At 36.3% G+C, this 144,179-nt stretch overlaps 7 protein-coding genes, 2 long non-coding RNA genes and 1 pseudogene across 13 annotated transcripts in view; 3 read left to right on the top strand and 7 right to left on the bottom strand.

Moving 5' to 3' along the window:
• Window positions 1–8,279, bottom strand: part of LOC110717602 (protein NPGR2-like) — a 15,957-nt gene extending 7,678 nt beyond the window's left edge. Inside the window, exons 1-3 of one of the 3 annotated variants that reach the window (XM_021896345.1) lie at window positions 7,899–8,279; window positions 6,882–7,159; window positions 3,334–3,586 (exon numbers count right to left, since the gene is read on the bottom strand). In XM_021896345.1, the coding sequence (XP_021752037.1) occupies window positions 3,334–3,586; window positions 6,882–7,142 (514 nt within the window). In that variant the 5' untranslated portion in view covers window positions 7,143–7,159; window positions 7,899–8,279. The remainder of the gene's footprint in view (window positions 1–3,333; window positions 3,587–6,881; window positions 7,160–7,898) is intronic. The other 2 variants (XM_021896346.1, XM_021896344.1) reach the window with 2 other exon arrangements.
• Window positions 8,280–10,444: 2,165 nt separating this feature from the next.
• Window positions 10,445–12,267, bottom strand: LOC110717764 (glycine-rich cell wall structural protein-like). Its single transcript, XM_021896533.1, has one exon. The coding sequence runs from the start codon at window positions 12,159–12,161 to the stop codon at window positions 10,782–10,784; it is 1,380 nt and encodes a 459-aa protein (XP_021752225.1). The 5' UTR covers window positions 12,162–12,267; the 3' UTR covers window positions 10,445–10,781.
• Window positions 12,268–16,753: 4,486 nt separating this feature from the next.
• LOC110718264 lies at window positions 16,754–22,264 on the bottom strand. Its single transcript, XR_002510883.1, has 3 exons — window positions 22,205–22,264; window positions 17,901–17,948; window positions 16,754–16,963 (listed from the first exon to the last, which is right to left on the bottom strand). It is a non-coding gene; the product is annotated as an uncharacterized LOC110718264 (long non-coding RNA).
• A 22,303-nt stretch (window positions 22,265–44,567) lies between these two features.
• LOC110717785 lies at window positions 44,568–45,686 on the top strand. The gene has a single exon (XM_021896550.1). It carries the CDS (start codon window positions 44,834–44,836, stop codon window positions 45,305–45,307), a length of 474 nt encoding a protein of 157 aa, XP_021752242.1. The 5' UTR covers window positions 44,568–44,833; the 3' UTR covers window positions 45,308–45,686.
• Window positions 45,687–60,980: 15,294 nt separating this feature from the next.
• Window positions 60,981–64,333, bottom strand: LOC110717947 (peroxisomal membrane protein PMP22-like). 2 transcript variants are annotated; one of them, XM_021896745.1, is made up of 7 exons: window positions 63,910–64,330; window positions 63,726–63,824; window positions 63,428–63,529; window positions 63,253–63,328; window positions 62,344–62,414; window positions 62,128–62,213; window positions 60,981–61,385 (listed from the first exon to the last, which is right to left on the bottom strand). In XM_021896745.1, exons 1-7 carry the CDS (start codon window positions 63,979–63,981, stop codon window positions 61,334–61,336), a joined length of 558 nt encoding a protein of 185 aa, XP_021752437.1. In that variant the 5' UTR covers window positions 63,982–64,330; the 3' UTR covers window positions 60,981–61,333. The 2 variants fall into 2 exon arrangements, with proteins under 2 accessions (XP_021752437.1, XP_021752438.1); XM_021896746.1 differs by lacking the exon at window positions 60,981–61,385 and adding an exon at window positions 61,392–61,579 and having other exon boundaries at window positions 63,910–64,333.
• Window positions 64,334–65,559: 1,226 nt separating this feature from the next.
• LOC110717711 lies at window positions 65,560–74,058 on the top strand. Of its 2 annotated transcripts, XR_002510771.1 has the most exons (5): window positions 65,560–65,855; window positions 66,020–66,114; window positions 72,361–72,482; window positions 73,631–73,726; window positions 73,835–74,058. It is a non-coding gene; the product is annotated as an uncharacterized LOC110717711 (long non-coding RNA). The 2 variants fall into 2 exon arrangements; XR_002510770.1 differs by having other exon boundaries at window positions 65,560–66,114.
• Window positions 74,059–83,638: 9,580 nt separating this feature from the next.
• LOC110718098 (phosphate transporter PHO1-like) lies at window positions 83,639–95,167 on the top strand. Its single transcript, XM_021896898.1, has 15 exons — window positions 83,639–84,150; window positions 85,933–86,034; window positions 86,161–86,404; window positions 89,438–89,780; window positions 89,901–89,949; window positions 90,609–90,680; window positions 91,095–91,224; window positions 91,962–92,088; window positions 93,058–93,307; window positions 93,440–93,544; window positions 93,668–93,712; window positions 93,805–93,957; window positions 94,142–94,426; window positions 94,511–94,650; window positions 94,722–95,167. Exons 1-15 carry the CDS (start codon window positions 83,899–83,901, stop codon window positions 94,810–94,812), a joined length of 2,388 nt encoding a protein of 795 aa, XP_021752590.1. The 5' UTR covers window positions 83,639–83,898; the 3' UTR covers window positions 94,813–95,167.
• Window positions 95,168–95,325: 158 nt separating this feature from the next.
• LOC110718099 lies at window positions 95,326–100,134 on the bottom strand (annotated as a pseudogene).
• Window positions 100,135–103,478: 3,344 nt separating this feature from the next.
• On the bottom strand, window positions 103,479–105,951 carry LOC110717720 (transcription factor HFR1-like). The gene is made up of 3 exons (XM_021896484.1): window positions 105,765–105,951; window positions 104,219–104,284; window positions 103,479–104,095 (listed from the first exon to the last, which is right to left on the bottom strand). The coding sequence occupies exons 1-3, from the start codon at window positions 105,801–105,803 to the stop codon at window positions 103,727–103,729; spliced, it is 474 nt and encodes a 157-aa protein (XP_021752176.1). The 5' UTR covers window positions 105,804–105,951; the 3' UTR covers window positions 103,479–103,726.
• A 22,251-nt stretch (window positions 105,952–128,202) lies between these two features.
• On the bottom strand, window positions 128,203–132,066 carry LOC110717362 (KIN14B-interacting protein At4g14310-like). The gene is made up of 3 exons (XM_021896035.1): window positions 130,219–132,066; window positions 129,404–130,017; window positions 128,203–129,011 (listed from the first exon to the last, which is right to left on the bottom strand). Exons 1-3 carry the CDS (start codon window positions 131,869–131,871, stop codon window positions 128,480–128,482), a joined length of 2,799 nt encoding a protein of 932 aa, XP_021751727.1. The 5' UTR covers window positions 131,872–132,066; the 3' UTR covers window positions 128,203–128,479.
• Window positions 132,067–144,179: the final 12,113 nt, after the last annotated feature.

The following is a 144,179-nucleotide window of genomic DNA, read 5'->3' as shown; positions in this document are numbered from 1 at the left end:
GGAATTCATATGATTGCTGTGTGTATCATAGTAAGCTGGATAATGGTTCCATGATTTATCTTTTGTTATATGTTGATGACATGTTGGTTGCCACAAAGAATAAATCTGATATTGCTAGATTAAAGGAGATGCTTAACTCGGAGTTTGACATGAAAGACTTGGGTGCAGCTAGGAAGATTTTGGGTATGGAGATCTACAGGGATCGGGCTAGAGGTAAGCTTTTCTTGACTCAGAAAAGCTACATTGAAAAGATTTTGTCTCGTTTTGGGATGGAAAAATCGAAGCCTATAAGTACGCCAACTACTGTTAGTTGTAAGTTGTCTTTGTCTATGTCACCTCAATCAGAGGAGGAGTTGTCTTATATGTCTAGAGTTCCATATGCAAACGCGGTTGGTTGTTTGATGTATGCTATGGTCTGTACTAGGCCGGATATTGCGCATGCTGTTAGTGTTGTAAGCAGGTTTATGGCTCGACCTGGGAGGGAACACTGGCAAGGGGTGAAAAGGATTTTTCGCTACCTGAGAGGGACAACTGATATTGGTCTTGTGTACGGGAATGGTAGGGAATGCTTGGTCACTGGGTACAGTGATTCTGATTATGCAGCTGATGTGGATACCAGGAGGTCTGTGACTGGTTATGTGTTCACTTTGGGTGGTTCTGTGGTTAGTTGGAAGTCTACATTGCAGTCATCAGTTACGTTGTCAACTACTGAAGCTGAGTATATGGCTTTAACTTCTGCAGCTAAGGAGTCTATTTGGCTCAAAGGCCTAGTAGGTGAACTGGGTATTGCACAGGATTTTGCTACAGTGTATTGTGATAGTCTAAGTGCGATTTGCTTAGCTAAAGATCAAGTACACCATGATCGGACGAAGCACATTGATGTCAGGTATCATTTCTTGCGTACTGACAAGAGGATTAAGGTGAAGAAGATTGGGACTGCTGACAACCCGGCTGATTTCTTCACTAAGCCTGTTCCGTTTAGCAAGTTTAAACATTGCTTAGACTTGCTAAATATTGATTACTACGTGATGTAGTAGGCCCTGAGGGGCGAAGTTGGGGAGCTCCTGGTGTAGGTGTGTTGGCCTTAAGGTGGAGCTTGCCCGGGGCTTGTGATGCAGGTGGAGCATTATGAGTTGTTATACTTGGAGACGAGTATGTGATGGGTCTTGGTTGAAGACTTATCGGGATGTATGGCTTATGCATGAGTCTTGCATCGGGTTTGGCTTGAGATGTTTTTCCACTATGTCTTGATGGGGTCGTTTGCTGACTACGAGTTCTCGTCAAGGTGGAGATTGTTGATAAGTATTAGGTGACTCGTACTTCGTAGCTTTGTCCGCCCGATCGGGCGGACATTGCCCGGTCTGACCGGGCGGTGGGGGTTGGATACGTTGAAGCATTCGTATGGAGTTTTCTTCTCGCGCCCGATCGGGCAGACCTTGCCCGGTCTGACCGGGCGGAGAAGGAAAAATGCGGAGACGCGGATTTTACGATTTAAAGTTATCTTTTATGTTATCTTTTTGCCCAAGTATCTTTTATTTTAGGGATTAATATAAAACCTCCCTAATATTAGTATAAGGGTTAAGAGAGAGAGAGTGAGAGCCGTTCTTGAGAAATACAAGAATCATCTTTGTAATCTTTGCAGTTTATAGTGAAATCATTCGATCTCGGTGCCCGTGGACGTAGCTATCACATCGATAGTGAACCACGTAAATTCTTGGTGTTGTTCTTATTGTTTGCATTGAATTTCTTTATTGTTTTCTTGTTTGTTTTCGACCTTTGCTTCCGCTGTCGCACAACAGTCAATTTGACCATGGATATACTCAAGTTTTTTAACTTCACAACATTTGATTCATGCTACTTGATCTTTTCTTTCTTTGAGTTTCTTAAGAGCATTGTTATTCATGGACTATTAGTAGTTCATGACATGAGATTACGAAAAAACACAAGTTCATGGATCTCATCCATGAAAAGATATTTTGTATGGCATGACAGAGTCAAAAATATGATTTGTATGAAATAACTCATGCCTAGGGTCATGTGTATGTGGGATTGTCATCAACCAACCCAAGCACGGCACATAGCATTAGATATTAGCCCATTACACTATTATTTTAGGGGTTTTTTTTGTCCAAAAACAAATAAATAAAGAAAAAAATTACCAATAGTCATAAATTTTTGAGGCTTCAAATAAATACCCATATCGGTATATTTGGGAAAAATATGTTAAGAATTTGAGTGAAAATGGAATGAGGGTAATTGTCTAATTGGGAAAGAGTAGGAAGGACAGTGATGACAAAAAATCTATGTCACAAATAAGGGTGAATTTAGGTGGGAAAAAAATTTGCCACGGCAAGAATGATGTGGAGGATTGAGAAAGGGGTATAAAGAGAGCCATGAACAATTTTTTTAGGTTAATGGTTGTGCATACTCTAAGTGAGATGTTTAGGATAGTTTAATCAAATAATATGGCAATTGAGTATTTATATGGACTAACTTAACCCAAAATGTATGCAATGTAAATTCTATAGATCCTAATTTAGGTGCAAAGAACTATTCGTCATATCCAGCATCCTGAATCCTGATCCAGATCAATTCAAATCATTACTGAAGCATACCTGCATACCCATATGAGAGCAGTGGAACATTTAAGGTAATTATCCATCAAAAAACCTGTTCAACCTAATAAACTTATTTTAGGAAAAACAATTGCAAAAAAGGGCTGATAAGTTTCAAAAAGTTCGCATACGTTCCAAACTTCCAATAAAGGCTACCCAAGCACATTTCACAACTACAATGTATTCAGATAAGTTCTTATAAGTGGATTTCAGGAGAAAATAACACACTAGACCTCATAACAAGCATATCCTCTTTCCTAATGTACTGCCTATCATATGAACATAAATCTTATTGTTCACGTCCATAATCAACCTCTAAAATTTAGGATGCATCCAAGGTTCCACCTTACCCTCATGCTTTACCATTGAGTTGCTTAAATTGTATCCTTAACATTTCTGTCCTAAGTCCCTCTTTTCTCAGCAATGTTACATCTAGACGCCAACAAGGTAAAAAATCCAATAGATACCAGACCATAAAAAAAATTCAAACTTTCCACAATCACTTCGAACCTAATGTACCATCCCCAACCCATCAATCAAAAACTCCATAAGACATGAGACTTCCCTACAACAACCAAGCAAGAAAAAGGCCAACAGAGTGCCAAGACAGATTTCTTACATATGAATTATGAACATGTTGATCACAACAAACTAGCATGTGTAGTCCAAGATCATAAACGTAAGTATGAGAAATAAGAAGAAAATAAATTAAAAGTACCTTCAAACCTTTCAAGGGCCTGCAATGACTTTGCTTTGAGAAAAATTGCTTCAATAAGGATACTAACAGCATGCATTGACATGGGCAGCACTACATCACTCTGTGAATCCCGTTTTTGCAGATCACATCTCCCGGCTAATGAAACTTTGATATTAGGCATAACTGCATCAATGTCAATACCTTCAAAAACGCGAAGTGCTGCTGCTATGTTTCCCTTCTGGTACTCAAGCCTTCCTAACAAAGCTCTGGCTTCCTGTACATTGTAGCAGCACTCATGAGACCTTGCAGCAATTTTGTTTTCCAAGTTTAATAAAAGCCCAATGTAGAAAATTAGTATTTCAATGAGGTATTTAAAGATAGTAGAAAATTTCTGATTTTTTTTACAAAAAAAAACTCTGTAATTCAGCTCCAATCTTGAGATGGTGTGCATAAAGATGATTTTCTTTCCTTCCTTCCAAGATTTAGTTTACTCTCTTTCTTTTTTTAATAGAAATGAATAGAACTATTTCGAAAAAAAAAAATGTGGGAAGGAAGGAAAGTGATCTAATTCTGCAACCAACAAGTACCAACCAGGTCTCAAGTTGGTCGCTACAGCAACCCAACCAGAACTCGGTCGATATATGGAAATTTCTTCTATTAATACAATGAGGATTTCTTTCTATTAATACACACTTCCTTGAAAGCTTTTTCGGAAAAATATGATTATACCATAAGTCAAAGTGTTATTGTCGTAATAACTCCAGATGGAGGACTGCTGCTTTTGTGCCATTGCGCAAGGAGGGGCATAGAGGAAAAACGGTTCAGGTAACTTTAACATATGATGGGTGTGTGCAATAAGATAGCCCAAGTCCACCCATATACCACTAACTCGCTAAGAATCACCCCATGTTAGTCCGATTATATACCACTAAGCATCACCCCATTGTTCATATTGCATAAAAAATGAAGTCTCACCATCCATCATTTATAAGACTTGTTCTCATGGAAAAACTACAACACCATGGTCACAAGTTGCAACAATTCACTATTTTCACCCAGATGTGGGTCAATTGATAGTTCCTGCTTCACAGTATTTAATCAACAATAAAGACTCGATGATTAGAATAATTCAGATTTATTAGTCCTTCAAAACGGAAACCATTGACTTTAATGTTTCTTGATTTTCACTATTCAAGACTTATGCTCTAAAAAAAGAAGCATTATGGTTGTCAATTAATCTGCTTTCCCTCCGCAAAAAGAAATGGAGAGAAGAAGTGAAAAAAAATATCCTAGCAACTGGATTTGGCTGCAGTTGGGTGCATGGGAAACACCATATAAGCAACCCGATATGCCATCACGAGGAGCTTAGGAGTAGGGGAACAGAAAGATTAGGATATCCAAGAATAAATGGTGATTATGTAGCCTTTACCTTTTTTTTCCAATAACAAGAGCATCCTACCTCCAATACATTCTAACAAATGGCTTTTATGGCATTTCTCACTCTAAGCTTACATCGAAAAAGCAATGTATCTAAAAATGTAATCTCTTGTTTCCAATAGCTACATATACATCTTGTTCATACGGCTTTACAATCTTTAAATGGCTTCTTTTTTTTTTCTTTTTTTTTTTTTTTTTTAACTCACTTACAGACCCTCTCAAAGATCTCCAAGACTGTCATCAAATTAAGATTCTCTGATTGATGTAGAATCTTTTAGATTCATTACTGCTGCAGCCAAAGTTAACTATATAGCACTAAACTGAATTTCAGTCCCTAATTATCTCGAGAGTCCCTATTTATCAAGGCTGATTCATTAGTATCATTATGCATAATTTATCTAAATTCTATTTCAACCAAACTTAAAAAAATCATTCAAGTAGCAACAATTATACAAGCATCGGAGCATTAACAGAACTTCCCACCCAATCTAACGATCACAGATAACACTCTAGAAATGAAATACCTAAACTAGTAAATTACATATTTTCAACATAAGCATGCCAAACAGTCATCTGCATATTAGATAAAGTGTTCCTAAGACTTTAACCATAGGTACTTTCAGCACTGGCAAGAGCACACAATTCTGTCATAAATTGCGAAGTGCTGCATTCTGACATGTGAAAGAACTCGTATGACATGAAACTTTACGCAAGAGCTCAGTAGCCAACCACGAAACAAGGGGATTTTCTATAATTTTGAAGATAACTTACAGCAAAGTAAGCTAAACTCTTTACATTAAAGTAAGCTGAAGTTTGAAAGAACGGGCAGAAAAGGACTCCCTTTATAGCAATAGGCTACGGCCACATTGTAAGCAATTAACTATATTTACTTTTATTACTCCTAGAGCGAGGGGCAAGGAGAGGAGCAGGAGTCAAGTTACCAATGGGTTGAATTTTTACTTGTAAGCCTCAACACGTAATGCAAGAATAAAGATATTCCAAGGACTAAAAACAGCAAATTAATTGGACTCATTTCAAGAACGTACTGCTTCTTCAACCAATTTATTCTTACTCTTTATGAACATTTCTAGCTTAGATTCAGGTTGAGAAGTTTCATACTTAATTAGCATTCCAAAAAACGGTCTTTTGTGTTATAAAAGCTGAGATTACATATGTTTGGACAGCCAGCCTAATTATTATTCATCAAACAATAAGTGATATTAAAAGTTCTTCGAAAGATACAATTTGACCTTTTACGTGGTTATAAAGGTCTACCTTCTTCCTTGATCTTTCTCTTTAAGAACTACAATGCTATATCACTTGTGTAGAATTATCCACATATGCAAGATTAGTTTCATATAGAAATTAGAGACTCTGACCTTCTTATTCACAGTTGCATGCATAATAAGTTTAGATGAAACCATACAGACTACAACACCATCAGGTCAAATGACTCCAGTAAAAAAGAAGAGTGATATAATAACTAATTAATCATACCATAATCATAATCTAACTTTAAAGAGTGAGTTTTTAGCAAATCAGGAAACAGAGAAACCATATCAAAATCTAGAAAACTTGAACTTAAATAATTAGCTTAACTGAACAAAAACGGATAATGTATCAAATACAGTTTAGCAATGCATAAGCTGAATCAGGTATAATCTATCAATTAAAACCTCTTAGATTCCATCATTCTCCCAAAATAATTACGAAATAATTAAATAAATCATCAATTAAAACCTAATTCAATAGACTCTGACCTTCTTATTCACAGTTGCATGCATAATAAGTTTAGATGAAACCATACAGGCTACAACACCATCAGGTCAAATGACTCCAGTAAAAAAGAAGAGTGATATAATAACTAATTAATCATACCATAATCATAATCTAACTTTAAAGAGTGAGTTTTTAGCAAATCAGGAAACAGAGAAACCATATCAAAATTTAGAAAACTTGAACTTAAATAATTAGCTTAACTGAACAAAAACGGATAATGTATCAAATACAGTTTAGCAATGCATAAGCTGAATTAGGTATAATCTATCAATTAAAACCTCTTAGATTCCATCATTCCCCCAAAATAATTACAAATAAATGATTTGATACTTAGAAGAGCATTGATAAACTACCTCATAGTTCAAGTAACCACTTGCACGAAGAGATAATTCAGCTTCTTCAATAGTGCTCATGTTCGTCTTTGGGACAACCTCCCCAGCTTGACCTGAAAAACCACCACTGGCTGAATAATCCCTGGTAGCTAAGGAAGAATCTGATGATTCAGCTGCTTCATCTTCCCTAACTTGCTTCCCTAAGAAAATGCACTTCATCATCTTCTTCAATCCGCCTTTACCACCGTTACTCCGACTCTTCCTCGAAGGTTTGGCTTTCATATTACACACAAATATTTCTTTTCCACCCCGAATACACAAAAGATGTCAGATGAAAATATTTAATGATGCTGATAAGTTACCTCTCCTATAAATATACAGAACATAAAGAATTTCTGCAAACTTTGACCATCTACATTGAGATTTTACTAACCTCATAACAGAAAGGCAAACTTATACATAGATGTTAAAATTTCAGCCATCATAAACAATAAAAAATCTGGAGAAAATTACAAAACTGCAAATTTCCACATTTTCCAAGAAATGAACAAAAATTCTTTACATTACATTTTTAATTCCAAAAATCTTAATCTTATATCATAAACCTTGAAAATTGAGCACATTCAAACAAGCTTCAAATTAATCAGAAATCAATCAAATCCAAACCCTAGAAACCCAAGTTCTCCTCCAATTATTAAATTAATAAAAATACAATAATAAATAAAAAATGAATAAAATAAAAACCCACCAAACTGAAAACTCAATTAGCACAAATTAATCACAATGAAAGCAGAATTAAGCTTCAATCACCAACAAAAAGTCCCTTAAACTAAAAACCCAGCATCAAAAACTCAATTAGCACTCATTAATCACAGTAAAATCACATAATTAAGATATCAATTAGCAGGAAAAAGCCCCTAAATACAGTACTAAACAACAATAAAACGCTACATTAAAGCAAACAGTGAACTGTAAAAAGTAGGAATCAAAGTCATAATCATAGGAATAAAAAAGAAAAAAGAAAAGAGAAAAGTATACCTGCTGTTGATTGAGAAAAAGCAAAAAATTGTTAGACCCAGAAAACATTTTAATCTTCTGCAGTATATAAAGCCTCCGAAATGCTAGAATTGGCCTATAATCCACAGACCCACCAACCAAATTGCCTCTTTTCATATTACACCTTTATTATACATGTATAATATATGGTATGAAATCACAATTTAGCAAAAAGAAATCTCTAAAATAGCTAACAAATCAAACTTAGGTATATATTAGAGCAAATAAGATGTTGGATAATGAAAATATATTCTAAAATTATTAATAAAAGTTAAATTAATTTCTGGGTTTCTAAGCATGAGACTGTCAATTGTGAGAGTGTTTTTCATAAATATTTTTATTACAATAATTTTAAGAAGAAGAAGAATGTCCTGAGTCCTGACTCCTGTATTTTTGGGGGTCCACTTTAGTCAAATATGAGTTCTTGGAATTTTATACATGGGTCAACTACGTGCTAATTGACAATGATTTGTTTAATTTTTCGAGTTTCATAATCATTTTTAGTACTTAATTTAATTATGAAAATGATTATCCAATGTGAGATGGGCTTGGAACTTGGGCACTTGGTATTTTGGCAATTGTTGTTATGCGTAGTCTTTTTTGTACAAACAACATTTTTTATGTTGTGAGGCACTTGAAAAAAAAAGTGATGCACTTGAGAAAAAGACATAAATTGTACTTGTAGCAAATGATATATTTTTTGCGAAAATTATAGATGATTTATACAGTGTACTATTACCCTACTTTAACTCTTAGTTAAATATTAATTATTATAGTATGACTTTAAAGTGCCTGTCGAATATGGTTTACTGAAACAAACACTTGTTAGTGTTATGTAATAAAATCTTAATCTTGAAAATAAAACATATGGACTTACGAAGTGTATAACTAGAAATCTAATCAAATAAGAATGTAGAAGGTTTTTCCTCTCCTTTGTTTGAGTTTAATTATGATGATATGATTAATAAAGTAATTTATATATTGAGTTCGTGCTCGTCGCCGTGTGCAATAGGCTGTAAACATATTGGCAACTCTTGTAGCGAGATAAAATTAAATTATACAAGTAGTTGTTTAAAGTGGAGATGAAATACCACAATTAGTTTAGAACATGTTTGTACTTTGTACGAACTCTTTTTTCAGAACGTATACATACCTATTAGAACTTAATTACACATTCATGTATACAAATGGACTTAAACAATTAGAATAGTAGTAGAAGTGTAATAAGTATTGCACAAGCATGGGGCAATAATTTGCACACAAAAAGTCCAAGTAGTATTCACATCAAAAGAAGTAAATAAGAAGTTGGTGAAATCATTAGTACATGTACATGAATTGTACATACATGCATTAATTATATTTATTCATCTTCCTTGGCAATGTGAAGTCATGGATATTGACATACTATGCTTCTTCACTCTGTTTTTGTCACTTTCTTCATATTTTTTTTGTTTTGTTATGATGTGTTTATCTATACAACTTCATATAAAACCCTTATTCTCTTACAACCACAAGCTAGCAAACTAACACAAATCGACAAATGTTACATTTTTCAAGTTGTTTGGATCTTCATCGTTTTTTCTCCTTTGTAATCCTAGTTGGACAAATTTAAATAGTACGGATTGGTACGACAAAAGTAGTATACTACAAAGTAATTTCACTTTGAGGTAGCAAAGGAGTTGTTTAAATTGGAGTAGAATAATTTGTTTTTATATTGAAAAGATATTGTAGTACAATAATATTCTATTATGTTATCTATTTGATGCATTAATCAAACTCAAGAGATATATATCATTATAAAGAAAATGTATTCCTACTTTTATTAAGGGTTGAGAAGAAATATCACTAGTCATAAATCTGCAATCATGATATGAGCAATGTCAGATTAATTGTAAATAATGACTTAATATTAATGATGATTTTCTTTGTCTTCAAAAGAAACATACTCCGTATTTTATCTAGATTAAGATTTATATATTGTTATTAATTTATTATCCATGAAGACGAGATAAAAATTTCACATTAACTATTAAAATGGATATGATGTTGGTGTCTCAATAAGATGGGGTTATTATATTACTTCGTACTTTCGTAGTTATTGAGTGTGTATGTCCTCGGCCTTTTTAATTACCCGTTTTTCCAAAAAAAAAAAAAGTGAGAAATGAATTATTATTGTGGATTTGATGATAAATAATGTTAGTTTGGATATTTAAAGGATCAAACCTTTTTTTTTTTTTAAATAGAAAGGATCAAACTTAATTACAACAAAGAAAATATAAAAACGGTGTTTTGGCATCCTACGAGTACAGATGAATATGGAAATTAAAAATTAGAGGGAATATGCAAGTATCTTATAAATGTAAAACATTTTTATATAAAGCTTAAAAGCTATTCCGTTCCTTCTCACGTAGTCGCACACGAGTAATAGCTGATTAGCTGGTAAGCTATTAATGGAAATTATGTTAAAACTTGAAAAGCTTTTAATAATCGATATATAGAGAACACATTAATTACTTAGCATTTAAAAATTTGGGGCCAACAAGGGCAACAACTTAAATATAAAATTGACAACTAGTTCACTGATTATTTAATCAATACAACAGTACATTGAATCCATTATGATCAGCAGTACAATTGTAGCAGCTACTGGAGTATAATTAAAAAGAAATTAAGCAAGTTTATCTAGAAACTATAGAATGAGTTACACCAAATAATTCAACAAACCATGCTTATAGATAATGATAAATAAGAAATACAAGTATATCTTTTACTTAGGCTCTTAATTGGCAACAATACCAATTCAGCTCCATGCATGAAATTCTCTCTCGTGTAGCATGTGCTTGATTAGAAAATGAAGTCTCTACCTTAGTAGTGTCCTCCAATCCCGCCGCCGCCACCTCCACCACCTCCAAATCCACCACCACCACCAAAGCCGCCACCAGAGCCTATTCCTCCTCCAAATCCGCCACCTTTACCGAATCCTCCTCCAATGCCACCACCTTTACCGAATCCTCCTCCAATGCCACCGCCTTTACCGAACCCTCCTCCAATGCCACCACCTTTACCAAATCCTCCTCCAATACCACCACCTTTACCGAATCCACCTCCGACTCCGCCCCCTAATCCTCCACCTTTCCCAATTCCACCGCCAATACCGCCACCCTTTCCGAACCCACCTCCGCCTCCAATTCCTCCACCTTTTCCAATGCCGCCACCTAAACCACCACCCTTTCCAAAGCCACCTCCACCTCCAATTCCTCCACCCTTTCCAATGCCACCTCCAATTCCACCTCCCTTACCAAAACCTCCTCCACCTCCTAGCCCTCCTCCTTTGCCAATTCCACCACCTAATCCACCACCCTTTCCATATCCACCACCAATACCTCCTCCTTTGCCAATTCCACCACCTAATCCACCACCCTTTCCATATCCACCACCAATACCTCCTCCTTTGCCAATTCCACCACCTAGTCCACCACCCTTTCCATATCCACCTCCAATACCTCCTCCTTTACCAATTCCACCACCAATGCCCCCACCCTTTCCATATCCACCACCAACTCCGCCACCAATTCCATGGCCACCACCAACTCCACCACCCTTTCCATATCCACCACCAACCCCGCCACCAACTCCATGGCCACCACCAACTCCACCACCTAGTCCTCCACCCTTTCCATATCCACCACCAACCCCACCACCTAGTCCATGGCCACCACCTAGTCCTCCACCCTTTCCATATCCACCACCAACCCCGCCACCAACTCCATGGCCGCCACCAACTCCACCACCTAATCCCCCACCCTTACCGATTCCACCACCAATGCCGCCACCTTTACCGATTCCACCACCAATTCCATGGCCACCTCCAATGCCGCCACCAACTCCGTGTCCACCACCAATGCCGCCACCAACTCCGTGGCCACCTCCTAAACCTCCTCCACCACCACCTCCTAATCCACCACCGCCGCCGCCACCTAGTCCACCACCACCACCGGCACCTCCACCAAATCCTCCTCCACCGCCATATCCTCCGCCACCTCCAAATCCACCACCTCCTCCACCGCCTCCACCTCCACCGCCGCCTCCGCCGCCAAACCCTCCTCCAAATCCACCCCCTTTACCAAAAAGAAACTTCTCATCTTCATCCTTCGTTGCTTCCAAACTTCTTCCACTCACACTCGATACAAAAACATGAAAGCAAACTAAAAACAACAAAGAAAGTCTCTTAGTCCCTCCCTTCATATTGGAGCTGAGATAGAAAAAATGTATCACAAATAATTAAGGAGGAGGAATTTGTTTGGTTTTATGTTGAGCAAAACATACAAACTTTGAGGAACTTTATATAGAGTTTGTAATTGGCTAATATCATTACAAGTGCATTAAATTCTATCAACAACCAACTGTTGTACGTGGTATGGTTGATATTATTTGATAATTTTACTTTATTTCTAAATTATATTATCACCGATTTTATTCATTATCGTGCATTTATTACTTTGAAGGAACGACTTTTTTTTTTATATACTACTACTTTTAGCACGGAATTGAAAATTACAGCTACTTGTACTGTTGCATTGTTACTGATTTTGATTGCTAACCAATTAACACCCCCTTTGTTGCATACTACGATGCATGAAATTTGTGAAAATTCACTACAACTAGTTTCTGTATATCTCCTTTTAGTTTAGGCGATTTCTTTTTGGTCAATCCTTATTATGTACCAACATGATGTTAATAATATATTAGACCGCGTCTTATCATAAAAAAATTTAATGCACCACACACCAAGACGCTAATATTGGTATATCATGAATGGTGTTTCTATCAAAGAACAATGCAATATAATTATCAATAGGCTTATATTCAATAAGTATATGTAACAATTCATTGATATATCATTATATACGAAGTATACATAACTATTCAAGATACATCATGGAGATCGTTCTATTTAATCGATATAAGATTATTTCTTTTTTCCTATAAAATCTTGATCCTAATCTTGATTCCCATAATTAATTAAAAACTTGAAATATATAGTTTCTTAAACGTACTTAATGGTTAGTTGATGACAGGGTAATTAATGCCCTGCTTATAAGCTAATTAGCATGCATGTACGAGCTGAGCAGTGGATTTTTAAGTACACTACACCTAACCATATTAGATACCATAGGTTTTACATTCTCTTACAAAAAGTACTAAAACTAAATAAAAGAGCTAGAAGAAAATTAAGAGCCTGTAAATTCGTTATATATAACTTCAAATAGGAAGAAAAAAAGTTACAGTACTTGTATAAAGAGTAATTACATAAATGGATTTTTACATTCTCTTACAAAAAGTACGAATAGAAAAGAGAGCCTGTAAATTCGTTATATATAACTTCTAGTAGGACGGATAAAAAAATAAAAATTACAGTACTTGTAAACAAAGTAATTACATAAAACAAATTACTGAAATTAGTCATTATTTTTCAACTAAATATGAAACCAATTCTGGAATATGTACTAAATATTATACGAGTACTAAATTATACAGAGTGCTTCATATCATTAATTATTTACGAGTAATTATCTAAGATATGTTGATTAGAATTTATATAAGTAATACTCCGTGTGTGTATATATATATATATATATAAACTTTGAATTAATGCTCTTATTTAGTTACAAGGAATGACAAAAAATGGATTTCAAAAAGTTTAATTGAATTGGGATGTCTTAATCAAATTACTACTTGTAGAAGCAGGAAACAACAGTGATGTTAAAGCTAATTACCCTAATTGTCCGTTAATTATTAAAAGGTGTTTGTGCACTCCAGCTAATCAGGAAATGCTCAACTTTTCCTCTAAATGTTATTACTTCATCTACCAATGGATTAAAGAATATCAATAATTTTAATAAAATTATCAATATATTTAATCCGTATACTACTAATAAATAGTGAACTATTATAAATCATGGCATCGCCCAGATAAAAAACTACAAGTAGTTTAATTTATGGGCTACAATTAGATTTTTGTTTTTCTAATATATATATATATATATATATATTCAACTTTTTAGTTAAGAATCAGGTGATGCTTAGGTACAGTAGAAAAAAGAATGGAGCAAGTGGTGTTTGTGTGAAAATTGCATGTTGTAATAACTTTATTTACTCGATTGAAAAGAAGAAGTTTTAATAATAAGGAAATTCTAAGTATTTTGGTAAATTTTTAGTCGCTTCCTTTACTTTTCTATCCATAACAATTCATGATACATATTATATACGTAATTATTAAACCGAGTATATTAAAAGTTTGTTTGTTTTTTCTTGGATTTCAATTGATTAGTTCAATTCCTTTCAAACAAGCTGTGAGAACCTTCACCGTGACATTGTTCCATGTAGTTCGTTCCATCAAGTCAACACGTAAGAGTCCAAGGTTTGCCTAAATTCGGATTGCTAAATGTTGTATGCTTTAATTTATTACTGAGAATGATAGGAGGATTTGCCAACCCTAGATGACTGACTCATGGGCAGCTCACACCAATATTATCAACTCTATTTTTGAAGAGGATAAGTGTCTTACTTCTCTCAAAGAACTTCTAGGAATAGCTAGTACAATGATGAGGTTTTATATCGAGGTGAATTTCTATAAGATGTATGTATATAACGCGTCAAAAGTCAAATATTGGTCCCAAAAATGTTTATTAATAGGTTGACTTTATCTTAAACGCGAAAAACAAATTAATTTTTATACAAAAATGTTTGCATGCATCATGTTAGTGTCGCAATCTTAATCTTCTTTTAACAATTAAGAAGGGGTTTATCTTGAAAGTTGGATACATGTAATGATGTAAATGAAATATACTTTTTCTGTTCTTTTTTACTTGATCAATTTTTTTTTTATCACGTTTGTCGATGCACAACTTTAACCATCAATAACTTTAATTTTGTATAAGTAAAAATTATAAAAGTTTTATATTGTGGTAGTGCTTATTTAGACGAATCTAACAAGATCCAACATGAACATGTTTTTCCTTACATATAATTCACAAAAGACAGTCAAAGATGGGTTGATGAATAGTGTAAAAGTCAAAGTAGGTCAAGTAAAAAAGAACGGAGGAAGTAATAATTAAGGCTTTTATTTGGTTAAAATGTAATAATTTTCTGTTATTTTCACTACATATACTTTATGTAATTTCAACCTAAGCTGCCAAAAAAGTTTAGTCACTCCACCACGACAGACATGCACATGCAAATAATACCTCATATAGCCATACCTATATTTACGAAACTTTCACTTGATGTAAAAATTATTTAAAACAAAATTCAATGTAGCTTTCAATCGAAAAGAAAACCTCGATAGAAACTCTATTACATTTACACTAGTAACTAGTAAGATATACGGTGTAAATCAAGGAAAAATCTAAGTCCAACACTCATTTATAATTTCAACTTTCGGCTGATTAAGTTTTAGATCAACCATTCATTCATATATATATTCGTACAATAATAGTAAGCTATAACTAAATTTGCTATAATGAAACAAGTATGCAGAGAAAAGTTAGTCGCTTTAATTTGCCATAAAATTGGAACCCTATGCATTATTCGTTATTGTTTTATGCTATAAAGAATTCCAATTTAAGAAGATTGAACAAGTATACTTACCATCCATGGACCAACTAGAGGTTTTTGGTTGAATAACATTGAATGCAAAAAAAGGATTATTTTCAAGATCCATATTAATTCTATATCTACCAAGCACATGAAATAGGACCCCACTTTCATATTCTCTTCATTGTTTCTACTCGTAAAGTAGTTATTAATGAATTGATCTAGTTAGCCTTATTTATAAAGTTGAACGGAACACTTTTCTCTGGTTGAATGACTGCATTTTCTGGTTCATTTATGTCTATTACAACGCGTATGTATAATGCAAACGTGAGGAGTTGAGATCCTTGAAGGTGCATGTGCTAGTGTGCTACCTCTTGTTTCATGAGTGGGTCATGGTGCAAAAAGTCTTTGCTAAATGCTCATCATCAATGATCATATTTGCTTATAATGCTCACTATCAATTTTATGTTAATTTTGTTGTATTTTCAATATATATGTGTATATGTCTATTTTAATGATAATCATTGGTTTGTATTTGTTCATATGCCTTTTAAATAGTGAACAAATTTTATTATATATTAATGTGTAGAGTTATAAAGATGTTCAGTTATGTAATGATAAATGATCATTTATGTAGATATATATGTTTTTTAATATAATAATAATATAATTGAACATTATTGATATTATATTTGTTTAATATAATTATTGCAGCCGATAGTAGAAATGCTCAAGATACTCTTATTGTTTCAAGGAATGTTCACGCTGCTTCTAGCTAGTGCTTCAACAAATGTTCAAGCTACTACAAGTGTTTCAAGAACTATTCAAGCTACTACTAGTGTTAGTTCTAAGAAGTGTTCGAGGTGGTTTAGGACATACTTCTATTAAGTATGATAAGTTCTTAGTCTTTTTTGATACAAATGTAGCTAAGAGGTTCACTAGTAATGGTAAATGAGGGAGTACATTAGGAAACCATAGCTTTTAAATTACTACTTTCATGAGACTGCATTTTATATTTTTATCATGTAATGGATCTAAGGTTGTGTTTCTATTAAGCAATGTTTTCTTTCAACCTTAATATTGTTAGTGATGTAAATTATTTGCAAATGAACATTTCATAGATACAAAACACCGAGTTGTTAAATATGTTAAAAAAAGAAATACTAGCTATTTAACATACAATATTAAAAAAAGAAATATCAAATTCTATTAAAAAAAATAGAAATACCAAATAAAGACTCTTAAGCGAGTAAAATCTATAAGTTCTATTGAACACATATAAGAACATATATCTTTGTATAAATGAACATATATAAATTTATAAATGAACATGTAATACTACTCTTTTGTAATTTTTCTTGATAATCTTTTGTTGATCCTACATTCAGTGTTTTCTTCAAAAGCATTAGTTGAGTTGTGTATTGCATCCTCAGCTTCCTGATTTGGTCTACCTGTTGATAAAAATGAATATATAATATAATATTAATTGTTATTTAATAATATATAAATGAACGATATATTTTAAGTAAATGATCATTTGATGGACTTACATTGTTTGGGTTTAAGTCACAAATCCATTTTTTTTATTTTGATCACCAGTGAATGTTTCCATGTGTTTCATAATGTAAACTTCACAATTTGTGTAATCCTCATTGCCACTTTAAATGACACATCACTACAATATAGATTATATCAATTTATATGAAGAAAAAAAAATGTTCAGTATGTATTTCATATATGTTCATATATGTATCTACAAATGAACATTATTTTTTAATATAAATGGCATATTTTTTTACAGGTAGATGCTCATATATGAATTATAAAATATGAATAACATATCCATCTCTAAATTCCATCAAATGTTTCACTTAAAATGGTATAAAACTATAATCTAGCTTTGTTTATTATGCATTTAAAAATGTTCATATATGTATGTAAAAATGCTCATAATATTTAAATATAATGAACATATTAATAAATGTAAATGCACATATATAAACTATTAAAAAAAACATTTGAATGTATTACCAAGTTTTGTATGCATGCGTTCATAATGTTTTATACAAATCAATAACACATATTTAAAAAAAAAAATCAAATTTGAATATGTTAATAAATACATATTTACATGTAATTATAGGTAAACATGTGAATATTTTCATAATATGATATGAAAATGAACATATAGTGCTTTATAATTGTTCATTTTACCTAAGCATCCGAGACACTATTTTTACATCTGCAGCCTTAACGCTTGTATATCTTTGAAAGTGTTGGATCTACAATAGGAGATTTTTGTTCGCCGGTTTTTTACATTATAAACCATTTAATAAATTTTTTTTAATAAATTCTTGTAAATTTAAGAAGTTTGAGTAGTATACTTACATTTTTGAAGAATCGTTGTTTCTGTTCTCTGAAATAGATTTCTCCAAACTGAAAAATGAAATTGAAGCAAGTAGATGTTAATTTTACTAATTATTCGAAATAATCACTTTGAAATTGATGAATTATTAACATAAATACTTACATATAGGGGTGAAAGTTCGGTATTCGGTTTGGATTACACCCCAAACCGAATCCAAACCGAATTATTTCGGTTTCGGATTTTTGAAACCGAATCCAAACCGAATTTGGATTCAATCCAATCCAATCCAAACCGAAATAATTCGGTTTTGAGAATTAAATCCAATCCAAACCGAAATAATTCGGTTTTGAGAATTAAATCCAATCCAAACCGAATTTTTATGGGCTGCTGTATTAGGCCTTAAAATCTGGGCTTTTTATTGGGCATATAATTTTGGGCCTTTTAAGGCCTAAATTTTGTACCTGTTCCTGAACAAAATTAAAGCATAAATTTTAACATACAACTTTCACAAGTCACAACCATATGCCATACTGCCATAGTAACTAAATTGTCCAGCCATACTGCCATAGACCATAGTAATTAAATACACTTACACATTGTCCACATTGAGACATAAGAACTTAACAAGTCTTAAAACTATCAAAACAGTCCACATGATGAATTGATAATAAAACAGACAAACAGTCCACAAATGAACTAGTTCAACCAACAGGGCAGCTTCATTCTTAGGCTCTTGGCAGAAACTTCAAGTCTTCAATCAATAGGGCAGCTTCATTCTTGGCAGCTAACTCTCAATCAAGCTCAACCAAGTCCGGGTTTTGACCACCAATTGTCATATTCCTCAAGTCTAATAACATTAAAAAAAATAAACAAGTTACATAATATATATGAAATAATGAAAAAAAATAACATGATAATTGTTGTTTTATGTTACCTTCTTCAAGATCTTCAACTTCTTGTAAACACTCTTCTATATTAGGAAAGGGAGAAGAACGTAGCCAATTTTGAGCACAAACAAGTCCTTCAACGACCCTTGGAGTTAAGGAGCTCCTAAATGGGTCTAGAACCCTACCACCAGTGCTGAATGCACTCTCAGAGGCTACTGTTGAGATAGAGACAGCAAGTATATCACGGGCCATTCTTCCAATTGTTGGAAACCTAGCACTATTAAACTTCCACCACCCCAAAATATCAAAATTTTCACATTCCTCCTCCGTTTCCTCTTCTAAATATTTGTCTAACTCAATTTTTGCTTCTCCATCTTTCTCACACTTATGTTTCTTATACTTACTTTTCAATACCTGAAGCTTCTTTTGTTTGGGAGAAAATTGGGAACTGTCCATACTTGAGGACACTTCCTCCCTAATCACATCACCAGAAGAACCACGATACTCCTCATACAATGCATTCAAAGACTCTTTCAAATTATTCACCAAAACAAATGCATGCTTAGAATCATAAATTTCAATTAACATCCACTCAACATAATCTAACTTATAACGAGGATCAAGCACAACAGCAATAAAAATCAGCATGTTTATTTTCTCCGGATCACCCCAATATTTGTCATATTTCTCCTTCATTTTAGTAGCCATAAGACACATCTCCACATCATCATTTGTCATCAAATCTTTCAAAAGGACAGCAACACTCACCAATTCATGGAAAAATAAATTGGAAGTCACATGCAAAGACCCAGAGACACGCAACGTAAGATCATAAAAGACTTGTAAAAATTCAGAAAACCTTCTGACTGTTTCCCAATCCTCAGAAGTAGGGCAGCCCTTCCCCTCCCTCTCATTTAACTCAATCACATAATGAGGGTCCTCCTCATAGTACCTCTCAAAAGCATACTCAAACACCAAAGCAGCATCCAACATTAAAAAGGTGGAATTCCACCTAGTAGGCACATCAAGGCACAACAACTTTTTAGAGTTGATTTTTTCTTCCACAACACATTTTTTAAACCTTACCAACCTAGAAGGGGATTGTTTGATGAATCTTACAGCTTGTCTCACACGAGTAATAGACTCATTAACAATTTTCAAGCCATCAGACACAACCAAATTCACAATATGAGCAACACAACGCATATGAAGGAACCGACCCTTAAGAACCCCAGCTTTCCAACCATTTATTTTCCTTCTCATATATCCTATTGCGGTATCATTTGAGCTAGCATTATCAACAGTTATGCAAAATACTTTCTCAAGTTCCCAATCAAGCAAACATTTCTCAATTTCTTTCCCAATTTCCTCCCCCTTATGACTTGATATAGGACAAAAATTCAGAATACGTTTTTGCAAATTCCAGTCATTATCAACAAAGTGAACAGTCAAGCACATGTAATTAATTTGCTGAATAGATGTCCATGTATCGGTTGTTAATGAAACCCTTGAGTTACAATTTTTTAATACCAATTTCAGCTTTCTTTTTTGAGTTAAAAAAGTTTCATAACAATCTTTAGCCACAGTAATTCTGGAAGGGACATGAAATCTAGGCTCCATTACATTACAAAATTTTTTAAAGCCTACTCCCTCAACAAACTTAAAAGGCAATTCATCAACTATAACCATCTCAGATAAAGCTTTTCTAATTACAGTTGGATCATATTTCACATAAGACAATCCACTAGTACAACCACTTTCAATTTTATTGCTTTTGAAAGACAACAAACTTTGTTTTGATTCTTTAGGAGTATTATAGGGGTACTTACGACATCTATTTATATGAGCCCACAATGGACTAGTGCCATTTCTCTTTGTACCACACTTGTATCTCATACCACAGTACTTGCAACGTGCTTCCATTCCAGTGTGTGTTTCTTCCTTGATAAAGTGCTCCCAAACCTCGGAACGATCCTTCATTCTCTTCCTCTTGGGTTTGGATTTTTCATTGTCAGATTCATGCTCCTCAATAGGGACATTCCCTTCAACATTATCCATATTTGTGGACATTCTGATAATCTGATTTAAAACAGAAAAAAGAACTCACTCAATAACCAACAATTTTTATGCAAATCTATGAAAAACAATCAATCTATCAAAAAGAAAACATGCAATTCGAGCATAATACTATAATAGAACAACATATATTCTGAACTCTGAAGGAATATCATCAATTCGAGCATAATACAATTCGAGCATAATAACTATTCAAAGAAAACAATCTATCACCAGTTCGAAAATAACAAAGAAAACATGCAATTCGAGCATAATACTATAATAGAACAACATATATTCTGAACTCTGAAGGAATATCATCAATTCGAGCATAATACAATTCGAGCATAATAACTATTCAAAGAAAACAATCTATCACCAGTTCGAAAATAACAAAGAAAACATGCAATTCGAGCATAATACTATAATAGAACAACATATATTCTGAACTCTGAAGGAATATCATCAATTCGAGCATAATACAATTCGAGCATAATAACTATTCAAAGAAAACAATCTATCACCAGTTCGAAAATAACAAAGAAAACATGCAATTCGAGCAGGAAAAGAGAAGTGCAAGTGAAATCTGAAATTCAAAAATAACAAAGAAAACATGCAATTCGAGCAGGAAAAGAGAAGTGCAAGTGAAATCTGAAATTCAAAATAACAAAGAAAACATGCAATTCGAGCAGGAAAAGAGAAGTGAAATATGAAATATTGAAATTAAAGCATACCGGAACACTCGAACAGGTGGTCAGCGGCGGCCGGCGTTGGAACACTCGAACGGAACACAGGTGGTGAGAGGGAGAGATGAGGGAAAATCTAGGGTTTTAGTGAGGGAAAGAGATCAGAAACGAAAGAGAAGTGAAATATGAAATATTGAAATTAAAGCATACCGCCATACCGGAACACTCGAACAGGTGGTCAGCGGCGGCCGGCGTTGGAACACTCGAACGGAACACAGCCACAGGTGGTAAGTAGGAAAGCAGGAAGTAGTGAGGTGGTGGATTGGTGGTGGTGGACGAACGGAGTGACTGAGTGAGGTGGTGAGAGGGAGAGATGAGGGAAAATCTAGGGTTTTACTTTTAGTGAGGGAAAGACCGAAAGAGATCAGAAACGGCTGAGAAATGGGCTTATAAATTTAGGGTTTGAGTATATATACGTAGGAAAATGGGCTGAGAAATGGGGCTTATACATTTCGGTTCGGTGTTCGGTTTTCGGTTTTTAAAATCCCAAAACCGAATCCAAACCGATATAATTCGGTTTTCATTTTCTCAAACCGATCCAAACCGAAAACCGAACAAAACCGAACCGAATTGCTTATTCGGTTCGGTTTGGTTCGGTTTTCGGTTTTTATCCAAACTACTTTCACCCCTACTTACATATATACATTTTCAGTTATTAAACTATCAATTTGTTTCCTGAAACACAATCACAAATAAATTCTCAAAAAATTAGTTTTTTTTTTTTAAAAAAAATAAATAAATTATATGAACATTTATACTTACTTTTTTTATTTTCGCTACTTTTTTCCGGTGAAATTTGCTTCGGTTGTTTGACTTCGTCTCTAATGTCCGCCATGGTTGAAGTTTTAAAGCTTAGATGAGAGAGATAATGGAGAGGGAAAATAAAGAGAGAACAAGATGTTTTTTTTTTTTTTGGGTATATATATTTGTGGGGTAGAGGAAGTTACTGAAATTTTTTTAGGATTTTAGGGAGTAATAGTATGCTGCATTTTGTGAGGGTATAGTACTGCAGAAACTATGAAAGTAGGTAGATGGGGGAAGGGGTGTTAAACGATGTGTTTAGAGAGGGGTGTAGGGATGATGCCTAGACTAGAGTCTAGCCCTAAATAATTACTAAGCCTAAAGTTCAACTCCATTTGAGCCCAAACCAAATCAAATTAATAAGCCCAACAAATGCAAATACAAAATTACCCCCTCTCTAAAAATCAGGAACTCCTCGTAGTTGCATAATACTGTTACACTAGTCACAAATATCGCATTTGAGGTTGCCTGGGAAGTGGGAACCCTTTAATTTCTTGCCAACAAATACAAGATTTGATTCGTTTATGATTAGTGATAAGTCATACGAAGTATATTTTATATTGTTACAACACTAGCAAGGAAAGTTTCGTCATAATCACGAACTCCATTGTTTTCGATTTCAAATTCAAGATTTTTCAAACGCCCTTGCTTGTGTTTATTTCATCCACCAACTCTTTTGCAGATTAAACTTCTGCCAAAATTTCTCCGATCCCAGTAATTTTGACCCCATTTTTAAACCCTATGCTAATGAGTTGAGTATAAATTTCGAGTTCCGAGTTTTCGTCTAATTGTATTAATATGGCTTTATAAGGAAACTAGTTTAAGTCCCGTGCAACGCACTATTTTACTTAACCTAATTATTGAATTACAATGTTAATTTAATACAGTAATAATTTGCATAAAAATTATGTTTTCAATTGCAACTAAATAACTTGAATTTGGTTTTTTTTTTTTTTTTAAAAAAAAAAAAAAAAAAAAAACCTTGAATATTATATGCCTATTGATTATTGATGTCAAAAGTTATTTATCATTGTTAAACGTTTTTAAAAAAAATGTAAGAAATTTAATAATTATAGGTTTTTATTTTATAATGAAAATTTATGTTAATTTATACCCGTGCAATGTACTTATATAATCCATTTGTACCTATTTTGTTGGCATACTGTGACTGGCACAATGTTTTATACAAATTTAATTGACTTTTTTTTTTTTTGCGATAATTAATGATCAATTTGTATTTATAGTTATTGAAGTTGTGTTATTCTTATTGTAAATAAATCAATAAACATATCTTCTATTACATATTACTAAAGGCGAAACCAAGAGGGACACTTGATGGCATTTTATTAAAAAATTTCCCTCCACTAATATTCCTCCTCCAATAATACATGCTTACAAAAATAAGGATTGTATCTAAATTATTACATTGACCTTACATAAAATATAAACTAAACTTTCTAAAATATTAAATTGTTCAAATTTATTTATTTCTTTTTTTTTAATTATTTTTTTTAATTTGGTATAGATCCATAATAGCGAATGATGAGAATTGATCCCAAGATCACTTGAAACCGAGAGGAAGCTCTAAGTAAATGAGTTAATCCTATTTTTATACGTGGTTATTTGATTTATTAATGTACTTCATACTCCGTACTCTTTAATGATTAGTGTATTGAGTCCTTTAAAAAACACTATTTTTATAATTTGATGTCAGTAAAGTTATTGAACAACCATGCATCTGTTGCATGGGTTTAACCTAGTACTAAGTTCAGTGTCAATCCTGGTTGAGCAAAAAAAAATTTCAAGCAAAATATACAAAGTTGAATGATAGTATATTCTAATTTATTACCTTATACGTAGTATATGTTTGTATTTTTTTTAGTTTTTGTTGGTTAGTTAGGACTAACTTTTGGGGAGAAAACTTAATGTATTAAAGTAGGGAATATTTTGTACTGAATTTATGACTTGAATTGCAATGTAGGTGGTATTAATACCCCTCCTTGAATGAAAAATTCAAAGGGGGGGGGGGGGGAATTTGGATTGGCTGAAATTTTGGTGTTGGAGGAAAAAATTTCGTGGGGTTTTGTATGGCAATCTCTCTGAAATTCTTAAATTTTGGGTGGGAAAAAAATTGGGGGGAAAAATTGGCCCCAAAATGTCATACTTATTAATTCAATAAAATACTTTGTAATATTTTGTTGCCTACAATATTAGTAGCTAAATATTCCAATAAAATCTTATTAATTCAACTCCAAATAAGTTTGATACATCTTCAAGGAGTCCTTCACGAGTTTGATACTGTGTACTAGACTCAACATGCACATCTTCTTCCATCATTATATGATTATCAATAATCTGCCAAAGAAATAGATAAATAATTAAGATGCAATATTTAAAAACCTTTGTCTACTTTAAAAAAAAAAATTTGAAACCAATTCTTAAGAATGTCCAACAACTACTCCCTCCATTTTTAAATACTTGCTTCATTTTTTCATGCGCGGAGTTTTAGGAGAAATTGGAGAAAGTAATAAAATATGGAGGTAGTAGGGTAGATGGAAGAATAAAAATTGTAAAAAGCAAAAGTAGTTGAGAGAATTGGAAGAGAGAGAATATGAAATTAAAAAAATATTATTTATGGTGGGCCCACTAGGTGAGAGAAATTAATTAAATATTGTAAAAGCTTTCCAAATAAGGAAATAGAGCAAGTATTTAAAAACGGCCGGAAATGAAAAGTGGAACAAGTATTTAAAAACGAAGGGAGTATATTTTAAGAGTTTGAGAATTGAAGTATCCCACGTATACAAACATAGTGCTATTAATAAATAAAAAAAATTAAAAAAAAAAAAACTTTCATTAATGATAATTTTCTTACACCTAAAAAGTAAATATGAAATTTGTTTCAATGGCAAATTTAATAATAAAGGTTAAACATCAATATGTTTTAAGTTGACATGAGAACACCTTTACTAATAGTCAGTTACAAATAAATTAAGGGCTTGATAAATAAATGAAATTAATTAATAAACAAATTTAGAGGTAGCTAATACCTGTAAAACTTTGATAATGATTATATGGATGAGTCTATGATGGTGAATAATTTTATAAATTGCATATTTTAACGAGAATAATTAGTATTTGGAGTTGGAAAGATTTAAATTAGAATATTTAGCTACTAATATTATAGGCAACAAAATATTACAAAGTATTTTATTGAATTAATAAGTTTGATATATTTAGATACTCAAAGATTACGGGCATAGAGTAGTTTGCCTTGGCAATGGCTTTTTTGCCTTGGCAATATCAGCACCCTAAAAATAATTGTATCAACTATCAACTTGGTTACAAGTTTATGGATTTCTATTTTTTATTTATTTATTTATATATTTTGGTTAGTTTAATAATAGATTTTGTAGCCTTTCCCCAATTAATTCTTGTTTGCTTTTGTTAAATTCATTTTCATTATCGATAATTGTCAATTGTGGATGCCGTATGGCTTTAATTAATGAAATTTAGTGTCCTTTAGGACTTCTTTAAAAAAAATAAATAGATTTTGATATGTTATGTTTCAATAAAATTTGATTTACTTTCTCTCTGTAGCCATTGTGAGTAGTTTGTAAAAAAGTGCATGAGTGAGGGGAAATAAAGCAAGAGAATGAGTGAGGGCTAATAAAGCAAGAGAATTAGAGTTGAAAAAAATGTGGTTAAGTGTTAAAAAAAAGGTGTTGAATGAGAGTGAGGGATAGCTCAGGTGGTTAGAGCACTCCTCTCTCGATTCCAGGTGATCCTGAGATCGATTCTCACGCCCTTGTGGCTCTCTAAACACCAAAAAAAAGGGTGTTGAATAATGTAAAATAGAGTGAGTGATATAATGTCAAAGTCAGTCAATCGTTTTTAAGCACTCCAAAATAGAAAGTGAATCAATTTTTTTTGGATGGAGTATAATAAGCATGTTTGTACTAGAATAGAATGAAAGTTCTTTCGGTTTAGTCTAATTGCATAACTCTATATATTCCCATTAATGAGATACAATAGCAATATCAACAAGGGGTTGTACACTGAATATGTGAAAAATAAAATATCTTAACATTGAATGTCATGTAGCCATATTGGTTGGTTGAAGTTTTGGAAAATTATTGATCAAAACTTAGGATCAAATTCTACCTAAATCTCTGCTCTTGTGGCTTAGAACAATGATTGATTTTAACAATGCTAATATTATTGGAAAAATAGAAGAATTGCACTTTCTTCCCTTAAAAATCGAAGCTTTTATTTATCCCAGAATAATCCAACATTTACCCCCTATCTTCATCTAAAGATCCATTATTTGTTGATGGCCGGTTTTTGTAAGTTATATGTCACGTGTCAGCTTTTAATAGGTCTATTATTTTTTAAATTATTAAAAAACAAAAATAATTAAAAGAAAAAAAAAAGCCCCCACCCCTAACACAACCCCTTGCCACCTACTCAAACACCTGACCACCAATCACGCCAACCACCTGACCACGAATAACGCAACAACCTGACCACCAGCCCACCGACAACACCTTCCATCTCCAACACCGCAGCAAGCAAAGCTAATTTGCCAAAAAATTAATAATAAAAAATAAAAAAAAAATTCTGAAAAACCCAACCCCACCCTCCTTCCTTGACCACCCCATCCCCACTGACCACCGAAACCCAGCAACCCCATTCCCCTCTCCACCGGAAAACCCACACCACTCCTCCCGCCGGCCAGCCGCCCCTGCACTTCAGCAACACACACGCTACCTGCAATCACCAATTCGCCACCCACAATCACAGCCCACAACACCAAACAACCACCATCACCACCAACCTAAATTGTCAGCTGCAGCACCCATCTCCACCTCATCACCAATTCGCCACTCGCAATCACCAATTCACCACTTGTAATCACCAATTCGCCACCCACAATCACCAAACAACCACCATCACCACCAACCTAAACTTCGAATTACGCTTCAATTTGAATACAAAGATGGTGCGTTCACGAGGGTGGTGGTTCAGGGGGAAGGGGAAGGGCCAACGGGACGGGAGGAAGGGCGGCTGAACGGCTGGAGGATTAGGGTGGGTCTGGGCTAGGTGTAATGCCCCTTATTTTTGAAACGTATTTTCTAATTAATTAATATTTTCTAAAAAGGGTATCTTAGTAATTTATTTTACTATTTAAATTTTGGAGCCAAAATGATATTTGAATTTTGGCATCAAATACATTTTAAAACTCAATAATTATTTTGGATTTTTGGATAAGATTTATTATCCATTTATTTTATTTTAAAAACCGGATTATTTATATGTTTCGGATATTTTAATTAAAGCATAAACTATATCTTATTATTTAATTAATAAGGTCTGAAAATTCCTAATTATTGACTAAGATTTTCGGATTTTCCTAGTGTGGAAAATTTGATTTTCTAGGTTAATTTATTTAGTGAATAATTGGTATCTTTTTAATTAATTATTTTATACAATAAATATTATTTACACGATTATTTTTAATTCCTTAAATCTAGCAAAATAACTCCCTAAAATATACTATTAGGATCCAAAAATTTGAGCTATGGAAGCTCAATATTTTCGGCTCTCATGGTCAAATTTTGGGTGATTTATTTTGGAAAATTGTATTTTTAATTATTTCCTTAAAATCTCTTATTTTCCTTAATTTTATTTCTCCATCTCCTAAATATTTGATCATCTTATTTTCCTACCTTATATCTTCCTTGATTATTCCCCAAGTAATTTCTTTTCCCATATTATTTTTCATGACAACGCACTTTCCTTAATTCTACTATTCAATCACCTTAATATCCAAACTTTCCATATTTCTTTCATTCTCTTCTCCAAGTAATTCCTTAATTCTTTTTACCATAATTCTTCCTACATTCTCCACCATAATTCTTGCATGAGCTAGCCTATAAATACCCCCTCATACCTCTCACATTCTTCACACCAAAAACTCAATTCTCTTCTTATCTTTTACTCTTCTTTTCCCTCAACCTTTTCCTACTTTTCTTCTCCTCTTTTCTAAAACAAAATCTGTCCGTATATCTTTGGAGCCAATTTTTGAGAACTTCTGGTCAGTTTTGGGGTTTTTCTATTTCATAAAAAAGTGTTCCTCTCAGAAAATCCTTGAGGTTAGGCTTAAGAATTACCCAATTCGGAGTTATATCAAAGGAGTTATGACCTCTGCAAGTTCTGCCTATTCTTTCCAACGCAAATTCCATTCTCTTTAATCCTATTCCTTTATTTTTCTAAAATATAAATACCTATTTCAAAGTTATAATTTTATATTAAAGTATTATTTTTAAAAGCGTTTTATTGTCCATGCACATTAGATTTGGGTTTATGTCTATAGATGTTGTGATAACCTTATGGTTATGTTAATTACAAGGTGTATTCGTGATTGAACTTTGAAAGTGCGAGGTGTTGATTGATATTCGAAATCAAGGTACGTTTAGGTGGCTAGATACCTTTGAAATTGATTGGATTGAATAATCATGTTTTACATGATTTTTATGATAATTGAATTAAATTATAATTTATGAAATAAAGCATGTTTTAAAAATTGATTTTGATAAATAAATTGGAGGATTGATTTTATATCATGTTTTGAATGGTTTGAAATTATTTATTATATTTAAAATAATTTGTTTTTACAAAAAAAGTATGTTGGATTGTTTTAAAGAGTTTTTAAAAAGGTTTTTCAAAGGAAGAGTTATTGATTTTGAAAAGTTATTTATATGAGATTTAATTCTCAAGTATTTATTAAAAGCTTGATTTTGAAAGCACGTTGAGTTAAATAAAAAGGAGTTTTGAGTTAACCTATTATAAAGGTTGATTTTATTCAAAGAGGAATTTAAAGAGGATTTATTGAATTATTATTATTATTATTATTATTATTATTATTAAAAGCTTTACAAGCATGTTAGTAATCCCACTACGCGGATTTGATAGATAAGACTTTGAACTTTGTATGACCGAGTCTTTCCTCAAGAATAGCCTTACAATATAAGGAGACTAGCTTGGGGGAGTGTGCACACTTGGATGAGGAAATGGTTTTAAAAAGTGGAATTTGTTTATTGAATTGATTATTGAATTATTGGAATTGGTTTTATAAATCGTTTCATCGAATTATTGAATTATTGTGAATTGGTTTTGAAACATGAGTTTTGGAATTCATTTGGATTAATTATTGGAATTGGTTTTAAAAGCATGTTTACAAATAAATTGAATTTATTTATCTTGCACTTATCGTACTTAGCATATTTTGCTAATCTGTATTTCCTATTTGTTTTGGTTCGCCCTGTTTACCATAATGGTAAGGAATGTTGACTATTTTCAGGTAAAGTCATGAATGAGCATATGAGAGTCCTGAGATTTGCTTCACCTAGTTTAGGAATGTTGGTCATGTCTTTATCTTGAGTACTCATAACAATGTTACTATTTTTATAAGTATTAATAAAAGAAAGTTGAGTTTCTGCTGCAAATTTTGTTTTTGAGTTAAGATTTTTTAGTAGCCTTGCGTAATCACGCGGCGGTAATATGCCTAAGTCTATCTCTACGATATAATTATACGTATTATACTAGTATTTTCGTAGAGGGAGATTTGGGGGTGTTACACTAAGGGTGTGATTTCAGTGAATGGACGATGAATTGGTGGTGAATCGAATCGAATTGATGGTGAATCGAACTGTGTGGTGGCAAAATTGGTGTTGCGTGGGCTGTCGGAGGTGCGATGCTTGTGCGTTCACGAGGGTTGTTGTGTGGTGGCGGAATTGGTGTTGCTTGGGCTGTCGGAGGTGCGGTGCTGGTGGCTATCGGAGGTGCGGTGCTAGTGGGTTGTTTCCGTTCTTTAGGAGAAAGGAGAAAGAAAGAGGAGGAGTGAGAAGGGAAAGTGAGAGAATTAAAAAAATTAAAAAATCTTTTTAACGTTTAACAGGTTAAAGGTCAAATGCATCTTTGGTTGAAGATAGGGGTAAAAGTTGGATTTATTTCAATAACGTTTAACAAAAGGTTAGATTTTTAAGAAAAGGAAGTGCAAATATTGGATTTTTAATTTCCATTTTCCCAAAATTATTTGTAAAATAAGTTTAAGATAATACCAATGTAATATAGATAACGTCACATGTTCAACGTTTCCTTTCATTAATATTTTCGGAAAGCAAGAAATTTGGTTCAAAATATTATCCTTTAAGCCAAATACAACCATCCATCATTCAAAATGTGCAACAAATGTGAAGTATCCTTTTGCAATCCGACAGGCCGGAAATGAGGAAAGGACGAATGACATTGGGCTTGGGCCAGTCATTGACGATTGGTCTTCGCCTGGCCGTGTACAAAATACTTTTTTGTTTTTTTGAACAACCGTGTACAAAATACAAGTACTTCGTAATAGATGTTTTTTTCCACACTTTTTATTTTTCAATGCAAACAAATTTAACAAGATTATACATAAAATATACTTGTACGTAATATATGGTGTTATTTTCTTCAAGGGAAATTTATTTCTTTAAATAAAGATATTGTTAATATGTAAATATAGTACGGAGTAAATTTTAATTTATTTCATCAAATAAAAAGAAGTACTCCATATATATATTCTACTAGTCTGGATAGATTGAAAAAGACAAAGTAGAATAGAAAAGAAAAAAAAAAAGAAAGGAAAATTAACAAGTTTAAGTCCCATTCACTTCACCTTATTTTTGCTGAACTGGAATTATTTTTACTGAACTGAAATTATTTTTGCTGTAATGAAATTATTTTTACTAAACTGAAATTAATTTTACTGAACTGAAATTATTTTTGCTGATTCTCTATTATATTTCTTCTTTATAGTTACTGATTTTTACTGAACTAAAATTATTTTTATTAAATTTAAATTATTTTTACTGAACTGAACTTATTTTATTAAGAATATAATAGGAATTTGAAAAAGGAAAATATACACAAATTGAAATTATTCTAAGGGTGGTGCCAAATTATTGTTAAATAAATAAATTTAGTTGGTCCCTATTTTTAACACATTTACACGAAGTATGTGGTAAGCCGTAAGCATCTCAAGAAAAAATTCCAATACTCGTATTTATAGAATAAGGAATGGATCAATAATTCAACATTATCCAAACAATACTTTTAAGTATTTTTCCATGGAAACGAAACTTACTTAATTCGAATGATTGCATCATAGTAGATTAAGTTACTATTTCTTATTATTTTAGTTGACATGCTTATTTATACATGTTTTTTTTAGTCATGTTTGTCAATATATGTATGAATTTATTCACTAATTATATAACTGATCATTAAGCAAAAATTAATAAAAAGTTGATATTTTAATATTATAATTGTTAAAATCTTTTTGACTTTTTATATTTTACAATACTTACTTGTATCAGTTGTACATATCACATCCATTCAAAAAAAAAAAGAAAAAAAAAAGAAGAAGAAAGTTGTATGTATCACAAAATTAAGATAGTCAAAAACAAGTTTATGAATTATGTTAAAATTTAACATGAGGAAAGAAACATACTATTAATCTATGAAGTATATTCCTAAGTAGCTATACTTAATCCATGACTCCATAAGGTAAATAGGATAAGACGTGGCCAATACAATATCGTATTAGTATTGAGAATCAAGGTTAGCCTACTTGATTGGAGGCTCTCCTTCCACCCCTATGAGAGAGATTCGATTCCCACCCCAAGCAAGTAGGTTCCCCAATTCATTTTTTCCTACAATCCATTGTAAACTTGTAATACACTAATACCTCTATACCACGACAAATTGACAATTACGGAGTAAATTTGTTCAGAGGTTATTGTGAAGAAATTCGGACTATCCTAAAATAGTCGGCAGTACAAACACAATGAAAAAAAGATGCATATAAAATAAAATAAAATCATTGATGCTTAGATAAAACTCATAAAAGTGACTAAAAGAAGAACCCCAAAATATTAGTTCCAGATTCTTTTGTTTTTAGATAAAGGTATTATGAGAAATTGAAAAGCAAAATATTAGACTGCCCCATGTCTAGAACTCTGGGTAGAATCTAATTCTCATCTCATAAGATAGAACTCTATGCATGAATAAATAAACAAATAAATAAATAAAGTAAATTGATATTACTCCTCCTCTTTGGTTTTTTTGTTACACTTTTGATTTTCAATACTATATTCTGTGGAACACTTTTAATTACATATAATTTCATTTTTCCCGTATTCTCTTTGGTTTTTGTAACTACAATAATAGTGTAAGGTCTGTGACGCAAATAAAACCTATACTAGGACTGCAAATACGGAGTAATAAAGTGACAAATGGCCAAATTAAATAAATATAAACAAATAATAAAATACAAACAACTTTGATAAGTCTCAACATTGGTATTTGGTAAGCCTTATAGGTCGGACTACGTCTAGCTAGGAATGATTCTATGGTTGTCACTTGAAAGTTGACAATCATAATTTTTAAAATAAACGGTTAAGATTTAATGAATTATATTTTAATTTTAATAAGAATTAAATTCCAATTTAATTATTTTCTGATAAAAAATTTAATTTATTTTTCTGATTTTTAATTTTATTAGTAATTTAAACGAATTTCATGATATAATTCGAAAAAAATAAAAAAAAATTAGAATAGTTAATTTTCAAAAATTAATATTGAATTCCTAAAATAAGGAAATTGAAATTTAATTATTTTTTAGCATTAAAAAATCATTAAATCACAGCCGTCCAATTTTAAAAATTGTGATACTCCCTTCGTTTCGTATTAATAGCAACAGTAGTCTTGCACAAATTTTTAGTAAATTTATAGGGCTGGGATCATATAGGGTGACTTTTATAATATAAAATATAGTTGATGGGAATATATTTTATTGTTAGTAGGAGAGAGGAATAATAATAATTAAAAAAAAAGTAGTATAAGGCCCTGTTCACTTCACCTTAAAAAATAATATTCAGTAAAAATAATTTCAGTTTGGTAAAAAAAAGTTTAGTTCAGTAAAAATAAGACAGTTTAGTAAAATTAATTTCAATTCAGTAAAAATAATTTCATTTTAGTAAAAATCAGTGGTTGTAAAGAACAAATATAATAAAGAATCAGTAAAAATAATTTCAGTTCAGTAAAAATAATTTAAGTTCAGTAAAATTAATTTCACTTCAGTCAAAATAATTTCAGTTCAGCAAAAATAATTTCAATTCAGCAAAATTAAGGTGAAGTGAACGAGGCCTAAGTGGGGTTAGTAAGAGAGAAAAATTGTAGTACCCCGTATTTTGGAAACGTATTATCTAATTAATTAATTTTTATTTTCTAATAAAGGTATTTTAGTAATTTATTTTATTATTTGAATTTTGGAGCCAAAATGATATTTGAATTTTGGCGCCAAAAGTATTTTAAACCTTAATTATTATATTTGGATTTTAAATAAGATTTATCATCCATTTAATTTATTTCAAAAACCGGATATATATATTTCGGATATTTTAATTAAGTAAATTATATTTTGTTATTTAATTGAGAGGTCCGAAAATTCCTATTGATTTGGCTATGATTTTCGGATTTTTCTAGTCTGGATAATATGATTTTCTTAGCTAAATTATTTAGTGAATAATTGGTATTCTCTTAATTTTATACAGTATATACAAATAGATAGATTATATAGATTGTATATTACAGGCCAGTGATTAAAAAACTCCCTCGAAAGATAGGGCTTGCTCCTTTGCGAGAAAGGATGACCTTCATTCCGTACGATCGGACTCCGATTTCATGGCGAATGACTTAATTGAAAAGTGCTCGTCCCTTCGACTGGACGAGGATGATGGTAGTGTGATTGACCTGGGAGACATTGAATGTCCGAAAACAAAGGAAAACCAAAATTGTTGTTGGTGGGGAGGCTGTGCACTGCTCGTCCCTACAACGTTGAGGCTTTTAAACGAACGATGGTGAAAGTCTGGGCTCTGTCAGAGGGGCTAATTATTCGAACCTTAAGCCCTAATTTGTATGCTTTCCAATTTTTCCATTGGCGCGATAAGGAGAAAATCTTTAAAGGGCAGTTGTGGTGCTGGGACAACCACTTGTTGGTGTTGAACGAGGTTCGCGGGGATGAACAACTCGACCAAGTGAATTTGCAATTCACTCCTGGGTGAGGGTGAGCAAATTACCCTTCAATTGTCGATCAGATGAATATGTTAAGACTCTGGTTGCTCGGCGAGATTATGGAGATGGAGGAGGATGCCCTTGGCTTAAATAGATATTAAAGAGTCCGGATTCTGATTGATGTGAACAAGCCCTTGCGTAGATACCAGAGAATTCGAGACAGAGGTGGAAATGAATTAAAAATTGAATTTAAATGTGAGTGTTTGCCGTACTTTTGTTTGCTTGTGGTGTGATTGGACACTCCGAGAAGGACTGTCTAGCTGTGTCGGATGAGTAGAAAGAGAAGCAGCTGGGGTGGGGGATTTTCCTTAGAGCCTCTCCTAGGAAGGGAAGAACAAAGGAAGTAGAGGAGTTAGAGCACGTTACTAAGGGTAAGCGGCAATTATTTGTGACTAAAGAAGCTGCTATGCGTGAGGAGCGTGTTGCAAAATCAAGGAATGAACTGGTTCTTCGTGTTCAGAAGGAGGGAGAGACTATAGTTGCTGATACTTTGGAGGGAGAAGGAGAGGGTGCTATAAGGAGTAAAGAGAGAGGTGGAAATAAGGAGCCTAAGCAAAGTCAGAATTTTGTCTTTGCTGCAACAAAGGAGTCTTATGTGAAGCCTAGTGGGCGGAGAGCTTTTAAAAGAATAAATACGATTTGAAGTGGGGTCTTTAGGTGGAGGTGGGGAAGTAGGTACGGGACAGAAGAGGGGAGCTAGTGTTGTGCAAGATAGTTTGGAAGATGGAGGAGTAAATGAGGGGAAGTGAATGAAGGTGGGTTTTGAGTATCAAGATGATATAATGGCGAAGGTTGGCGTAGACCAATCCCGCCAAGTCCAATGAGTTTCTTATGCTGGAACTGCTGGGAGATGGGCAACCCTTGGTCAGTTCGTAGGCTTTGCAAATGGAGCAATCTTTATGCCCTTGACATAGTGTTTATTTCGGAGACTATGATCAGTAAATTAGATGCAGAAGGTATTAAAGATAGGATTGGTTATTCAAACGCTTTTGGAGTTTCGAGTAGGGGTAAATCGGGAGGTATATGTTTATTTTGGAATGTCGAGAAGGTGGACTTTTCACTTGTTTCTTTTTCTCATAACCATATCTGTGGCGATGTTACAAAGGGAGGAGTGAAATGGAGATTTATGGGATTATATGGATGGCCGGACACCTCTAATAAGCATCGTACTTGGAAGCTCATCCAACACTTGTGTGAAGATGTATCTCTGCCAATTATTTTTGGGGGAGATTTTAATGAGATTCTTTAGTATAAAGAGAAAGAAGGGGGTTCAGATCGTGATAGAAGGGAGATGGAAAATTTCTGTGAAGCTATGGATACTTGTGAGCTTAGAAAAGGGGTGATGCGGCTTCAACCAAAGTTCGTGAAAGACTTGACCGTTTCATTGCAATACCCTCATGGTTTAGACTCCACCCCGGGGTTTATGTCAAGCATCTCTTAAGGTATTTCTCAGACTACTCGCCCATTCTTACCCGTTTTGAGACCAACAATGGTCGGAAGAAAAAGAACAAAAGAAGATTCATGTTCGAGACTGCTTGGCTTCTTGACAAAGAATGTGAGGAGACCGTGCGCAAGGTGTGGAGTGATGGGGATGGTGAAAGTGTAGTTGCTAAGTTGATGACATTTGGGAGCAAATTGTTGGCTTGGAGCAGAGATAAGTTTGATGACCTTGGGCGTAAAATTGAAGACACCGAAGCAGCACTTCGAGCTGCCCAGCAGGCTGTGATATCCCCTGCTAGCTGTGATGAGTGTGTTCGACTTGAAAAAGATCTTAATGCTCTCCATGAAAAGCAAGAGGCACACTGGTACATTCGCTCTAGAGTGGCTGAAATTCGAGATGGAGATAAAAATACGAGTTATTTCCATCATAAAGCCTCACAACGAAAAAAGAAAAATACCATTGCCGGGATTTTTGATGCGGATGAGGAATGGCAGAAAGATGGAAAGAAGATTGAAAAAGGAATTACCGATTACTTTAGAGGTGTTTTTGAGTCGGGAATGCCCTCGGAGTTGGCCCTTGATGAGGTTTTGTAGCATGTCCAAAGCTCCGTATATGTATCTCCAGATCAAAATGTTAGTTTGCTTAAGCCTTATACGAAGGATGAAATATTTGCCGCTCTACAACGAATGCACCCCTGCAAAGCCCCTGGTCTTGACGGTATGCACGCTATTTTTATCAGAAATTTTGGCATATTGTTGGGAATGATGTGACAAAATTTGTTAGTGATATTTTGCATGGTAATTCATCTCTTGACCTTGTAAATAGAACTAATATTGCCCTTATCCCGAAAGTGAATGAACCGAAAGTGACTGCAGAATTCAGACCGATTAGCTTATGTAATGTCCTTTATAAGCTTGTTTCGAAGGTGCTTGTGATGAGATTGAAATTAATCTTGCCTGGGATAGTTTATGAGAACTAAAGTGCTTCTGTGCCGAGAAGGCTAATTACAGATAATGCTCTTATTGCTTTGGAATTGTTTTATACAACGAAGAAGAGTAAGGGTAGGAAGGGCACGGTGGCTTTGAAGCTGGACATGAGTAAGGCTTATGATAGGGTGGAATGGGGTTTTCTGTGTAAATTGTTGCTCACTATGGGGTTTGATGGTAGATGGGTGAATTTAGTCATGATGTGTGTATCAACAGTGAGATACTCTTTCATTATTAATGGGAGAGTTTGTGGTGATGTGGCTCCAACTCAGGTCTTACGGCAAGGGGATCCCCTATCCCCTTAACTTTTTATTCTAGTGGCAGATGTTTTGTCTCTTATGTTGCAGAATAAAGTTCAGTCCGTGGTCCTGCATGGAGCCAAAGCAAGTCACAATGGGTCAATCATCTCTCACTTTCATTTTGCAGATGATAGCCTTCTTTTTGCTAGAGCTAACTGACGGGAATGCGAAACCATAGTTGATATTCTCAATAAGTACGAAGTAGCATGCGGGCAGAAAATTAATTATGAAAAGTCGGAAGTGTCATTTAGTAAAGGAGTTAGACAAGATCAAGGAGAGGATTTGATGAGTGTTTTGAATATGCGACTTGTTGATAGGCATGAGAAGTACCTTGGGATTCCTACGGTGGTTGGTCGTTCGAAAAAAGCTATTTTTGTTGCTCTCTTGGATAGAATATGGAAAAAGCTTCAGGGGTGGAAAGAAAAATTGTTGTCTTGTGCCGGGAAAGAAATACTTTTGAAACAGTCATTCAAGCTATTCCAACATATTTAATAGGAGTTTATAAGTTCCCATGTTCAGTCATAGAGAAGATTGGAAGCGAGATGGCTAGGTTCTTTTGGGGTCACACGGGTACGAGAAGGAAGGTCCATTGGCGAAGTTGGGGCAGCTATGTGTACTCCTAAATGCTCAGGAAGGATGGGATTCCGTGACTTGAGTGTACTTAACGATGCACTTCTTGGTAGGCAAGTGTGGCGTCTTGTGTTCAATGAAAACTCGCTCCTTAACAAGGTAATGAAGGCTAAGTACTACCCGAATGCCTCTCTTGATTATGCGGGTAGTTACTCATAGAGTAGCATATGGAGTTCGAAATTTTTGGTTAGAGAAGGTGTTATATGGCGTATAGGGACTGGTTCGATAGTGAGCATTTGGGAAGATCCTTGGGTAGCGGATGAGCTTGGAAGATACATCACAACCGAGCCTTGTGAAGGTTTAAATCAGGTGAGCGACCTTATTGATTTTTAATACCTTTGACTGGAAGGTGGATTTGATTACTTCTCATTTTAATGAGAGGGATAAAAAATGTATCCTCTCTATTCCGTTAATTTTAAGGGAGCCTAATGATCAATTAACTTGGGCTTTTTCAAATGATGGTTTGTATTCCACCAAAACGACGTATATGCTTGGCAAAGGTTGCAACTTGGATGACTTTCATCAAGTATGGAGAATTATTTGGGGACTTGAGGTGACACCCAAAGTCAGGCATTTTTTGTGGAGGCTATGCACTGGAACTCTCCCTACTCGAGCTCTCCTTGTTGACCGCCATATGATTGATGAGGTTGTATGTCCATGGTGTGGGTGTGAGGCAGAAACTAGTTCTCACGCATTGTTTGAATGTCAACGAGTCCTTGAGCTCTGGGCTGATAGTAGCTGCGCTGAGTTGCTGAGAAAAAGCCTGTTCATATGTGCGAATTAATTGTGAGCTGGGATGGTGTAAATGTGAAGCTCAGACAACGTGCAGCCTTTCTTGCATGGAGTATTTGGGGGAGAGAGAAACTTGAAGGAGTTCGAAAATAAATTCACTCCAAATGCCATTCTTTTGGCTCGTGTTAACAGGTATGTGGAGGAGTTCGGGCAATACAGGAAGAAAATATATGCACCTTCGCCTGTGAAATGAAGGCGTAGCAGTAAGAGATGGGTAGCTCCTACCAGGGGTATCATTAAGCTAAATGCGGATGCCTCATTAGTTGAGGATGCCTGGGCAGGGCTGGGAGTAGTCGCTCGTGATGCTGAAGGGAAGGTTTTGCTGGCTACGACTCGTAGAATGAGAGCTTGGTGGCCACCTGAAATAGCTGAGGCAAAGGCTTTGTGCTTTGTTGTTTGACTTGCCAGGAAGTATGGTTACAAAGAAGTGATTCTTGAGACCGATTGCCAAGTGGTTGTGAATCGTCTATCCAAAGGAGCGGTGTACTTCTTTGATCTTGATGGCATTCTAGAGGATATTTTATTTTTATGTAATGATTTTATTTCTTTCGCTTGGGTTCATGTTAAAAGAGATGGCAACAACGTTGCTCATCATTTAGCTAAGTTTAGGCCTTTTGGTGTAGAGCAAGTATGGGTGAACCATTGTCCTCCGGAAATTTCCCCCCATGTACTCTCGGACGCTTTGTCCATTGATTAATGATTAACATCGTTTGGTTTTCCTCAAAAAAAAAAAAATTTATTTTATACAAAATATATTATTTACACAATTATTTTTAATCCCTTAAATATAGCAAAATATTTCCCTAAATACTACATAGGGTGTCCAAAATTTTGAGCTATGGAAGCTCAAAAATTTCGGCCACCATGATGGATTTTTGGGTGATTTATTTTGGTAAATTGTATTTTTAATTATCTCCCTTAAATCTATTATTTTCCTTAATTCTTATTTCCCATCTTCTAAATATTTGATCATCTTATTTTCCTACCTTATTTCATCCTTGATTATTCCCCAAGCAAACTCCTTTTGCCATATTATTTTTCATGACAACATACTTTCCTTAATTTTATTATTCTTAATCACCTTAATATTAAACTTTCCATAATTCTTAAACTCTCTTCTCCAAGTAATTTCCTTAATTCTTTTTACCGTAATTCTTCCTACATTCTCCTACCATAATTCTTGCATGAGCTAGCCTATAAATACCCATTGATTCATGGCTAAACACTCACACCAAATTCTCTAATTCTCTCTTAATTTCTCTTCTCTCTTTCTCTCTTGTTCTTGCGCCAACCACCACCACCAAACACCAGCGCCACCACCAGCCGCCAATTGCCGCCTCCCTTGCCGCCACCTCTCTTCTTCTTTTTCCTTGGTTTTCTACCTCTTCTTCTTCTCTTCTCTTATTTAATTAATTATTATTATTATGGGGGATTTTAAAAAATTATTATGAGTAGTTTTATAAATAAAATCAAATTTTTATTCAAGTTTATGAAAATTAATTTAAAAGGCTCATGTACATATAGTTGGGGGTTTTTAATTTAATTGTTGTGATTATTTGTTAACCTTATATTAATTAAGATTATATTTATTTGTAGGGTGTGTTTGATCGAAGTTCTTGAAAGTTCTTTTGTGTGTGCTAAGCAAGGATCAAAGGTACGTTTAGGTGGCTAGATACCTTTAAAATTGATTGGATTGAATAAGCATGTTTTATATGATTTTTATGATGATTGAATTGAACTATGATTTATGAAATAAAAGCATGTTTAAAAATTGGTTTTGATGAATAAATTGGAGGATTGATTATTATATCATGTTTTAATGATTAAAATTATTTATCATGTTTTAAAAGATTTGGTTTTGAAAGAGTGTTGAATTAAATAAAAAGGGGTTTTGAATTACATTGGAATTATTGAATTGAAAAGGATTTATTGAATTATTATTATTAAAGCTTTACAAGCATATTGAGAGTATCCCACTATGCGGATTTGGTTGATAAGACTTTGGACTTTGCATGACCGAGTCTTTCCTCGAGAATAGCCTTGAAATAGTAGGAGACTAGCTTGGGGGGTGTGCACACTTGGGAGAGGAATTGGTTTTAAAAAGAGGAATTGATTTTGTAAATCGTTTTATTGAATTATTGGAATTGGTTTTGGAATTATGAGCTTGGAATTATTGAATTATTGGAATTGGTTTTGGAATATTGAGTTTAGAATTATTGGAGTAACATTGGAAATGGTTTTAAAAGCATGTTTGCAAATAAATTGAGTTTACTTTTCTTGCACTTATCGTACTTAGCATATTTTGCTAATCCGTATTTCATATTTGTTTTGGTTCGCCCTGTTTACCGTAATGGTAAGCAGTGTTTGCTATTTTCAGGTGGAGTCAATGTTTGAGCATATGGGAGTTCCGGGATGTTCTTCACCTAGATTAGGAATGTTGGTCCTTGTTTATTTATGAGTACTCATGACAACGATTTCTATTTATATCTATTATTAATAAAGAAAGAGTTTGAGTTTCCGCTGCAAAGTATTGGTTTTGGTTAGTAGTTTTGGTAGCCTTGCGTAATCACGCGGCGATAATACGCCTAAATCTATATCTACGATATAATTATACGTATTATACTGGTATTTTCGTAGAGGGAGATTTGGGAGTGTTACAAAGTAATCAAATATTTATGCAAGTGGGGTAAGTGGTAGAGAGAAATAATATAATAGTAGTGGGTCCTTACTAAGATAGGAAGTGTTGCAACTATTATGAAACGAATGTAAAAGGAAAGTGTTGCAATTATTACGAAACGGAGAAAATAGTCATTTTTCAAACGACTATTGTAGAATTTTTCATCTAGCTAGGTCAAGTCTTTTCACTTTCTCAGTTTGTCATTGAATTGAAATTTTTTTCTTTTGAGTTTCCTAATGACCAAACAATTTTTTTTATTGGGCTTTATTGTTAATGAAACACTAATACACGAGTACAATGTAGATTCTATACAAGCGTACAATAATGCATTATACAAGTATACAACATAAAATAAAATGTTAAAATTAATTAAGTAGTCACGCAATTTGGAATAGTTCGGAATACTTCATATAAATCAATCAAAACGATAATACTTGAGAATGGGGGATAACTCAAGTGGTTAAAACTTCCCTCCCGATTTCAAGTGATCCTTGGATCGATTCTCAACACTCACCCTTGTGGCTCTCTAAATACCAAAAAAACAACAATACTTTGCAAACATTGTAAAAAGCAGAAGTATAAACCCACTATAAAGATGATTAGTTGTAACATAATTATATTATTGGTTAATCAATTTAAGTCACTCAACGTGGAAACGTTTGACTTTACCTCTTATATTTTCCACTTCTTTATTTAGATTAGTTAGAATATAGTTAAGTCATATTCATTCTCTTATTTTCAATTTGAAAATTTTCAATGAGATATATCTCGTACCAGGGTCGTTTTAAATATTTTGTAGGTGTTGTACTATTAAAAAAAATTGGAGGCCTCAAAAAAAAAATTGAGAAGAACAATGTCATTTAATGACATGAAAAAGGAATATAACTTTTATAATCAAAATAATAATTTTTCTGTATTCTTAGCACATCTTATGCTCTATTATTTCAAGCTTAACATGAGTCGTGGTTTTCAATGTCTAGTCGAATTTGGATTGTTAGATCAGTTAAAAGAGAGAGAGAAAAAAAAAAGGTTTTTCTACATAGTAATCCTGTGATATTCACTTTTCAAGTTGTGCCCTCTCATTTTCAAACTTTCACGCTGTAATCTCAAGATACGATTACGCTGTAATCTTGGCGTTATCCTATCGTTAACGATCACCATTAGTGGGACCCACTTTGTACTTTTTAATATTTTTTTCTCGATTTGCGTGCTGAAAAAATCTCGTTAAAGGTATTAGGGATCATTTTGCCCCTTAATGATTCAAATTGAGCTCGTATTTGACAAAAAAAAAGAAAAAAAAAAAAACGTAAAAGTCCCATTTTGTGAATTCTAATTTTAACTACAAAAATCCGAATTCACAAAATGGGGCTTCTACGTTATTTTTTTTCCAAATTTGTGCTCGATTTGGATCCTTAAGGGTTAAAATGACCCCTAAAACTTCTAACAGAATTTTTTTTAGCACGCAAATCGAAAAAAATTTAATATGTGTAAAGTGGGCCCCACTAACGGCAACAGCTAACGGAAGGTTAACGCCAAGGTTACAGCGTAATCACTTAATGTACCTTGAAGTAACAGTGTGGAAGTTTGAAAAGCGGGGACCACAGCTTGAAAAAGTGAATATTACAAGGTTACTAGGTAGAAAAACCCAAAAGAAAAAACAAAAGAGGAAAAAAAAAAAAAGGTAAAGGTGATGTATAACTATGTCAAATTAAGTATGTGCGAGCGTGAAATATTTGAGGATTATTGATGTCTTAGACGATGATGCATATTTTATAAAAGAAGTTTGTTGTATTGTGATCATTGATCAAAATCAATGCATGATTCATCATGAACACTGGATTACCTTTCTACTGTGTAGGTAATTAAGACCTACCATATCAATGTGCTTACTATTTATGAGTTTGACTAGGAAACAATAAACACATACAATTCATTTTAAATTAGAAAAACATTTAATAAAATGAGATGTAGAAAGACTTAATAGACACTCGTAATAATTGATGGAGCATCATCTGCATTCATATATTCGATCATATAATCCATCGATTCATCCACGATTAATTGAACAATCATCCTTAGGTAAATCAGTTATACCGGGTTATTATGTACCACATTTATTAATCAAGGTAGTTTTATATTAAAAAATAAAAATAAAAAAATGATTGCCCCAGACAATTATCAATTAGTAATAGAGTAGGCCAAACAAATTCAATTTGTTCTTCCAAGAATGATTGTAATTTTTGCTATGGTAAATCGAGCAACTCAACATTAATCAATTATTGAGTGGTCAACACCCCCTTGAAACATCATCTCCTCCTTACAAACATTGAATTCAGAAGAAAATATATAATGTTATTTCATTTGAAGTTTAACCAACACAAATAAGTATATTTCAATAATTTGATCAAACCAAGATGAATCTATCATATCTTCGATTCATATACTTTCATATACAATCATTCCTTACGAAAAATGTGAATAGTGTTAAGAAAAGGAATTATGATAACAAAACTGTTTTAAAACCTTATAGAATTGAAGATTCTACCCATCCCAATCCAGGTACAAAACGACCATAAATTAATTCACATAGTTAGAGTTACATTTTGATTTATTTTTTTCGATAAAATAACCTTTAGTAATTTTTTTTTCTCAAAAAAGATGCTACGTATTAGAACTGACTTGCAATGTTACATATGATAAATGAATATCAAAGCTAATCACACCTTAAAATTCACTTATTGTAATCCAACAACCCTAATTTAAAAAGCAAACAAATCATATAAGATCCACCCCCCAAAAAAAAAAAAAGAAAAAAAAAAAAAGAGAAATAAGAAAGAAAAAGGTGAGTGATTTTTAATTGGTTATATATCTGCATTTTATATTTCTATAGTATGAGTCTATGATATCCCAAATACAAGATTCGTTTCGAAACCATGTCGTTACCAAACTATCACCTTCATATTGGATTGGACCACACCTTATTTGGGCCTAGTTCAATCAACATAACAAGGTCAATTTTGTCTTTTCATCGTTACACAATGGCATTCTCGATATTTCTTGAAATAATAAGGTCATTTAATTACTCTATCTTATATAAATACCCCAACTTCTTCCGTGCTCACATTCTTTCTATTCCCCTTCTCTCCCTTCTTCTCTCTTCTCTCTCCTCCCTCACTCTTTCTCTCTCCCTATTTTCCGGCCACCCTTTTTTTTTTTTTTTTTTTTTTTTTATTAATTTTAAATAAAACTTTTTGTTTTTTTTTTTAAATTAAAAATTTATCCTTTTGTTTTTTTTTAAATTGTTGTGAAATTACGGTTTTATCCGAAAAAAACGCCATTTCCCTGATGTAACAAATACACCCCTATTTTCTTATTTTAAACCACTACCCTCCAAAAAAAAATTAAAATAAAAGGGGAAAAATCTTTCGAGGTGAAATAACAATTATACCCTTGAAATAACGGACAGCGATGATGAACCACACGAGTCGTAGCGTGGTAACAGCCACACGAAAGCGCAAAGATAGAGGAGAATTAGAGAATTCATCCTTTTACAATCACAAGGGTAGTTTTGGAAGTTCACACAAACCGCTTTTAGTGGGTAATAATAATAATATTAACCACAACAGTACGACGTCGTCTTCACCAAGGATGGTTGAACCGGGTTCGGGTTCGGGTCCGGTTTCATCGAACCGGCTTTTGGCGGGTTACATGGCCCATGAGTTTCTAACCAAAGGGACCTTATTCGGGCAGAAGTTTGACCCGGCCCGAGCCGAAGCTGTCCCTGTTCAGCCGCTGAGCCCAAAAGAAAGCCGGGTCAGACCGGGTTTGGGTCGGGTGGCAAACCGGAGCTATGCTGACGTGGCGCAACTGTTGAAGGGTGATGGGACCCATATTCCTGGAATTGTCAACCCTACGCAACTCGCTCGGTGGATCCAGATGTGACCCGGTTGATTGACCCGGAAACCCGATATCAGGAGGGTGTCCACGTGGAGGGTCTACATTGGTCTGTGACGCTTTCTAATGACACAGGCAGGTGAGGAAAATTCAAATTAACCCCCTACTCCCCTTTGATGAACTTCAACAACACTAGTTCAGTGAGATTCCGGTCGCCGGAAAATGATGACGTCATTTCCCGGCAGTTTTTTTTACCCCTTTCTCTCTCCTCTGTTGTTAATATTATAAGAAACAGAGATGTAGGTTTTTTTTTTTGGTTAATTTAAATTATAAGCTTGTTGTTTAATCAATGTTACATTATTTATCTATGTAATGTACTAGTTAGTTTTTTTTTTGTTATTATTATAATTAATTTTATGTTATTACATTTGTGGTTTCTCTGTTTTAATTCAGTAATTACTGAATAATTTTGGGTATTTTAATTTATTGATTTGTTTATATAAATGATTGGTTAATGCATGTGGATTTTGCATATTTTAATTGTAGAGACGATCGATGGTGAAACGATGCATGGTACATGCATGTGTTATATTATTATGTGGGTGATTACAGTTTTTGATAGTGGTAGTATATCAACTAAATTTGGTTGTAATTCAATACATGATTCAAATGTCATGTACCTACTCGGATCCGACCCGACTAGATTCGAATTACACTATCAACGTTGACCACGATAATGTTGGGACGGATTACGATTTCGTCCACGTCTTTTGATTTTACTAGTTGTAATGTTGCATGTCAAGAATTATAGCAAGTGTATAAGTATGGAGAACGGTTGGTTGGAAATTTGTAATATGGAAATGCAATATGATGACTTACTATAAAAAGAATGGTGATTGGCTATATTTTAGTGATTAAATTGCTAAAGTATAAGTTCATCTGTTCATGTTTTATTGGTGTATAATGTGATGATTAGTGATTAACCATGGTGGTTATCGATAGGACTTGGGAAGTTGCGTTTTTGCGATTTCAAGACATTGTCAATGGTCTCCTATATAAGAGTGTTAAAAAAAATAATTAACGATGATGTTATGATTATGAAGACTAGCGTCAATTGATTGTATCTTACTATCTTAGCTTAATTTCTACTCTTTCTTAGTTAATTTTTAGCTTGATGCATGTCACAAGTTATGGTTTCTATTCCTTTCTAAGGCAAATGTAATTATTGAACCTTTGGTTTTTATAGTTCCTGTTTCGGGTGAAAACAATGGGACTTTGCCGAAGGTCCGCTAAAACGGAGAAGACTGGATTCGGTCCAAGTTATGCTGGGCCGAAGGTTTCCTGCACAGTAAACACACGTAAACTAGCCTCGGGGGTGTTGCCGAGGAAGGCCCCTCCGATGCTAAAATCAGTACAATGTGTAGAAAGAGAACACTATGCAAGAGAATTAGTTGCTTGAGGCTTTGCTTGAATATATGAGAATGTATGTGAATGTGAATCCATGTATGAATGTATGAATATTGATGGCTTTTATACCTCTTCATAAAGTTGTTTGGGTCCAATTTAGTCCAATTGGGCCTAGGCATTAAATGATCCAATTAAAAGCCCAAGGTCAAGGTTCAACTCTCCAATTGTGCTAAAGTCAAAGGCCAGCCCTCAAAGCAAGCCAATTGGGCTAAGGCCCAACCTCTCCATGTATGAAGAGGTATAAAAGCCATCAATATTCATACATTCATACATGGATTCACATTCACATACATTCTCATATATTCTCATATATTCAAGCAAAGCCTCAAGCAACTAATTCTCTTGCATATTGTTCTCTTTCTACACATTGTACTGATTTTAGCATCGGAGGGGCCTTCCTCGGCAACACCCCCGAGGCTAGTTTACGTGTGTTTACTGTGCAGGAAACCTTCGGCCCAGCATAACTTGGACCGAATCCAGTCTTCTCCGTTTTAGCGGACCTTCGGCAAGGTCCCATTGTTTTCACCCGAAACAATTTGGCGCCGTCTGTGGGGAAGACTTTCAAAAATCTTTAAGCCAAATTTCTAACCAAGATCATCTTGCAATTATCTTAGTAGCAATGGCTAAGAACCGCAAGAGCAAAAGCCTCCGTCAAGGAGCGGGCGAAAAGCCTAAAACCCCTACACCATCACCCTCGCCGGACCGGAACTCTCCCAAGGGTGCCGGCTCGGGGGGAGGATCATACAAGGAGGATTCCCTTTCTCCCGTAATTCATGACTCTCATTATAGGCCGAGTCACTCTCGGTCTAGCAGGGGTGAGTCCGATCATAGGACACATTCAGTGCCCCAAAGCCAACCATCAGCTGTGCGCCCTCATTCCCATACTCGGCCGAGGACCCCTTTGACGGGGCCCAGCTCGGAAGAGGTGGCAAGAGCGTTGGCAGTGCTCATGGAGGCGATGAGGGCACAAAATATGCCACCACCTCGTGATCGAACTCCTCCGCATACCCGGCATCAGCGGAGGAAGTTAGACCATGATGGTGGGAAGCTTCCTTCCTTCCGAGAACTGGAAGAGTGGGAAGAGGATTCCTGGAAAAATGAAAAAGAGAGGAAAAAGAACCCTCAATTTTTAAAAGGATCATCATCCTCAAGACCAGAAGCGCATAAGAGCAGCAGCTCAGCTTCTCGGCCAGAATCTACTCACCGAGAACCTGAGACTGTTCGCCGAAGCGTCCTTGACCGACTCGGCGACAAGGAACCGAGCGTGCGCAGTCGCCTCTCGTTCCCTGCAGCCGAGGCCCAGACTTCCCAGCCAGGGACGAAAACCACTCCTACCTCTCTAAGAGGGCGGAGCGCGGTCCCTTCGGCCAGGAACAAGGGCAAGGCCGTTATGCTACCCGCCAGTTCACCATTCGAGCAATGGATACTGGAAGAGCGCGTACCCACGGTTAAAATACCGTCGCACATCACATATGACGGGACCTCGGATCCGAAGGATCACGTGGCCTCGTATGAGACTCATATGCATCTTTGCCCCAGATCCGAGGCGACTTGGTGCAAATATTTCCCAACCACTCTCAAGGGGGTCGCGCAAGCGTGGATCTCCAAGGGAGTAAGGCAAGGCTCCATAACAGGGTGGGATGATCTGTCCTCCAAGTTCAGGAGCAAGTTTTCCACGGCAAACCGCCGAGAGAAGACTACTGCAGAGCTCATGAGTCTACAACAGGGGGAAACCGAAAGCCTCCGAGACTATCTGACCCGTTTCAGTAACGAGTCATCCAGCGTCTCTCAGCTGGACCAGGGGCTAGCCGTTTTTGCAATGCAGAATGGCCTTCAGCCCGGAAAGTTCCTAGATTTCATGGTCATGCATACCCCGCAGACCTTGGAGGAAGCTCTGAATGCCTCGGACAAGTTCATCCGAGCCGAAGAATGGAACAAAGCGAAAACCCAACCTCAATTTGGGGGAGGGAAACAAAGGCAAATACCCTTGTCTGAAGGCCAAGGCCATAAGGCAAAGGGAAAGTCAAAGGCCTCGGAGCAATCTTTGGCCAGCGACCCAAAGAAGGAAAGATCTGCCTCATACACAGGCAGATACGAGTCCTACACTCCGCTCTCTCTTCCACGCGCCAAAATTTACAGCGTGACGAAGGAGGAGCAGAGTTACCGAAAGCCGAGACCACTCCCAGAGTGGTATCAGCGAAAAAATAAAAATCAGTGGTGCGAATTCCACGATTCTTCGGGACACAACACTGAGGAGTGTATCCAACTGAAGGACCAGATAGAGGACATGCTCCGGAAGGGATACTTGAAAAAATACATCGCGGATCACCGCGAGAAAAAAGAATCCGAGAAGTCAGCAAAGGACTCTCGGCAAGACCTCGACTTCCCCCGGAAAAACAGTAAAAAGCCGGAGGGGAAATTCCCTCCGATCAATGTTATCTCGGGAGGAATATACTCTCGGAGGGAGCACAAGCGACACCTTAGAGCTTTGACTCACCAGGTGAACAACGCTGACATTCAATCTCCCCAGTCGCCGGTGCCGAACATGACGTTCACAGCCGCCGACTGCCGGGGGATTACGTTCCCTCACGAGGATCCGTTGGTGATCATCGCCACGGTGGCCAACCACGACGTCAGTAAGGTCCTTGTTGACGGTGGCAGCGGAGCAAACATTCTGTTCCGAAAGGCCTACAATCAAATCAAGTTGAAGCCCAAGCATCTTACGCCGGTACCCTACCCGATATCCGGGTTCAACGGGGCTTCAACTTATCCATATGGGAAGGTGACACTTCCTGTCACCATCGGCTGCGATGAGGCAGCCAGGAATGTCATGATTGAATTTTTGGTCATCGACGCTCCTTCAGTGTACAACGTGATTTTGGGGAGACCCATAATTCATGAGATCCAAGGGGTCGTCTCAACTTATCATCAGCTGATGATTTACGTCTCAGACGCCGGCTTCCCCGAAAGGATACAGGGCAACCAAAAGGACGCCCGAAGGTGCAACTACCTCAAACCATCCAATAGTCGCCCAGATGACAAGGATGAGGAGGAGAAAGAAAAAGAAAGAGAGCCGAGCACAAAAAAGCCGAAAGGCCTAAGTGCTTCGGCCCAAGGATCTGTACCCAGAGGTAAAGGGCCCGAAAGGGAAAAGGCTAGCTCTTCAGCTGAGCCGCAAGACTCAGAGAGCCAGCCGAAGAACAAAAAGACTGGGACACCTGCCGACATTGGCAGCATGCCAGATTATGAAGAGTCCAGTCCATCAGCAATGGACATGGACCAACAAACTGAAACAGTTGAGTTGGCCGAAGGAGACGTTGAGAAATGTGTAACAATCGGGATGGACCTTGATCCGAACACCCGTTGTGAACTTATTCAGCTCCTTCGGGACAACAGAGATGTGTTTGCTTTCTCGGCAGCTGATATGCCCGGGATAAGTTCAGACCTCATCTCCCATAAGCTTAATGTTGACCCGACGTGTCGACCAGTTAAGCAAAAGAAGCGGAATTACTCCGCCAATAAGAACCGAGACATCGCAGCCGAGGTCAAAAAATTGTTGGAGGCAGGATTCATCGAACCTTGCCAATATCCAGAATGGCTGGCAAATGTGGTGATGGTTCAGAAGCCCAATGGTACCTGGAGGATGTGCGTTGACTTCACGGACCTAAATAAGGCTTGTCCAAAGGATTTCTATCCCTTGCCGAGGATCGATCAGCTAGTCGATTCGACAAGTGGCCATGCCTTGCTTAGTTTCATGGACGCATTCTCGGGGTATCATCAGATCTTTATGCACCCCGACGATCGAGCAAAGACAGCATTCGTCACGAACGCTGGGGTGTACAATTACAAAATGATGCCCTTCGGATTGAAAAATGCGGGGGCAACCTATCAAAGGCTGGTGGATCAAGTTTTTGCCGATCAAAAGGGCCGAAACATGGAAGTCTATGTTGACGATTCGATCGTCAAAAGCAAAAAACCAGAGGACCATGTAAAGGACCTGGCTGAAACTTTCGCCACCTTGAGAAAGCATCAAATGAAGCTGAATCCGAAGAAGTGTGTCTTCGGCGTGAAGTCAGGGAAATTCCTTGGGTTCATAGTCAGCAAAAGGGGGATTGATGCTAATCCCTCTAAAGTCAAAGCGGCGCTCGACCTTCCTGAGCCGAAAACGAAGCGGGATGTTCAGCGGCTCACCGGAAGAATGGCAGCCCTCTCGAGGTTCATTTCCAGAGCTTCGGATAAGGGGTTACCTTTCTTCAAAGCTCTGAAACTCCCGAAAACAAAAGAGCTCGTTTGGGAGGAAGAGCAAAAAGACGCCTTTAAACAGCTTCGGGAGCATCTGGCTCAACTCCCAACGCTGGCTAGCCCAGTTGAAGGAGAAACTTTGTACCTATATGTGGCCGTTAGCCCATCCACCATCAGCGCAGTATTGCTGAAGGAAGAAAGTAAAAGTCAGCAACCGATCTACTTCGTCAGTCATACACTGACGGATGCCGAGACTCGCTATCCTCTACTCGAGAAAGTTGCTTTCGCGGTAGTAGTAGCTGCTCGGAAGCTGAGGCCCTATTTTGATTGTCATCAGATAGTGGTCTTAACTGATCAGCCGTTGGAAAAAGTTCTCGGCAAGGTTGAAAAATCTGGTAGGCTAGCCAAGTGGGCTTTTGAGCTCACCGAATTCAGCATCAGCTACCGTCCGAGGGCTGCCATTAAGGCTCAAGCTCTAGCGGATTTCTTGGCCGAACGCTCATACCAAGAAGCGCTAGACAGTGAAAAGAAAGTCTGGACCGTGTTTACGGATGGATCTTCCACCGAAAACGGTTCAGGGGCAGGAGTAGTGATAACTTCTCCCGAAGGCAAATCCTTTGAGTATGCACTAAAGTTTTCTTTTAAGGCCTCGAACAATGAAGCCGAGTATGAGGCAGCAATCGCCGGCCTAGAATTGTGCATCTCCCTGGAAGCCGATCATGTCTGCCTAAAAACAGACTCTCAGCTAGTTGCATATCAGATCAGTGGCAGCTACGAGGCCAAAGAGCCCTCCATGATAGCTTATCTTGCCAAGATCAAATCAGTCATTGCAGAGCTGAAAGCTTTTGAGGTTCAGCTGATCCCAAGGGGTCAGAATACTCAAGCCGATGCACTCTCCAAACTTGCCAGTTCATCTCTTACCGAGCTCAACAGATCTGTATATGTAGAAGTGCGTCGAGAGAGAAGTGTCGACGAAGCACCTGAAGTGTGCTGCGCTGACCCAAAGCCTAGTTGGATGGACCCCATCCTAGCTTTCAAGCTTCGGGGAGAAACTCCCGAAGATAAAGCTTTGGCCTCCAAGATGAAGAGAACCAGCTCTAGGTTCATTGTCTTCAGGGGGGAACTTCTGAAAAAGTCCTTCTCAGCCCCATTGCTGAAATGCGTGGGACCAACAGATGCAGATTATATCCTACGGGAGATTCACCTCGGCATCTGTGGGAACCACATTGGGGGAAGAACCTTAGCCCACAAGGCATTGAGGGCTGGATATTACTGGCCCACCATGATCGCAGATGCTAAGGAGCTGGTCCGGAAATGCGAAAAATGTCAAAAATACGCTCCAGTTATCCATCAGCCAGCAAGGGATCTTCAGCCGATCCTTAATCCACTCCCGTTTGCCCAATGGGGACTGGATATACTGGGACCATTTCCAGAGGCTGTGTACCAGAAAAAATGGCTGATAGTTGGAGTTGACTACTTCAGTAAATGGATCGAGGCCGAAGCAGCCTCGAACATTACAGAGCAAACTGTCAGAAAATTTATCTGGCAGAATATCATCACTCGATTTGGCATCCCGAGAGTATTTGTCTTCGATCATGGGAGGCAATTTGATAACTTACCGCTGAAGCGGTACACAGATCAGTTCGGCATCAAACTGGCATATTCAGCGGTATGCCACCCGCAAAGTAACGGACAAGCCGAAGCTGCAAATAAACAGATCTTAAATGCCCTCAAGAAGAGGGTGGAAGATCAAAAGTCCAAGTGGCTAGAGGAGCTCCCTGGAACCCTTTGGTCCCTTCGGACAACTGAAAAAGAGGCAACGGGCCATTCACCTTTTGAACTGGTGTATGGTGCCGAAGCCGTCCTTCCAGTGGAAATTGGCTCTGAGAGCCTTCGAGTGCACCACTTCTCGGCTGAGAATGAGCGACTGATGAGGGAATCTCTCGATTTCCTCGACGAAGTAAGAGACTCAGCCCGAGACAGAATGGCCGCCTATAAGCAGAGAATCAGCAAATTTTATAACCGAAGGGTCCATGCAAGGCCTCTCAAAGTTGGAGACCTTGTCCTTCGGAATGCTGCTGCAGTTCAGAAAGGCCGAATCCATGGGAAACTCTCAGCTGCATGGGAAGGACCTTATGAAATCTATGATGAGCTTCAGCCAGGGACATACCGACTTCGGCAGTTGGATGGGACTGAGTTGAAAAATCACTGGAACGCCGATGTACTGAAAAAATATCATGTGTAAACCCTTCGGGGCAGAACAATCTTTGTAAGTACATTTTGAACTAATGAAAGGCCTTGGAGCCGCCATTTATATAAATGTTTACAACTTTTTATCCTTTCAAAATTTTCTTTGTTCTATCTACTCTTTAAGGGTTTTTTATTCAGCCTCGTCTGAAACCTTCGCCTTCGGGTAACTGGGTTTCAGATTGCTGACAAAACTCGTCTTTTTAAAGAACACTGGTCTTTCAGCTGAAGTCAAACTTCAGTAAGACTTGTTCTCCAAAGACATGAGTCCATGGACAATTCTGGGATATTGCCTTAACTGAGCCTTGTATCCCAGAGAGCCATTATCCGAAACATTGCCTTAAGTTGGCCCTGTGTTTCGGGTATCCATTTTTCAAAGATAGACAGAAAATCAAGGATAACAGCAAAAGTTGAAAATTGTTTAATCAGCCTCGTCTGAAACCTTCGCCTTCGGGTAACTGGGTTTCAGATTGCTGACAAAACTCGTCTTTTTAAAGAACACTGGTCTTTCAGCTGAAGTCCAACTTCAGTAAGACTCGTTCTCCAAAGACATGAGTCCATGGACAATTCTGGGATATTGCCTTAACTGAGCCTTGTATCCCAGAAAGCCATTATCCGAAACATTGCCTTCAGTTGGCCCTGTGTTTTGGATATGCATCTTTTTAAAGAACACAGGTCTTTCAGCTGAAGTCCAACTTCAGTAAGATTTGTTCTCCAAAGTCATGAGTCCGTGGACAATTCTGGGATATTGCCTTAACTGAGCCTTGTATCCCAGAAAGCTAATATCCGAAGCATTGCCTTCAGTTGGCCCTGTGTTTCGGATATCCATTTTTCAGCTGAAGTCAATCTTCAGTAAGACTTGTATTCCAGAAGCACTGCCTTCAGTTGGCCCTGTGTTTCGGATACCCATTTTAAAGAGTGAAGAAATTGTTTATTCAGCTGAAGCCATACTTCAATTTCTGGGGGGGGGGGCAAGAGGCTGTATCAGTGCAAGTTTATGTTCGGCAGAATGAAAGAAACAGTAAAGCATTCAAAAACAAAGCAGCTGAAGAAAAGAGCATCAAATTAATAATTCATGCTCAGAAATTGAGCTACAAGTTCAATTAAACTGTATCGGCAGCCGCCCACAAGCGGAAAATAACAGCTGCCGAAATACGTACATAAGCAAAAAATAAACTGTTGTACGACAAGGCAAGCTGAAGCAAAAAACAAGGCAAAAAAATTCAGAAAGCGGCAAGTCTAAAGTTAAGCGCATGATGAACCGCAAGATTCTGAAGACGACTGCCCGAGTTCCTATGCTTCAGCCCGAGGATCAGACTGATCAGCGTTGTTGAGCCCCATGGTGGCCTCAGCCCCAGCAGCAAAAGAAGCAGGCTTTGCACTCTGCCGAGCCTCCCTTTCCCTCTGTTCAGCCTCCAACTCCATTCTCTCAGCTTCCTCTTCGGCTTCCTCAGCCTTAAGAATTTCAGCTTCGACTGGAGTTGCATACTTCATATGAGGGTCTTCGGGATTCTGGACCCATTCAGCACATTTGGACCAGTCCAGCTTCGGCTCAGCATGAAGGCAGACTCTTCGGCATACTCTGAACCCGTTTCTGAAACCCATTTCATATTCTTCCTGGGTATAGACACGGACTTTGAGTAGAGCCTCAGCATCAGCCAGCTTCTTCTAGGTCTCCTCCAAGTCTTCCTTGGATTTCTTCAGCTCATCTGCGAGCTTGGAGGAGGAACCTTTCAGCTCATTCAGCTCCTGCTGAACTTGGGAAGCCTTTGTCTGAGCCTGGGCCACTTCAACTTTTTTGGCCATCAGTTGATCCTCAGTCTCATGGAGTTTAGCTCTCTGAGCTTCAGCAGCAGCAGCAGCCTCTGAGAGTTGGACGTCCCTGGCCTGGAGCAGCTCTTCAGCAGCCATTCGGCTGGCTTCAAGAGCTTCTAGTCGTTGCTGCACTTCAGCTTGTGCAGCAGCTCCATCCTGAATACGGCTCTCAACGGCAGCCTTGAATTTGGAGACGTCCACTCCCATGTGCTCCTGAAGGAATTTTTCCCCTTCCATCAGTGGGGGAAAAACTTCCTTCTCCATAGCGTCGCAGAAGGTTTTGAGGGCTTCAGCAGCTTTTTATCTCGTACTCCTCACCCTTCTGCTGCTTCTCTTCAGCTACTGCTTGCTTCAGCTTAGCAAGCTTTAATTCCTCTTCAGCTACCTTCTTGTCGTGCTCAGCAGCGTCTACCCTATCTTGTAGGGTATCTATCAGCTCTACAGTGAGAGTCTGATTGTGCACGAACTGAAAACAGGAAGACAAGTTAAAAAAAAATAAAAATAAAAATAGAGCTGAATTTTAGAGGAAATAAAGGCAAGGAAAATCACCTGCATCATCAGCAGTTGGTTAGACCTGGCTGGGTCAGGAACTGATCTGCTGGATTCGCCCATCCCAGCAGTGGCCTTCAGCGACCAGATCCTTGCCCTATCTACTTCGGACATGCCAGCAAAATCGCAGAAGTAGGCTGCAGCTCCTTCTCGGTTCTGACCCCATATGAGGTCCCAGATGTGGTCTGGGATTGGAATTCGGGGGGCCGAGAAACCCATTTCTCCAGATTGCAGAGTCTGGAAGGAGGGAAAGGATGACGATGGAGCTTGTTTAGCTTTGGATGGCTCAGCATCATCCTTCTCAGAGGAGTCAATTACTATGACCTCCTCTTCTTCAGGGGTGAGGACGAAAGCCTCAACCTCTCTTGCGATGTCTGCCGTGAAACCCTCAGCACTGGGCATCACGACATCCTTATTTTTGTGCTCAGCAGCACTCTCCTTAATTGCTTCTTGGACCCCTCCCTTAGATTCGGGAGTTCTCTGATCCACCTCCATCTCAGGAGGTGGCGGAGGGGTCTTTGGAGGTGATTGGGGTGGTGGCCGGGGAACCCTCGGCGATCCATTGCCTTCCTCGGGTTCCCTTATTGCAACGCCGATGGTCATCGGCCTCCGCTGAAAGTCATGCGGCCCGATGATGGCCATCCTTCGACGCCTTTTCTGAAGGGGCTGCTCGTCCATATCTGAGTCTGAAGACTCTTCTTGTATTTGGTCTTCGGGACGAACAGGGGATTTCCCTTCTCTGTGTCTGTTACTCTCTTCAGACTGTAACAGACAGGGGGGAGGAAGAATGTGAGTAAAAAAAAAAAAAAAAAAAAAAAAAAGAAAGACAGTTAAGTCTGAAAGCTCACCGAGGTCTTCAGCAAAGCCTCGTCTTCTTCAGCTGCCCTAGCTGCAGCTTCTGCTTCAGCAGCTCTGGAGGACCCTTCTCCTCCTTCGCAAGCTTCGAGAACCCGTGCAACCTCTTCGGCTGTACGGGCAGCTTCAGCTTCTTCGTCCAGCAGCTGAAACCAGGGGTCTCTCTTCTTCCACCAAGGCTTCTGTCTCTGATACAGAGCAACAACCTCAATTTGGAAGTGGGAAGAGTCTAGATGAACTTCCCTATGCCTCGGTTCAGTGATAGACGGGGCCCGTTCAGTTACAACTCGTTCTCGGTTGACACCAAGACGAGCGTAGTTAATGCCAACGTTGGTCTCGTCCCGCTCTGAAAAAGAAAAGGGGAAAGGTCAGTTCAGATAGGTTGGCACAGCATAAAAAAGCGAAGCGAGAGAAGAAAAAGAGATAATTAAAAAGCCTCGGCCCCAGCCGAAGAAGCTTACCATCCTTAAACTTTCGGCTGAGGCCAACAGCTGCTAGCATGTTCTCTTGGAAAACATAATGCGTATCGGGGAGCCAAGTCTCCGGGATATGCTGCATTCGGCCGCTGCCCCCCCGGTTCGGCAGCTTGCCGAAGATATGTTGTTGATCAAGGTTCGGATCCGGCCCGTTATCCGCGGGGGGACCTAGACTTCCCATCTCGGGATCAGGCTCAGCAAGGTACCGGGGAGCGCTGAAGACGCAAGGGTGGCCCGGATCTGTGGGTGCCCTAACCCAAATCCATTGACCTCTCCAGTCCTTGTCTGAAGAGTCGTTCGGCCACATGGTTAGGTACTGGGGCCGGGACTCAATCCGGTACCACCCAGAACCATGGCTTCCGTGCCAACTTTGAATATTTGGCACTAGCCGATGAAGCTTTTTGAAGCAGTGCAGGTTCGGCACATACTTGAAGAACTTGCAGACCCATAAATATGTCATCACCCTTCGGATGCTGGTGGGAGTTAACTGGCATAGGGAGATATTGTAATGGATCAGCAAGTCTCGGACGAATACGTCCAAAGGGAACCTCAGCCCGTACTGAAGCTGTCTTGTGTACACCCCCACATACCCCGGGGGTGGACGATGGATTCTATCGGATGCCGCGGGCATTCGGCACCAATACCCATCAGCTTCAAAAATGCCGTAATGCAACTCAATTTGCTCGGCAAACCGATATTGTTCGGCATTCTCCACCCACCATGAGTAGGGGCGGTTCTTTATCATGGCCGAAGCTACTTCGGCATTCTCCCACTCTGAAAACCCGGGGAGGATATCCCAAAGGACAGCGGGAACCTCATCATCCCGTCCAGAAGCGCTCGGCCCCTCCGTTCTCTGAGGAGGAGCCGAGGAAATTGGAGTCGCCCTAATCCCTTCAGCAGGGTCAGACTCTGGCCTTTGTCCATTCCAGGTCCCAATCCTGTTCCTAGGATCGGGAATTGGCCTTGCTCTTCTTGGAGCACGGGCTCTACCTCTAACTCCTCTTGCCATTGATTATTTCGAAGAAAAAAGTCGAAAAAAAGGGGGAAGGAGTTCGAATTCGAAGAAAAATAAACTGAAATCAAAGGAATTTACCTTAATCTGAAGCGAAAGTTGCCGATTTACGAGTTCGTAGTGGCAAGTCTCAGTTTCTAAGCTTAATGCTCGGGGAATTTGCGAAGTTTTGATGCGGGTTCTTGGTTTCTCTCGAGAATTCTGGGTTTGTGTTGGTGAATAAGTGAGGAGAGATGATGTGCCTCTGTTTATATCTCCAGGAATGGGATACGAGGAGTCCGCGTTTCAATTTCTCTTAAATACTCCACTAAGTAACCGTTAAACACACGACCTTACGATTAAACTGCCCATTATCCGTCCAACTTCCACAATCATCCGCCTTAACCGTTGTTATCTCATTAATTACGGTTTAAATTCAAATTTTTGGATTAATTAAATCATTTACTTCCCTCCTTTTCTGAATTAAATCAAACCCGACCCGTCATCCTTCCAAATCGGGTCTGGGGGGCAAGTTGTTTGGGTCCAATTTAGTCCAATTGGGCCTAGGCATTAAATGATCCAATTAAAAGCCCAAGGTCAAGGTTCAACTCTCCAATTGTGCTAAAGTCAAAGGTCAGCCCTCAAAGCAAGCCAATTGGGCTAAGGCCCAACCTCTCCATGTATGAAGAGGTTGGGCCTTAGCCCAATTGGCTTGCTTTGAGGGCTGACCTTTGACTTTAGCACAATTGGAGAGTTGAACCTTGACCTTGGGCTTTTAATTGGATCATTTAATGCCTAGGCCCAATTGGACTAAATTGGACCCAAACAGTTCCTAATTATATGGTTAGGATTTAGGATACTTTAATAGGAGAATTATATCAGATATTTCGATGAAAAGTGTTGTTTAAATAAACCATAAATGAGTGACATGATATTTGTAATTTCTTTGTGCCTCGTTATAGGGTCATCCTAATACAAGTGTGCACATCACAAAGAAGCCGTTCATATGTACGTGATGACATTGTGCATAGTGCACCACAAGCAATTCAACGTGCATGCATCATGAGTGCATCACACAAATGTTGCGTAAGTGTGTGATGCACCCTTATTCATAACGGTTTAGTTATATGAGAATTAAGATTTAATTTTTACAATATTATTAATGATTCATAACATTAAATTTTAAAACATGACCAATTGAGATATTACTTTTCTTTCAACTTTAAATTTGTAAGTTTTTAATGATTTTTTACCAAATTAGGCGGATGTGAGGAAGATATCTTCATAAAAACCAACTAAACATTGTGCAAGTGTAACTCTTTAGAATGACCTAAACTCTAACCTAATGGGTCCTGCCCATGGTGCACTCTCACCCCATATCGTACTTTTGGCACACCATCGTTTGCTACCTCCACCATCCACCCTTCACCTTTTCAGGTGTCGTATTCAACGTAGAAAGTGTTAAGATTATCAACCAAATTAACATATTAAGATCCATATTCATTATTAACAACAAGGTTTGACATGTGTGCGCACACTTTTGTATTATATGATTTACTTTTAGTACTATTCACAATTTATTTTAGTGATAAAAATTGTTATGTATGATATTATTAATTTCGTCTCATTGTATATTATTAAAACATCAACTCGATTTATTTTCATTATATATAATTATATATCTATTAAAAGGTGTAAATATACATTGTCAAGTGCAAAAACAGAATCTAGTATTTAATAAAACGAAAGTCGAAAGATATTTTATAAACTATTTTAGCAAACGAAATTTAATTTGGTGAGACTCATGCAAGGTTAGGTTGCAACGTATATAAGTAATAATTAAGATGCCAACTCATTATGAGGTCCTTGTTTAAAATCAAATACTCCGTACGAAGTAATTTTTTTACTCTGTATTACATGATACAAGTATACAGTTTGGGATTATATCTTACTCAAAAGTGTCAAATCTAAAATTTATTCAAGAATTATTTACAATTTATTATTATTATTATTATTTTTTTTTTTTTGGGCAAGGTGAATAAACTTATTAAACCATCACATCTTACAAATCAGTCATCTTAACTAAATACTAGTAGGTTAACTCTTAAAAGTAGAAAAGTACATCGAATAAGTGAGAAAAATCTATATCCTCAAGAATACGGAGTAATTGTCAATCGTAGATTCGTAGTACAAAGATGGAAAAATAATACGAAGTAATAAAAAAAAAACTCTCATGAAAGTGAGGAGGGAGAGGAAATCCAGCTGTACACAAAAAAAAAATAAAAAAAATAAAAAAAATAGCAAGCTGTTAATGACGTTTTTTGGGAGGATTTATGAATTGTGAGTTGATAGGGGATGAGAAGTTTTTAAGAACACAAGAAGGAATATGTCATCATCCACCTTTGGGTCCTTTGCCAATTTAGGTGTATTTTTAGACTTATTTTCCTTCACTCTGTTATACTGGGTTTTAGAATAAATGATTGATACATCTAGAGAATGTCTGAGACGATGCCTCAACTTTCTAGTGATCGAAGAAAAATTAGCGTGACGTGAGAATGAAGTGCATGATATTTGAAAAAGAAAATAAAGGTCTGAGATGAAAACTTAAAATTTAAACCTAACTATTAATAAATCTCAATATATTATAACCTAAAAGTTAAAACTTAAAACTATCATGCAGCCTGAGTAATACCTCAACGCATTTAACTAGTCTCACCGTGATAAGAATATTTATTCATTCATTCAACATGCCCCACTTACAAGCTACGAACGCTACCATATTTACTTTTTCTTGCACAAATTCCACTTGCTACATTATATTTCCTATTTTCCCACACTAGTTTCCTTGACATGCAAACATGCCCCAATTGTTGCACTCTTTCCTTCCCTCTTTAATTTTTGTTTTACTTCACCTAATTGTTAAGACACTTAATTGCAATTGAAGTCTGAAGATGTGCATTTTTAGCTACAGATCTCAGTTTTCTCAGGAATACATTTTTACCCCAATTTACCAGCAGGAAAACAGAAAAAAGAAAAAAGAGAATCTGAGCCAAAAATAGAATTCAATCAGACAGAAAAATTACTAAACTTAGAATAATTTGTTTTATGTATGGTAGTTACAAATTACTCAATACAAATACTGTAGTTTTTTGCTCCCCATCAACTCCTGTCCCCACATGGTCTTGCAAAGCTCACAAGTTTATCCCACATGAATAGGGTAGTTATTTGGAGACAGGCTAACAAAATAGAATTACAAATCATTGCCAATAATACAAGTATAACTAAATTCAATGATTCCCTTACATATTAGCTTCAATCATTCCTGAACTTCTAAACCCGGAGCTACTACCGTCGATTGGTTTGTAACTTGAGAAACTGATGAGATGACTGTAAGGAAAGGACGAAAGGTAATGAGGCTGATATGTGTATTGTCTAGGCCTTCTTGATGGCGGTAGATCTTGCTTTGAGGTTAAGGAAGATTGCCCTGCAAGTAAGCAAATAGTAAAACTATGTGGAATTATGGATATAGTACGGAGTACATTTTAGAAGTGCGGAACCTTTTTATCTGATGAGTGAAATCGAGCTTTAAAAATGGGTATGAGCATCCAAATTATAGGAGAAACACAATGTGATGCATAGTACGCATGAACAACAATTTCCAATTGGATTCATAAAATCCTGTATGAGAATTTTTAAGGCATGTTCAGTAAGTGATACTGATGTTTTTCAGATTTTGATTTTGGGACTTCAAAATTTGAAAATAGAAAACTACTGTATAGGTTGCATGATGAACTCAAAAATTAGTCATGCATAAGCCAGTCATATTAATTTACTAATTGACAATAGAAAATTGGAAACTATCATTTCAAGTAAACTTCTTTTTAATTCAAATCTATAAAAACCTTTAACTTGCAATGATAACAAACAAACCCTTGGTTTACAAAAAATACAGTATTTCAGGCATCATCAAACATGTACCCTAAACTTCTTATATGGATTTATGTTGTAAAGAATAGTGTGCTTACTGCTAAGATATCTTAATCTGCTTGCTAAATCAATCAGAACAAGATCGATACAGACTATATGTTTATATGTCAATCATCCAACTTTTGGGACTCAATTTTCTTGACAGGTTCTCTTATGCAGAATTCTAACAAAAAGGTAAGAAGCTTTTAACAAGGAGAAAAACAAGAAAAGAAAGTCCATAAGATCAAAGAGTAACTAACCAGCAAGAGGCAACAAGGCTGTGAAACAGAACACGAAGTTGCAGAGGCATATATTGATAGTTCACCCAGTTTATAATTGGCCAAAACTGCAAACGACCCAGAATTTATCAGAGCATCACAAATGCAAAAGCATATCATCAGTATTTAAGAAGATACCCTAAAAAGCTATATGACATTAAAATTCATGAGGATAACTCATGAAAAAGCATCAAATACCTTCCAAGAAGTTAACTGTACAGGAGGGTAGTCATTCTTGATCTTACTTTTGACCAGTGGCCACGTTCTTCCTGTTAGAAGTAAGTTTTTAGTGAACTCAACTCAGAATTGACATAATGCGACAAAGTTACAAACACAGTTTTTCTCAAGTTTATTTGGGTACAGGCTGCATATTCTTTCCTCAAGTTTGTTTGAAAGAGAAGGCATACACAATCCCTGCAGCTCCTGAAAAGCTAAAGTTTTCTAGCTAAAAATGGAACTATAATTCAATGAATTGCATGCTACCATAACCATATTCAGGTTTTACTTTCTCTTTTAATTTCTTTTTCTACTTACACTTTATATGGACATTCTTCCACAGGTGCATACTCTCCATAAGAAGAGAGATTTACAAAACACAGTTGATTGTTATAGAAGACCTACCCTCTCTACATGCAGTAGGGAAACTATAGCTGAGGTATGATATTCAAAGACAAAAAATTGCTAATCCTACAACAAAGATGTCTGTAAGATTAAGTGTATAGTCAAATGTAGTTCCTGCTATATAACTTAATTTAAGTAAGAGAATATTGCTATGCATATTCTTAGGAATCAGTTTAGAGATTATAGCTTGAAATTAGGCTACATGTTTACTCTGCATGACAGGAATATTAGACACTTTCATTTTAGTAGGAACCAAATGTATTAGTCGAATGCCATTTAATTTCAAGCGACACCAAGACATATTCAAGCAAACCTAGACTCCTTAACTCATAAAAACAGTAAGAATCCTCACTCAAAAACATTACAGGCAAGTCAATAAGATTTTGCACCATGGTACAGCATAGTGATAATTCTGATAAACCATTATAATGAGCTAGATGAATCCAAGAGAATAGCAATGCTTAATCAGAGAAGAAAATGACAAACCTTCAACCACAAGACCATAATACATCATGAAAAACAAGTTATTCCATGGACTAGCTGTCAATTGTTCCAGTATCACCTTACAAATAAGGAAAAACAAAGCATGTAAAAAGAAAAAAGTCAACCCTCAAAACATCAAAATCAGAACCAAGAAAAAATTACAAATAGATTTTTATACCTTCTTTCCCACAGTTGTGCTACCTTTCTTTCCTTTAAAAATCTTGTCCATAACTTTGTGCAAAAAATGCCCAAATGGTCCAGAATAGAAGAAGCCATATATCTATAATCAGCAAATTCAAAATCAGTAAATTTAATGGTAACAAAAACATGATCTTTGATAACAAAGACAATCAATCAAAACTGGTATTGGCCTAGTGACAAAGACTGGGGGCTTGTGTACGACAAGTTCGAATTCCTTACTTACCAATAAAATAAATTATAATAAAAAAAAAAAAAAAATCAAAAGGATTACTTACCATAATAAGGAATAATCTCTTATATTGAAGCTTTTTTATCCCAGAAATTTTCTGGGCAGCAAAATCACTGCACCCAGCAAGAACCCCAGAAGTAATTGCCTGAAATCATCATCAAAAAACAGAAAAAATAAATCAGAATAAAACCCATATTCAAATTACAACAATAATTGTCAATTTGAATAACCTTAGTTCTAAGAGGGTGGATTTGAAGCTGCAAAAGATACTTCTTCCAAACTTCAGTAACAATATCAGACATGATTGATCAAATTTGTTCTTCTCAAAGATGCCTGCTTTGTGTTTGTAGAAATGCCGCAGAGAATGAAAAGCAGGAGAAGAGTAAACAAAGATGGGTTGACCGAATGAAATTGAGAGAGAAGTTTAATGGTAGATTAAGATTATTCAATGCAACGGTGTTAGGTGGAATCATGACTGAGAGCAGTGATGAGAAGCTCAATATTTTATGTTTTTGTATTGACCTCAGCAAGAACCTGTGTTTTTCCCTCCATAAACTGCACACTCTATTGAATTGCAAATCCTGTCAAATTACAGTTACTCCCTCGGTCCCTTATTGTCCCGATTTTGTTTTTGAGTTGTCTCGCAAAAAGTGTCTCATTTTCATATCGTCATGTATCCCTACTTGGTATTATTATATGTACCCCATATATTAATATGAGTAAAACAAATCTAGTTTACTTAATACAATGTTTAATACATTAAATACGAAGTATAGGGACGGGACTTTCTTTATGGGACAAATGAAGTAGTGAGCAACCCAAGGTTTTCATTCCATTTAATTCAAAAACGATATGATAACACAAGTTTTGGTTTATGCTTGGATTTTACGGTCCATAAGCTCAAAAACTACAATCGCAAGAATTTTTCAATTTACCACACTTTTCTACCGCACACAAACACACCTCAATGTTCACTTTTAGATAGGTGCATATAGTTTGCCTATGATTAAATTTGACACGTATGTGCTGACTAACACGCTGTTATAACGGTGATTTCGGCTTTTTTTTTATCACAATACACTCTTAAGTCCTAAGCGGAACATGCATTATACATATGAGTGAGGATGACACGTATGTGTTTAATTACGCACCTATATTGTACACTACAATAGAACTAAAAAAGCACCAAAGCATATTATGTACTCCATCTTTTAGAAAATGGGACAACTTTTCTCAAAAAACGACCATAAAATTGACCACTAGTGATTGGGGAAGGGGGTTGTTTTGGGTGGAGGAAATGACTTGTGGCCGAATTAAGATTAGGAAATGGAGGGGGGCAGGTTTCGGTGGCTGGGATGGGAAGGGGGTGCGCCGGTTGCGCGGGTGGGGTGGGGAAGGGGTGCCGGTGGCAGTGGTGGGGTGGCTAGGTTAGTTATAGGTTTTTAATTTTTTATATTTTTTTTTACCTATAATATGGCTTCACATGACACTGTGAACCCTATTTAGGGGGCGTTTGGTTCGGAAAATGGAAATGGAGTGGAAAGGAAACAAATAAGAGGGGGGAAATGAATCATTTAGCTATTACCTTTTCATTTGTTTGGTTTAACCATGGAAAGAGTATTTGTTAAGAGGAGGGTAAGGGTATTTGTTACCCCAAGTTTTTGAGAGGTAACAAATGAGAGGTATGATAATTGTTATCATGCCTTCAAACCAAACACACGGTAATGATATCAGTTTAATCGAATCCGTTTTCAATCCAAAAGATGCATAACCAAACGCCTCCTTAATGGATTTTTGGATTTAAACGGTTAAGTGGTGGTAAATCAATTTTTTGAACTATTTTTGTGGTGTTAAAATATTTTATTTTTAAATTTTTTTTTTCTTATATTAAAAAACATTTTTTTTACGGTGTTTAAAATTAAAATCTTCAAAAATTAATTATAATTTATATTGATAAAGTATTCAATCATTGTGAAATTTTCAGTTTTATTATTGCAGAATTTCATTTTTTTTTCTTTGACCAAAAATTACAATTAAATATGGAGTATGTGAATCAAAAAGATAAAACCTATTTTCTCCAAAAATGGAAAGACGAAAACAAGAACAAGCTCTATCCCTCTTTTTTTTTTTTTTTCTTTCCTCCAGATTCCACTCACGATTATTTGCTCAGAAGCTGGTCAATTCTTCAATTTCCTTTACTCAAAATTACAAAATTTATTCTGCTTAATTATATCATCATAAATTGCGATGATTTTAACATATTTATCGATTCATTGGCTGGCTAATTGCTATAATTTCCGAATATTAATATCATACTCATTATAATTTGTTTATCCTTAGGTTTGATTTCAAATGCTGGGCAATTTGGATTTTTCCCTTCTATCCCCGATAACCCTAATTTTCAATTGGGAAGCTACTTGATGATTGGGCATGAGGTAATATCAGAATTAAATATGATAGCTTTGGTATTTGTTTGCATCACTTATTTTATGTTGTTGAGTTTAATATTTGAGTTGGTTGGTCTTTTTATACAATTATTGGATTTAATATTTGAATTTATCCCTGTATTTGAGTCAATTGTATTATTAATTCTATATATATTACAGTAGGTGATTTCATGGTTTGGAGTTGTTTTCTGCGTTTTTGTTGTTAATTTAACAACCTAGTTACAGTAAGACAAGTTTGTCGGTTAGAATTAGGAAGTTGATTTTAATGTTATTCAATCCATAATCTAGATAAAGGGTGTGATGAGCCGAGTTTCCGGTAATTGATGTAACATAAGGTTCCCAAAGTACTGTAATTGTTACCTTCAAGATGCTTTGCCATTTTAAATCTCATTGTGTCTTTTTGCTTTTCTTTTTACACTCGTGGGATTGAATTTAAGGATTTGCGCTATAGTGGCTATTACTCTAATATTCCTAGATTGCGAGGATTTTTGTGGTTAATTTTAATCCTTTCTTTGTTGCGAAGATGCATCATGGCAGGTTTATTCTTGTGCATTTGTTACTTTGTTAGCTTAAAGTATGTAGGTTGAATTGGAATTTGTGTAGCATGATTGTCTAGTTTGGAATAGTCTATATTCTTTAAATGACTACTTTTTTGTTTTTAGGATAAAAGCACCATGGTAAGATAGGAAACTTTGATAAGAAAGTAAGCAAATTTGACTAGGAAAACTAAGCCATGTTTAGTTTCACCTTATTTTTACTTATTCAGATCAGATTTGATCACATGAAATCAGAAAAAATAATTTCTAACATACTCCATGGTTTTATGTGCGGCTTTTTATCGCTTAATATCAATAAATTAAAAATTACATATTATTATGAATCTAACAGGACTTCACTTGATATTTTTTCCTTATAGGTTAGCGTACGTATAAGGTCAATATTAAGTCAAATAAGACAATTTGATCTGGTCACATCAGGAAAAATTAGTTCAAATCAAATCAAATTAGAAATAATAAGTTCAAACTAAATCAAATAACTCCGCCCGTGGGTTTCCCGCTGCCAGTCCCAAGCCTGGATAAAGGAGGAGGGTTACGGTAGGCCAGTGACACCCAGTGTAAAACTTTTTGACATGAGCCACAATGATTGAGATTAGTACTAGGATGGGTGACCTCCCTAGAAGTCCTCATGTTGGTTCATGTAGCCGACCCCACTTATGGGATTAAGGTGTTCAAGCAGAAGAAGAAGACAAGAAGAAACTAAATCAAATAAGCAAAAATAAGGTAAATTAAACATGGTCTAAGTCTACATAGTTAATTTAGGCGCTATTCAATCTGTTTGATCCTTACTAAAACTAAAGTTTGAAATTATATTTATTGATTAAACTTATAACTGACCTTTACTTATTAAAATTGTTTATTAGGGCCTAAGATACACACAAGCTACGGAGTAGATGAGGAGAAGGGTAGATAAGTGTTAGCATGAGGAAAGAGAAATGAAAAAAAGTAGGGATCTTTTTGTCATATACGTAGTAATAGTGTGCAGAGTAGAAGGAGGTTCAGGTGAGTCTAGGCAGCGATGAATAGGTTGTTGCCGATTGATTGTTAATTCAATATGCGACGCCTACCTTTTATGTTACAACATACAAGTAGATAAATTAAACAATTTGCAATTAGTTTATTATCATACAAAAAGTCAAAGAACAATTGCTTTAAAATTCTCTCATAAATGGAAATGTTGTATATTTGTGTGGTAAAGTCTCAATCACATATCAGAAGATTTCTTGGGCCAGAAAATCCTTATCCTTTTATTGTTTGATTTTGTATATTTGTGTAGAATTTTGTAAGATTTTATGCATACAGTAGGTGGTTGAAGTACAAGCTGGTTTTGGAGGTGTTTAGAAATATTTAAGATGTTACAGGCTGATGTTTTGATTGAGTTTTTCTCTGAAAGGCAGCACTTCTAGTTTTTCATATAGAAACATATGTATTTTAGATGTTGGTTTATTAAGTACTCAATATTCTTGAGTTATGAATTAAGGTAGGATTTTGAGGGTACAATCTATTAACTTTAGGCAGCAAAGCTGACCAGATATACGGTACTTGATTAACATTGAAGATTGGTTATTTTACCTAGTAGAACAGTTTGCAAGGATGTTTTAGTTTATGAACCTGGCTTGTCTGAAGGCTTGATCTATGTGCTGGAAAGTAGCTCGAGAGCTATTCTTTCTTAGCAATTTAGTGGATTTATCGGATTTATTTATGAGTTTTTCTGTTTAACACCTTTCATTGGCAATCAATATTTTTTGAAAGAAGTTGGATCATTTTTGTGGACTTGTGGTCAGTGGCAAGAAGCGAAGCATTTTATGCATCCATGGTGAACTTATAAGATTATTGCTGAACCCCAATTGTGATTTGTGGGAAGACTTGTAGTTTATTGGTCCATGATTGGTTTATATTTAAGACTATTGTAGTGGACTTGTTACTTTCCATAAATTGTTTAAGTTTGGCCTAATCCATGATACTTTTTGGGTGCTGGTGGACCTTCAGACTATAGGCCCAGCAAGTTGACAAGTTATGGCTACTTGGATGCCCAAATTTAGCTGAAAAATTCTAAATAGTAGGTATTGGACCTAAAAGTCTCATTTGCCTTGGGCCTATGCTGATTTCCTTTCACTGGCTGCTGTACTTTAATCATCAAATTCACTCTTTTTCATTTCTGCATGTGACACCTATATACCAGGCAGCTGAGCATAGGATATCCTCACTTAGCTTAATATGTTACACTTCAGAAGTTCAAAGAAATAGCTCTAAAATATTCATGGTAGTGAATTTATTATTTGAATATGGCCTAATTAGGAATAAAAAGAAATAATTGGAATTCTGTCAAGTAAACTTGGTGGGTGATTTAAGTACTTAACCTTAGCAATTACTGGTTGAAGTCATTACTTATCAGGAGCTATGTCTAGTATCATTGAAAGCTGTCAACTGAGATTTTTGCATCGTGCTCCGCATGTATTATGAAAGAATGGTAGAGCACATAAAATTATTTCATGTCTAGCTTCTAGGATGAAAGAATATCACCGTCTATAGAGGTCTAGAAGAGGAAAGGGGATCATAGAGTGACATCTTTTTCTCATTTCTTGATTCAGGATGAGAAATCAATGCACGAAAAGTGATTCCAAATTTGTTTTTAAAGGATAAAATTTGTTTGACGTCACACCTGCTTTGAGTAGCTAATATTCAAAGAGTGATATGCTAATAGCCTAATACATATATGACTCGTTTGTCATTTATGTCATAGACCTCTTAGTCATTAGAATTACTCTTCAGATTGAATGTATGATCCAGAATGTGGAGGATATCAGTGTTAACACTCTTTTTTCTATGTCGGATAATTCAGGATCCGAGTAGGGTTGTTTAGGATTGCATATAATGCTAAATAGGATCTTTAGAGGTCTCAAAGCTTCTTATCTTTCTTGGTTTGCTTTTATATGCTGGTTCATCAAACATGATAAGTATTTGTTTTAGCCATTTAATCACAACATTCCATAATATCTCTGCAATTTTCCCCCTTTGGATGCTTTTAGAACATTTTGTTTTTAAAAAATGCTTGGTATATCTTTTTTCATAATTGTCTAATAGAGATATTTTCTGGATAATTCCAATCCTTCCGAGTATTATACCAGTCTAAAGTAGAAATTTAACTCTGACAATCTTGATGTATACAGTTTGAGTTTGTTCATGAGCTGCTAGAATTGTGGACCTAAATTTTGTGTATAGATGCGAAGTGTAGTCACATATAGAAATATGCTCTTACTACTAGCTCTTATATGTGCTTTTCATTGACCTATCAAATGATTACTTTCAGTGACAAATTCTTAGACTAAGCCATCGTGCCGTAACTGTTATGCTGAATTGGTTTATTGTGTCTGATGTAACATTATTTATGGTGTTTGGGAAGATTAAGTTCTTTATAAATGTCTAAAATAGCCAACTGCATCCTTTTCTTAATTAAGGGGGCCTAAATCATGGAACTACCTAAGTATTCAACTTCTTAGTTTTATTGTAGACAGTACATGTTACTGCGGTCAGTATTTTGGTTTAATCTTGATTGGCCAGTCGGCCAGCGTCTTGATCGACCCACACAGAAAAGGATCTACAGTAACCAACTTCGTTGCCACTATTTTCTTTGTTTCCCTGTTACGTGGTTGCTGTGCTGGTAGTGTCTTTGTCAATGTTATCTTAATTTAGTTGCATGATAACAGTTTTCCCATTCGTATTTTAAAACTACATCTACTAGCTCTCTGTTGGTGCCTATAGCGGCAATGATTTCCCTCATCACTTTTTGTCTTGCAAAATTTTTTTTTTGGAGGTAATATGGCTCTCTGTGTAGGTGGTACATCTTGAACCACTTAACATTCTCTCAGCTCCCAACCATTTAATTTTCTATGTTTTTTTAGTTAGGCTTTGCCAACTTCAACCAATCTATTGTTAAATTACCTAGCAAAAATGGAATTTTAAATACAGAAAAAGGTTAAGTAGAAGAGAAGTGCATTTCCACAGTGCCCATTTTTCCGATTATGAAGCATGGCTAAGCGACCCTACTCACATTGGACCTACTGCCCAAGTAGTTTGGCTCATCTAATATCAAATCAATCTGTAGATATCACTTCCTTTCCCCCATACCATAGCCAGAAAGCAAGCACTTGCCTTCCAAACAAAACTCGTGGAAAACAACAAACTGGTGAATGGTTGCTTCAAGGTCTCATAATTGCTGGATAAATGATTGTTTTTTCCTATAGGCCAAATGTTTCTCAAGTAGCAGTTAGGTTGCTTCATTTGTGATGGAGATGCTAATGATAGAACTTCGAGTCCTTATCTCCTTTCATCATTTGTGTAAATTAATATGGTCCTTGGAATTCATGGGTGCGCTGAAAGTAACATAATTCACTGTACCCTTGAAGTCCTAGTGGACTATCCAGTGTACTTGGAAATTTGAAGGATAGGGCAGAAATTTGAAACCTACATCAAAGAATAGAAGAATATGCCAACACTTGGCTGCAGCTTAGTTACCTATAAAGGGTGGCAAGAGATCTTTCAAGGTGCTATAACAATAAACTGAATTGTTTGTTCCTGAGTTTAGGAATACTTTACAAACTATTCCTTCAAACTTTTGTCTTGTTGCAAATGAAACTATGCTCAGTGACTGACTGTTTATTATTCATTGAATTAAAGTAATAGTTGACTTATCTTGATAACAATTTATATCATAATTAAAGCTATTGGTTGATTTAGAAATATTCTTTATTCAGGTATCTTTTTTCATACTAAGGTGAAATTGACATTGTCACGGTGGGAGGTCAAATAAAGATAGTTTGACATATTGGCCCAAGCCTTGGTAATCTTTGTCATATGACGGAAAAAATTTGTTTGCTTATTTCCACTATTTGCTCAAAAAGTAATCTCTAATATTGCTTAACTAAAGCCAAAGAGGATTTTATATCTTGTTTAAACAATTATTGAACCCGCAGGCCAACCAGCTATATGTACCAAATCAGCTTGAATGGGAGATTTCTGGCTTTTTTTGGCCAAAGTATCTTATTAGTTCTAGTTTGCTAGAATTTTTGTTTGTCGAGATTCGGAAGGATTATACAGCCAGAAGTATGGGGCATGTCACAGAATTGAAATTGACTATATACGGAAGTAAGAAATTCAAACATGTGTGTCTGAGATGGGTCAATGATTGCTTGTGGGGTGTAGTACATGCCTCTTTCTTTGTGTTTTTTGTGCTACTTGAATTATGACAGAGGAACTAGTGGCAAAAAGCTTTCAAATTATTCCAGAAGGTGAAGATTTTCTTATACATCCTCAAGCACAAAAGTATCTAAGAGTGAGTGTATAAACCGCAGTTGCTCTGTCTAAGACCTGTAAGTCGATAATTTGAGACTAATGTTAGGCTCTGAAAATATTGAGCTGTTCAAATTGATGTGGCCAGAAATATTTGCATAAGGATAATAATTACACTTACTCCATTAGCTGGACAGATTGCATCTGTGATTCAGTATTGTTATCTTTGTTTTGATTCTAATGGTCAACTTAATTGGTTTTAGCTGTGTAAACTGTTAAATGTCTTTTGCTTGATAGTTGTGTTGTGTTGTTTGTGTGGACCTTATGAATAGATATTTGTAATTTTAATGTTGTGACTGACAGAAATTTTGGATATCTGTTTCTGCAGGCGATACGCTGATAGCCTGATACATCAGGTAAAAGGGACATTTTTGGATCTCAGGGTATAATACTCCTTTTCATGCTTCAGTTTCGTGGTTCCTTGCTATGAATTCTCTTTAACCTTTTATGGTAAGTATCCATTCATTTACTTCTTTTCCATTCTTGGTAGCTCAGATATGTATCTTTTATCCGAATAAAGTTGTTTAGTGTGCCTAATTAGTGCTTTTCCTTGGAATTCATGTGTGAACTTGGTAGAATCTTAAATTTTTCTGTAGTTGGTCTCTTATTAATGTTATTATTGGATTATTGATGCATACTGTGAGAGTGTTGAGTGTAGTGGACAAGGTAATGGTAGGGTCATGATATGAAAAAAGAGTTTAACTTTACACTAATGGCATTTCATTTTATAGAATATGACCTGACCCTTTCAAGGTTGAAGCCATTATTACCGCTAATACTGTGCTGATGTGTGCTACAACTATTGGCATTGTTACTTAAGACGATTTGCCAATGAACTCTCTCTACGTTTTAGGAACATGAACATCTCCTACCTGTTCTATTCTAGATGAATTCTGTAAAATTTTGCACGAAATGTCGTGTATCGCACTGATGGCTAACGGTGTGCTTGTTTGGTACTTGTGCTTTATCTGTTGATTCTAAAACTCTTGGTCATGCTTTATTGGCGGTCTTGTGGAAGCCTGCCTAATAACTGATTACAAGTATTTTATTATTTAGAATCAGATAATTAAATAATTAATGTTACATTGGATTTCGTTTATCCAAATAATTATGTAAAATGAAATTAGTTGAGTACTTAGATGGAACTATCACCAGATTTATTTGCTGAATAGATATACAAATTCTGAATATAATACTAATACCTTAATGTACTCATTTGATAATGCATTTTATCCACCTCAATGTCCATATTCTAAATTATTGGGCCCGTCAACATCAGTTAATTTATTTGTAATCTCTCTTTTATTTTCTGCATTTTCTATTTGATTACTCTTGACCTTGGTGAAGCATGCAAAATGCTTACAGGAAATTTTTGATGTGTCTGCGCAATGAATATGTCTACGCTTAATTCTTAATGACTTAAATTAGATTCGTAACCTGAGATCCTTGAGGGTAAAATATACTCACTTTCTTGCAAGGAAATGTGAGTTTTTCCTAATATAGGCACTAGTTGCAACTGTTTCTATATATCATTTCTTGATGACATAGATCGGAACACTTTCTTAACAGAAAATGTGTTTGTTTCCTGAACTATGCAGTATATGCAACTGTATCAGACCCACTACCTGGTGAAAATTTGAGCAGCCAATCCTGTCGGGTCTTCATGGTCTCGCATTGCAGCTATCGCCTTTTTGGTGAGTCATATTGCAATATAATTAAATGGATTATGGACCACTTAGTGTCTAATTATCTTTCTTAAACTATCCTTGTGTTTTGGATTATGCTACGGATCGTGGATCAAGATAAAGATACGGCATTCCAGTCATATGAAGAATTACATTATTACCCATTTGCTTCTGTTCTTCTCCCTGGTTTTAACTGGAAAGTTGTTGGAACACCCCAGTTGCAGAATTGGATTTTCTGATAGAAAATAACTGTTGTTTTCAATGGAAAGATGACATAGATAGTAAAAGAATTAGTCAGACGACAACGGAGGATTTTTTTTTTTTTTTTTTTTTTTTTTTTTTTTTTTAATAATTTTCAGGGGCTGGATTAAATGTATACATCAACAACAAAGCCTTAGTCTCAAAATGATTTGAGGTCAGCTAACATGCGTCCGAGAAGGAAAAAAGCATAACAAAATAATTGGCTGGATTGAATGTTTATATTTGTATACATTTTGATTCATGTAAAAGTGTTGTGTAATTTTGTACTGAAAGCTGACATTTTGTTAGCTCTTTGTTTCAAGAAGGGTCAGATGATCCCTATCAAAATTTTTTGTTGTTAAATCCACTTAAGTCAAAAAGGGCCCATTGAATTGCTTACAGATTTAGTCTTTAATTACTAGTATTTGTATTATCTACCAGCTTCATGGGGCTGCTTCAACAATTTAATTTGCCATTAATTTCATGTAGTTGTATGACTTGTACTGTATCAACTTTTGTCCGGTTTTTATACGACCCCTTAAATAATAGACCACATTTGTATTTTTATAACTTTTTAGAGTCGTTTGGTTGACAAAATTTAGTAAGTTGAAAAAATCAAAGTTAGAAATATAGAATATTGTTTGGTTGACAAAAGTGCATACCTTAAATGAGAACATAAAAATAAATTGTACTCCGTATAATATACTTGTATAAGCTTGCTAATTCGCTATGAATGTCATTGCTTGTCTTCTTCATCTCCGGATAGCAATTGCCACCACATCCTCAATGAGATCCGAATCGTGACACTGTAAGCGAAAGTTGGAGCAATGTAACGTTTTCTCATGAGAACGTCCGAACTAGTGCATTTATATGACACCCCAACTTCATCTAGCATATGTATCGTGAACAATCCAACAAAAGAATCACGCTTAATGCTTCCTGGAACATAAAATAACTTGGCGAGATGGTTCTTACACTCCTCGACCCTTGAGGAGCAACTTAAATGAGTATATTTTCGAGTCATCTATTTCTAATGTAGTAATGTACTACTGTATTAGTTGGTGTAGCACATACATACTATTATTAGTCAAGAATGCGTCATAAAGCTAAACTATCCATACAATAATAGAGAACCAACGATTGGTAACAAATGGTTCTTAAGAAAGTAGTTCTTGGTCCCCTGCTCAAAATCTCATATAATGGAAACCTTATACTACATACACGTTACGCAAATTATGAAACTATACACTAATAAATCACTAGCTAGTTTAAATTTTATTAGTGGAGAATAATGTATTTAATGTTTCCTACGTCATGCTCACTAATCACAAAAGGTGTTGGCTAATATTTGCTCTCCAACACTTGCTTAAACCAAGCAATTTATTCCCCACCACATGCCTATCTACCTTTTTAATTGCACTTGCTTCATTAGATCAGAAATGAAATAGAATTATCAAACTCAGTTATATTTATTATCTCCTTTTTTATAGTAATTAATATTAGTAGATGGTCTCCCCTTTGTAAAAGATAATATATTATTAAAAAAAAATCCTATTGTAAATTGATCAAAATTTGTATAGGGGTTTTTGGTGTGTAGAGAGAGCTTTAAAGGGTGAATGATGTAGACTTAATTTGACCATAAGTCTCAATTAAGTAAAACCCTAATTCTATTATATAAACTTATAACTTTATGAAGTTGATTTTTAAGTTCAGTTCAATTCAATGCACTTCAATTTATTCAATTTAGTTTAGTTTGATATGCTCCATTCACTCTAAAGCTTGAAAATAGTATATAACAAATGGGATCAAATCTTTTCTATGTCATCACTACGTATCACTTACGTATGTATTTCTATACTCTAAATAATACTACAACCTTAAATGATAATAATTATAGTCCTAATATTGGCATAATTGAAGATTATAATAAACCAAAATAGCTACTCTTCATAAAAGATTCTTGCATGGAAGGTTTTGACCTAATTATTAAAGTTAATTAAGGCATGGAAAATACTATATATTACAACTCAGGGTTTATAGTTTAATTGTTTTGTTAGAAAGAAAGATACGTAGTTTAATTGTTGTATCACCTCTTAGATCATCCCTTTTCATTTATAATATAAATAAGTAATTATTTTATAACCCATTTGCATAGTGGTACAGTACAATTTACAGATCAAGCAAGTTAATAAGTAATTATATATTACTAGAAAAATTAATGTTCCTCAAAACTAATAAATTAGTATAAAAAATTGATTTAATTTACAACTCATTTGCACGTACTACTACTGTGTATTGTGGTGAGCAACTCTCAAATACTTTTATCAAAGATTCTGAAAATTCTTTGGTTGGCAAAGGCAAAGCTAGTGTATATTCTGTAAGCTAACTCGCTCTTAGAAGAATCTTTACACGTGAAAAATTACCATGACTATTTTAAATACCTACAACGTATTACTCGTACTTCTTACTATGCATTACACGTGAAAAATTACCATGACTATTTTAAATACCTACAACATATTACTCGTACTTCTTACTATGCATTAAAACACCTTAATTAATCGTATTATTTGTATAATTTTTTTAATGAATAAATAAAGATATTAATGGTCAAAATTATATATTGGCAAAAGTGCACAATAAATTGATAAGATGAAGAGATTATTATGAGCATACATACACTACATTAATGTTCTAAGTTTCTAACCGTGTGCCATAATAGTAATATTGTTTTACATTGCCAAACTAGAAAACTTTGATAATTAGATTTTACCTTTAATTAATTTTCATAATATACTAAGTACATAGTTTGTCCATATATCCACCGTAACCTCCTTAGGCATACCTACCTCTATATTCTAATTATAGGTACGCTATGTGCACGTACACTGCACACACCCTAATCGTGCACTATGCACATAACATGCGCCATAAATCCGTATATGTTAACGTGTAATATGTATAAGGTTATATGGTTTACATCAAACAATCATCTTGTCCACTCCTGGATGGAGTTTCCTTAGATACTAGTGTGCCATGAATCTTGTGACTTTTTTTTTTTTTATTATTTATTTATTTATTTATATTAATAAGTATTATTCACAAAGAATTACAGAATAATTTTAACTAGTATATGTATGCCAAAATTAACAAGCATACAATAGTCAAGGACTATAATTGGTGTCAAAAATAAATTTCTTTTAACAAATGATGAGTTTGAAGAATGCTTTTGATTAAAGACCTTATCTATCTCCTTTTTCTTTTTTCTTTTTTTGTTTGACGGGTTTTTCCCTCCCTTTTTATTGCATAAATTTAGCTTTTTGGAAACAAGTCAAAATGAGTACTTTGGGAGGTTATAATCAATTTCACTCCAATGAAAAAAAGGATTTTTTTTTTTAAAAAAAAAATTTATTGGTGCGAGTTCTCCAATTTGCATAAGGACAATGAATATCTAAGCCATTAGTGTCTTAATAAGATAAATATATAGTGGGATCAATGATTATTAAGAAATGTCAAATATCTTATGTGACAGTTTTACAGTAGCTTATTGTAAAACTAAGTCAATTTTTACTATATTTTAGGAGTGAATTAATTAATTATATAATTATTTCGAAATCATAATGTCTTGACTTAGATGGCACAGCTCACACGAGAATGCCTTGTTCATACATCTTGACAAAAAACTTAAATTTTTCCCTCATTAAGTATTTGATTACTACATTGTCCTTTAAGGCTTTAATACAACTTTCTTTTATTTCTTACCTTTATCAAATCAATACCAAATTATTGTGTACATACAATGTATCATGCCATTTATACTTTATTCTATGAATTTTATATAATTAAGCTAAGCACTTTTCTAAAACAATTACATGTTTTTTTTTTTTTTTTTTTTTTTTTTTTTTGGGGGGGGGGTGGTTGGGACAATTACATGGTATTAGTATCACGTGGGGGATTAAATACATTAACAGTAGAAAATAAAAAATATATATCTCTAATTAAGGCTCTAATACATTTTCGCCAAACAATTTTCTAGTAATTAAATTTTTAACTCTTGCAATTATATATATTTTCGATTTGTTGATTAGAGCAATTATTGTTCTAAAGAGCTTTAAAATCGAGTCCTTTCAAAAAAAAAAAAAAAAGGCTTTAAAATCGAGTAAGCGTATTAGTCATAACTCGATCATAAAGCATATTGTGAAAATATTCGTATGAATTTAGTGGATAAAATTCTTTCTATTATTATATGAGTGACCAAAATAGACTCAATTGATAATGTTGATAATTTTGGTAAAAGGCCATTACATGTGGCGAGTTGATCATGTTGGTGAGTACCTTGGTAATACGAAGCAAGACTTTTACGAAGTATACTCATTTATTTTCCATATTATTATTATTGTGTCCTATATAATTTACTAGTATTTAGCTTTTCACCTTATTAATTTAAGTATCCATATTTTTATTAGCTCAGGATCAAAGTATAATTATTTGTTGAAACTTCAATATTGTCCACGTGTGAGTAATCCCAAATTGGAGAAAGAGAAAGTGAAGAATATACCACCTTGTAATATAGAGGAATTACTTCATTTCTACTATCACTAGACTAAGTACGTATATCTTCGTCATTGTTTTCTCATCTTAATGTTTAAACACGGCACGTAATTTGTTGTCTAAGTTCCGAATAATCAAAACACCAAACCTACTACCCTTCTATTATTCATAACACCCATAAAGGAGATCGAGCTAGTGCAATGGTGCAACTTGATAAAGAAGGGACATAAGAATGATTGAATAGTTGATCAATTGAACTATACATCTCACAAAGCTTAGACTTAATCTATGAAATTGCTGTCTTATCTCCACTTTATATTGTTTCATAAGAATAATATTCTTTCCTAGGGATATTCTTTCTAAAGATACCAAATTCCTTAGTTATATGCTAAACCATAAATTTGCATAATGTTACACAATACTATGATTGTGTCATGCTCTATCTATCAAGTCCTTATCTAATCATTACAAAACTTATTAACAATTTGGCTAATGTACTGTTTTCGTTAGTAGATTAGACAAATGATTATAAGGTTCAACTTTCATATAATTAAGTAATCCACTGTCATGCATATATAATTATAGTATATCATTTTATTTTCGAATAGCATATAGTTATAGTATCTAATATACTATGTGACGTTTTATAAATTCAATCAATAGTTTATTATGATACTAAATACATGTATCTGTCTATGGGAAATAATGTTGTGCTGGCCTTTACGACTTGTTTGGTAATTGGTATACGATAATGATAGTGGATTGCTAAACATCGCCCGCAAATCTCCATATAAAGCCCACAAATCTATATTGAATTTACCTTATTGCCCTAAACCTAAAATAAAAAAATCTAACCCATACCCACACTCTAATCACCCGAAAATACGGCAGTGTTGAGGCGGCAAGGCAAGGACTTGGCGGCCACAGCGGCGGAGGGAAGGACGGCTCACGGTGGCAGGGTTTTTTTTTAAATTTTTTTTTTAAAAAAAAAACCAGAAGAGGTGGGGCGCCTGGCCAGGACGCCCAGCCCCTGGTGGTGGCGTCTGCTCCGGCCGCCGGAACCAGGGGGCTGGCGTCTGACCTGGACGCCTAGCCACGGTTGTGGCGTTTTCCAGAGGCGCCACCGCCGTGGCTAGGCGTCCAGGTCAGACGCCAGCCCCCTGGTCCCGGCGGCCGGAGCAGACGCCACCACCAGGGGCTGGGCGTCCTGGCCAGGCGCCCTACCACTTTTTTTTTTTTTTTTTTTTGTCTAATATTTTTTTTTTGGAAAATCAGAATTCTTTTGTTAATGTTTAATAATTTTGTTTTATGTGTTAATGTTTTTATTTCTAATGTATATATTTTTTTTTAAATCAGAATTTTTTGTGTTAATGTTTAATTTTTTGTGTTAATGTTTAATAAATAAAAAACAAAAACTTTAAATAAAATTTAAAAAAAATTACAAAAAGTTTAAATAAAATTACAAAAAAAAAAGAAAAAAAAGAAATAAAAAAATAACAAATTACAAAAAAAAAAAAAAAAATTACAAAAAGTAGGGGTGGCGTCTGGCCAGGACGCCACAGCCATGGTGACGGCGTCTGGCCAGGACGCCACAGCCATGGTGGCGGCGTCTGGCCAGGACGCCACAGCCATGGTGGCGGCGTCTGGCCAGGACGCCACAGCCATGGTGGCGGCGTCCTGATAGACGCCACCCCTACTTTTCGTAATTTTTCCCCCGGATTATCTCGCTTTCCGGCGACGATGACGGCTCTTTGGTGTCCCTCGGCGATCCACTCCAGCTCCACATTCTTCGTGAGAGTGAATTACGGTTTCGGTAAAAATTAGAAAAAGGGCAAAAGAGTCAAAGTAAAAATATTTGTGGGCTTTATGTGGAGATTTGCGGGCGACGTTTAACAAATCCCTGATGACGGGTTTAAATGTATGTCACTATGTATGAGAAGTCCATGTTATATATATATATATATATATTATGGTGATATCAATTAGTGAACATACAATAATGTTTGTTTATGGACTCAAATAGACTCAATCCCTATTATAGTAAGCTGTGATTTTATATGATTTTTTCATAACAAGATGATCTTACATGCACGCATGAATAATATGATTGTTTCATAACTTATTTACGTTTCTTATTTGGAATGAAGTTAATTTTCTAAATTATTGTTTACGTAAGATCATTTTGAAGTTAGTACAAGACATTATATAGAGTTAATATTAATTTTATTACGCGCTCTTTGATTATGAATATGGTATCCAATAATAATGAAACTATATATTCAAGTAATATAATCATATTATTCATATAGCTAAATGCTTTTTGTTTACGTTAAGGAAACCTTGGGCCGAAAATGATACCTAGTTAGTAGGAGATTTTATCCGTAAAATCTTATTTATTTTATGTAAAGATCCATCGACTAACCTAATGACCTCTCAATTAATTAATTAAGTTTTTTCTCAAAATAATAAATTAAAAAAAATAAAGGTTAGGCTTTACCTTTATCCTAAAATATTTTACTTTAAATTATCAAGAAAATTGCATGATATCAAAGTGGAGTTAGCTTTCCATTTTTTACCTTTTAAAAAATAAATTGGCATGATACGCATTCATATTAATATAGTATCATAGAGGGTGGGACAAATAACCTCACAAATGTAACGAATGAAGGCAGCCTCTAATTTTTCTCCTTAGAAAACCAATTATGAATCGATTAATAATTGTAAGATAGATGAAGTTAACAATGATTGATGCAATTAAAATTAACACAAATTAGTTGTTTTTTTTTTTTTTTTTTTTAAAAAGGGAGTAGCACTAAATGGATGATATATATATTGGTTTAATCTAAATTTTCTTTTAATTAAAACACATTTATCTTGTTTTTAAATATCGGCACAAGTTAAAATTATTAAAGTAAAATGTCTTGATCTAATTATAGTTTGAGGATATACATAAAACAAAGTCTTGGATTATTAATTTATAAGGAAAAATGAAACTATTAATAATTGATATGGAGACATGGAGTACATATCTTCAATCTTCTGATATCGTAAATTGAAACAATATGTAACAAGAAAAAAAAAAAAAAAAAAAAAAATTACTATCTGCAACACTTTTATTTTTATACGAAGTATGTGATTATGGTATTTAGAGAGCCACAAGGGCAGGTGATGAGAATCAATCCCAAGATCATTAAGATCAGGAGGAAAGTTTAAACCACTTGAGCTAACCCCCACTCACTCACGAAGTATGTGATAGTTGATGGTGCTTTATAAATTTTTGACAAATTGTTTATTAAAATAAATCTATCAACTATTACTAAAATAGAATATGCTGACATCATTACTGCCTACATGTCGCTCTATCAATAAAATTTTTCCCGCCTAAATGCAAGGATGATGTCATTTTTTATTTTTTTAAATTTTTTTGTGAAACTTTTATATATAACATTTTTTGAAATTTATATATTATAGAATCTTCTACGTTACAACTAAACCCTATCAATATCCTAGAAAATTAAAAAAAATTTAAATAGCATGCTAAAAATAACTTCTTACATTGAAATATGTATTAGGTGAAGTTAAACCGGTTCTATATCATAATTTTGATGAAAATTTAAAATTTTAAAATTACTCATTTTTTTGTACAAGGTGCATAATTTTTATATAGGTTTTATATAAACCGTGTATCGCACGGGTTCTAACCTAATTAAAAACAAAAAGGTTATATTATCACCCCTAATTCTCTAAATCTAATTAACAATAAAAGAAAATTAAAGATTTTATAAAACAAAGGAAAAATGTATATGATTTATAATAAGAATGTCAAAAAAAAAAAAAAAAAAAGTATGTATGAACTAAGATAGGATTCTGTTTGATGGATTGAGCCTTACATGGGCCAAAAGGCCTGCAAGTAGAATTTTACATAAAAAGCACGCATGCAAACAGCCTAACGAAAATTAAATTAGGCATGTATTTCAACTTTAAGCCACACTACAAACAAGTAAACAACTCTCACTAATACTAATTAATATTAGTAATAGTCTTATTTAATATTCGACCTAAGGAGGCAAATAGGGAGAGGGATAAAAGGGCATTTGGGAATAGATATCACTAATTTATGAGATGGTCATTTGTCAAATGGCGTGATAAAACATTGTGGCATGGTCAAGCCAATTCACTTAAATCTACGGATTGATTTTATATTTTAACTTTATTAGGTGCAAGTGTGAGAAGTGTTTGTCCCACATTGAAAAAGAAAGTAAAGGGCTTTCAGTTTATAACCCAAGTGGGCTACTCCTCCTATTGCCAATTGGTTTTAGGATGAAACCTTGCAGTAGGCTCTGGTTCGTGGGCTTTTGGGCTTCTCTTCCTTGAGTTTTCCCTCATCTGTTATAACAAACTTTAATTACGTAGTTTTTTTAATTTGTTTGGCTAGTATACTTGGTCTAACAAAATGGAGTCTATTACACCGTTTTTACGTTTTAATGTCTTAATCTCACATGTTCACTTGATTGGAAAACGCTACACAAAAATCACATTGTAGAATGAAGCAAGGCAGCAGCAGCTTCTATATGGGAATGAAATTGGTTTAAGACTTGGATACAACAACAAAATTGTGGAATGTGATGCCTACAATGTGGTGGATGCTATTAACAAGGAAACAGACTCCTTGATCTATTTATGTTTTATGAAGACATTAGTAAGTCCAAAGCTTTGTTTATTAATAATTTTGAATGTGGGCATGTTGTTAAGAGAGCTGAAAACAATGTGGTTCACCTTATAGGCTTATAGTTTGGTGGGATACAGAGTACGAAGTATGATTTACTATATCATTTCCTATAGAGATAACGGTTATGAGCCAATTCGGCATAAACCTGACATGACATAAGAGGTACAATTTTTTGGCCTGCTCTAGGCACACCTTGCTTGAGCATGAAGCACAATAACACGTCACTTGAGCCTACACAACACGAAATATTTCCGCCTTAAATTCCCTCAAAATATTATCGCCTTAACAGTACTTAATTAAAAAACTTTCCAATTTAAGTTTAGTTTAAATTAATGCCTTATTGTTATTTGCCTTCTCTCTAAAAGTAGTCTACATAATTTATTAAAATTCTTTAAATAAAAACTTTCCAATTTAAGTTTTGTTTAAATTAATAAAAAAACTCCATATACCAAAAAAAAGTACAAGAGTACTAACCCCACCATGCACCAACAAACTTTTCTAAAATTTTTCTCCACTCTATATATATAAATAAATCTACTAAAATTCTCTAATGCAATCTTCTTCCTCTTTTCTCCCCTCTCTTCTTCTTTGTTATCATACAACAAAGAAGAAAAATAAGAAAAAGAGAAGGGGCTAAAAAATTTTACCAAAAAGAAAAAAGATGGTTAAGTTTTCTAAGGAATTGGAGGCACAACTTATACCAGAATGGAAGGATTATTTTGTAAACTATTGGCAGTTAAAGAAACATATCAAGAAAATTAAACTCTCCCTCAAACCAAAACAAGCAGCTCAAGTTTACTCTTCCGGCCATTGCTCCAACTTCGGTCACTCGGTTTTCGACCCCGTTCGTTCCGTCGTCTCCATCATCTCTAATAAACTCCATGATGGTAGCTCTTCTACAGGTGATAATGAGGTATACATATATATATATCTCATTTTCGAGTTTTCGAAAAAACGTTAACCTTACCTACCTTTTTTTTTCGGGTAGTGTGGGAGGGTTAAGGAACACAATAATCTTGATTATTCACGTGAATTTTAAGTGATTAAAGGCTTTAAGTTAGGATTAAACCATATACTTGCTAATGTTTTTCTTGTTTTTATTATTAAAGGACTATTTCATGAAGTTTTTTTTTTTTCCTTTCCGTTTTTGCCTCTTTAGTAACGTTGTAAAATTGAACAATACTCATTCATAACTTTATTTAAACATACAAAAAGAATTTCATTTTTTTTATAATTTTTTTGATTGGTTACAACCTTCACCATATGCAACACTATCAATTTTTTCTTTTTAAGGCATCAAATTAGTCACAGGGATGGTATAAATTATAAATGAGGGCGAGACACTCAATCTTAACTATTAAGCCAATATTTCATAAATACATCATTTGTGTTAGCTATTGTTTAAAAGGTCTTTTTTAGAATCTGGTTTTAGGTCAAAGTTTTTTGAGGTGTCTATTTCATTAGTTTTGGACACAATATTAAAGCATAGCTAGGGTGGTTATGAATTTTATATTTACTATAGATTGTTATACTTGAATATCCCGTAATTTCGTGTTAAAAAGGAATTTCCTATAAAAATAAATACATATGTCATTTGTGGTGGCCATCTGTATCTAATTTGTGGTAAGGAGTAACCGAGTATATATGAGTGTTTCCCTTTTGTTACCTAAAGTTTTGATTTAAGATACACAAATGATGTCTTATTGAATTGGTGAAAGAGCTTTTTGTTGTGTGGGAAGTGGGGACACATTAAATTAATTTAGATTTTATATTAATGGGCATATTATAGAAAAAAAAATCTTTTCTATTTAAATATAATAAATATTAGGAAACTTTTAGAATTTAATTATTTCATAAATTTTGGAATTTCTCTATTGCATGCATTTTTATTATATACCTTAAATAATAAAAATGCAATATTTTGCTTATATAATTTATTTTATTTTATTTTATTTTATATGTGAATTAGTAGTGTTTGTGTGTAACATAACTAACATCAACATAGAATAACATTGATTTTAAAATAGTTTAATTAGCAAAATTATAGTTTCAATCAATTTTAGTAACATATGGAGTATATATACTTCTATTTAGAATATTCTTTCAATATGAATGATGTGATGAAATTATAGAGGTTTTAACTTTAATCAATAATTAAAAAGAAATCCTTGTTCTTTTATACAAAAAAGTCCTAAATTCCTATGTGAGAGAGAAACATGGTCATATAGAAAAAGCTTTGTGAACATGCTTTCTCCTCGTTCATTGGACATAAAAAGAAAAATAAAATTGGACACCCTCTTATTTGTGTATAAGATAAAAAAATTATGTAAATAAGTACTAGGTAGCTTCATTTGTAGTACCATACGTACTAGGTAGCTTAAAATTGCATTGGCATGCCTTTCGGTTTCTCTTTAAAATTTGTTGATAGCAAGCAAATAGGTCACTTTCTCTTCTTTTTTAGAAGTTGATGTAATTAATGACCAAAATTTGTCCCTCTAAATGTTGTCTGTTATGCATGATTATGGGGCCATTTTTATGGTGTAACCATCATGCACGAAACCATCGTGATATAAACTACTAAATAAGAGTACTAATGATAGAAAAGGGTAACAAAAAAAAAAAAAAAAAAAAAAATTAGTTTGATTTAGAATTTAAAAGAGTTGCACGTATAACAAGGTAACTAAAAATATTACAGGCAGTGAAGAGAACATCTATAGAAGAGGAGGATGATCAAGAAGATCAATTACGTGAAGAAAATGAAACGGAACTTTCTCAACTCTTCTCCGAAGAAGACGAGGTAAAAAGATGCAATAATCCCCCTGTTTGACACTAATTGTCACGTTATACTGTATTGACTTCTTATAGTTAAAGATTTGCCATGATTATAATAAAAACTAACATGAGATATAATTAATGATGATAGGTGAAGATGTTTTTTGATGTGTTGGATGAGGAGTTAGAAAAGGTAAATCGTTTTTACAGTGCTAGGGAAACTGAGTTCCTAGAGAGAGGAGAGGCTCTTCTTAAGCAACTACAAATATTACAAGACCTTAAGCAAATCTTAGATCAACGTCGTCGAAAGAATTTCTCTTCACCAAAATCGTCTTTCCATGGAGGATTTATGTCTCGTTCTAATTCAACATCAACGCGAAACTCAGATACTTCTCGTAAGTTTACGTACAACAATTTTTCATTTATCGTGAACATTGACATGCTTTTATTACAAAATAAATTACACTTATATCTTTCTTTTAAACAAAACACGAGTCTTATATTTTTTATAATAAAATAACGTTAAATAAATTATCCTATTGAACACTCCTATATCATGTAAATATGCATTATCAAACTTTAAATATATGATCTGATCAAGACCTAACACTAGTTATATTTACAAACTTTGCTTACGACACTAATCCAATACCCACTAACTTTCCCAAACATAATAACTTTATTATGAGATAATACTCAAAGCTTTTTGAAATTTGCAACAAAACACAAATGGTATCCATTCAATTTTTCACTAGCGTCTCCTAATTTAACATGGAAAGTTATACATAAATTATACTCCGTAATTAATCATACCAAGTGTATGCAAATGTTTTTCATAGTCGTAATATATATTCATGCGATAGAAGTAGATGACAACTATCTTAGTCGATTGGTGTAAAACTTAAAATTAAATATTATATACGCCGAACTGTCTATTAAAAGTCTTTTTACACATACAAAAAAGTGATAGAACTGGATAGGGGTGGTAAATATTTTGGAAAGGAACAAAGCAAAATGAATTAATGATAACTATAATATGTTTGGCTATGAGAGTATCGGGTACTCTTGTTACGATTATATTAAGATGATCTTGAGTAGACGTACATGCATTATGCATGCATGCATGAGTACTAAAATTTCAGTAAAGCATGCTTTAATTTGTTGCTTTGAAGTTTACAATTATAGCACTAATTCTTTCAAGCCAATTTGACAAGGGAAATGTTTGGTAAAAACTTGTATTTTCTCAATTAAATGATTTTAACTTACCAATTATACGTACACAATACATTTGTTATATACAAGATCCACTTAAATAATTACGTGCCAAGACATACCATTAATATAATACTTCGAAAATCTAAAGAAACTAAGCAACTTCAAAATTAGCCGACTTCAATTTTACGGATGGTTTAATTATTGTCCCTACATAAAGTAGTGTCCAATATATTTACATATAGCTACATATATATAGTGGGTTGTTAGTTGTTAAATGCTTAAAAACAGTAAGTAATAGTGTTTCTTTTGCCAAATGCTAAGAAAAAGAAGTTAGTGGGATACGACGACTCTCAATAACAAACAAACAAAAATGGCAATTTGAGTAAGATTAGTGGCGACTATTAATATTAATTAATTATATTAATTGTGCTGGGTTGGTAGCCAATTGTTTACACATGAATAATAAATTAAAAATCGATGATAAAAAAACTCGATCACTCTTGATCTTGCGACTTCAAGAGTTTGAGATCACAAGTTTGAGCATCACCATCTTCTTATTCTTACAAAAATTAAGTTGTTGATAATTGAATATACTTCGTATTTGCCTAGATATATGTTCATTCATATTCAATTTTTTCTATGATTAATGTTTTAATTAATTTAATAAGTGTAATATATATATATATATATATATATATATATATATATATATATATATATATATATATATATATATATATATATATATATATATATATATAGTGGCAGACACCTGAGTACAGTGCCCCTCAAAATGTTACTATATGGTTGCTTGTCTTCATGTCTTCTTTATAGTCTTCATGTCCTCTGACTTTTTATGTTGACCTTCTACTTTATTATACTATTACTTATGTTATTGGTTAGGAATCAAGTGGGTTATTTTCACCAAATTTGTCCTGCAAACTGTGGCCACTAATTTAATCTTTGCACATCTATGTTTTAGAATTCCATATATCAGTATTGTACTATTGTAATACTTTAGTTTTTTTTTTCTTTTTTTTTTTTTACACGAATAATACAGTATTACAGTATGACGTCTATAGTATTGAGAGAAGATTGTCATAACTTCTTGCTTACCTTTTTTTATAAAAAAAATAATAATTAACTCTTAAACACATTTTCCTATCTTGTAAAAAGTATGAAATAACTTGTTTCAAAAAAAAAAAAAAAAAAAAAAAATTAGATAACTCTTATGAATAATGTTTGGATAATTATACTCTCTAAAATGTTTATTTACTTATCAGCCCTCATTAATGTTAATTGTCTCTCTTTTATAAACTGTTAGAATAGTGTGTGGACATATGTACCCCTAAAAATATTTGATTATGTATTTTTCTTTATTAATAATCCCAATAACTAAACTGTGACATAAGGTCAAACTGGAAAAACTCCCCATACATAGCTGGCTACTCTAGTTTCAACAAAAGTTTTAGAAGTGAGTATATGATTGTACCTAAATCTATACATCGGAGTGTATGTAAGAATTACTCCGTTGAGCCTATTCACATTCACATTTCACATTTCACATTTCACATTGTTTTTTGTTTCCCTTTTCTTTTCTATATATGGTTAATTACTTTGGTTATTTTAAAGAAAGTAAAAAAGTAGTGCATGTCATTCATACAAAGTATGAACCCTAGGAAATCTCTACATTCTCCTAATTTGACATTTGTTCAGAAAAACACAAACATAATAGCAATCGTGTGGAACTCTTAACAAAAATTCACCTAGATTTTTTAGGGATTAGACACCAACTAATTTAATTGCTCTTCACCCACAAAACAAAAATCAACCGTCTTAATCAAATCTTTTTTCTTTTGTTTGTCTCACCACTTTTGATCACTTTTCCAGTATAATCTAAAGTTTCCACCTTTTTTCCCACTTACCCATCAAAGATTTTCAAATAATCTTTGTTAAATTTGATGTATTAAGTGGCAATTTTTAATTTCTGGGATTTGATTTGGTGTTTCGAGTTTTCGACTTGCACACCAGGTGTTTGTTTTAATTCCTCAGAGAAGTATCTGAACTTGGATTTAAGGACTGTTTACTTAGTTGTTTATACATGACATATTGATTCTACTATAATGGATTAATATAACATTAATTTGTTGGAAATACTTCACTTTTGTTCTGGATTTGATTACTAAAAGAGGATGGAAACCAATAATTTGCAGAAAACCTGTCTGATGCCAATGAGCGTACAGATGCCTCATCACAGACAGATGAGGTAGTAGCAGCTCTTGAAAAGAATGGGTTGAATTTTATTGGGGCGGCTACCCGGTCTAAGACCAAGAAAGGGAAGCCAAAGATGGCCCTGAGGATTGACATTCCGGCCACCACCCCAGCTCGGACAATTTCCGCTGTAACGTCTACATTATGGGAGGATCTAGCCAACAGTGCTAGCAAGGACTGCCCTAGGGAGATGATTAACAGGAAGAAAATTCAGTGTGCTGAAAAGATGATCCGAGGGGCTTTTGTGGAACTTTACAGGGGACTTGGCCTTATAAAAACTTATTGGTATATATTTACGCAACTTTTGAAGTTTGTTTTTATTTTGTTGCTTGATTGCCTTATTTCGATATAGCTGGTGCATTTGCAATGTTATCCAAATGCTAAATGTGGTCTACCATTTGACAGTACGCTGAATTTGGTAGCATTCACGAAGATTCTCAAGAAGTTCGACAAGGTATAAAACTGATTTAAATTATTATATTCATGTCATCTAAGTTCTAACAATCTAAGAATGGTTGGTTGCTTAGTCACTTTCATGTGTAAAAAATGATGGATTTTAATCGTGATCCTATCACCGTGCTGGAGAATGTAACAATAACAGCTGCACCCACATATCTGAGCTACAATTTACTAGTTGCACCAATCATGTGGAAAACAGAAACAAATTAAATCTTCAAGCCAATATCCATCATAAAAGGGTGTGGAACCTTTTATCAGCATTTTCACCAAAGTAGTTATTGGATTCTTTAATTCGGACAGTGACTACTTGGGAAGGACACTAAAAATAGATACCCCTCTGCTCAAAAAAGGTATACTCGCCTTTTCTGTTAGAATGTCAATATGCATACACTTGGGTAGAGAGACATTGTGGTAATATTGGTAAGTGTACTTTCAGAAAGTGCAACTGGTAGCTCAATGGATCCAAATAGTTTTTAGTTATCCAAATGGACTTTTCTCACAGTAGTTCTCGGAATAAAATCTAAGCTAGTGGCTTTCGTAAACCTTTTTCCTAGCAAAAGATGCTTTTGTAAATTTGTATGGTAAAATGATTTTTTGAAAAAAATAAATTTTTATCAGTTGTGATGATGTGAGAATTCTCATTTGCTTGAACAGGTAGCAAATCGACAAGCATCTGCCGGTTATTTGAAAACAGTGAAGAGCTCCCATTTCATGAATTCTGACAAGGTGTGGAAATGAAACCTCTTTTTTTTTTTTTTTTTTTTTTTTTTTTCTTCTCTCTCTGTGATCATGAACTGCTTTGTGCTTTCTGTAGTTTCTGAAACATTCTAGCGTATTGGTTAATAACATGTAATGTTTTGAATTGAGTCCCTTAAATGCATCATTTTCCACCAAAATGTAGAGGAAAAGTGGATTGAACTTGGAATCTTTTGTAGTAAAGTTGGATCGTCTGAACATTATGAATATAAGATTGCAAGAACAGTAAGGCTATAGGAAGGATTTAAGATCCAGTTAGGCAGTGGCTGCTGTAACTTTTAAGAGTTACACATTTTGTATTGCCAACTTGTTGATTGCGGAAATGAGTTTATGTTAAAAAAGTTATATAATTGAGTTGCTATTTTTTATGGTGGTGTCATAAAGGTGGTTAGACTAATGGATGAAGTGGAGTCCTTATTCATCAAGCACTTTGCCGACAACGACAGGAAAAAGGCTATGAAGTTCTTGCGTCCTCAGCAACAGAAAGACTCCCACATGGTTACTTTTTTTGTTGGTAAGTTTATCCTGCACCTAATGCCCAAGATAAAAATTAATAAGTAATTATATTTGACCTCTTTCTTTTTAGATAAAATGTCATTCTTTCATATCACAATACACTCCGAATATTGATGTTGTTGACAATGCTGCCAATGATGAAGTAATTGATTCACAAAGTTTGTTTGCCGCTTGATAAAATTACATACTTTTATGTGTGTAATTAGCATTAAATATAACCAATTAGCCTTTAGTTGAATTCAATTTTGACACGTAGGTTTTCTTAAGTGGTTGGTTGTATCATCACATGATTAATCATTTTCCACTATCATTTTAAATTAAGTTAATAGTATACTTCATATGTGTTTATCAGTTATGAAAGAAATTGCAGTTATCTATTACTCTCACAAAGACCCGACCATTCCTTATTCTTTAAGCTCTAAACTAACTGTTTTTTGCTCCATATTATCTATCAGTTTAGAATACCAATGCACTATTATTTGTTTGATTTGAATACCAATGCAATTGCGAATAACTCTCACTAGCATAGGCAGATGAACTAAAACTGATGTGCCAATAATAATGATAATTTGACTAGCATGATAATGTAATACAAATATATGATGAGAAAATTGTCAATAAGATTGAACAACTGATTACTGAATAGATATCTATTTGAATCCATGAACCTAAACAATAAGAAAATTTCATGATTTTTAGCTGGTTCATAAACTCTTTTTGGTTTGTTTGGAACAGGATTGTTTACGGGCTGCTTTGTGACCCTATTTGTTGTATATGCTATTTTGGCACATATCTCTGGTATGTTTTCGCCTGGAAGCAAAGATGAGTCTGGTTACATGGAGACCGTTTATCCTATTTTTAGGTAATCATCAAATCTTTTTATATCTTTTTTCAAACTCTTTTTTGCCTTTGCTTAGCTCCCTTAAGATTTTAGTTATTCATAAATCATCAGGTTGTCTTGAATATATTTCTTAAACCTCTATTTATCTATCTGTGATAGTGCGTTGAATAGTTATAAATGAAACTCTAATTGGGGGGCTGGGATGGTACCTAGAAATGTACTGTTTATTTTATTGTACTGTTTATTTCTTTCGACATTGAAGAGACTATCAACCCTGTGGCATATTTCATAGAATGTGTCACATAGGCTTTATTGTCCTTGATTGTCCAGATGAACTCATGCGTGATATAGGTGAAGTACAGCCCAAGGTCACCTAAGCGAGCTAGGAGATTAATTCTCTGAGCTAGCTTCTGGCCTGTCCAACTAAGACTGTCTTCTTCTCATGTGGTTCATAATGACCTAAATCAGATGACATTCTTTCAGCCAATCTTAGACTTTATTGACATAAGTTAACTGTGGAAAGCACTTCTAAGAACCGTATGCGAGACTTTCATTTCATATAGCTCTTTTAGACCCACCGGCACCCAGCTATGAAGACAAGCTAAGGGAACCTTTGTAAAGAACATGAAAGAAAACGAGAAAATAAACTTTTTTCTACCAGATCTATACTTAATCAGTCCCACAATATTTGCAAATTTTGGAAACTCACAAAATCATGAATCATAAACTCCAAAAGTAGCAAACGTTTTAGGACGAAGAGTGCATATATACGCCTCCCATGCCCATTGACAACAGTGTGGCAAAGGACCATGGAATGCCCTAGTGGTGTCAACCCACTTGGTACCCTCGGCCCTTGATGGTCCCAAAATTTATTTCTCAAGTCCTCAGGCCCTAAGGGGTACATTTTTTTTTTTGTTTCTCGAGTCCTCAGGGCCTAAGGGGTACATTAATATCCCTCTAAATTACTCTTTCATTAACTTTGTGGTGCAGCACATTTGCTCTGCTGAGCTTACACATGTTCATGTATGGATGCAACTTGCTTATGTGGAAGGCCACTAGGATCAACTATACATTCATATTCGAGTTTTCACCGAAGACAGCTCTCAAGTACAGGGATGCCTTCCTTATATGTACTTCCTTGATGACTGCTGTGGTCAGTGCCCTGGTCATTCATCTCATATTAAGATCAACTGGCTTCTCTGCACAACAAGTTGACGCCATTCCTAGCATACTTCTTCTGGTTAGTCATCGTTACAAATATTATTTCCTCCGTCTTCTCCTACTACAATCATTTTATGGGCAATTGTGATGGTGCAGTGACCACGTATGGTCAGATGAAGAATATAACTTTTCTTTTACCTTGGATTTTCAGATCTTTCTTGTAATCCTTATCTGCCCCTTCAATGCATTTTATCGTTCAACTCGATATAGCTTCCTCAAGGTTATACGTAACATAGTGTTCTCTCCACTATATAAGGTAATATGTTTAACTAAGCTATGCTTGCTTGAGATCTTTCTATATGGCTATTGTTTGATGTAATGATTTACAAAGTAGGTATATAATTAAGCTGACCATTCTGTCTTGGAAATCATGTAACAGGTTTTGATGGTAGATTTTTTCATGGCTGATCAGCTGACTAGCCAGGTACTTCTTGAGAGTGGAACCATGGTGTTATCTGCTTAACTTTATTATCATCATTGATGAGCCCAAATACTAAGCAATGTGTATTTTTGCAGATTCCGCTGCTTAGGCACATGGAAACCACAGGTTGCTATTTACTTGCTGGCACTTTCAAGACACACCACTATGATGTATGCAAGAAAGGAACAATGTACAGAGAGCTTGCATATGTCATCTCCTTTGCACCATATTACTGGCGTGCAATGCAGGTACATAGTTTTATTATTAGTGATTTTCTGTTGAACACATCATAACTGCTTTCATACTTGTCCTTTTGTGTGATGCAAAGAGCTGTATTTCCTGCTCTAGCATCTCTTGAGTACATAAAGAATTAAAACAAATTGTTAACCTTCTTTTCTATTTTTGGTGTCTTCCCTTTTCATGACCTCCAAGTGCGCCAGGAGATGGTTTGATGAATCTGACCCAAAACAGTTAGCTAACTTGGGCAAGTATGTTTCTGCCATGGTCGCAGCTGGTGCTAGGCTAACATATGCCCAGCAACAAGAACCTACAGTTCTTAGCACAATTCTAGTCGTGGTGACTTCTGTAGTGGCCACTATATACCAGCTATATTGGGATTATGTGCAAGACTGGGGATTTTTCAATCCCACTTCCAGAAACCAGTGGCTAAGGGATGATCTTGTTCTGAAGAAGAAAAGTATCTACTATATATCCATAGTAAGCTCACATCTTGCTCTTTCCCCTCTTATTCATTTGACATGTAAAAAAAGAAACCAATTCAAATGGTAATTTTCCTTGTAGGTTATCAATTTGGTCCTTAGAGTTGCTTGGGTGGAGAGCGTCATGAGGTTTATAAAAGTTGGAAATATTGAAGCCAAATTTTTAGACTTTTCTTTGGCTTCTCTAGAAGTAATTCGTCGAGGACATTGGAACTTTTATAGGTAAACCCTTAATGAGTAGCTTTTTTCACTTGTGAAATTTAGCTTTTTTCTGATCTTTCCTCAAATAACAGAGTGGAGAATGAGCACCTAAACAATGTGGGCAAGTACAGAGCTGTAAAAGCAGTTCCTCTGCCATTCCGTGAAACAGATTCTGACGGCTAAACTGTCAGCTAAATCTTGTACAGATATCTCTAGTTCTTCAGTGGCGGAAGAAATGCAAATTTTTGTTTGTCTTCCACAGAACTTAAAAGAGCTGCACTGAAGTATCCGTTACAGGTGAAAACCTCTCGCTCATTATGCATCTGAATATACTCATGCAACCTGCTAAGCCCATTTCTGTACAGAAGGTGCACCATTGAATTCAGTCTCCATAAAGTTGGAGATTTTGTTTCAGCAATATATACTGACCTAAATGTATGTTTATTTTTTTGTAACGAAGACATCCAATTTCTTAGATGTAATAAATTTTTGACGCTTTTGGCTGAATAGATTTCTGGATAGGTATCATCAGAGTTGATCTTATGTTCTTTCTTTCTGCTGTTGTCTTGTGAACCTGTCACCTATAACATTGGAATATAAGAATGCATATTCCACGCGTATTTATGATCAGATTATATGGCTGTCAAATTATGCTGGTTCATGATTCTGAGTTAGATTTTGGAACTGCTGTACAGGTGAGAAATAAAACAGTTTATCTATTGATCTAACCGTCAAAGAAAAACCATAGTTAACAAGCAAGAATTTACTCATACCTCCCTACTTCTATTTGAAACAACCCCTCCTAATTTTAAATTTATTAGTAAGTTAGAAGTACAGATTACAGAAAGAAAACCTATCTAGATGTTGAACTCCCCATTCTTCAGAGATTCGGCAAGCTTCTTTGCAATACAGTAAGCAGTAGATTGTATAGTGATCATAGGATTAACACCAACAGCACTAGGCAGAACACTTCCATCACATACAAACAATCCTTCTGCTTCCCAACTCTCCCCATTCTCATCAACTGCACCTTCATTTTCTCTCCTCCCCATTCTGCAACTTCCCATCTGGTGGGCCGTGCAGTAAACTGCCCAGAAACGAGCTGTCAAAAGCCCTGCTGTCATATTTTCTCTGTCCTCTGCACTTAACCCATAGCTGATCCTCTGCTCTGATCGGACTTCTCCAGACCCTTTGTCCCTCACCATCACAAACAAATTGGCGGTCCTAGAATACCGTAACATTCTCCTCTTTATATCCCTGCCTGACTCCCATGGGCAGAAGAGGGCAGCACAAGCAGCTGGCCCTAGGGCAGGTGTCTCTATCAAGGCCCTCGGCATGGAGTTGGACATTTGATCTGGTGCCACTTTATGTGCCGATGTGATCAGCCCACCTTCGTAGCTCTTTCCCTCAAATTGTGAAGTGGGTCCCTGATCTGAAAAATATCCCCACACCATCAGGGATGGGTGGAGGTGGAGGTTCTTTCCAATTTGTTTGTTCCTCAGTCCACTTGAGATCAGTAGCGGAGGTGTCAGTAATGACCCACAAGCTGAAATGGTCACTTTGGCTTCAATCTCAAACTTTCTCGGGATCTTCTCATTAATTGATCTCGCTAAAACTCCAACACATCTTTTCTCTCTCTTGCGGCCATTTTTTGTGAAGAGAAGCCTCTCAGCTTTGCAGCCAGTGATTATCACTGCTCCTAAGTTGACAGCATCAACAAGCCAGGTCACATCAGTCCCTTGCTTGTCCGCAGTCCTGCATCCGTAGTAGCAGGATCCACAGTAGTGAGCCTCAGAAGAATTCCGTGGGACTTGGTCGACCTCTAGGCCTAAATTCTTACACCCTTTTCTCAGGACCTGGTTCTGAAATCCTTCCTTCACACACTCAGTTGTAACACCAAGCCTTTGAGTTACACTCTGCATGGCAAAGTTGTACTGTGGACTACCAAACAAGCCTAACCCTTGTTCCTCAGCCCACTCTTTAAGACAGGGTCTGGAGTGTTTAGGGCAGCAGACCAATTGACAGCAGTCCCTCCCCCAACAGTAGACCCTGCAAGTAGCATGACAGCACCATCAGTGGTGGGGATCATTCCTCCTTTCTCCATGAGCTCGTTCATCGTGGGGCCTTCAAGGGAGGAGTAGTCAGGGGCAGTGTAGTAGTTTCCTTTTTCGAGGACCACTACCTTTTGACCCACTGCAGCAAGGATTGCAGCTGCCACTCCTCCCCCACAACCGGATCCCACAATGACTACGTCACACTTGATCTTGTAGAGGTTATCTTTGGGATCCTCTCTGACATCAAGCCCTTTATTCGTGAGAGATTGGAATAGGGTCGATGGAGTTTCATAGAGGGTCTCGATGATACCAATTTCTAGAGGCCGCCCTTGGTTGTTTGCTTTGTTATGTGTGGTGGTGGTATCAGGTTCGTAGTCTATTGCCTCCCATGCAGCGTTATGAGAATTATCATCCACCTGTTTAACATGAATAATCAGTATTGCAAATCTTGATTTGGCATAATGCTAGACTATGACACAACAAGCAATGTATAGCTAGGTATAAAACGATTTCATCTTTACATCAGACATATGCGAAATATTTGGGCTGTAGAGATGATCAATGTTGTTCTATTGCGCTAATTAACGTACTATACAAATTAATTACTTGTACAAATTAGTACTATTACAAAGAACCAACCAATATTAGGTTTTCTATCCTTCCTTCTAAGGAGTATGTTCTATTTCTAATGACATGCAACAATTAACTGAATGTAGGTAATGACGCACACACCATACATGATGTATATCCCTACAAAATTATACAAAGTATAGGATAATTGCTTGCCAAACTTTTCCACCCTAAAAAACTAGGGGATTAAAAGAGAGTGAAGTACAATGATGTCTCTTTATGACAGTCTTTCTTAATAGAACGGAAATACAGAATAACCGGAATTAATTTATGCCACACATAAGTTAGGCTATGTTTAGCTCAGCTTATAGAAGCAAATTTTGGCTTATATAAAATAATCAGAAAAAAAAATAAATAAATAAAAATTAATGTACAAATCAAAAGACCTTTTAGCCAAATGATTATATCATAAATAATTAACGGTGCTCTAAAAGCTCATTAAATATTGCAATGAAATTGCTTGACCTATCTATAAGGACTATAACCATCAAATTTTACAGCTAAAAACAGTTGACCAACTTAGGCTTTTTTTTCTATGAAAAATTTATCATATCATATCATATCCAAACTTCATTTATTTAATTCCTTACCATAAAATAAACATAAATAGTAATTGGATGATTAGGTACGTTTCTCGTCCCTTCCCAAAAATCATAGAATACTGTGGGAATGTGTGATGGAGAATTAAAGGCCAATTTTCAGACGAGTAATTTTTTTTTTTTTTGAAACAAAATCCCATTTATATTGTTTCCTAGCTCATGTATTATATCTTATGGAGGAATTGGACCATGCACGAGAAGAGCCCTACACGATAAAACAAAGAGAAGGAACAAAAATATGGCACTTCCTCAAATAAGTAAATTCCGAGCACTCGCTTATTATTTGTGAAACTGCGTTTCAGACCAAAGAAAGAAAAATGAAAAAACTAACATCTTTGAAATATGATTATCTTTCGAACCAAACATATACTCAAAGTCGACCTAAGTACATTTATTAGTATTTCAACCCATGTGAACATTATATTTTCTTGGAACACACGTAGACAACATAGTAATAATATTTCTTCCAATCTTCTATCCCGCCCTTACCTTTACACTTTTTGTTTTTGTCTATCTCAAAATATTGATTTGATTAAAGTATTGAACATACTACTTATGGTGTTTCTCTATCTTTCATTTACTTTAATCACGTATATATTCTTTCCGTTTAAATACATATGATGCGATCTTTTAAAAAGTATATGTCTCGAAAGTATAAAGATTAAACAATGTTATATTCATAAATCCTTAAGAGATGACCAAAGCTAGTAACTAAATCCTTAAGCAACATTTCAAAGCTTAATATTATATGACATAAATATCTACTACATGTATATCATTTAAATAAAAGGCATAGCTAATAAACTTAGAAGTATACAGAAATAAAGATTAATTACCAAGGAAAAGCAGAAGTAGAGACACAATGACTTGAGAAAAAAGAAGACCAATCTAAGTGGACTAAAGAACCTGTGACATGACCAATTCTGTAGAATTTTTTCTCTTCTTTTAGTTGGCAAATGAGAAAACTTTGTTATGTAAGGCCATTCTTTACCAAAACTAAGAGACCCACATAACAAAAGTGTCCCTATTCTTGTTGATAGTAACCATAATACTCAGGGGCGGACCCACCTTTAGTCATAGTGGGTCCGGTGACACAGTATTTTTTTTAAAATAAAATATCAAAGAGACCACTTATTATAGATAGGCGGTCTCTTTGATGCTGCTAATATCAAAGAGACCTCTTATTAAGGTAGGCGATCTCTTTAATGCTGCTATTGCTACTTAAATATTAAAGAGACCTGTTATTTATATAAGAGGTCTCTTTGATGCTACTATTGCATTTCGCAATTTTTTTGCGCTACTTTCCTTTTTCATTAAAGAGACAAGTTATATTTAATAACTGGTCTCTTAAGTTATCTCACTTTTTTTTGTATAATTTTTTAATAATTTTTTTCCCTTTTTATATCTTATATTTGTACAACCGATTTTAATATTTCCCCATAAAGCTTATCAATTAACTAAAAAATCATAAAGTTAATTCAATATAATAATTTTATTGTACCATTTGTTTATAACATGTTATTTGTAGTATTTTCGACTTGTAAAATTGAATTCTTAAGTACTGTATTTGGTTGTGGTATGTATTTTTGTGTCCTATTTTTGGATTGAAATCAATTTGGTGAAATATGGAAAAAAAAAATTGTACTTTCACAAATGATCAATAATTGATGGTGACACACTATCTCGGAAATCTTGGATCCGCCACTGATAATACTACCCTTACCAATAACACTGCCTCCGGCAATCCTCTATCTTTCATCACCCCCGATACCTAAACCACAAGAAAAAAAAAACCCGATAAGTCACACTATCAACGTGACTATACATATATATATCAGTACTAAAGAGAAAAGAGAAGTACGTAGTAGTTGATTATATATATTACCTCGGAAGGTATGGGTTTTTGAGATCCAGAGGATCGATAGAAGGATTTGATAGTGTTATTGATTGGTTGATGATGATCGAGTTTAGAAGGAGGATCAAGTGGAGGGAAGAGAGCTTCACAGATACTTGTTAAGGAGTCCATTTCTGAGGAAGAAAGTAATTGTTCATAGGTTTTTTTCTCCCATGATTTTCTTAATCTAGGATGACTTTGGTTTACCACCTTCTTCATTTTTTTTCCGTATGGAAAATATTTGTTTTCAAGTGTGTGTGTTGAATGTGTATGGTTTGTTTGGTTGTATGCGTGCGTATTTGTAGCATTAGAAACTAGCTTCATGTAAGATATAACGGTTGCAAATTGCAATATTATTGAAGATTTTTTATCATACTAATTAAGTTTAATAAGTCTTATGTAAGGCGAGCGTATGTTAATTTTAATGTAAGACGGTCAGTTTGAGTATAACTTTAACTACTTTTATGTTAACTTTAACCCCTTAAAGGGTAACTTTTAAATTTGTCGTTGGTTTGAATTTTATTTTAATGTGTAATTTCTTATAGATTCATGATTATATACTATAAAGACTAATATGATTAATCTAATACATTATAAGTCTTTTGTAAGATAAAATTTATTATTAAAAAATAATAAGTGCTTAAATATTTTCTCATAGGACTCTGATTAATTAATGGATGTTAATTGTTAGTGACGATTTTTAGGATTAAAATTTGTCTAGTTATTTTGTCAGCAGCAATTCAGACATATTCAGGGAAGAGTAGTGAGATTAGTTTGCCACGTTCCGTACTTATACATTGTTTGATTGCTTATTTTCAGCTTTAGCGTGTTATTCGTGAGCCTATATAACGGGCATTTAATTTGTCGGCATATGTTGGCGATTAATTTGTGGTAGTAATATGTAATTAAGTAACACAATTGAATGGCAATGATTTATTTTGTTGCAACACATACACACACAGAGTACGTGCTTTATTTTGTAATTTATCCGTTTAGCGGTTTAGGAATAATCTTCACATATGTATACACGGTCATTCTAAGGAATTGATATTGTTCGTGGTAAGAATATACCATACCGTTCATTTACATTTGTCAAAATCTTCACCCTTTATAATTCGATATACCAAGATACTTAACTTATACGCACTAACTGACATTAAATTGCGTGTATATATATATACATATATATATATATATAATCTCATAGGACATCAATTTCAACAATTATACATCACACAAGAAAGCCCCGAATCGATTTTTTTTGGGCATTTTTCGAAATATCCGAGAATCTTAAACAATTATCAAGCCAATTGAAACATAAATCATGGACAAATATAATCAACAATCAACGAGTTTCTCGCCGTTGACGATACCACCGCCAATAACGCCGCCGATAGGAGCGATCATTGGTATAAAGCAAAAACTCGTTGAATTGGACTGACGAAACATTTGGTTAGGCTAGAATGACGCAATAGTTTGTGTGTGTGTATATATATATATATATATATATATATATTTTTGGTAAGAACGACCTTGCTTGTTAGATTAGGACCTTTAATTTCATAGATAGAGTAGTCCGCTTGCATAAATTGGGCTTTGAGGATGAAGTGGTTGGGAGGGGAGGATAAGGGAACCTCCTTTGCGCAATAATTGGAGCTAGTAAAAACCAAATCCGTAACTTTAAACTCATAAGGTGACTTTCTACCAACTACACTTTATTATGCAGTAGTACTTCGTATATTATTAGCTGTTATATACAGGGTACGTAATTCCGGCCACAAGGATTGTATATGAGTTAGGTCCATGTACTTTTAACTTAATTGTATACTCTCCTCGTACGCAAAGATTACTCATATAGGAACCTATCTCTATACTATGCTTATCTTTATAAGTACTTCTATAGCTAGAACACTAAATGAGTTGGTTGTTCACATGCATAGTAGAATCCATGATAGTATTATTTAACACAAATTCCGTTGGCTTCCGTTGGCTTGTGGAGCACGATAAGAGCCAAAGTAGTATGTTTCTGAAAATAGAAACTGGTTTTTTTTTGTACATTTTAATTGCAAATTAATTTTCTTGCTTAAACAACACATGAATACAACACAAACTATGTTTTTTTCTCACCTAATAATTTATACCTCTTGCCCCCACATTATTGAATTTTACATATTTCACAACGCATAGTTATGTACTTGTGAACGTTCACTCATTTTCTCTATAATTAAATTACGATACATTCCTCAAACAAAAATGGTATTAAAGGTTGATGAGAAGAATTACTATTTTAGGAAATTATGAATAAATGCATGTTATGCAACCAACCACTAAGTCCCTATTCACTTCACCTTAAAAAAATAATATTAAGTAAAAATAATTTCAGTTCAGTAAAAATAAGTTCAGTAAAAAATAATTTTAGTTCAGTAAAATTCAGTAACTTTAAAGAATAAATATAATAGAAACAGTAAAAATAATTTAAGTTCAGTAAAATTCAGTTAAATTCAGCAAAAATAATTTCAGTTCAGTAAAAATAAGGTGAAGTGAATGGGGCTTAAATGTAAGATCAATTTTTTTTTTTTTAGGCAAGGACATTAATTTATTAATTAGTTGTACTTAAAATTTATGTGTAACTTTTTTTTTTTTTTTTTTTAAAGATTTATGTGTTACTTCTATATGGAATAACTTAAGGGTAAAAAAGTTAGAAAGCAATTAACCAAAAATAAGGCTAATCAAAGATTTTGAAGGCTAATGGAATGTGCATGAGTCTTCTATTGGTTAGGTAAGATGGTATGTTTGTTTTAGTTTCTCTAGGAGGGTGATGTCATTTTCAACTAAACTGTGATTAATTTCTTGATTATTGGATAATTCTACCTTAACACTTGTCAAAGCACCAATTATTGTATGGTTGAGTCTTCTAGTAAAAGATGAAATTGCATGCTACATGTGAACAAATCATGCACTATATACGGAAGTTTAGGTGACCAAAGAAGAAATACTCCATCTATTACAAGACATTAATTCAATTTTTTTTATTAGGAGACTACTAAACTGTGATTAGTTCCTAGTCTTATTTGTAGTATGTATGATATTATTCTTGTATGATGAGCATTGACTATATGTTTTATTAGTACTATATTATAAGTTAATGAAATTTTGAATTCGTAAAATGTTATTAGGTTAATCTCAATTAATGTATATATTTTTTTTTCTAAAGAAAATAATGATTCCTTCATGTAAAATAATAAAATAAATTAGGATTGCGAAGAGTGTTGATCCCATGCATCTGATTAAAGTCCCTTGTTTGTTGTACAAGACCAATTTACCATACAGTTGTGTAGGAAGACCTCTTGGTGCAGTGGTTCGATCCTCACCAGCGACAAATCCCCACCCCCTAACCCTCAGGGGATTGCCAGCTAGGTTTTTCGAATGAATTTCTATTATTTTTTTTATTTTTTTTTTTAATATTTTTTTTTTTTTTTTGTAATGATGTTCAAAATATTTATTCCCTATCCTTTTCCAACTATACCCAAACAAAATTTTATGAATCCATACCTCTGATTTCGACTTTTAAACCCCAAATTCTCACTCTTGCGTATCAAATAAATGCATATTAAATACTCGTATTAATTAGTGAAAGACGTGTCTTGACAAGTATATTTTATAAAAGCCAAAGAGTTCTATTGGATAAGAATATGATTTTAAAATTTACACGAGTACGGAGTACACAACAATCTTTATGTATATATATATATGGTTCCTATTAATTTAAACTTGATTACTGTGAAGCTAGTAAACTAAAATATACAAAATTTTGTACTACTAGTACATATGTTTTGCTAACAAGAAGCTAGTGATTATTTTACACTTATTTATGCTTAAACATCTTACTATGATATATATAGATAGATAGATAGATTTAATCAAGAGTTCCGTGGCTGAATATGAGATGCAGCATCAGAAGAATTCGATTGTGTGAGTTGTGGTAGAGGAGGGACAAAAGACATCACAGTAGGCGTAGCCGGTGTAGGAATAGTGGTAGACAAATATTGTAGAGGGCATAAAATTGATGCAAAAGTACCCAGAGTCTGTGCCTGAGCCTGAACCTGAGGGACGGGTTGAATAGGAACGCCACCATCACACGGGGGTGTAACCATGTACGTATAGCCAGAGGGTGACATGTGAGAAGGCCAAGTACCATATCTGAGTCTAGGGACCATTGTGGGTTGCATCATCATTTGAGGTGCATATAAATTTTGGAGTTGGCTTTGTCCAAATGACCTTGACATCATCTGTTGCTAGGTGCAAAATTAACAACATAAACTTTAGATTTTGTAACAACTCTTAAGCTAAAGGATTTGAACGTTAAAGAAAAAAAGGGAACATAAAAGATGCATTTTTTTTATTTTATTTACATCAATTTGAAGCTTCATGGATTTGATGTACTTAATTGTATGGTCCAAAATGGACGCATGATCTCCCTGCATATTAAGCCACAAAACTAGTTTTCATCAGTAACGGAAATACTCAAATAAAACAATTTTCTAAGAAACACTCCTTTTTTGAAATATTTCCATCCATGTAGGATAACTTTACTTTATACTATTTCACGAAACTGTTGGTTAATTATAATAATTTACAGTCAAATCAATTTGACATTCCTTAGACATGGATCAAATTTAATTAATAATTGATCTGCGGTCTAATCAATTTGAAATTCTTTAGACAAAGATTAGAATAAATAATTAATATGTGAGTTAGGATTTACTGTCCTACATGATAAAGGAAAGTTAACAACTATCATAAGGTATGAAGTCCTATGCTCCTACCTTGCCATCTATTATTGATTGATTTTAGAAATATTTAAATCAATTATTATATATATATTAATAAATTATTAATTTATATTTGTAAGCACAAATAAACTTGTTTTTGGGAATGAAACAAATTACTGATTGGATAATTGAATAGTTAAATAGTTATGTATGAATATTATTTAATTAATATAATAATCTACTGGTGTGAACATCAATAGTTTATAATTTTCACTTTATTAAAATGCTCTATGTTTTAACAATTTGTAATATAATATTCAAAATTTTATCTATTGTGCCTATTAGAGACAAAAATGTATAGTCTATAATAGCACTATAATTTGTGCAAATACTCGTATGTACTTACGTGTGCAATTGAGATAGATGAAACCATATATTCCAAATTTATAACTAACAATCTTTCAATGAATTGAAACTTCTAAAATTATTCCCATACTTTTCAACAATACTTCTTGCACAAATTACTAGTTCCTTAATCCTATATACAAATTACTAGCTCTTTTATCCGATGATGTCATGGGAGCACAATGATCATACTATACTCCATTCAATCATCCCAGCGTTGAGGTGAGTATAGAATCATTCAAACTAGATTAAAATTGTTGTGGAAGACTACTTGTATTGTACTATAAACTTGAAGACTATATCATGTGAATAGTGGCGCGTAGAGATAAGTATGTATATAAGGGGCATTAAGTGAGTTCATTCTCGCATCATTTTAAACAAATTTATATTCTTAACATATATGGCTAATTCTAACTTTATATATATAATTCATCATCAATAACCCCTTAAAATTATAATGTGTTATATTGAGCGTAGGTGACATTGTCTATTGTGCACATATAAGTTGTCTCTTGTATAGTATTATAAAAGATGAGAAATAGCGAACATTTATACTTATAGCAACTTGGACAAAAAGAAACGAAGTGACTTAAGGATTATAATATAATTGTCTAAGCATTAATTATACGCATGCAACATTAATTTCTCACTTTTGGCCAATTTTTTTTGCATTATATCTTTTTGCATGTACTAAATAATTATAGTTTTAATTTTAAGATGTTGTTGCAAAATTCACTCATACGACGAAAAAGAAATTAAAGGTGAAATAAGGGCATCTTACCTTGTCACAAGTTGGAACTAAAGCTTGCATAACTCTCATCTTTGCATTGATGCGTTCCCTTCGTTTGTGCTCACTACTTCGTCTTCGTGAATTTCTCTGTTCATGTACAAATTTACCAAGTTACAAGTATCTAGGAAAATCAAAATAAACTGATAAATATATAATGATTTGAAATCGAATTATTTAATATGGGAAAAATAATATGTAAATTCAGAATAATATTTCAAATATATATATATATATATATATATATATATATATATATATATATATATATATATATATATATATATATATATATATATATATATATATATATATATATATATAGGGAATTGCTAAAATGAGAATGGGAAAATGAGAAAACCACTTAAAAGTTGACACATGTCCCACTTCCTAATTTTTTAAAAAGCACATATTCCTTTCTTATGTACTTTGTACTTTATAAGGACGTATGACAGTTTTTAACTGGCTTTCTTATATTCTCATTTCTTATTCTAGCAAATCCATATATATATGTATATGTATATATATATAAAAGTTGAATATATGGGAAAAACAATATACATATGAAATCGAATTATTTAATTAGTTGTTACTTGATTGATACGAACTACATATTTATTTCAAAATTTTAATATATTTTATTTGTTGACCATAAATATAAGAAAATATAAGTTTATAACCGCATTATTCTTACCTTTGACGAACCATACTGATCCTCAGCTTGCTTAGACTCTGGAGGCTGTTTTCCTTTTGAATGTCCTTTGATTGCTTTGACTACATTTACATTGATATCCCTGAACTTTTGTTGTCCCTTAATCCAATTATATGCTTAATTAATATTTATACTAAACAAAAATAATAAAAAATACTTGTATGAACTAGACAGATGTTCTAGTTTTGTATAGTACTGGAAATAATTAAACTAAATTAAAGCAAAGTTTCCCTCAAAAAAAAAAAAATTAAAGCAAAGTAGTAATTTAATTAGCTCATCTAATTAGGACTTAATTGTCTAACTACCAGTCTTCTATTATGCACATGTAAAGTAATAAATTAAATGCTTTTATAAAATGTTAGGTGTTACTGTGAGTATTACGTGTCTCATGTTGAAAGATGAAGTAAGTAGGTTTTTGTAAATTTTGTAAGTTATTTACTTTAATTTATACACACAAGTCTAATTAAATTTGAGTGGATAAGTTGAATTGTTTGTTTCTTGTAGGGTACTTGAAATGAAAATATAGCATGTGAATAAACTAAATTAGATAATCGATATAATTCCTACGTAACCAAAGCAAAGTTGACTTGAGACTAAGTTGCTACGGAGTACTTTTATGTTGTCAAACAAAAATCTTTTACTATAATAGGTAATGTGTAGACATTAGAATGAAAAATATAATTAGGTGCAATCTTATTAGATTGTATTTTAATGTCAATTTTCAATAAATCAAATTTTGTTCTTAGGCTCCATTCGGTTTGACATACAAGTAGTGTAAAATAAAATAAAAATTAAAAAAATCACACAATTGCAAATTAGTTTTCTTTTGTTTGTTTCCTTACAAGAAAAGTTATAAAATAAAATTTTACAAAAAGAAATAAGAAAAAAGGAAGTAAGGTGGAGAGAGGAAAATGTGGCTTCATCGATTTCCTTCTAGGAAAATAAATATTTTCCACTATTGAAAAAATCACCTCGGCTTATTAAGATATTAAAAAGTTTCATAATTAAAATTTTAGTAAAAATAAGATGCGAAAAAGTCTAAACTTAAATTATATGGTTTTAACGAATGGGACAAATGTTTAAACCAGATGAGCAATATACTCACCCGCAATGGATCGTTATGCACATAGTTATCATCTTGACGATGAGGCATACGCTCAGGTTGCTCTCCCTTTGAATGTGGTTTGACTACACCCTTAACTTGTGGTTCCTGAATTCAAAGTTCAATCACAAAGTATGAATGGATGAAAACACAAAAATTTGCACCAAACAACTTTCCAATACTTGCATTCCAATAAAGAGTAAGGGTAAATGATTAATTGTCAAATTCAACAAGTATAAGTTACCGTAAGAGTCAAAATTATCTTTCTTAGTGCCATTTTACACATGTTACAAAGAAATGTTTGTCATGTTGATGGATGTTAGGTGGCTAATAACATGTTATTTCGCGCAATATAACTCTCTAAAATTTAAAGTTTTACGTAGTATTATGTAATGATCTCTCTCTAGCGCTCTATCTCTTTCTATCTCTATGTCAATCAGTTTGGATGTAATCGATATTCTCTCAATTGAAAGTTATAGAGGAAACAATTGAAAGTTATACTAATACAAAGTAATGCAACCTTCTTGATTTTATTGTTTTCAAGTTTATTTCCCATTGAATGAAATAATTGTTGATCGTTGAGGTATCTAGAAATTAAAGCAAAGGAATTGGCATGGCAAAGAGAAAACATGAAAAAATTTCATCAATAAATGTGTGGATGAGGATATGTATACATTTTTTTTAATACAAATTGTACTCTATATTATTTTTATTGGCATGTGTTGTGCAAGGGTTAAATATTACTCCGTATAATAGATCGAACTACATACATTTTTCAAGGAAATTTTACAATTTAAATTAATTCTAAATAATTATATGGTTACTTTCAAAAAAAAAATTATATGGTTAATAGATGATTAATTATGAATTATACTCTTGAAATTTGTATGGTTTTAACCTCATAATCTTGTTGTATCAAAAGATAGCTACGAAGGGAAGTGGTGAAAAATGTACTCTATAATTGGTTAATTTCCTTTTTGTGTATTTGATAATTAGTTACCATGACTGTACTTGTACTAGCTACTTAGCTCGCTACATACGTATATCCATATATATGAAGAACATGGTGTATTTTGTCAATTGTTAAATTATGGAAATAATAATTGTTAATTGTTATTTTTTTTTTTTTTTTTGGTGTTCCACCCGGTTCACCCTTTGGGCTAATCTGGATTCGGGATCAATTATGGATGGTTAAGTTTCACTCCCCTCCCAATTGTTGAAATTTAATTTGAATGAGAGAATTTTAATAATATTGGTTGGAAGGGAAAGTGAGAGAGAAATTGATTTCTTCTTTGGTACAAAATGCATAAAAAGGAAATCGGATGGATCCATTTTCTTTACTCATTTATCAAATGAAATCACTAACAATTTGGTTAAATTATAGAAGTAAAATGCTAGCCAAAGCCTTTTCCATCCTGTTCCCCTTTTTTCTCCTTCTTTTTTTGGTTTAGAGAGCCACAAGGACGGGTGATGAGAATCGATCCCCGAATCACCTGAAACTGGGAGGGGATCTCTCACTCTTTTTTCTCCTCCTTCTATTTGCCTAATTGAATTAATCTAATTAAAAGTTCTATATATTAACAATAAAATCATAACCGTACCTTCTAGATCTACAATTATTATTTCTTCAATTAATTATTTCTTGGGCTCCTCTTTCTAAAGTTATCTTTGATTAATTATTGGATTTTTAAATTTATATGAGATTGTTCATCAAGTCCAAACACTAAATTACTAAGCGGACCCATAAAATAGTTTGTTGATGGTTAAAGCTAATTTCAATTAAGAATAATAATAGCTATTGCCTATATGTATAAATTAAATTGAACCGTCTAATTTTAATTAAGAATAATAATAGCTATATGCCATCAAAAAAAAAATTGAACCATCTAATAATAATTAATCACATGATTTTCCTTATTTTGAAACATGTACAAGAAGAATATTACTAACCATAGTTTGATAACCTTGTGCAACCGTACCACATGAATAATAGGCTTACCTCCAAGTGATAATTGTCGGCTCGAGGCGGTGTTGGTGTCGATGGTGGTGGTGGTGGTGGTGATGTTGCCGTTGCATAGCCAAGAGGAACTTGGGATAAATGTTGAAAAAAATCAAGCAATGAGATAAAATTATCAATTCCTATGTTTCCCTCAAGGGAGGAAGAAGCAAGACTATCATCCATAAAATTTATCAAATTATTATTGTCATATAATGAATTTGGAGTAATGGAAGATGTGCTCATAGGAGTGCTAGACACCAGCAGGTTTATCATGTTTTTAATGAATTTGAATTGGGTTTAATTTTAAGTTATATATAATGTAAAACCCTAACCTTATTATATGGGTATTTGTTTGTATAACAAGAGAAAATAGGTGCATGCATATTGATGTTTATACGGTTTCTAAACGTAGTGTTGCCACTTGGACGGCCGATTGACATGCAATTTTCGCACTTACAAGAAGGGGAAATCACACTTGCACCTTGTGTAATGTAATTTGACTTGGCATTGCATTTAGCTACATGGGTCTATACACAAGTTTGTGTCACGGAAGTATGTCTAATAAAGTGTTATTTTCTTAAAATTGATCACTTGTTGTATTTAGATGGAGGATGATATAATCCTTTTTAAAAAGTCATACGACATTTATAAAGAGATTTATATCTAATAAATACATGACAATAATCAAATCAAATAAAAATATCATTTCAGCAAAACTACAATCATAGTTTCATATCGTACATTTTTCATATCGTACATTTTTCATACCGTCTTTCATATCGCTGTGATTTACAGCCTTGTTCGACGAGAGGGTCTATCGATCTACTTTTGTAGCCGTGAAGAAAATTATTGTTTGATTCATCTGATTGTACTCGAAGGATTAATCTCTTTTTCAATCCCGCACAAATCTTTACCGATAAAATAACTTTACAACAATCCATCAAGCAAAAAAGCAAATCCTCCCTCAAAAGAGAGAAGAATAACCCCGTCTTTCATTGGAGAAAATCCCTAAAGAAGAAGAAAAATCATTTTCTTTTGAGGGAGCTGAGAAATGTTCCCCCTAGAAGAGGAAGAGTTATAATAAACCTAAAAACAAAGGAAAATAAAGAGAAAAAACGCACAAGAAACAAAGATTATTGGGCTTTCCACCGGTAAAAATTAAATCAATGAAAGCCCTCCAAAATTCAACAATGCAGGCTAGGGCTTTAGAGAGAGGAGAGAAAGGTTATTTTTCAATACCTTCATTTTGGTTGATTAAGTTTAACTCATTTGTGATTACTCTCTTAATTAACACTCTTAGGCTTTCAGCATGAAGTCAAGTAACCCTTTTATTATACAAATTATGGGTCGGCCTATATATTAACATGCTCTAATACCATAAAATCTCTCATGAATTATGCATACACCTGCGTTAGAGGCGAATTTGACCATATACAAATTCAACATAATTTCATCCTAAAATCAAACTGTTAAATAGTGGAGCACTATCCAACAAACTTATTTGTTAAACTTTGATGTGTGTTGATGCACTAAACTTAAGAATGAAATAGCTTTTGGCACTTATAAGAGCCATCATGCTATTTTATCAGAGGACTTACATAAGTTGAGTTCATATATTACCGGCAAAGCTTAGCTTTATTTTTGCTATGAACTCGTTCTTCGTGTTGTTTGTTGCTTTATTTATCCAAATGACATCAAATATTCTATATATAGTTGTATAGTATTACTTAATTAAGCAAGGGTGGTAAACTCCGTTACACTGTCACGCCAAAAAATACCGTTACGTACACTAGCTAGCTAAATTGGTGTTTGTTGTGCAGTGAATTTGTCTGCATATATTGGTGTTCTCCCACACATTCAATGTATAGAGAGGCAAGTATTGGATGTATTGAAATCCGTATTCTTCTCTTTTATATCGTCTCTTGACAGTTGCTGCTTCTTGGGAAGTCGGTTTACAATTGTTTTGGAAGATTTGGTCAAACACTTCTACTTTTTAATGTAACATAAATAAATTTGGTAATTATATAGAACCATGCATACACGTGGAAGGTAAGGAGGAACAACAAAATTAGTGAACTTGTTCAATGCAATTTTCATCCTACACATGGTTTACATCCTCGTTATTCTTTTGATATGCTCATGTGTATAATTTGTGAGGTGGAGGGTGTAAGATGATTTAGTAATTAAAGAGCATGAACAGCAACAATGAGGACGTCGTCCTATGTGTAGAAACAAATTAGAGGATTCATTATCTGTTGAGGATTGCTCATCACTAAAGATGGCACTGGGCCGGGCTGGCCCAACACAAAAAAACACGGCATGATGCAAGTTACTGTGCGTGTGGGCCGTAGGCCAGGCTTGGGCCGCCTTTATTTAATTTGGGAGAAGCACGATAAAGCACGGCACGATCAGGTCCGGCATGACAAAACATGCTAAAATCAATAATGCAATATAGGCACGGCACGGCACGATGACACATGGGGCCTGGGCCGTGCATGGGCCAGCCTTTTGAAAACTTCGGCCCAGCACGACGCAAAACTTGTGGACCGAGCCATAGATTGGGCCTAATTAACTAACCCCAAAACACATGGATTTGGCACGACCCAGCTAGAGCCATCTTTACTCATCACCTCACCTCAAGCGCGTTCTATTCATGACAATACGATATGTAGCGATCGTACTAAAGAGAAAATGCTTATATTCTTTCTTTATTAATAAGCCCTAAATTATCTGAAACGATGTACACACACTTACAAAAAAGCGGTTGCATTGGAATCCATCAATTACTGAGCACACAAACCTTAAGTCCCACTTGCTAGTAAGCATTTCTATGAATGACACGTGTATGCCTTTGGAGCGTGTCGTGTCGTGCATGGTGCCAGGCCCATATACTTTGGGGTTAGTTAAATTAGGCCCGACCCATGGCTCGGCTCACGAGTTTCGTGTCGGGCCGAAGTTTTCAAAAGATTGGTCCGTGCACAGGCCAGGCCCACGTGCCATCGTACTAGGCTTGCGTGCCTAAGCAAAATTGCATTGATTTTAGCATGTTTTGTCGTGCCGGGCCCGGTCGTGTCGTGCCTTATCGTGCTTTTCCCAAATAAAGGCAGCCCCGACCCAGCCCACAGTCACAATACCATGCTGTGCTGTGCTTTTTTCGTGCTCATATCGTGTTGTGCTTTCTTCATGCTAGGCCGTGCCGGGCTTCGGACCGACCCGGCCCAATGACATCTTTATGTGTCCTCCTAAAAACTAATATGATTATATTAAACTTAAAGCTTTAGAGGTAGACAGTACTCAATAATGTGAGAGTAAATAAGAAAGAGCAACATCAAAGAAGAGGAACATCAAAGGAAAGAGATAATGACATACATAGCTAGAAAATACTCATACTCATATATAAGAAGAAGAGACAACAGTGTGTTATACAGTAAAGAAGAAAGGGGCTATGCTCCATTGCAATTGCAATTATAATTTAAAAACGTTAGACCATATATATACATGAATACCAATTAAGCTTCTCGTTTATAAAGAACTTGGGCTAATAATAAATTATTAAAATTAAACAAATTTTAAAAAGTAAGTTGGACTAATACACTTGTCCATTTTGGTTTGACTTTGTTTATATTAGTTAATTTGTTATACTTGGAATAAGTTAAAAGAGAGTGTCAATGTAGTGTATATACAGGAATCTTTTTAATTGAATCAACATTAATCAAATACGGAATCTACCCAAATGCTACCAGCCTCCAAATCAAAACTTTTAAATAACAACAAAATCAAACATTTAATGACATTTTACCAAAGATTTAGCTAGACAACATTTTCAATGTTACAAGTGTAATTTTTAGGGTATGACTTGCACATATTAACGGTGTAAATAAAACAGTATAAGATAGATTAATAGTGTCGAATCTTGTAAATATTTTATGTGCATTTAAATGTACAACGCGATGGCAACGAATTGATCACAAGCGAGGTTACCAATTGAGCCACTTATCCGATTGAGCCACTTATTATATATTATAAGTTATAACTAATACGGTAGTACAGTCCTAACTAAGTGCAAAAGAAACTCTTGCAAAAAAAAAAAAAAAAAAAAAAAAAAAACCTTCTAATTCATCCTCGTTTTCTAAAGGATTCTTATATATCCCTCTAAGGTCTAACTAGGTCTCGAAATTGCCCCTGGAGTAGTAGGAAGAAACACCGGCGGTGCAAACGAGGTGGTGGCAATGGGGGGTAGAGGGTATAACATTGGTGTGATAGTTGGCATTTGAGGAATTGGTTGTGCACCAGCAATTGCACTAGGAATCATAGTTGCAGCACCCAATTGCATGTGAACGTTAGGCCTCATCATCATCGGTATATATGTTGTAGGTATGTATGCAGCTTGTTGGAAGTGTCTCATTCCTCTCCATGTCAACATCGTCTGTGTCAAATAACACACATGACATAATATGATGAGGGTAAGATGTACACAACCTTATATTTTGTATACAAACGGATAAATAATGAAAATCAAAGTAATATAAAAGAGGAGTAATAATGATTTTAATTACCTCAATTAACTTACAAGTCTAGTGAAATAAAGTACTATACTATAATTCACCTATTAATATACCAATTGGTTTAATGATAAAACCCTAGCTAGACGACTTGTGTGTGGTCTGATCTGATTAGATCAGATCAAATCTACCACCGACATGGACTTGATTTAGCCCCGTGAATATTTATCATTACATGCTTGAAGTTTGAACTTGTGTAGTGGAAGGTGAAGTAAGAAATAAGTTACCTTATTATCAGATTTTGGGATTAGTTTATGCAGAGCTTGTAACTTCTCATTAATTTGCCTCCGTTTGCTTCTTTGATCCCTATTTCGCTTCTGTTTATAATCCCTATTTCGCTTCTGTTTATAACAAAAAACACAAAACCAAAAAAAAAAAAAAAAAAAAAATAAGAGGTTGCTGCATCAGATTTAATTCAAGATGTTCCAAAATACAAAGTATTAATTTTCCTATAAAATTAGTAGAGAAATAGGAGCTGAACAACCATTTATAATATAGTGAAGATATCTGCTGAACCACATGATGTAACAAAGGCGGGCCTAGATAATAAGGGCCTTTCTTTCGAAAAAAAAAAAAGATAATAAGGGCCTTATGCCAAATAAATGTAACAAGGGTACGGTGGACCGATCATGATCCGATTGATCACTTACCAAATCATGCCAAAACGTATTACTCCCTCGATCCTTCCTATCCTGTCTCATTTTAGACCGGTGTTTGGTTATCAAAATTATTAAGACTATTGTAGTACAACTTTTTAAAGGTTTTAACTACTTTTTCCGTTTTTTTTAGTTGTATCACTTTGTAAATTGCGGATTTCTAGGCAATTTTTCGAGATGAAAGAGATAGAGAAAAAAATAAAAAAAAAATGGACACATGTGATTGGAGAGATATAGAAAGAGTTTATTAACTAAAAAGATTTGTGATGCAACTAATTTGAAACTTGCATTTGAGGAAAGTGATGCTGCAACTAAACAGAAACGGAGAAAGTAATTAAGATGGTCAGAAAAGAGAATTGAACAAACTAATGTTGAAAAGAGATCAAAGAGTTTTTACAAAAATCTTTGTAAAAATAATCACTTAAAAAATGAACTAACCAATTTAAGTGATGCACGCTGAATTTCAAAGATAAGTTGAGAAGAGCATAGCTTGGTATACATATAATTTTATTATTCATCAGATATGTGCTCAAAATGCTTTCTTCAATACAAATGTAAGAAAAGTAATTTAAGATTAAAAAATACATAGAAAGTTGATCAAGAAAGAGCTAAAATTGTATAAATGTCTCACCTTAGAAATCTTCTTTGTATCTTTATGATGATGATCATTACTAGGTGAACGTCTTTGTTCAGTTTCCTTAACTAGCTCTTTCCCTTTCGATTGGTCAACACGATCACCTTTTTCCAACAGCTTTACTTCCTGCAACGTACCACATTACAATTCACAATTTCTTAAAAATACTTCGTATTTTAATATACTTCGTGTACCTAAGGTATGTAAGATGAAAGGTGTTTAGGGTAAAAATACCCTAAGACACGTGGCCCAATAAAGGCTTGCCACGTGTCAAGCTTGCAACGGTCAGCAAAGGCCCAATCCCTTTGCGACACATGTCATTGTACCCTAATTGAGGTACAGCTCTCCCCTACTATAAATAGTAAAGGCAGACCTCATTAATGGGGATCGAATCATTTCCACAAACCAACAAAACACAAATCCCCTTGCAAACGCTCTCAACTCGAGAAGCATTTATTGTCTTATTTCCTCATTTAGAAAGAGACTAACTTAATCTTCGGAGGCGGAACACCCCAACCCAGCCGGAGTATTCCGTTATTTGTGCAGGTACAGGCAAAGAAAGGAGCATACTAGGAAATTGTAACTCTCCCGCAGGACACATAAAAAACCCCCAAACAAAAGGCCTACTAGGTTGAAACCCCTCATGGATTAACCCGAAGGCGAGACACTTTTGAAACATGGGTAAGGTTAGGAAATTTCTACCCTAAAATGCCCCTAGTGCCCTAGTTGGTAACTTGTATCCTTATTAGCCGAAAGTGTACATACCCGTATAAATGTATAATATGAACAAATGTATCTAATTAAATGTATAGTGTTCCTTAAATGCTACGGTTCAAAAAACATTATGTGTTTGATATATGAATACATAGTTGTCTAACATGAATGACCATTGTCACAAAAACCAGTTAAGTATATTCGTACATTTTGACAATTTTCTAAAAGTTCAAAACCATAATAAGTGCAAGGGAAGCATAAAATAAACATACGGCATTGCTTACCTCAATTGGCAAATGAACACCATCTAGTAGAGGTTCGTCAACAATACACGGTGGTAACGCATTTTTTTGGATTTCAACTTCGGAAAGAAGTTGGAAGAGACTATCATCAGGCAGTAATAAACTTTCTTCATCAACATTGCTTTGATCAACAAGAAGGTCGTCAACAAATTGATCTTCCACGCGACGAAGATCACCAATAATGTCGTCGTCCTCAACACGAGCCACGACTTTGTCCTTTGTAACGATATCTACATTTGCGAAAGCAGCTTCAGGATTAAGAGTAGATGAATTCATAGCAATGCTGCTGCTAGTTCCCCAAAAGTATGGCATATGTTCACTCATATTATGACTTGTATTGTGAGAAATAAAAAATTGACAACTGAAATGATCATGTATAAATAGTCGTATAGAATAGAAATATAAAATGGGTCGTTCCAATTATTGCTTGATTTTAATTTTTAAGGGGTCTGTCTTATTCTAGGAAGGCGGCTTATGTACATAAAAAAAAAATATATATATATAGTTCGTCATTTAGTAACATTAAATTTATAGCCCATAAGAAATTTATTTGCCATAAGCCCACAAAAGCACAAGCCAATCTTATTGCAGCCTAGGAAACAGACAATTCGCACATACTCCCTTGTTCAGTTGTTAGAAATATTTTAGTACAACATGGTAGATTTGAGAAGCGAATCCATGTTAAGAAACTACGAAATATAAGATTTGTTTTCTCTCTCTGACGTATACACACATACTGATGTATAGGAGATAAGTAGACCACGTACAAACGAAGTAAAACTTAGCCAATGGTTAAGATCTAACCTTTAAATCTTAAGGTTGGGGTATAATCTCTTCTAAGCACAAATTTGGTCAAGTTGACCTGTGAAAAGTTCGGTCTATTAGAGTGTTCATCTTATATAGATTAAAAAAAAAAAAAAAAAAATTAAAAATTAAAAAAAAAAAAATAAAAAAAAATAAAAAAAAAAACAACTCACTATTTCGATTAGATTTATTTATATTAAAACTCTCTTTCTCGAGAAATTTTCAATGGGCCTGATGATATACGAAATCTTCATTTAACTATTAAAAGGTCCATGTTTTCGTTCCCATCACATTTCGATTTTCAAAACTCAAAAACTTTTTCGAAAATGCAAATTAAAACATAAACTTGCATGATTTAAGCTAGAAAAAATGTTATGCACAAATATTCAATTCAAATCATTTTCAACATTAAATCTCTTAAATAGAGACCAAATTATATATTTCTTATTCTCACTCTTTGTATTTCTCTTTTACTAAGTAAGTACATACGCAGAATTCCCTAAAATAAATAAAAAAAAAAAAGAGATTTAACAAGGCCACCTGAGCTATCCCTCACTTTCAAAATTTACGTTTCATAATTTATCTTATTTCCATGTTAGCTTCATATCTTGCTTCTCATTTTGTGTCTAGCACAAGCCTACGTCAGAGGATAACGTATAAACCAAATGATAAGATTCAAATTAATTGGCTACAAATTAGACGAGAGAGCTACAATGCATCATCAATTTCTTGGGAATTGGGATAAATTAAACATTTACATAAATAAACCTGAACAATTCACCCAAAAACCAATACTTGACATATCTCTTTTATAACACATCTCTTTTAATTTACTCCTTTTTGTATTATAACTTATCCAAGTAATACAATCGTACGTGAGCCATGCGTGAGCTTTATACTTCGTAACAAACAACAACTACTAAATTAAACTGAAATGATATAATACTTGTATAAAATATGAAATTTATATTGTCAAAGAAAAATGGAAATTAATTTTGTAGATGGACTAGAGACCAACGAACGTAATGACGATATACATGATGTTATTATTTAGATTGGTGCACAAGCACAACTGCATAATAAGGCCAAAAACCCATGCATCTTGGAAGATAGCTTCTGAAAATCTCTACTATTTTTTTTTTTTTTTTTTTTTTTTTTTGCAGGCATATATAAACTAACATGCATAAATTAATTTGGCGTCTCTTCGAAATAAAACTTGGAAATTGAAACAATATACTCCATATATAAATAATGTGACCAAAACAAAATAAACAAACATCAAATATGTTATAGTTATTTTTATAGTTCAACAATTGTTAATATTATTATAAGTATGTCCAGAGTAGTTGAATAAAGATTTTCAAACAACTTAAACAGTATAAATTGGGATAAATTAGTGCAAGTTATAGGTGAGATCGTCTCATAATAAAATAAATGTGTAATAATATAAATTCAATACCTAGACCAACAAAATAACAAGTCACCCCTAACTAGAACTTTATCACAATACAAATAATTGTGACACATATCATAATTCAGATATTTGGAAAAAGTTGGCACATACATCTCCTATGTACTATGGAGCCATGTGCTTACCTTGCATGCTTGCCACTTACTAAATTAAGTAATAAGAAATTAACCTATATATTATTTCCTCCATTTATGTAATACTATATTATTCGTGAAGAGTTGAAACAATGTTTGTTCTTATGTTTTCATGTATATATCTTGTTCTTAATCCATCCATCAATATATCACTCTCAAAATCAAAAGTTACATACTAAGCACCTTCAAGATGTAGATAAGAATTCAAAATTCTTTTATATATGTTCAGTTATATTTCCTCTATTTCTATTTACTAGACGTGTTCAGTTTAGTTACAGTGTCACATCTATTAAGGAGATGAGAGAGAATGATAAATTCTTAAACCAGTAAATGCAAAGTATAAAACTTAAATTTACTAAAAAAGAAAATATGTCAGCTAAAAATAAACTTCCTACAAAGACATATGCGTCCAACTAAAAAAACCGAATGTTTTATCATCAATCTCCATACTTTTTAGATAGTCTTATCTCTTCGTCAAATTTGAAGGAAAAGAAAAAGTACGATATGAGTGGCTCATAAAATGAGGTGGAATAGACGAATAGTGTTGCCTCCCATTTGACATCTAGTTCTAGTGTCAAATTTCCAAGACTGGCTTGTACCACATATATGCATGCCCAAAAATGGACGAAGTACTTTAAATTTCGTGAATCTATCACTTTAATTTTTGTTCGTTGTTAAACAAACAATTTGGAGCTTTTGCGTCACTGAAACCCTGCGCCCCAATTCCCAAGGGGCCAAGGGTTCTTTTTAAGGTTTATCTCTACTTTCTTCGGATTCACCACTTCTTTTGGACCGTCAAATAATATACAAAGTATTTTATTGCTCCTTTTATTTTACGTATTTTTTTTTTCATTACGTTTTATAGTATCATTTTCCTCTTATAAAAAACATTTCAAACGTAACTAAAAAATAGGAACACATAAATTACAAATTAGTGCACTTTGATACAAATTTAATGATATTTTATTTTATAGATTAATGTACATTTTAGGTGAAACTTGAAAATCTAATCAAATTAAATGAGATGAGATGAGATTAGAAAAATTCAAATCAGATCATCTATTATATAAATTGAACATATCTATAGTGAATGGCTAGTTGGTGCTTGGTGGGGGGTATGAGGGGATGACTAACCTTAGATACTAACTCATGAGTCAAGAGTCAAATCTTCCCTATCAAAAAAAAAATCTTTACTTTCTAAGTTTTTTTTTTTTTTTTTTTTTTGGAAGCAAAAGATCAGTGCTTGTATTAATTTATTTAATTAAAGAACAACTCGTACATGAGAATGTACAACATTATCAAGATACTTGAAAATAAGGACTTTTTTCCAAAGTAAGCTTTATTCACAAAAAAATTTGTAAAGTAGACGCGTGGCAAAACTATTTATCAAACTAAGCTTCCAGGGTAAAACACTGTCTCGAACAACGTTTTATACCCTGGTTTTTTTAAAAACAAAATTCAACATGTAAAACGCTGTCTGGGACAGCGTTTTACATGTTGACTTGTTTTTTTTAAAAATTTCGTAATTTCTGATATTTAAAGTGTTAAATAAAAAAAATCAAATACTCTAAAACGCTGACTGAGGCAGCGTTTTTAGTGGATTAATGAAACGTTGTCTCACTCAGCGTTTTTATCCTTGATATCAGACCCAGCTTCTCTCTCTCACTCAAATTCCCTCACTAACTCAATCTCTCTCGCACCCAATCTCTCTCTCACTCAATCTCTCTGTCACTCAACCAAAATCCCCCCCCACCGGCGTCTCCCTCCAACGACCAGCCGCCGACAGCCCCGCCCTCCCCCCCCCCCCCTCTTCACTTCCTTGTTGAATTTGGTACTTGCCCCTCTCTCTTAGGTTTTTAAAATCTTGGTTTTTTGATAATTGTTGATATTTTTTATGAATGTTAGTGTTGATAATGTTGAATTGTTAGTGTTGATAATTGTTAGTGTATGTCTACATTGTCTACATTGCTAGTGAATCTCTACATTGTTAGTGAATGTTAGTGTTGATAATGTTGAATTGTTAGTGTATGTCTACATTGTTGTTTTATTATAGTGATTTAGTGCTTCTAAGTTGTTGTAATTTGAAAAGTATGTCTACATTGTTGTTTAATTATGATGATTTAGTGCCTTTAAGTAAAATGTGTTTTGGTTGTTATGTAATATATGTCTGCACAAAATGTAGTTTGTTATGCCGGCGAGGAGGTGAATTTTGCTTGTTGGACCAATTGTCGTGTATAATGGAGGAAATATGAAACCACTATCACTTGAACCGGACATGACTTTCAATGATTTGATGAACGAGGTTCATAGTAGTATTGGTTAAAACCCAATGAACGTTTAACTAAACATTAAATGAGGTTTGAGACTGTCAATGGGGTTTAAGTGTTACCTGTTTCTGCGAATAAACATTTGAAAGCTTTGAGGAGCGTCATTTGCAATGAAGGGTGTTCCCACTGAGATATATGTAGAAATGATGCCTATATGTACCCAACAAAGTACTCGGTCAGAACAACAAGCTACATATATTTCCGGTTACAACACAGAGTCCTTGCAAATGCCCTCGCACGACATTCTATCAAATGAATATGGGATGGGATCTTTCAGTAGAATGCTGCACGACGATCAATTTCACATGTTGTTTAGTTCTCATATAACTTCACCTATGCAAGATGATGTTCAAGCATCACCGTCTCAACCTATGCTAAATCATGTTGAATATCTTGAAAATATTGTGAATAACGAATTGTCTGTGTATGATGTGTATGCGGAAACAAATGATGAGGCCGAGAGCGGAGAGGAGGTAGATGGACTTGACAACATGGATGTTGAACCTGCACACATAGAAGTTGGTAAGGCCATGGTTGGAACTCTCATACCTTGGTTCAGTCAGATAAACAAGAACTATGAAGTTGATCAGTATTGAGCCGAATCGGGTAGCCATACAACGTTTGTTCCCGGGGCAAAATTTGAGAAGGGCATGTTTTTTGAAAGTAAGAAAATGTTTCTCTAAATGATGAAGATGTATTCTATATAGAGGAATCAATTCTACACCACAGTGACCTCGAATGAGAATGTCCTTCATTTGCGGTGCAAGAAGAAATGTGGTTGGTCGCTACGGGGTACTAAAACAAGTGAGCACTCGCGTGGCTTTACCCTAGTCACATACAAAGGCCCGCACCGGGAGAACTGTGTCACTGAAATATTATCTACTGATCACCCACATTTGGATTTGTCCATAATATCTGAGTATGTGAAGTCCTTTGTGCAAAAAGATCTGTCCTTGAAAGTTGAATTCATACAGGATCTCATCTCTAAGCAATTTCATTTCGATGGTTTATATCAAAGAGCATGGTATGTCAAGGAGAAAGCTATAGCTGAAATATTTGGGGATTGGGAGAGTTCTTACGGTAGACTTCCGCACTTCATGCAAGCACTCCAACAGTCAAACCCCGGAACCGTTGTTGTTTGGAAACACAAAGCTCTGGTGGATGGTTTTTACTACAACAACATGAAAGTGTTCGAACGAGTGTTTTAGGCCTTCGGCCCTTGTATCGATGGTTTTAAACATTGTGTGCCTGTTATCTTTATTGATGGGACGCACTTGTACGGGAAGTATAAAGGAACACCATTGGTTGCTACAAGTGTGGATGCAAGCTTCCAAGTATTTCCGCTAGCATTTGCGTTGGTTGAAGGGGAAAACACTTCCAGCTGGTCTTGGTTTCTGTACTGCATTTGGGTTCATGTCACGCAACGAGATGGCTTCTGTGTTATAACTGATTGACATGTTGGGATCATTGCAGCAATTAATGATCCTAACGTTGGATTCAACGAGCCGCTAGCCTATCACAGGTTTTGTGTTCGCCACATGGCTTCTAACTTGAACACTTACGTGCGAAGCAACGACATGAGAGATATGATCAAGGCTGTTGCGTACCAAAGGCAAGAAAGAAAACTGCAAGCTGATTTGAGTACAATTGGTTAGGCATGTACCAAGGCCATAGAGTATATTGTCCAAGTGTCGTTTTCTATGTGGCCTTTGTTTCATGACGCTGGTCGCAGATATGGGATATGACTACAAACAAACTTCTCTGAAACATTTAACAATGTGTTGAAGGGAGCTCGGTTTCTACCGATCATGTCCCTTGTAGAGTAACTTTCCACGGAGTTAACAGGTGTTTCACTTTAAGAAAGGAATCTTCTGAGGCTAAGTCTGAACAGGGACTTGCATACCCCCCTAAGGTCACTGCCATTTTGGAGAAGAACACTGCAAAATCAAGATATCACAGAGTGGATGCATATAACCGCCGACTGCATATATATTAAGTTACAACCGAAAGGGGAGAGCGACTTGGTAGAAAAGGAGGTCATAAACATACTGTTAACTTTCAGTTAAGAACGTGTACATGCAACAAACCACGGATATTGCACCTTCCATAGTCTCATGTTCAAGCAGTTTGTGCGAAGTATTCACTATTAGAGCGGCCATGGTTTGACCGTGTGTTGCAATCGGAGGCCTATACGAACACCTATGCACCACAGCTCTGGCCTATCCCCTGTGAGACGACCTGGGAAAAGTTTAGCGGCCCTAAACACATTCCAGACATCAGCATGGTACGAGGACAAGGTCGGCCAAAGTCAAAGTGCATACGCAATGAAATGGATGATAGTAACCGCCCCCCGAGCAAATGCAACCGCTGTCACCAGCAAGGTCACAACCAGAGAACATGTCCATGTAGATGGACCGAGACCTAACTTTGTATTTGTAGAATGCTATAGTAAACTACTAGCTTGATTTTGTTTCTGAATTTATAACTTGTGTAACATTTATAACTTTTAGAACATTTCTATTTTGAAGTTTAACATTTGAAATTTACTGTTTGTCGTTGCCTTTAACTTGAGATTTTGCTCGTGTTTAATTTCTAATCCAGTAATTGTGTTGAAAATTAGAATATAACGTTGTTAATGAACATATATCATGGACGGACAAGATAGGACACCGAACCTGTTAACCCTTCTGTCCTGACACTACAGGACAAACATCGAAGCGTTGACATATGGGATCAGTCGATAATATTTCATCTGTCAGTTCATGTACTTGTATGCATGTTAAATTGATATAGTATTTTCAATTATTTACGGTCGTATGGTTATTTATCAGGTTGATACAGCGGGGTTGCTGGTTTGCAGGAACTACACTACCAGACACATGGGTGACTGGGTTGTCGATCCACGCATTATTCCGTACGTCGAGTTGGCTGGTTTGGGCGGTATTAATCGGATGGCGTTCAGAGAGATTGATCGAGCACTTGTCACTGCGCTCGCGGAGAGATGGAGACAGGAGACGCACTCCTTCCATCTACCTGTTGGGGAGGCGACCGTTACATTGCGGAACGTGGCAATACTCATACGTCTTCCTATACACGAGACTACGGTCACAGGACTCGCGTTAGTCAATCCCCGTGGTTTGGTAGCTCGGGTTCTCAGGGTTCAGCCAGGTCCCGATGATATAAGGGGCTCTGGGTTGAGGACCGGCTGGATACGCAAGACTTTTCGTGTGCTGCCTGCGGACGCTGATGACGCCACAGTTTAGAGACACGCTCGAGCATACCTATTCCTACTCATCTCAGGCATGTTGTTCGGCAACAAAAGCGGGAGCCATCTGGATCTTATTTACCTACAGTTGTTAGACCACGACTGGGATCATATCCGTGGCTACAGATGGGGTAGTTCCTGTATGCTGACGTTGTAGCGCCAGCTATGTAGAGCATCCCACCGTGGTTCTGGCAAGATCGGAGGTCCGTTGATTGTGCTTCAAGTAACCCACCTAATTATCAACAATCTAGTTTGGCAATTACTTACCTAATTTATACTTAACCTAGTTTTGTATTTTTGTATTACAGTTATGGGCTTGGGAGCACATCCATGTAGGCAAACCAGGTAGGCCTGCTGTACATCGTCAAGGGCAACAGGACCGAGACGAGCACTACCAGGCGTACGTTGCTCCACCGCTCCCTACACCTGATGAGCCATACTGCAGGTTTGTATCAGTTGTCATGATTTTAGACCTATGGCGGTTTTATTTTGCTACTTGACAAACTAAAACATTTTTTGGTATTAGGTGGGTGGTCCTCAAACTGATACATGCGCATGCGGCGAGGGGTCTTTGGTACTACCGAGACGCCCTTGACCGACTCACCGAGGATCAGGTGGTAACTTAAAAGAAATTTGTAAACATTTATTTAATTTGTACACTGTCTATGCACTAACCTATTTACAGATGACATGAGATCCATATGTAGCTGACTTAGTTGATGTCATACCTGCACATCTGCTGGATCATTAGACAGAGTGGTGTGCCAGGACCTAGGGATGAGCACGGATCGGATATCCGTATCCTAAAATCCAGATATTTGATATCCGATATCCGATCCGAAAATTTCGGATATATGATATCCGAATATCCGAAATTTTCGGATCGGATAACTCGAATATCCAATATCAGACCCTTTTTATAATGCAGTTAAAATTCTAAACTTCAGTCTAAACAATCATACAAACAAAACATTCAATAAAAAACCACAATTACAATCAAAATCTAAACTTCAGTCTAAACAATCATACAAACAAGAGATTCAGGCTCAGAAAACGTAGAACCAGCTTCGATCTACCGAATCTTCGCGAGCAATTCACCAACTTCCCATTAACAAGATTAGGTCTCGAATTCGAATTCACCTCGGTTTCCGATACCTCTATTACCGGAATTAAATCTCCACCACTACTGAAAATTCTCTGCCGTAATTCCCCCTGCGAAACCTGGCAAACCGTACTCAAACTCTCTTTTCTCATCTCACAAACCACCAAACTCGGCGCCGAATAACTGTGTGAAGTCATCGACTGCTCCTCCTCCGATACGGCAACATCACCATCACCACCATTTTCGCAAGCGACCTACAAAGCAAAAGACGAAGAGGGAGATCTGAGAGGAGGGCAAAGGGAGATCTGAGATGAGAGAGGAGGGAGGTCTAGGGAGGAGGGAGATATGAGAATCTGAGATGAGAAAAGGAGGAGGAAGGAGATCTGAGAATCTGAGATGAGAGAGGAGGGAGGTGGGAGAAAATAGAAGAAAAAGAGAAAGAGGCGGATTACTGATTAGGGACTTAGGTGAGTTTGGTCTTAGGGTTAATGGGTTATCCGGATTTTTTTTAAAATGGTAAAAAAAAAAAAGTTTTTTTTTAATAAAAAATGGTAAAATGGCCAGTGGAGCATGGGCGTTACATTGACCTATGGCAGCGACGGTTGGAGTTCGTCGTTGCCGGTGATCCGATCCAAGGCGTTATGGATCCTCACGATCCATACATGGTCTGGTACAAGCGGTTTACACGGCATTTCATCAACTCCAGCTACACGCCACCACCCACAAATTACCATCCAACCTTTGACGTCATTAGCTGATATGTGGGCTTATTCAATTTACTTATTTTCATCAATTTTTAAATTTTTGTATCATACAACTGACTAATCGATGATTATTGCAGGCGGCGAATATGGTGACGATGGTTGATGCACTATCAGGCGCCCTTGCAGATGGACCCACCAGAGCCCAGGTGGAGCAGGTGCGAGATATGGGTGTGGCTACCTTGCAGATATATGGTCACAGCTATCTCGTCCACCAATGAGACAGTCATGGAGGCCACTCTGTCCATTTGTAGTTCGAGGCCGGCCAGAGTAGCGATGGAGGTGATCCTACGTCACCCAGAGCCGCAGAGGATTACCTCATCCATAGTTCTGCGTCCACACCTACTCAGGAGGACCCGTCGTCCAGCCAGCAGACTCCGCCACCACCCCGAGACCCATTTACCACCATTACTCATTACAGGCGGCGTCGTATAAGACGAAGGGAAGACAGACAAGATAGAGAACCGTTACCCCGAATAAATGAGTCACGATAGTATTATGTGATTTATTTACTGTAATCGGGTTTAATGTATATAACACTTACATTATTAACATAATAAATGTTTTTTGAATAAATCTGTGTGTGGTTTAAAGTTTATTTTCCTTATTTGTCCGAATCGGACTTATGTCAGTCAAAATGGATCATTCCAGGCCGATTTATAGCAAACACAAAACATTTAGGCTCCATAATGAGAAACGGGGTAGAAGCGATGGCTAGTCGTGGTTAATGTGGTGGTTCCTGGTGGTTGTAGTGTTGTTGGGAGTGGTTTGAGTGGTTTGAAATGGCTAAGGGTTGGCAAAAGTGGCGGAAGGTGATGGTTGGTAGTGGGGAGGTTGTCGAGGATCGTGAATGACGGTGGGGATGGTGGTTGAGGTTGGGGTTGGTGGTGGGGATGGTGTTGGAGGGTGATGGTGGAGGATGGTGGCTGAATGAGTGGTGGAGGATGGTGGTTGAATGATTGGTGGAGGGTAGTGGCTGAATGAGGGTTGGGGGCTAAATTTGGAGTGAAGAGGTTGTTGGCTATTAGTTGTTGCTGCCTCAGTCGACATTTTAGGGTATTTGAATTTTATTTTTTTTTATTTAACATTTTAAATATCAGAAATTACGAAATTTAAAAAAAAAAAAAAAAAAAAAAAAAAGAAAGTCAACATTTAAAACACTGTCCTGCATTTTACAAATTTAATTAAACAGGGTATAAAATGCTATCCGAGACAGCGTTTTACACTGAAAGCTTAGTTTGGTAAATAATTTGTCCACGCATCTACTTTACAAAATTATTTGTTAATAAACCTCACTTTGAAAAAAAATCCTGAAAATAAGACACGAGTACAACATTTTCTTAAAAAAAAAAAACACGAGTACAACATTCTCATCACTTTTAACATAAGACCAAACAATCAAACCAAAGCAATACCGAGTATAAAAAAAAAAAAAAATATCAACAAGAATATAATCAGTCCACAAAAATACACTTACATATTGGAGCACATACCTGCGAGCTAACCGAACCGTTAGCAAGATTTCAAGACAGCCTTACCTTCAGCAATATCATGCACCGCATCTTCCTGGTAGCACCAAACTATACATTTCCATTTCCATTCTTCGCCACAGCTCCGACTCCCACCCATCCATCCTCGAGCAAGGAAGTTTCACAATTTACTTTAACCATGCCCGAAGGTGGTGGCAGCCACACTTGGAACTCTTACACATACAAGTACTTACTAGTCCGAAGATACAAGGTGCATGTATTAGCACAGCCAGGTACTCAGTTCTACTCACTGCTCAATAGTTAACACTTTCATACTAATCTACTTTGAATAAAAGAAAAAACATGTTAACAAAAAGTAAACAAAAAGAGGTACATGGCAAACATTAAGGGTCAGAGGGAGTAGAATATAGCTGAAATATTGATCACGATTGAATAATCGAGAAGATCTTAAAAGATGGACACATATAAGCCTAAAGCAAGAGACTTGCCCATGGAGAAACTCGCAAGAAATCACGGTCGGCATCTCATTTATACATATCAAGCAAATCAACTGATAAAAAAAAAAACCACTCAAAAACTGATAAGTTATAACACACAATAATTAACAAAAAAACACTTAACTTATTTTACATGAAAAGAGCGAGGTGCTCCTTAGCTTATAATGAGCATCATATCTACGACAATTGCCTCCACATTGCTGGACGGTCTCTTGATATAAGCAGAACCTGGGAAGAGAGGCAATCAAATGAAGGTGAATACAAGTCGTCCGGGCCAATAATTTCCTTCGCACTCTGCGGACTACTATAGTCACTAGCAAATGAAGGCAACCCATCATCTTTCAAAGCATCAAAAACAAACAACCCAAGTCCACAAACGGCCATAACCATGTTTCCGTTCCCCCAAACTTGGGTCAGCGCTTTGTGATGGGAATGAGCATTGGATTCAGGTAATGTATAGGTGTTCACTATCTTCTGCTTCCGTAAAGAGAATTGTTGCACCTGTGAATTCACCTGCTTCTTTACCGCTGAGACAACACTACTACAGCCAAGAAACACGGAATCTCCTCGGGAAGAGACAGATTGAACAGTTACACCAATCCTAGGTATCTTAAGTCCGATACCAGATGGCTGACGGAAGTCAAGGACATTAATGGAATCAGCAGTGCAGAAGACACCATCATTTCCTTCTGCTTCTGATGAACTTGCTCTGCACATCAAACAGCAACCAATTTCAACACAGGAAAACTATCATATGCTCTTATGATCTTATATCTGATAATTAGTTTCAGATGATTTTGCTTATCCCACTATATTTTCGGCAACACACCCTTTCCCCCAAAAAACACACGCACCAGCAGAAACATAGAAGATACTCATTAATTTTCGCAAATTTTAAATCATTGCATTGCCAGGATGAGTTTATTGCAGTTAAAAATGATTATATCCATAAATCCACTGATTTGAACAGTAAGGCATATTCCGTAATTTTCATGGCACCAAGTCAGTAATGTATAATCAACAAGCATCACCAAACAGGAGATGACATTATAGACGTGTATAAGAAGCAGGAATTGTTCATATAATGAGGGAGATACTAACCTTTGTCGGACTCCTCCACCCAACTCAGCATCAGTATTATTCACATGAAGAGCTGAAATCCTGCGACCTGAGGTTGAAACAGATAACAATGCTCGAGGATTTAATGAGTTGACATCCCACAGAGATATAGCATCTGCTTCTGCTATAACAGCTTTTCCTCTATTTCTCCACTGCAATGGACTAGAATAATCCATTGGTAGCACAGGCTTTTGAACATCCCACTTCATAATTTGCTCGCCATCACGGATGTCAAATACTTTAACAGCTTTCTGACAACTAGCAGTGGAGATAATTAAAGGTCCACAGGGTCTATACCACCATTGGAGATTTTCAGAGGACATGATATTAGATGGAGCATTCCTTCTGTACATAATGTTATCACGTAACCGACCAAGAGCTACTCTTGGGCTGGTAGTGTTATCCTCAATGTGGAAAGCTCGCACATCTTTGGTATAAAAGTCCCATGAACAGAACCCTGAGTCCATAGTATTTCCTGCAGAAGCAGCCACCACATACTTTCCAGAGCAACCATCAGCACTAGGGGCGCGAATTATCCAACAGTCCCTCCATATGTTTTCTGAAATTCCTGCTGGTGGCCTGTATTCAGCTTTCTCCTGGAAAATTGATGATAAATTAACGTCTCATATTACTGAAAGCCATAAAGACTCAACAAGAAGCGAGTGCACTTTGACTATATGCTGCAGTAATGCAGTATGTTATCACAAGTAATTTGCATCTCCCAAAGACACTAATGTAACAGGCAAAATTCAAATTGAAATGCTATCAGAATTCAAAAATTGTAATTAAAAGCATACCTCATGGTTCGCAATATCATAGAAAGAACATGAACCATCATCATGAGCTAGAAGAACTGATTCTCCCTCCGATACAAACCATCCTCCAGTAGAAGTCTTGCGCCCAATTTCAATCAGCTGAGAAATGGAATTATCATCCATCTCTTCATCAACTATCATTTTTTGCTTATTCTCTTGATCATCAAATTCGTCAAGTGTCTCATCAGCTTCCAAATCTACTTCAGCAGTACTTTTTCCACCCAATACACCTGAACTCCGTCGTGCTGTTGAAGTTTCAGCATCATCTGCTTCATGGACTTTATTAGCATCCAAAATAGCTTCTACATCTTTCATATCAACCTTAGACTGTGTCTTAGTTAAGGAAGCCAAGAACTCCATTGCTATTGGATCCTCATCCATAGGACACTCTGCGTCATCTTTGGAATTAGATTCATTATTGGTTTCTAAAACATGGGTTCCATCACTTTGAGAGCCATAATCTGCCACTTTCAGTGTAGTCCGATTTCGTAAAAATTTGTGATGAGGGAAAAGCCTAGCTTCTAGCTCTTCACAACTCAAGCTTTTCACTGATACTTTTGAAGAATCACCTTGCACATTTTGATTCTCCTCTTTTATTCCGTGTAAGCTATCAATTTCAGTGTTCTTTAAATTATCCGAATTACTAGAACTATCAGCAGTTCCATGTGATTTAGAATCACTCATCACATTGCCCATGGCTTTCTCAATACCCGAAATCTTCTCCTGAATATCCGAAAGTATAACCTTAGACGCATCGGTATTGTTCATATCAAGCATCTCCTTTGTCTTCTTTATATCAGTAGCAATTCTCTTCACCTTCCCTTCCAAATACGCAAGCTTCTCGTGCAGCTTACTAGCGTGCTTGTTCGCAACACGCCCACTCATCCCCTCCTCAATCACGCCCTTCTCTTTACTAACATCCACACCCTTCGAAGCACTCGAGACTCTCACACTTTTCTCCATATTAGAACAACCAACATTACTCTTCAAATCGACAATTTGATTCACATTTTTCGATTCACAGGGATCGAATCCTTGAACTTTATTACCCTCATTAACACACCCATCACTTAAATTATTAACATTTACCTTTACAGAATGAACAGAAGATATATTATCATCTTTTCTACCACTAATTTTTCCAACATTTGTAACTTCCTTCCCATCAATAGAAACCCTACTTCCACTAATTTTCTGATTCAAATCCCTAAACCCCTTTTTATCCAGAACTTTAAACCCACTAACCCCCTTCAACCCAGAAATCTCACCCCTTCTAGCAGAATCACTACCACTAGCAACCCTAGTTTTCCGCATATCAGACAAAACTCTAGTAAAATCAGAGGGGTTAGAATTAGGGTTAGGGTTAGGGCTAGGACTCCTCCTACCTCGAGATCGAGACCGTGTTTCGACATCAGAAACTCTTGGCATTGACCGAATCACAGGCTTCTGAGCTCCGCCGGAAACCCTAGAAACCGATCTAGGGTTAGGGTTTTCCTTGCCGATTGATTTCCTTCCACTGGTAGCTAATGAGGGTTTTTCAGAAATTGGGGTTAGGGTTTTATTGGGTATTGAAGATGCAATCTTTCCGACAGATCCTCCCCTTTCTTTGATCCGCCGAGTTGATGATGACGACATTGATTAATTTTAATTGATTTTTTATTTTAGGGTTTTTGAATTTGGATTTTTTGGGGAAGTTTTGATTTTGAAGAAGGCGGAAAATAAGAGGAGAGAGAAAGAGATGAAAGAAAAAAAAAAGTGAAATTTTAGAGGTGAGCGGGAAAGAGAGTGTTTTTAATTTTTTATGTTTTTGAGTTTGAATTTTGTTGAAAAATGTGTTGCGGTTTTTTTTGTTTTTTTTTTTTAATGTTTTGTTCTGGTTTGGGTTTGGGTGATAATCGAGTTGAGTAGCTTGTCAGCAACCCGGACTCAACTCGGTCAAAACTCGGCTCGAGTTGGCCCAACTCGAAATCGATTCGACTCAATATGTTAACGATCACGAGTTGAGCAAGCTCTAACTCGACTCGATAAGCTCGTGAGCAACTCGATAATGTATTTTATTAATATAGAATTTACAAACATAGTTATTACCATGAACAAATTTGACACTTAATAAGAGTTAATTAATATTATCAAAAAAGAAAGAGTAAACCTTTAATAATTAATAAAAAAAAATAAAAGAAAACTATATAAAGTGGAAAAAAAAAACAATAAAGGCCTAGAATTTTAGAAGGGCAAAACTTTAACGAGCAGATCGTGAACTACTCGACTCAACTTGAAACTTTGACGAGCACGAGTCGAGAAGGTTTATTGGCTCGAAACATTAATGAGCACGAGTTGAGCACATGAAAAAAGTTTTTGAGTCGAGTCGAGCACCCCTTAGCTCGTGAACGACTCGCTCGATTGCATCCCTAGTTTGGTTTTTTGATTTTTTTTATGGTTTGATATTTGGTTGTGTTTGATATTTGGTTGTGTTTGATGGGAACCAAATATTATTTGTTCAAAGGCCCACAAGCTTGTTCACAATTTGGATTGTTGTGTGAAAAAAACCCAAAAAAAAAAGTAAATGAGATACCCGGTATATAAAGCCGAAAAGGATTTAATCCGAGGTTTTGAATACTTACTGTTTGGGGTAAAAATACCCTAAACACGTGGCCCAATGGCCTAGTGACACGTGGCACCCAGCCGTTGGTCAGCAGGGCTCCAATCCTCTGCTGACACGTGTCCTCTAAACCCTAAAAGGGGAACCATCCCTTCCCCACTATAAATAGTGGAAGGACCCTCATTAATGGGGGCTGGAACATTTCATTACTCACATTGAATACTCCTCATAAAAACAAACACCTACCCCGAGCAATATTAATTGCGGAATTCTCCCATTACGCGAGAAGTAACTTCAACATTACGTGCATTCTACCTCCTGTATCTTTACTAACTTGATCGTCGGAGGCGGAGCTCCTACCCCCAGGAGTCTTCGTGATTTTGCAGGCACAGGCGTCGAAGGGCATTCTTGGAATTGTAACTCTCCCGAAGGACACATAAAAAAACCCCCGAAACATTTGGCGCCGTCTGTGGGGAGAGTACTTCTAAGATGACTTCTGATACTGTGTCACCGAATCAGGGCAAACGGCCTGTGGTCGAGCCTGAGGTCCAGACGGACCATGAAAGTGGAGACGAAATTGAAACATATGTGGCCCCGGATGGGTCCTTCAGAACGAAGCACACTCGTGCTAAAGATAAAAGAGAACGGGAAATCAGCCAAGCTGCTCCCAGCAACCCAGCCGGGCAACCGGCTGGAATTACCCAGACGGTGGAGGGCTCAGCTCCCGTTACAAGAAACGAACTCATGTCATTCATGAATAGTTTCAAGGGTGAGATCAAGAGCCTCATCCGGTCAGCTACTCCAAAGAAGGGTCAGCCGGCCAAGAAGCCTTCTGGAAAAAAGGCGGTCAAAGAACGAGTTCCTACCCCTCACCCAAAGCCAAAGGAGGGGGAGGGCCTAAGGTTTGACCCGAGCAGACTCCGTTTTCCTCAAGGGGAGCTGCGAAAGGCCATCCGGCACGTACAGCCGGACGGCTCCAAGAAAACATTCTAAGACGCCCGCACATTTCTCCAAGAGAAGCGAGGTCAGGCGTCTGCGTCGGCCTCAACGTCGACCTTCCCGGACAGTTTCCATGACGTCTCACACAGGCGTACGGGAACGAATCCTGGGAGCCAGACGGGCGAAGCTTCTGCCCGGTCTGGACCCAAAGTGATCCAGCCTGGCCTATTCGGCACACCGAATGGGTTGGGTGGATCCCCTTTTATGTCACCGGGTCTTTTCGGTGGGCAAGCGCAGCAGCCGTACCAACCCACGGACTGGCAGCTGCGCCTGCTAAATTTGGGGGAACAGCCAACGGCGTTCTCACCCGAGATAACCCAGGCGGCACAGCCGCCTAAGATCAAGAATGTTTTGGTGGGGGCCTATGACGGCACCACCAACCCAGAAGACCATCTAATGGCCTACTCTAACCTCATGTACCTTCAGGGGTTAGATGATGTCGTCTGGTGTCGATGCTTCCCGGCTACCCTCAAGGGCATAGCCCAGCGGTGGTTTGGTAACCTACCAGCCGGTTGCATCAACAGCTTTCGAACTTTGGCGTACTTGTTTACGTCAAATTTCTCAATGAATATTCCTGCCAAAAAGACTAGCCTCGACCTAGGGGCAATACAGCAGGGCGACCGGGAGGGCCTCCGGTCATACGTCAGACGGTTCAATCTGATGAGAATTCAAATTCCAGGATTATCAGACGAAGTGGCCTATACAGACTTCTTTCGAGGTCTGAAGGATGGGTCGACCTTTAAGTTTGACCTCGTCCGGAAGAGGGTTGCTACCCTCCAAGAGGCGTTAATTGAAAGTGAAGCCTATATACAGGCGACGGAGCTTTGTGCTGTCAAGCAGCCGTCAGATTCTAAAAAGTCTGACAAAAAAGAGAGCCGGCAACAGCATCAGCCGGCAAGAAAGGAAGAGAAGAGAAAAGGGGTCTGGGCAGCTGACCGATCAGGACAGCCGGCCCAGAAGATCAGGCGGAAGTCAGAACCGTATGTCCCCAAATACGAGTTCGCAAAAGATTGGTCCACCATCCTCCTGGAAATCAAAGACCGGATGTCTCTCGACAAACCGGCTGAAATGAAAAGCCCCGTGAATAAACGGGACAAGAGCAAGTATTGCCAATACCACGAGGATGTCGGCCACGACACCAATGGCTGCTATAGCCTCAGGCGGCTATTGGACCGTCTGGCAGATGAGGGGGCCCTAAAATCCTACCTACCCAAGGCTAAGGGTAATACCCAGGCCAAGAAAGGGCAGGCGGCAAAAACCGGCCCAGTAAACTCCGAGACGGATGAAGAGACCATCTTCACAATAGCAGGCGGTTTTGTCGGAGGGGGTCCTACCATCCGGGGCACCAAAGACAACATCAGGAAGCTGGTCAACTCAGTGGATGAGGGCCAGGCGTCGAAAGACATCTTTCCTGAGGTCCTTATTTCTGAAAAGGACCGGGGCAAGGTCAGGCGGCCTCATGATGACCCCATCGTCGTCGAATGCAAGGTTGCTAACCAGAAGGTTGGCCGGATCCTAATAGACACCGGGAGCTTGTCTGACTTGATCAGTTATCAGTGCTTGACCAAGCTCAAGTACACATCCGGTACCATGCACCAGGCTCCTCACCCACTAGTTGGTTTTGGGGGTGGAGTAGTGCATCCGGTCGGAAGCATAGATCTTCCGATCCGGCTGGGTGAAAAGGGGCAAGGACGCCACATGGTAGTCAGGTTTTTGGTTGTGGAGGAGTTGTCCGCCTACAACATGATATTTGGCCGTCCTACCCTCAACGCATCTAAGGCTGTCATCATCCCGTCCCTCATGTTGGTCAAGTTTCAAAAGGATGATGGTACAGTCGGTGCCCTAAGCGGGGACCAGAAGACGGCCAGAGAGTGCTATCTCTCTGATGTCAAGACAACTATGGGTGCAGCCGGCAAGGGTGAGCCCATAGATATTAATAACTGCGACCCAGCAGTCCCGGCTCCAAGGGCAGCCGGTAAGAAAAGAAAGGCGGACCAATTGGAACCCGTCAAACAGGAGAAATAGCAATCACTAGCCGGTGAAAGGTCAGATGACCAACGACCTCAGCCGGCTGGTGACTGCCTTGATGTCATCCTAGATGACAGCCGTCCCGAAAGAACAGTCAAGGTCGGGACGGTAGCTTTCGAACGGTTGGGAGAAGGTTTGCTCCAGCTGCTGAAGGAATTCAAAGACATCTTTGCCTTTGAAGTGGAAGAGATGCCAGGCGTCAGCCCGGATCTTGCTGTCCACAAGCTAGCCGTAGATCCCAAAAAGCAGCCGGTTAGGCAGAAAAAGAGGGATCATGGTGGAGAAAGATCTCAAGCGGCAGCGGCTGAGGTCAAAAAGCTGTTGGATGCTGGGTTCATTAGGCAATGCTACTACCCGGATTGGGTGGCAAATGTCGTTCTAGTAAAGAAGCCGAACGGTACTTGGCGGATGTGTGTGGATTACACAGATCTGAACAAAGCATGCCCAAAAGATAGCTACCCGCTTCCAAAGATCGACAGCCTAGTCGACTCAACAGCCGGCCATGCGCTAATGAGCTTTATGGATGCCTATTCCGGCTTCCATCAAATACCCCTCTGGAAGAAAGATCAGGAGAAGACGGCTTTCGTCACTGATCAGGGGTTATTCTGCTATACGGTGATGTCGTTTGGGTTGAAGAATGCACCGGCTACATTCCAGCGCATGATAAACACTGTTTTTATCAACCAGATTGGCAGGAATGTAGAGGCGTATATCGATGACATGATAGTCAAATCCAAGCTACAGACGGATCACCTAACAGACCTGCGAGAAACCTTCACCACACTCAGGCGGCACCGGGTCATGCTTAACCCAAAGAAATGCGTATTTGGTGTTGAGTCTGGGAAGTTTCTCGGATTCTTGATTGACCAAAGAGGCATTGAAGCTAATCCGGAAAAAATACAGGCGGTAATTGACATGAAATCTCCCCGCACTGTAAAAGAGGTCCAGAAGTTGACCGGTTGCCTGGCGGCATTGGGGAGGTTCCTCAGCCGGTCAGGTGACAAGTGCCTCTATTTCTTCCAGGCAATCAGGAAGAGGTCAAGGTTTGAATGGGGTGAAGAAGCAGAGGCGGCATTCCAGAGGCTTAAGCATCACTTGCATTCTTTGCCAAGGCTAGTGAGCCCCCTACCCCGGGAGGTTCTGTACATGTACTTAGCCGTCTCTGATCATGCCCTTAGTGCCGTTCTAGTCGCTGAGAGAGACGGCATTCAGCTGCCGGTGTATTTTATCAGCCATGTCCTTAAAAATGCTGAGCTCCGGTACCCCATGATCGAAAAATTTGGGTTGGCTTTATTCGTGGCAGTCAAGCGGTTGAAGCCTTACTTTTTGGCACATCCGGTTGTGGTATACACAGATCAGCCGCTCAAGCGCACAATGACTGCTATAGAGTCATCCGGTAGAATGATCAAGTGGGCTGTTGAAATACAAAGCCTTGAGATAACTTTTGAACCCAGGCGGGCAGTGAAAGGTCAGGCGTTTGCCGACTTCATTGTCGAGATGACTAGGCCGGTGCAACCGGAAAATCCTGATCAGGTCTGGAAGTTATTTGTAGACGGCAGCTCTACGGTGAACGGCTGTGGTGCAGGTGTTATCTGTCATTCCCCGGAAGGGGATAAGTTTGAATATGCACTACGGTTTAAGTTCCAAGCCTCCAACAATGAGGCAGAGTATGAAGCTCTACTAGCCGGATTGCGCATGTGTAGGGCAGCCGGTGCAAGAAAGGTTGACGCCTGCTCAGATTCACAGCTGATCGTTAGCCAATACCTTGGTGACTACGAAGCCACCCATCCGGCTATGATCAAATATTTGCAGGCGGTTAAGGAAGAGGCTGGGTCCTTCGACGAATTTCATCTGCGACAGGTGCCCCGGTCTGAAAACAATCAGGCGGATGCCCTCTCAAAGTTGGCATCATCAGCCTCCTGTGATTCACCTAGGACGGTCTTTTGGGAAGTCATTGAAAAACGAAGTATTCAGAATGATCCCATTGGAGTCCTGGACAGAAGTGCTACTTGGATGGATCCCATCCGGTCTTTCTTGACGGATGGTTCTTTACCGGATGATCCTTCAGAAGCATCAGCGCTCAAGAAGCGTGCTTCAAGTTTTGTTATGCATCAAGGGGAACTCCTCCGGAAGGGTTACCTGCAGCCGTTTTTGAAATGTGTAACCCCGGCTAGGGGGAGAGAAGTTTTGGAGGACCTGCATGCGGGGTTTTGTGCTTCGCATATTGGCGGCAGGTCCCTGGCCAGAAGAACCAGGCGGCAAGGGTACTTCTGGCCCACTCTTGAAGCGGATGCCATGGATCTAGTAAAGAGATGTGATAAGTGCCAAAAATTCGCCAAGTTGATACATCAACCGGCAACAGATCTCACGGCAATCCATAGTCCTGTTCCGTTTGCAAAATGGGGCATGGACATTTTGGGCCCTTATACACCTGCTACAGGTGGCCGCCGCTACATTCTTGTAGCAGTAGACTACTTCACCAAATGGGTTGAGGCAGAGGCGGTAAAAGGGATTAAAACGAAAGACGTGATTTCTTTCATCTGGAGAAACGTCATCACCCGGTTTGGGGTTCCAATGTCCATGGTTTTCGACAACGAACCGCAGTTCGAAACGCCTGTCCTGAAGACCTGGTTGGGAGACCAAGGAATTTCCCATTGTTTTGCATCCGTTGGCCGTCCTCAGGCAAACGGTCAAGTTGAGGCTTTTAACAAGTTGATCTCAGACGAGATAAAGAAGAAAGTAGAAAGAGCCGGTGGACTATGGGCAGAGGAATTACCTCATGTCCTTTGGGCTATCCGGACAACCGAAAAGGGGCCAACCGGTGAGACCCCATTTCTCATGACATACGGCACTGAAGCAGTTCTTCCCATTGAACATTATGAGCCTACTCTACGCATTATGTTATATGATGAGGAGGCTAACTGGGAAGCCATGCGGTTGGCATTAGACGCTCTTCCAGAGCGAAGGGGGAATGCTGCCTTGCGTCATGAGATCTACCGTCTGCGTATGACTAGAGCCTACAACAAGCGGGTTCGTAAAAGACCTTTGAAAGAAGGAGATTTTGTGCTTCGCAAAATGGAGGCAACCGGTAGGGCCAATGAACAAGGCAAATTAACCCCAAATTGGGAGGGACCCTACCGGATCTTTGAAGAAGTACGAGACGACACTTACCGCCTGGAAACTCCAGACGGAAGAAAGTTGCCTAGAACTTGGAATGTAGATAACCTCAAAAAATACTACTTCTAATTATTGTACATCTTTTGTAAATTTTCAAATGATTAATGAGAATTACATTCAATTTTGTATACAGCCGCCATGTCTTGTGCCTACCACAAGCGGCACCAGTAACTAATTGTTGCATCCTGTGACACCCATACGGGTGAATTCATCGAAGAGAACATCTCCCATTTGGGTGGTAAATTGTTCTAAGCGATCACACAGGTGGACAAATCCGCCTGACGATCCCTCGCACCAAAAAAGGGCAGGCTAGCACCCCCAAACTTGCAGCCGGCCCACTTTTTGGAAGTACCACTAAAGGCTGTTTCCAAAATTCAGCCGGTACTCAATACCGCCGCCTGACTCTCTAAGAGCAGGCCTAAAAACATTTGGTCTAGGCCATAATTCATTCAGGGGTATGCTTGCAAAAGCCCAACCGGTGAATGGACATCCTAATCTGGCGTGATTCTTTTGCGAAGTCCCGACCGGTAAATCAGTATAAACCGACTGGCTCCCGAATCTAATGTTGGCACTTAGTGTATATATTCGTGCTATATCATATGGATAGCTGTCTGGCTTGCAAAGACCCAGACCGCTATCCAGGGGCAATTACCCAGACGCCATCCGGTTTGGTTTTGGGTCGGAATTTCTTCGCCTAGTTTGCGAAAACCCAGACGGCAGTGTTACCGGTGGGGTCTTCTTGGCAACCCTAGCAAATTTCTTCGCTTAGTTTGCGAAGACCCAGACGGCAGTGTTACCGGTGGGATCTTCTGGGCAACCCTAGCAAATTTCTTCGCTTAGTTTGCGAAGACCCAGACGGCAGTGTTACCGGTGGGGTCTTCTTGGCAACCCTAGCAAATTTCTTCGCTTAGTTTGCGAAGACCCAGACGGCAGTGTTACCGGTGGGGTCTTCTGGGCAACCCTAGCAAATTTCTTCGCTTAGTTTGCGAAGACCCAGACGGCAGTGTTACCGGTGGGGTCTTCTTGGCAACCCTTGCAAATTTCTTTGCTGTTTGCGAAGACCCAAGCGGTAGTGTTACCGGCGGGGTTCTTTTGGTTATCCTCGCAGAAATATGTATAAAAAAATAACAAGAATTCTAGTATTGAAGTGCAGAAACATAAAAAGCATTCAAAAGCCAAGTGTGAAAAACAGAGTGCATTCAAAAGCTGGCTCAGCCGGTGAAAATGTTAATATTCAAAATGAAAATGTACAAACCGGCGCAGCCGGTGAAAATGTTAATATTCAAAATAAAAAATTACAGCCGAGTAGCCCATCTCATCCGGCGCTATTACAAGATAATGCAAGGCGCGCAGGCCGGGAGGTAGTTGCTACTCGAGGCGAACAGTGAACCGGTCCTCTTCCGGTTGGTTCTGGGTTGGATCAGGGTGAGCGGCTGCGTCGGCTTCAGGAACAACTTCTTCCTCTTCAGCAGCCTCCGCCTGCCTTCGCGCAATCTCCTCCCTAACCCAAGTATCATAGGGTCCAGGCCCCGGCTCATTCGCCTCTTCGGCCAGAATGGCAAGATCAGAATATTTGAAGGCGAGTTCCCAGGCGGTGAAGTCCGCCTCCGGGTGGATGAGGGAAAACGCCCGTTGCATCCGGTTTGCACAGTCATGCTCATTCTCTTCAATGAGCCTCTCCTGCTCCGACTCCAAGGTGGCCTTGAAGTTTTTACTGGCAGCAGCCGCCTCTTTGAGCAGGCGCTCATTCTCTTTGGCAGGGCGGCCATTTTCAGTCTCCGCCTTGCTCAGCCGTTGGAGGGGCTCTTTCTATTCCTCCAACTTTTTATTGGCATCATCCAGGGACGCCTGCAGTTGGTCAACTTGGTTTTTCAGTTGATCAATCTGCTGTTGGAGGGCCTTGGTCTTCTCCGCCTGTTCCATGCGTATAGATTTAGATTCTAAGCCATGCATGTACAAAGAGTAGTCAGCAACATTATGGGCGTCATCAACAACCCGTTTGCTTCTCCTTACCTCTTCAGACTTGCGGGTATAAGCTCGTTTGAGCCCCTCTACGCGCAGCATAGCCTGCAAAAATACAGCCGGTTAATACTGCATATTTAAAAATGCACGTCAAGAAAATTACCGCATGGTTGTTGGAGCATACGTCGGCCAGGTCGACCAGCACCCGGTCGGTATTAAAGGAGTTGATCCCAGGGATCGCCTCCTTCTCGTCCCTGGGGACGGCTTTCAGCATGGCCCGGGCATATTGTGCCCCGTCCGGCTAGCGGGGAGAATTATCTGCACCAGAAACAGACGGTGAGAAACTCGCATATGCTCTGCCTATAGATTGCCGGCTGATTGGAGAATCCCCCGGCTGCGATCGAGACTGTGAATAAGACTTGACCCGCATGGGCAGGTCAAGCAGTGTAAGGTCGAAGTTACCTTGGCGGCCCGAACGGCCTTCAGAGGGACCGGTTGCGGTCCTCAATGGGATGGCAGAAAGCACATCCGCAGATCCAGGCCCGCCTGGGACCTTTATTGATTTGCCGCCGGTAGTTGGCCGGTCGGCTGTCTTCTGCACCTTGGATGCAGACTCTTGTTGGGTCGGCGGAGGCCTGACCTGTTTTTGAAGGGACCGGGGCATCTGCTTCCCGTCCTGTAAACGAGAAAAATATAAGTTATGGGATAAAAAGATTGAAGTCAATGAGAAGGATCAGACGGTTATACCTTCCTCGCCGCCTGGGCAGCAAGTTTTTTCTCGAGATTGGCTTTCCGGATGTCGGCAGCCGACCTAGCCGGTGTCTTCTCGGTGGGCAGCATTTTCTTGGCTTCTTCTGCAAAGGCAGGCACACGGTTAGAATAATAAACAAGCAAGGAAATAAAAGCATCCGGTTCGAAAGAAACCGGCTGAGTTCCGAATACATACGTTTTTTAAACATGCTGCTTAGACCACAAGCGGACAAGAAGCATTCGTCCCTAAAAAATTCATGTTTGGGCACCCAGTTTCTAGGTACCCTTATTATCTCTCCGGATGAGAGGGTGTTAGGAACTAACTCAAAAAACCCGGAGTCAAGGATGGTCTCTCTGTCATCCTCCGGGACAGGGGGCAGGCGGCACTTGGTCCCCAAGAGTTCTGGTTTCCGGTTGTAGATCCGGAATTCTCTGTTCTCTGCCGTAGTTGGGGCCTTAACCAAGTAGAACCGGTGCTTCCAGTCCGACCATTTGGATGGCTTGTCCAAGGTCATAAGGTATTTGGGCTGGGTGGTTAAGGTATACCAGGCTCTCCAGCCGCCTGGGCTCCTACTCAGATAATGCATATGGGCAAACGCCTCCCAGCCGGGGTTGAGGCCCTGCATCTCGCAGGCGGCGATATACCCTAAAATGTTTACCCATGAGTTGGGGGTCAATTGCCAGAGACCCAGGCCATACCCCCTAAGAATGGCCTTTACTGTGTCATAGAGGGGGAAGCGGACTCCGGCCAAGAAGGCCGCCTCGTAGCACCCGAACCAAGCGTTCGCGTTCGGTTGTTCATCCTCCCACCATATTGTTCCCAGAGCAGCCGAGATTTTTATTGTATAGTCACCCCCCAGCGGCCGCCGTTTGATAAAATCTGGCAGCGCAGCCCGCATGAGCTCGCGGTCCTTAGAGGAGACGGCGATCATGAGAGGATCGTTCCTATTATCCCAAGAAGGCCTCTCCGCCTCCTCGCTATCCTCAGATTCGGTTAAGTAGCTGCTACTGCTACTTTGAACGCGACCGGCATCAGAGCCGGCTGGGAAGTTGGAGACCTCCTTATCAGAGCCTGCCTGCTCTCTGGTCTCCTGGAGGGGAGCAGTCTCCTCATTTAAAATGCTATCACCCCATTCAAACCTTGACCTCTTCCTGATTGCCTGGAAGAAATAGAGGCACTTGTCACCTGACCGGCTGAGGAACCTCCCCAATGCCGCCAGGCAACCGGTCAACTTCTGGACCTCTTTTACAGTGCGGGGAGATTTCATGTCAATTACCGCCTGTATTTTTTCCGGATTAGCTTCAATGCCTCTTTGGTCAATCAAGAATCCGAGAAACTTCCCAGACTCAACACCAAATACGCATTTCTTTGGGTTAAGCATGACCCGGTGCCGCCTGAGTGTGGTGAAGGTTTCTCGCAGGTCTGTTAGGTGATCCGTCTGTAGCTTGGATTTGACTATCATGTCATCGATATACGCCTCTACATTCCTGCCAATCTGGTTGATAAAAACAGTGTTTATCATGCGCTGGAATGTAGCCGGTGCATTCTTCAACCCAAACGACATCACCGTATAGCAGAATAACCCCTGATCAGTGACGAAAGCCGTCTTCTCCTGATCTTTCTTCCAGAGGGGTATTTGATGGAAGCCGGAATAGGCATCCATAAAGCTCATTAGCGCATGGCCGGCTGTTGAGTCGACTAGGCTGTCGATCTTTGGAAGCGGGTAGCTATCTTTTGGGCATGCTTTGTTCAGATCTGTGTAATCCACACACATCCGCCAAGTACCGTTCGGCTTCTTTACTAGAACGACATTTGCCACCCAATCCGGGTAGTAGCATTGCCTAATGAACCCAGCATCCAACAGCTTTTTGACCTCAGCCGCTGCCGCTTGAGATCTTTCTCCACCATGATCCCTCTTTTTCTGCCTAACCGGCTGCTTTTTGGGATCTACGGCTAGCTTGTGGACAGCAAGATCCGGGCTGACGCCTGGCATCTCTTCCACTTCAAAGGCAAAGATGTCTTTGAATTCCTTCAGCAGCTGGAGCAAACCTTCTCCCAACCGTTCGAAAGCTACCGTCCCGACCTTGACTGTTCTTTCGGGACGGCTGTCATCTAGGATGACATCAAGGCAGTCACCAGCCGGCTGAGGTCGTTGGTCATCTGACCTTTCACCGGCTAGTGATTGCTATTTCTCCTGTTTGACGGGTTCCAATTGGTCCGCCTTTCTTTTCTTACCGGCTGCCCTTGGAGCCGGGACTGCTGGGTCGCAGTTATTAATATCTATGGGCTCACCCTTGCCGGCTGCACCCATAGTTGTCTTGACATCAGAGAGATAGCACTCTCTGGCCGTCTTCTGGTCCCCGCTTAGGGCACCGACTGTACCATCATCCTTTTGAAACTTGACCAACATGAGGGACGGGATGATGA

This window comes from Chenopodium quinoa, unplaced genomic scaffold, assembly GCF_001683475.1.
Source record: "Chenopodium quinoa cultivar QQ74 unplaced genomic scaffold, ASM168347v1, whole genome shotgun sequence".
NCBI classification, from domain to species: Eukaryota; Viridiplantae; Streptophyta; class Magnoliopsida; order Caryophyllales; family Amaranthaceae; genus Chenopodium; species Chenopodium quinoa.
The sequence above is the reverse complement of the archived record's forward strand: the minus strand, read 5'-3'. Positions and strand labels throughout refer to the sequence as shown.

Excerpts from the sequence above, each read along its gene's own strand:
- LOC110718098 (XM_021896898.1), top strand. The coding sequence starts at position 83,899 with ATGGTTAAGTTTTCTAAGGAATTGGAGGCACAACTTATACCAGAATGG. Across the intron at positions 89,950-90,608 it reads TTCTCAAGAAGTTCGACAAG|GTAGCAAATCGACAAGCATC; the intron begins GTATAAAACTGA and ends TTGCTTGAACAG. Across the intron at positions 90,681-91,094 it reads ATTTCATGAATTCTGACAAG|GTGGTTAGACTAATGGATGA; the intron begins GTGTGGAAATGA and ends GGTGTCATAAAG.
- LOC110717362 (XM_021896035.1), bottom strand. The coding sequence starts at position 131,871 with ATGTCGTCATCATCAACTCGGCGGATCAAAGAAAGGGGAGGATCTGTC. Across the intron at positions 130,018-130,218 it reads ATGATATTGCGAACCATGAG|GAGAAAGCTGAATACAGGCC; the intron begins GTATGCTTTTAA and ends TCAATTTTCCAG. Across the intron at positions 129,012-129,403 it reads GGTGGAGGAGTCCGACAAAG|AGCAAGTTCATCAGAAGCAG; the intron begins GTTAGTATCTCC and ends TTTGATGTGCAG.
- LOC110717947 (XM_021896745.1), bottom strand. The coding sequence starts at position 63,981 with ATGTCTGATATTGTTACTGAAGTTTGGAAGAAGTATCTTTTGCAGCTT. Across the intron at positions 62,214-62,343 it reads TACAGTTAACTTCTTGGAAG|TTTTGGCCAATTATAAACTG; the intron begins GTATTTGATGCT and ends GGTCGTTTGCAG. Across the intron at positions 61,386-62,127 it reads AGCCTTGTTGCCTCTTGCTG|GGCAATCTTCCTTAACCTCA; the intron begins GTTAGTTACTCT and ends GCTTACTTGCAG.
- LOC110717785 (XM_021896550.1), top strand. The coding sequence starts at position 44,834 with ATGATGAACCACACGAGTCGTAGCGTGGTAACAGCCACACGAAAGCGC.
- LOC110717764 (XM_021896533.1), bottom strand. The coding sequence starts at position 12,161 with ATGAAGGGAGGGACTAAGAGACTTTCTTTGTTGTTTTTAGTTTGCTTT.
- LOC110717720 (XM_021896484.1), bottom strand. The coding sequence starts at position 105,803 with ATGAGAGTTATGCAAGCTTTAGTTCCAACTTGTGACAAG. Across the intron at positions 104,285-105,764 it reads TAGTTCCAACTTGTGACAAG|GGAGATCATGCGTCCATTTT; the intron begins GTAAGATGCCCT and ends CTTAATATGCAG. Across the intron at positions 104,096-104,218 it reads CCATGAAGCTTCAAATTGAT|ATGATGTCAAGGTCATTTGG; the intron begins GTAAATAAAATA and ends ACCTAGCAACAG.